Source organism: Corvus kubaryi, unplaced genomic scaffold (genome assembly GCF_017639235.1).
Source record: "Corvus kubaryi isolate FWS band 111438036 unplaced genomic scaffold, C.kubaryi_AGA036_p1.0 71, whole genome shotgun sequence".
Taxonomy (NCBI): domain Eukaryota; kingdom Metazoa; phylum Chordata; class Aves; order Passeriformes; family Corvidae; genus Corvus; species Corvus kubaryi.
The window spans coordinates 13379908-13524086 of NW_024582059.1; the positions used below are offsets into that span (position 1 = coordinate 13379908).

Sequence of the window (144179 nt, forward strand, 5' to 3'; positions counted from 1 at the left end):
CCAGAATTAGGCCTGCACTGCTTTGTCTTCAGGAGGTGTCCAAAGAAGTCCCTTTCCTTCCTTATACTGTGTGCCTCTGCTAGGATGTAAGGAAATAGGCAAATGTGTAAATGAAATATGCATCAAGGCTGCTGCTGGCCTCACAAAAAATGGGGTGAGTGTCCAGACTGAGGTGAGAGCCTTTTTCACCCTTTCTTTCTCCTTTCCACTTCATTCCTTATATTTCCTCAATGTAGCAAAGGATACCTAGGACATTCCAAAAGTAGCAGCCAGAAATGACCCATATTCACCAAGCTAATAAAACTGGAGGGTCTGTCAAGCTGCAAGAGGAGCAGCCTACTTTTAGCCAGTTTGCTATGACTGCAGGCTGCAGAAATCAGACTGAAGTGGTAGTTGATATTCCTCCCATCACTATGTTTCTTAAAACTGCTGTTTCCATGGCAAATATACAGACTTGGCTTTCTACAATCACACTCTTTTACCACTTTTCTTGTAGGTATGCATTTCATGGGAAAAATGCATGTCTTCCCTCCCTCTTCTGCACCCTGCAAGCAGCTCAGTCTGGAGCAAGAGCCACAGATCCTTCAAAGGACAGTGAGAAGCCATTTGCTTCTTGCTAAGGAGAATGAATGTTGTGCAAGTTATGCAAAGAGCAAGTCTTTATGGATCCAACCAAGATTAAAAGGCTGCATGTGATTTCCCGAGGCTACAGGAGTTCTGCTCAGGATGTTTTGTTTTTCTGCATTTTGCTCTTCTGAGACATCTGTGGGTCAATTTCATTCTTGTCATTTTACAAACAGAATTCCTTTTGCCATTTTCCAGCAGTGAGGCCCCAGCATTGCAACTGGTAGCATGCAGATAACCATGAAGTTCTTCCATTACTCATGAGCTATGGCCTGTTGCCAAGCTCTGCCTAGGGCATTTGGAAAGGCTTAGTGGGATAGAAATCTAAAAGGGAAGGTGATAATACAGCTGTAGACATTTCAGTATACATAAATCTAAGTAGATGCATAATTCTGTCTCCTAATTTTTGCTGCTGCTGTGCTTGAAATTTGTCCAGGTTTTTGGTTGACTAGAGCTTGTTGCTGTTCGTAGGGTGAGTGTATGAATTACACAGGAATAAACATGTCAGTCTACTTTTTGTAGTGACCATGGTGTTCTAGTTCAGTAGGGGAAGAAACTTGATTTGCTGGGTGTTTCGCAGCTGGTATTTCTCTGGTTTGAAGTGTACTGTGTCAGGGTATGGTAGTGTCTTATTTCCTTCAGATATGACTATGGGGTAAGTTAAGTCACAGAACGGAACCAGTTCAGGAGGATGTAAAAGTATCTCTCTAAAGACTGGAGCAGTCTGGTGGCAGACAGTTTTGTCTAGGATTTTCAAGTGGGTTTTTATAAGAATAGGTTTGGTAGAAGAGCTAAGGATGTGAAATGTCTATACTAGAGAATAACCTGACTTGCAATGACTGGCTGGAGTTGATTTCCAACACTGACTTTGATTTAACCTGTTCAGTTTCACTTTCAGAATTGCTTGATCATATTGTTCTCCCCTTTTCCCTACATAAAAAGATACTTGGGTGATCTCTATTCCTTAAGACATCATTTAAAGGTAGGGCAGATTGTCTCCAGATTGACCAGTGATGCTGTGTTTCAATTTTCCAGTCAGAAAATGATGCATAGCCACGGGAAAAGCCAAAGATTTGTCCAAAAAGATATTCCAAACCAGCTAAAATTTACTCTTCAATGTAGCCTTTAACACAAGAATTTCAAAATTATCCTTTTCACCCAGACTTAAAATCTCACATTAAGCTACTGTGTGGATTGCTAATATATGGTGCTATATTTTGTTTCCCTGGAAAACTTGGTAATATGTAAAACGAATCTATATTGAAGGCTTCTCAAAATCCTCTGATCTTGCAACAGAAGGATATTGCTCCAAGCTCCAGGAGTGAGCCCTCTGCTATTTACAAAGAAGCTTTTCCCATCATACGGAAAATAGATTTGAGAGAGTTTTCTCTGGCTCACATGATTAATTCTATTCCTAGAAAATTAGTTAGCAGTCTTGACATGCCCTGGGAGAAAAACAAAGGGAAGGCAACATGAACCTCTGTGTGTAATCTTCTATTTGAGCAAATGTAGATTATTTGTAGTGACTAATTTTTCCCTTGGAACAAAAAAGTGAAGGAGGGTTGAGTAATGTGTGATGCAATGGCTGCTGCAGCTGGGAGTTTAGAGTTGGACTGGAGCCTGAAGCGGCTTCATTTAGAAAATAAAGAGCTTTGGGAGCAAGTACTACATCTAAATATATGCATGTGTGCTCATGTATAGCAGCCATGACACAGTAAGTGCCAAATGAGTGCCTGGATTTGAAATGTATTTGAAGGATTTCTTAGCTGTATCAGTAAGAGGAAAACCAGAGGTTAAGACAGTGTCAAAGGAGGTCAGAGCAAGCAGTAATGGCCACCAGCAAATTATTCCAATTGGAAGAGTTGGAAACCCTTGTACCAAGTGTATAAGCATGATTTCTTACTTCTCAACCTGCCTTCTTTGGCAGGAATTTTAAAGCACATACAAAGAATCGTATCAGCAAATCCATGACTCAGCACTGGTCAATTGTTGTAAATAAGACACAAATAGGCTATCAAAGGAAAGCAGCCTCAGCAGCTGGCTATAACCAGTTCCAGTGGTAAGAGAAGAGAACAAAGAATTAGTATATAACATTTGCTAAGCTCACAAATGAAGCTGTAGCTTGATATCACAGCCCAAGGAAAAAAGACCAGAGTGTAGATGCTGTTACCAAATACAATATTGACCCCAACCACCAGTCCTGGGTTGAGAAGGGAGAATCAACATCCCATTCCTCCCAGGGAGGAGATGCTGACTGTGCTGTAACTCCCTGTCCATGGCCTGAAGCTATCAGCCTTCATGCCCAGAGGGGCAGTGCAAGGGTGAGCACAATACCAGAGAAAGGGGATAGGTTCTAGGAAGTTTAGGTATATGTCATTTTTAATTGTATTTCATTTGAACTGTGTAAGTATCATTGTAACTGCACCAAAAATAATTATTTCATTCCATGGATTAGAGTTTCATTAAACTAAAAAGAAGTTCTTGTTTTTGCATATAAGGTGTGTTTCCCTTTTTGCTCATTAATTTGGAGTATAATGGTGGAGAACTCAGGCAATGTAGTCTTTGACATGGATGCATCAAACTGCAGAGCAGAATCTGGACTGTGAGTAGCAGACTAGAGGCAGCAGAGGAAAACCCATCAGTGTGTGTTGCAGTCCAGGACAAGCCTTGCCAGTAGCCTGGGCCATTAATCAGGGAGGTTTCCAACAACTGGAGGGGGAGTTTCATTGGAATAATTTCTGTAAAAAGGCTCACTGTGAATGACATGCAATTCTGGTGAAAATACAAAGAAAATGTAATAGAATGGGGCAGGCCAGGCTGTGCCTGGCTTCCTGGGAAGCTCCATGGTTCTGTAAAATGGGTTGTATAGTCTGCTGGGAAATACAGGCTTCACGAATTTATGAGGCACAGTAAAATGAAATGATTGATGGCTTATTCCTCCTGGCTTTTCAAACTGATTGAATTGAGCAACACATTCTCCTGTCATGTGGTGGGCTAGGGCCTAAGATGAGTGCTTATGTTTGTGTGCAAGCTGTGCTTTCCCTCTGCAGTAATAACATTTTCTCTATGAGCCCCATTTCAATTTCTACATGTTTTCAGTTGTTTTGCCACTGCCAGCTACAATTACTGAGTTTCAAACAGTCCTAACTGATAAATTTCTGAGTTGGAGGGGTGGAAAATATAGCTTTACTTTGGGATGGTGGAGTTTGCTGTGCAAGAAACTATGTATACTTAAAGCAGCAGGCCAAAGCCTTCCTAAAGCCAGTAAGCAAGGCATTGTAGGGTATATAGAAGAATATGGGAACAGCTCCTGAAAGTGCATCATGACGTTGAGTAACCCACAGTGGCAAATGAGTGAAAAATCTATTTAATAGACGGAATCTGTGTATAGTCCCTTTAGTGTGCATTCAGCTTCACTCTTGTCCAGATCAGGTGTGGGGTGGCAGTGCACCATGGCTTCCCCATCCTCAGTGCTGGATCTCCTTCTTAGGGTCACCAGAAAACTGGTGGAGAGGCTGGGAGGCGAGCAGGGACCCCCTTTCCTGGGCTGACCAGGTTATATTTCCATGGTATTTTCCCCCCGTTTTGCATGGTGACTTTATGTTGGTAAAAGAGCGATGAACCATCTGTTTACTCAGAGAGAAGAAGTAGGGGGAATCTCAGAAGTACAAGCTGCTCCATACTAGTAGTATGTTTCCAAGGGATTTTTGAACTCACCCTCTGCAGAAAAGTTATGAGGTTTTGTATGTGGGATGCCAGCCAAAGGATGAAGGGGATGAAGGCCCAGTTACACCACAGGGATCACTGCAATTGGAAGGGTAACCCCCTGTATTACAACTACTTCCAAGAGGAAGAAAAGATGGGTTGTAGTTGTAGGTGATTCCCTTCTAAGGAGAACAGAGGGCCCAATCAGCCAACCAGGCCCAGCCCATGGGAGCGCCGGCTGCCTCCCTGGGGCCTGGGTTAAGGGTATCACCAAGAAACTTCCTAGCCTGCTCCGGCCCTCAGAGTACCCCAATACTGATCTCCTACACAGGCAGCAATGAAATGGCAACATGTAGTCCAAGTGCCATCAAAACAGAACTTCAGGGCCTTGGCACATTCAGTGAGGAAGTCTGGGGCACAAGTTATATTCTCTTCCAGACTTCCAGTTGAAGGCCAGATGGGCTGAGTCTATTAATAAATGATTCCATGGCTGGTCAATATTTTGGGGTTTTTGACAGTGGAATGGCCTGCATAGCACCAGGCATACTGGCATCAGATGGGAGTCACCTTTCTCAGCAGGAGAGGACAGTCTTTGCTCAGGAACTAGCAGGAATTGGCAGAGCTTTAACCTACGTGTGATGGGGGAGTGACAGACATGGCACACAACAATATCAGGGTTGTCCCTGGCAAGCTGTGGAGTGATATGCAAAGGTTAGAGGGACAGGGTACCAGCGAGGCCCCTCTGCCAAGGACTCTGAAATGGGTGAGCCACATTGGAGCATAATTCCAGACTTACAGAGATGAGTCAGGGATTCCTGAGGTAAAGAGGCCAACAGGGAAACACCAGGGAAATACCTCAAAGAAATTAAGGGGTATTTCTCTAGGAAGGTGACACAGCCAGCAGCCCAGCTGAGGTGTCTTTACGCCAAAGCATGCAGCATGGAAACCAAACAGGAGGAGTTTGTTGTATTCAGCAATACAGGAAGAGGTTAATGACTTTTTTTTTGGTAGTCTGTGTTTTTCTTGCAAGACGCTCAGAAACATTTAGAGTTCAACTCAACAAGCAGCAAGGGGTCAGGTATATACCTGAACTATACAATCTTTAAGCACACTTCCTGCCAAAAATGTAATTTCTATACAAATCTATGGAAATTATATTGAAGACAAAAATCTGAATCTACTCTCTTACAGGTGTAGAGCTGAAGAAATTCCTAAGAATAGAGGAAGAAAAGAAGTTGGGGGGGAGATGATCTGGAATCAGAGCTTATACCTGAGCATATACATTGCTTTATTTCTTTATTTTGTCTCATCTGATGTGGTGATTGAGGTGAGTGTGATCAGCTCAAGACCTGAAGGTGGAAACTCCAGCCCATGAGCAAATCTGAGACCCAATAAGATGAAAAGTGGGAAGAGGAGAAAGCAAGCGCAGTCATCCTTATTGTATTAAGCATTACAAATCAAGTCAAGGGCTTTCCAGCAACACCTAGTGGTCATTAAGCACTCACCAAGTAAAATTTCCTTGGAATTTTTGGAATTTTCAGGAGAGTAATTTATCATGCTGACAAAATAAAATTAAATAGCAACCCTTTCAAAACAAATAATAGAAAATATTTTGGGTGTTGGTTGGGTTTAAACCTTGCTGACACATTTCAAATGGATTATAAATCTATTATTTTGTGACTTGATAGACTGTTTGAACTTGTACTTCAGGAAGGGTTAAGTCCTTTCTTTGATTGAAGTCTTAACAAATTTGAAATATAACTTTTAAACATATAATGCCATTGCAAGACATTTTAGTGTGATGACTTGGGGGATTGATTTGTCAGAAAAGGATTACTAGCACAGAATATGTGCACATGATACTGAAGGACAAAAATCTAACACCCATAATACATCCTCAAAGTGCATTTGTGATAGACTTCAAAGAAAACTTAGTATTACAACAGTTTAAAAGTCCTAGAGACAGTGATTTATAGAAAATGTATAGAAAATGATCAGTAATATCAGGATTCCTGTCTACAAATTGAGCATTAAACATGTGTGAAGTCTGGCTTGCTGCTGTGCATACTTCAAATTTAAGAACATGCTGATATACTGTTGAATTAAGGAGTCTGGACTACCAATGTTCCCATACAGAGTAATTATTTCATACAGGCAGTTCACCATAAAAACATTACTGGAATATAACAATTTTTAAGCCTTATCATATTGAAGGATACTGTGGACTTTGGTGAGACTTTTACATGTATAATCATTGAGTATCTTGTCGCTTGAATTGAATTTTGAAGAGTTTAACTTCTTTTAAAGTCTAAAAAATCTGCAGTCCTCCACTGAAAACCAGCACCACGCTAATGTAGAATGTGACAGAACCTTGTCTTAGAAGGAAATTGGGTATCTGTTATTAATTCTGCTTTGGTTACTGTTTACTTCTCAAGGAAATTATTTTGTGAAACAAACCTGTCTTTCAATATCCAAAGCTTGCTGGAGAAAATGGGGAAGCTGGAATCGATCTCATCCATTTTGTAACCTTGTCTTTGGTTTCAACAGCTTAAACAAGAAGGTGTCTTTTTTGATCGGGGTAAATCTAAAAAGAAAAACCCACACAATTTGGCAGGAGAGTTGCTTGCTATCTGACAATTCCAATTAATGTGGGAAAACAGGCATATACAAATTCTGTGTAATATTTGATTTCCAGCATAATTTTTCAGTGAATAATCAGAGTGGAAATGTATGTGGAAGAGGGAGGCACTTCAGATGAAGCTGTTACTTGAGAGGTACATATACTGGTTGTTAAGGTAACAAAAGAAGGAACAAGCAGAAAATTTCATCTAAGACTAGTTCTCATTGAGCTCAACACATCTTGACTGCCTAGAGAGTTCGGTATCCAAAAACTGGAAAAAACATAGCAAAAGGTCAAATACAGAGATGCGTTAATCCTTTGGAGAAAACAGTTGATGAGTCTGCTTGAGTTACTGAACCTCTTCTTCAACCACAGTGTTGAATGCTCTTCGTGTTCCCCTGTGTGAGTCTTGTACATTAAAAAGAGAGTGAGACAAGGTTGTAACTCACAAAGCATAATGAGATAGGAGAGCTAGTGATGCAGCAGAGCATCTCAGAGAAAACTCAGATGCAGAGCTGAACTTCTAATGTTAATGGCTGCTCACACGTTTGGAAGAAAGCCTGGAAGGTTGCAAGCCACACTGAAAGCCTATTCAACCAAAAAAAAGTGTATTGATTGGTTTGTCTGGGATAAAGTTAAATTTCTTCATAGTAGCTTGTACAAGGATAGGTTTTGGATTTGTGCTGGAAATAAGGCTGATAACACAGGGATGTTTTATTTATTGCTGAGCAGCTCTTACCCAGCATCAAGGCCTTTTCTGCTCACACACCCCATCAGCAAGGAGGCTGGGGCTGCACAAGGAGTTGGGAGGGAACATACCTGGGACAGCTGAACATAGCTGACCCAAGGGGTATTCCATACCATATGGTGTCATGTTCTCCAATAAAATCTCAGGAAAGAAGAAGGCAGGGGGTATGTTCACCGTTATTGCATTTATGCTTCCAAGGACGCATTACATGTGATGGAGCCCTGCTTTCCTGGAAAATGGCTGAACACCTGCTTGGAGATGGGAGCTAGTGAATGAATTCCTTAGTGTGCTTTGCTTGTTTGTGCAGCTTTTCCTTTACCTATTAAAGTGTTTTTATCCCCACCCACAAATGTTTGTACTTTTACCCTTCCGATTCTGTACCGCATCCCACTGTGGGGAGTGAGTGGCTGCACAGTGGTAAGCTGCCCACCAAAGTTAAACCACGGCACAAGGCAAAGATTGGAAAGACTAAACATGCAGGAGGCATGCAAGCTGAAGTATTGATCTACTCTATAAATGAGACTCACTAAGATTTTTATAGAAGCTGCAGCAACATAGACAAGCTAGCTAAGCCTGCAAAGGCAGTACACCCTTGGCTAGAGAGGGCCCTTTTGTTTCCATGCATTACTTAGATCTGGAAGCTGTACATCACACTGAGCTTCTCAGCAGAGCTGAGTTATGCTATATAGCCTCCCAGAATGATCTCACTTTTCTCCAGCAGACTGAGGTCTTCCTACACGTGCCTATGCAGACGTGTTGTTGAGAAAAAACACATTTGATCCTCACCATATTCTCAGCTAGAAAGAACAAGCCTGTCTTTGTGGACTTACACAGATAGGGTTTTATTACAAGAAATATCTTTCTCTCTCCTTACAGTTGCAAAGGAAATCTGCAACAGGATCCTGCTGATCTATTGATTAACACTATTCTGCTGTTTCTACAATGAATACTAAATGGAAGTAGCTCTGGCTCTTAGAGTTTTCTACCTCTGTCACATGTAGGCAGTCTGTTTGAAATGTGTAATCACAACAGCAGATGAAAAAAGTTTCAAACTAGTGCCACTAGCACTTGGGTCAGTGCTCCACACTAAAATACGCCATTTGCTTTCTACATGCTCAGACCATCACCATCTTCAGCGGGATTTCAGTACAACATTTGAGCTATGTAGTATCTCCACATCTACAGGAGTGCACAGGACACAGCCGTGTCTCTGCAACAAAGCTCAAGGGGTGTGATACTAAAACGAACAAATGTTTTGGATCTCAGCATAGCCTAAAAGGGTGTGAATGCTTTCTTGGTTGATGAGAAATGGCCCAGGAAGACTGGATCAGGAAGATCTCCTAGAAGGCAGAAAGAGATTGTAAACTCTTTTGTGTGGGGTGGTAAGGGAGGGAAGGGCCTATGGCAGGGCCATACAGCACCACCTGCAGCCAGAAGCCCACAGCTCACATGGCCTGTGGAATGGCACCGAAGAGCAGAGAGCAGATGCCTGGTTTCAGGTGGGGATGAAGGCCTTTCCAAGGACCAAAGGGGAATGTGCAGGGCTTGCTTGCTGAAACTCAGAAAGACGATGAGCTGATCTGGAAGCAAAAGCTTCTGCCAGAACACAGCAATGTGGGACAAAGTCAGGTACAAATATTTTTATTTTCAGTTGGGCTAATTAGTTGGTCTGATCTAACCTGACTTCACTAGAAAATTTGGTTTATTTGCTTAGATTCTACTCTGAACATACCTGGTTTTTTGAATGTTTTGACCTTTAGAGAAGAGGACAAGTGAGATCCACCTTGTAGCTTTGGCTGACTCAGCATCTCATACCACGCCATAAATAAAGTTAGTTCTGTGGTCTCTGTGAGGAATCAGTCTTCCACAGAGCTGGGCTAAATGGTAGCCCAAATCAGACAGGCAGAGTCAAATGGAGATCACTGAAGCAAAAAATAGGAGATGGTGGTTTTCGGTGACTACACACTTAAATATGTCAAAACTGCAAAACTGTAACATTGGGATGAAAAGGTACTGCATGGGAGCAACATAGCTGACTTATGAAAAATGTTAAAGAGACTGAAAATGCTGTTCTCAGACTGAGATGGCTTAATGAAGTGTCAAGGTCTCATTTTCTCATTCATGCTGTTAGTACTTTGTAGCACAGATGACCCCTGCAGAGTAAATGCTCTATTATTCACAACCAACAAAAGTAGCAGTGACTGAAACACAATCTTTTAAAATCACTAAACGGAAATATAATAATCAACATTTCTTTAAGATGTTCAGCACAATGATTTTAAGTGAAGAACATTAAAATTCGTCTGGGAATTCGAATGTTCAGTTCAAAAGCATGTAATGAGATATATTTCAAATTGAAACTCAAGTTTGCTGGTGAATGGGAATGACTTTCTTCAGCAGAGCATTCAGACTAGTCATAGAATAATGAAATCTGCATTTGGGTCATGGATAGCAAGAGGAAATTCTGATTTATGCCCACTTCAAGTAGTTCTGAAAGAGTTTAATTTTTGGAGGAAACTTCAAAAGCACCTAGTAATATGGTTATGAGGATGCCAGCAGAAAATATTATTGATGAGTATGTACCACAGGTACAAAGAATTTACTGCTACAGAAATGTCAAACTCTCATTTCACAGGGCAGTTGGTATCTAGGAAGGCAGTGATCTGTGATTATCAGTTACTGTGAATGGTTCACCTGTTTCATTCTCACTACTTCTGAAATTCTTAATCTGTGCTTTATTCCCCTGTTGGTATCTTGTCATGAAACCAAGATAATAAGCCCCTTTGAGCCAAGAAAATTGTCTGATCATGGCTATAAAATATCAAGAACAATGGGGCATTCATCAGCAGATATGAGTGAAGTGAATGCCAAAATATATTGATAGGGAAAACAAATTCAACTTTTTAAATATTTTGAATATTTCCTGTAGATTGGTACCATGAGAAGAAGGTAAACTCCTGAGACACTGATTCTGCACAAATTCTGCATCTGTATTTCAAAACACAAAAGGAAATCTTCACACATGAAAAATCATTCTCCAGAAATCTCTACTTAGCTCACTGACAACCTGCAGCCTCTTTCTGGACAAACCCCTCACTGAGATACTACAAAAATTTAACTTGGGTTTGACTGTGGCCTTTAATTTTGACCACTGACACCCTGTTTGCTGCTTTGTCTTCCCTTTGTCCCTTGCCTCTCAGTAAGGGACAATGTCCCTTACTGAAGTGATGTTTTGATTCTTTTTCTCCTGCCTCCTGGGCATCACTGCAAATGTGATTGCTTCAAACTGCTTGTGAATTGAAACAAATTGGAGAGCATAACAGAAATTAAATGTTTCCAAGGTAGGGGTTTTTTTCCAAGATCTGAGCTTGAGGCTGTAACTGGAATGGTAATTTAAATTAAATTTACAAGTTCATTTATTTTGTGTGTGATTGCGAGGAAAAGTAATTTTTTTTTCTATTGATTGTCTACATTGCCCAAACCTGAGTAGACATCCCCTTGTGAAGAAAGCTGAAATGGCTCCCCACAGTCATTCCATGTCCTGATTAGTGCTCCATATAGAGAAATTTTAATAGCACAGAGTCTTGCCTTAAAATTAAGAATTTTAGATTAAGACAAGTTCCTGTAAGTTTTGTGGTAGTGCAAACATCAACAAGAAGGTACAGGCCTGTGGGTTGGAGATTGCACTAAGATAGGATTCCAGTAAGTGATTCCATGTAACAAATAAAGGAGCCAAAGAAACCAGAACAGATAATAATGTGCTTACAATAATATTTCCTTTGCTATTTTTAGTTCCCTGAATCAATCTCTGGTTTAATATCAGCATGAATGGGAGTTGAATTGGACCAGTAGTTGGTGTTACAAAAAATGTGCTGGCAACTGATGATGGTGCTATGAGTTTATGGTGATCGGAGTGGCACCAGCAAAAATATCCAAGGGACAGCTTGGCTGGGAAGCTAGGATGTAGGAATCAGAGAAATGAGAAGAGAATCATGTGTTGCCTTTTCCAGAGAAGACTTTAGGTTCTCCCTATGGCTTAATATCTAAATGAAAACCACCACTTTTCTTTTACATGATGTCTACTTTCCCTTAGAAATTACAGAAAGAAGACAGTTTGATAGAATGAAGTATGCTCCTGTTTGTGTTTTCCACCTGTTCAAACAGTTTTCTGGTAACTAACTGTAGTATCTAATTAAAGCTGCTGCCCTCCTGGTGCAGCTCCTGAGAAATGCTGTCATCCAGGTAATTAATGTGCTGTGCCTGCACTGGCTCAGATGCCTATATTTGCAGCAGGATGTCTTATCATTGACCTTGGAGACATCTGGTGCTGGCTTCTCAATTAAACAGAACTTGGGACAAGACAGGCATCAGACCTGATTCTGCATGATGATTTCCACCACCAGCACCATTGTAGCATTTGCATTTTCAGTTATATGAGGTGCTGATAACACATCGCATCACATGTGAGTAAGGTGATTGTTTCCTTCAGTTACAATCAACCCATTGGTGCTATGCAATTTGGTCTGTTCAGCCTGGAGGAGACTAAGGGGAGACCTCATTGCAGTCTACAACTTCCTTGTGAGGGGAAGAGCAGGGGCAAACACTGATCTCTTCTCTGTGGTCACCAGTGATAGGACTGAGGGAATGGCCTGAAGTTGTGCCAGGGGAGGTTTAGGTTGGATATCAGGAAAAGGTTCCTCACCCAGAGAGGGGTTTGGCACTGGAACAGGCTCTCCAGGGAAGTGGTCACAACACCAGCCTGACAGAGCTCAAGAAGCCTTTGGACAATGTTCTCAGGCACATGGTGTGATTCCTGGGGATGGTCCTGTGCAGGGCTAAGAGAAGAACTCAGTGATCCTTGTGGGTCCCTTCCAACTCTGCATATTCTGTGATTCTGTGGGAAACATCTTAAAGGACAATCAACACTGATTCTGCCAGGCACCCTTAGGTCAGCCTCATCTGACCTACTGGTTGTCTCTGAGTACAAAGATGCTGGCAGATGGCTTCTTTGGCATTCAAGATATTGCTTTTCGGAGTAAAGCTTTGCTTAATGTTCCAGGTGCAACAGACAGTTTCTGTGCCCTTCAGCACTGAATTTCTAGCCCATATAGGTTAATTAATTAATGAAATGTTAACATGGCTTATGAAAGATGTGATGACTCCGTAACTTCACCATTGACTGCAAGTGAAGGAGAGGTAAAGGTCTGGCAGGTTTTGCCTGTAACAGAGGTGGTATAAAGCTGTGAGACCCCTCTGTCTGGTGGTTAGAGGTATGTCAAGATTAGTGTAGCTGAGCTGAAATCTACCAGATGAGAGACATACATCAACCTTCCTTAAATATATGTGTATGTATACCTGTGTGTGTATGTGTGTACATATCTCCATGGACTCAGATACAGTACATACACGTCACATATATCAATTAAAACATTTTTAATCAGTTCTATTTGTGTCTCTTGGCAATGGTTGCATGACAGTGGACATCCAATAACCCAGCCCATAATGAGCACCCAGTTATATCTATCAAAACAGTTCACAAAGAGAAATCTTTTCAATGGGATTGAACTGGAAATTGCAACTGCTGCATAATAATGACTATTAATTTTAAATTAATAAATGGAATGCTTCCACTGGGAAATTAACTCTGATATGAGTTGCATCTTGATTATATGAAGGCTTTAATACATGTGCTTAACTTTCAGTTGAGTAAACATCATGGGAACACCATGCACACTCTGGAGTGTTAAATTACAACACTTATGAGCATGATAAGTATTAAGATAATGGTTTGTTAAACCCCAGGCTTACCTATAAGCAAAGATGAGGTCATCTTCTTTCTTTTTTTTTTTTTTAATTGAGCACATTTTTGAGTTCTCAGGAAGGGGCTATGCACACAGGTAGTTACAGCATGGTCAGCAATGGTCCACAGAGGGAGCTGAGTGGAAATGCAAACACTGTGATGCAAGAGTCTAGGAAACTGATCTGAACTCCCAGTTGCCTCTAAAGCAATCCACACAGTAAACTGTTCTGTGAGAAATGCAAAGACTGGACTATATATGCATAAAAAGTTCACAGTTTCTCACAGTTAATGTATTGATCCAAAGAAGACCATTTTCAGATTATCTGCAATCAGTAGGAGCTTTCAGTGGAGCAATCAATGTTAACTGTGAATAGACTGCTCTAAGACAGCTTCCCTTCATACTGCAGCTTTCAGGTTTTCAAAGGTACCTTTCCTCTGAAGAGCATCACCTATCAATTCTGTGGTAACACGGGGAGCCTGTGTGAGTCACTCTTTGAATAAATAGGAGAAAGCTGTCAATTTTGTATGTAGTGTTCAAGATGAATACCTTTCCAGTGTTTCCACATGAATAGTTTTACATTTGAATTTTTTAACCCAAAACCAGTACATTCTGATCAGTTTTACTCTGCAACCTTTTTCAGTTGTCCATAATTGTCCTTTTCATAGTGATAAAATAGATGTACTTAATCATTAGCAACTAAACCAGTAAGTTAGACTGCAAGGCAAGATGGATTAAAGAAGATTTTAGTACTATTTAATTGATTTTTGCTCTAGATGCTCATGTGAAGTAAAGTGTCATTAAATAAAGATTTGTTTTAAATGTGATCAGTGGGCGATCTGTTTGCTACTATCCTTTCTTCAGACAGAAAAGGCTTCAGGGGAGAACTTACTGTGATACTAATAGTCCTGAAGAGATAACCTAAAAAAAACCCCCAACCAGCTGTTGTAGACAATGAGGGTTCAATAGGAATTGCCTTGGAGATACAATGCCCATTCTCTACCACATTTAATTCTGTTTTCCACTTAAGTCCCATTCATTTTCAGAATGAAGAATTTCTTGTCTCAACATTGGTACTCTATTTTTTTTTTCTTGCTGTGCCTCTTACTGTATGATTTAGAATTTAACATCTGCCTAGTTTGAATACTACAGCTGAAATTTTAAGCTTTACTTCTGCTGTGGCAGCTGATCCCTCTTGCCTTTACCTCTCTATTTCTAGCTGCATGATTTTGTTAAAGGACAAGCTGTTACTTTGTTTAACAGCAGAACATAATGCCTGCCTTTGATAAACATAAGGCAAAAAAAGACTGCTTGCAAAAGCTAGAAGCTGCAAACATCTGAGCTCTTCTTCGTAAAGTTTTCAGAAATAGAGCTATAAATGTACAAGGTTATTTATCATACTGGATTATCTGTTTTTGCTAACATAATTAAATACAATAAGTCTATCCAGATTTGTATCAGCATGATAAAAAGCAACATTTTGTGCTCATAGTCACTTTGCATACTGGAAAAACAAAAGCCTTCTTTAAATCTGGAAGATAATACTTACATAAGGAGTGCAATACTCACTTTCATTCTAATTTGGGGTCCAAGTTTACTGCTCAGGGTAGTAGAGAATGACTGACAGAAAGGTTTGCATGAGCCAATTTACATACTAAGATACATGAATTGCTGGACCAGTTAACATGTGCAAAGAATATGATTTTGATTAAATTTTATTTACTGTCTGGAACTGTACCTATTGCCCTCTCCCCAAAATAGGAAGAAAATACAAATACCACATCTAGCTGTTGCACTACTAACTATGAATGTGCTGCACAGGACAAATGAGGAGAGGTACCTTACATAATTTAATTTCTGGGCTTTTCTTTTTTAGGGTTTTCTTGAGGGAAGAATTATGAGAAGATGATTTGTATTACAGTCTGCACATTCTTACACAAAGAGTAAAATCTGTTGCTTAATGCTTGGTTGCTTAAAACTACTAGTAGAATGAAGCAAAAGAAAGTTTACCAAAGAATACAGAAATATTAAGACTTACAAAGAAACCTGACAAGAGTAAGACTCTGCACTACATGTTCAGCATGAAAACAAAACCAAGGATGTTGTCTGTATGGGATGATGGATGAAAGATGTTCCTTGCAGCCCACAACCTTGTATCTCATCTATGCCACGTTCTGTTTCTCCTTTTGGAGTGCGACAAAACCCAAACTGTTTCTGTAAGTCTTGCAGGATTTGAATTGATGTACTGAAGCTGAAGGTCCATCTGTTCTAGTGCCTTATCTCCTACTGGTCTTGGCTTTTCATGCCTAAATTCTGCAACCAAAGTAGAGAAGTTTGATAGGTTTCCCTTTCTGGGGAGAAGGTGACTTCTCTGCATCAACTTAAGACTTGGGTGGCAGTGGCCATAGACTGTGTGGTGGACGATGCTAGCAGAGGTGTAGGGCAAGTCTGCTCTTCATTTGGGATGAAAATTCTTGTATGTGTGCGCAATAGAGTTAAGACTCGAAATACTCCTGCAAGAGCACCACCTCCCGCGCTTAAAATGAGCTGGGATCATGAACCTTGTGAGATCACATTGAACTGCAGTCATTCAGGGTTGAAGATCTGGAAATAGATGAAAAAGCGATTAGATCCTGAGAGAAGATTTTCTACGGCTTTGGTGAAGTGACACAGGGATGTGCCGCATCAACAGCTTTCTTACACTTCTAAGATGAGGCACTCCAGCCTTTGGAGGGAGCGGTGACTGTGCGGAGTCCCAGGGGGCCCAAGTCGCCTGGCCTGCCTCTTACCCTCGCTTCTCTGTCGGTCTGCGTCTATAGAACAGGTGCTCCCACTTTATCACGCCGCGCCCCTCACTGCCACGGAGGACGTGATAGGGTGGGCGCAGGGGGCCGGGCGGGGGGCGCATACTCAACAGGGAGCGTGGCAAGAGCCTCCGCTCCTCCCTCCCTCCCTCGGCGCATCCTCCCGCCCCCCGCCCTCGCCTCTCGCCGGCACTCGCCGCCTGCGGGGCTGCCGCCGGGGTGGTGCCAGCAGAGCCGGCCCGCTCCCCGCCTCGGGATGTGCTGAGCAGGGGCAGCTCCCTCGGGCCGCTCCGCGCCTCGCCCGCCGCCTGCCCGCACCCCGCGCCGCCCCACGCCCGCTCGGAACGGGTCGGTCGCCGGTGGCGGAGGAGCCCGGCGGTGAGTGCGGGGCAGGGCGGGGCCGCGGGGGCCGCTCGGGGCGCGGGCTCGGGCGGGGAGCGGCTCCGCTCCGCGTCCGTGCTGCCGGGGGCTGGGCTGGGGCTGCGGAGCCGCACGGGGTGCGCCTATGTGTGTACACAAAATTAGAGAGCTATATATAGATAATACCTAAGATAGCTAGACTGACATTTCCTGTTGCACGTCCTCGTGTGGGCACGGGGGAGGGAGGAGAAGCCGGGCGCCGTGTCCGCCGTGTGCCGACGGCGTGTCCGCGGGTGCCGGTGGATGCCCATATGGTCGCGCCGCTCTGCTTTCCTCGGTAGGTGCCTCACTGTGTGTATGTATTTGTATGTATGTATCTGTTTGTACGTGTGTATCTACATATACACACACATATATATGGGCGCGACGCGCTGCTGCCTCCCTCCCTGCCTCTGCAGGTGTCCGTGTGTTATTTGATACACACCCGTGGTCCCCAGGTGCCCCCGCACCTGGTCGCGGCGCTGCTCCGGGGACGGACCTGGGGACCCTCCCGGCGGAGGAGTCAGGGGGTCCCGCGGGCCGGGTGCTGCCTCCCCCCGGTGCTGGGTATAAGGCACCCCCCCTTCGCCATCCCCAGGGCGGCAGGTACCGTGGGCAGTTTGGCTGGAGCGCAAACACTGCCTTTCTTCGCACGCTCGTCACGAGTTAGTAGAAAGCTGCGACAGCCCAGCTGCCTTCCTAGACATCCATTCCTCCTACTCCGCCTCTGGCAAAGAAGAGAAGATAACAGGCAGCACTTCTGTCTGTGGGTGGAGGAAGAGAAAGGACTACTGATAATGGATTTGTTGAAGGGACACTGATTCTGGGTTTTAATTACTATTTTGGTGGTTTCAGTGTGGCACTGAATTGTATTGCTGCTAGAGGACTTTCTTGGTAGCTTTAGTGCAGTGCTTTTAAAATCCTGTGTTCTTGCTTTGGCTTTTTTAGTAAAATATTTTCTGAGTTGTGGTGCATGCAAGGAACCCATTCAGGAAAACTCAGTTTCCAAAAGAGTGATGTAGACTATGTGCAAAATGCTGGACTACTGGAAATGCAGCATTTTTTGTTTCCTCCAGTCCTGGGTTGTAATGGCAGTTTCTTACAACAAGTAAACATTTATCATTTACAAGAGGTTTTGGTTTATGTGGTTTGGTTTTCAGGTTGGTCTGTTTGTTTGTTTAAGTTGCTGGTGTTTCTTTAAGTTGGTTTTTTTTTTTCCCTCTGGATGGGAGGTGGAGTATCATCAGATCACAGGGCTAAATCTTGCAATCAGAACATGAACAGAGCAGTCCTCTGGAAGAAATGATGCCTTCATAGGCAAGGAAGGTACTTGTGTCAATGAATCCATCTTCCAATCAGAACTGCATTATTGGCAACCTCTCTGTAAGATTCTGTGGAAATAGGATATCTGTTTCATATCGCTATACAATTTGGGGATATAAATAATATAATTTTAAAGTAATTGTGATCCCATTCAGTTGGAATACTTTTTTCCCCTTTCTGGGATAAAAAGCTGGAAAAACCTTACTAAAAGTGTGTACTGTCTTTTTTTTTTTTTTTCCTAGAGCTGTGTGAAGAAAGTCTTCAGCCATGGATGTGTTCATGAAAGGGCTTTCCAAGGCAAAGGAGGGAGTCGTAGCAGCAGCAGAAAAAACCAAGCAGGGTGTGGCAGAGGCAGCAGGAAAGACGAAAGAGGGAGTCCTCTATGTGGGTAGGTGGGCAGCAGAGAGCACACTGCTCATTGGTGCACCCAGACATTCACAGCTGGATCCTCATCAGACCTATTCTGCAAAAAAATATGTAATTGCTCATAGGAGACCATTGCAAAAGAAACAAGAGGAAAGTTGTGCCTTCCCAAGCTCTGGTTCTTTGAAGCCAAATGTTGCTTCTTGTGTCACGGGCTGGGCATGCATTGCTGCTCAGTGGAGGAGCCACGTGGGTAACACCATCCTGAACGAGGTTGTGTCATAGGAGGTGCCTTACAGTGCAGGTTGCTGGCTGGCACTCTACACAAGAAGTTTGCCAGATCAAGGCTGAAGGGCTGGTTGGTGCAGTAAAAATAAATATAAAAAATGTAAATGCTGGAGGTGAAGATGGCTTCACAGCATTCTACAGAACATGTGGGGCTTGAATAGGATTTCAGAAGACTCTTGAGAGGTTAGCTTGGGAGCTGAGTAGTAAACATGCTGACTGTTTGGCCTGTTGACAGTAACATTTTGTATGGCTAAGTGTTATCTTCTGAAATTAATTTCATGCTCTGTAGTTACTAGTGCAAATTCATGGAAGATACTTTCCATGACTTCTCAAGGAAGAGCCTCTACAGTTAGGGGTAGGGTAGGTAGACCCCAAGGTAGCAAAGCAGTTGTTAAGTGTCTTATTCTAGACCACACGTCTTGCATAGAGCCAGGGATAAAATTCTTTTCAAGTCCCAGACTGGTACATGCGTGATAGTCATCTTCATTTCGCAAGTATTGGGCTTTAGAGGACTGTCTTGCAAATGCTGTCATGAAAAATTCACAGAAAAACAATCTGCCAAGACTATATGAGTAAGTGGTTATTTATAAAAAAGTGATTATGGATCTGTTTCTCGTATTCATCAAATAAAGCTAGTCTATAAAAGAGTGGAGGGGGAAAGGATAACCTTTTCTGTAGGTCGTTTCTGTTCTGTTGATTTTGTAGCAGGTCAGTTCTGTAATGGACGCTGTGTGTACTGAGGGAGATGTGCACACATATCAGAAGTTAAACAGAGCTGAAAACCAGAGGCATTTCTTTTCAATGGAAGTACTGAGGTCTCTGGTATTCCAGTGCCTTTTTTGGATTCCCTCTGCTGTTGCAGGCTAGTGCCAGTCTGTAAGAAATTATTTCTGCTCCAGATAGTGTGGACTACTCATTTGGAACATACTTCCCTCCTTTTAAGTCATAGCAAAGCTCGGTGCTCTTGCCAACAGGGATGGCAGTAATTTTGAACACTAATTGTAGGATGAATCTATTTTAAAATGAGTGTTTGCTCATTTTCAAGATATTAAAATTGATGTTCTTCCACTGTATATTGTGCTTCATGTTGGAATGATTTTCCGAAGGTGGAACTTTTTTATTTTGTTGCCTTGTTTTCTTCTGGCGGTGCTTCTGGGGTGATTGATTTCTTTGTATTAGCAACCTGCATTGTATGCTAAATTAATCTCTGTACCTGACCTGTTATTCAGACCATAATAACATTTGAACCTAGTTCTGCTCCCAACAACAACAGATTTCCTGTTGTCTTCAGAGATGCTTTTGCTGAGGTTGAACTTTGGAGGGCAGGCTTGCTATTTTTTTCAAGAATAAATTACTGGGGTTAGGAGAGCCCTGAGCTATGGTAGGGACCTGTGCATGTGACTGTAGTAATGGTGGAGGATCCTTCTCCTACCAGATGCCTCCTTTGCAGGAGGAGAGAGTTATGTGCACAGTTTGTCATGCAGGCAAAAGAGCCTTTGGTTGGAAGTTGTCTCCAGAAGATCTGGCACCTCATCTCCAGTTGTGTGCTTGCCCATACTGGCAGGAGGTGTCAACAAGTTCAGGTAGGGTAAGGGAAATAAGGAGCTGGACGTTTCTCTGTCTACTTCCCAAGCACACATCAGAGGTGTCTCTTCCCATGTGCAGCATTAGCAAAGGCCAGTGTGATAATCTTTTGTTCTGCAGGCTGATAATGATTGCAGTGCAAAAGGTCTGAAGCCCCTTTATGAGGAGAGGAGCAGCACAATTCATTAGAGCTCACTTCTCACTCCATTTTTCTATAGTTGGGTTTTCAGATTTGAGATTCACAGCCGGATTGTGCTGTGAAAGCTGCCTGACATCTTGCAAAAAGAACCTAACAACACTGGGCTGAGTGGGACCTGTTAATCATTTTCAGTTTCATAACATTCAGCCTCCCATTGCTGCTGGAGAATTAAGAAGATGCAAAGTCTTTCATCCAGATCCCCTAGGTGATGTGGTTTCCTACTGAAATCAGTGCAATTTAAGTAAATGTGGAAAACATGTGGAACCTTCTGTCCAGGCTGCTGTTAACTATTAAGTGTGAGATTATAACCTAATTCTACCTGGTAAGAGTTCTATTAACAACAGCTGCTGTTTGGGATGAAGTGTGGTCATTATAATTCTTTTATTCTTGTTTTGGTTTTAGTATTTTTTTGGCACAAGGAAAATTTGCCTTGACAGAGGGAGAAACTTAGAGCTCTGTGAAAGAGCAGTGTATTGGAGGATTGAGGATTTTTTTTCCCTTTCCATGCTGAAATCTCTTCTTTCTTCCCTCAGTCCACTGTCCATCCTCCTTTTAAGTACCCAAGATCCCTTCAATACAGTCTACAATGTGTTTTTATGCTTTCAAGTGTTGGGTGTTGGTTTTTTTTATCCTTAAGTTCCTCTGCTAATGGGCTTCAGCACTGGGCAACTGAAATTGGTGGTTCTCTCAACTCATTCAAGCACAGCATCAGGACCTTTCTTGATGTCAAACAATGGCCTGGTCCTTGTTTGGAAAAGAGGACTGAGGCTCAGCAGTCCTGTGTGTGCTGTAGATTTAAAACTGCATCTTTCTGTATCCTTTATGTGCTGCCACTCGCTTCCTCTCTTCATACTAACAGCTCTTGATCCCCACTCGCTTTGAAACCAGGAACTGAGTAAGAAGGATGTGCTTGCACACTCTTGGTGGTGCAGTCTTCAAAATGTCTGCTGAACTTCATGTGTGCTTCCAGGGAGCTAAAACTTTTGCTCAGTTGACTCTTGAGTGCGTGTTCAGTGCTCAGGAATGGAAGTTTCCAGTCTGATCGTTTTTGGTGTGTCATAAGCTTGCAGAACAAAGGAATAGTTTATTAGCAGCAGGGTGGCTGACAGAGTTGTTTACTACTCCCTGTGCTGGCACATGGCCTTAGAGTAGAACAGGGCACTCATGACCTATTTGGCAAAGCCATCCAAACTCCTCCACTGCGCTCTTTTCAGTGTTTCTTATTTTCCTTTGGTAGTAGAAAGGCCAGCAGAGTAGTCAAGGGACTCAAGGTCTGGCTGGTGGAGTAATGGGCTTGAGGACTTGGAAGCAAGTGTTTTCCTTAAATGTTGATTGCCCCTTCCCCTAATTTGGACTTAGGTCTCCCTGCCTTTAACCAGCTGTGACTAAGCAATGTGAAAAGTCTGTTGATATCTTAAATAGTCCAGAAATGAATGTATTTACAAACTGCTGATACATTCCTTCATTCTGGCACAATGACAGCAATGATAATAAATGAAGAAGAGACTCTGGTATTTTTTTATAATTGGAAAAAAAAGCAAATATGCCGTTTAGTTTTCTGCCTCCCCTCACACAGATGTATACTATATCTAGGAAAAGTAGCATTACCATGTGCTACTATTGCTTCTAAGTGGCTTAGGTCAGAGTCATGTTCCTTGGTCTTTATAGTATCCCTACTCTGATTCCTCTGTTCCCCTTGTTGTGCAGGGTACATGAGCAAGACTATTGGTATTTTGGGAATGCCAGAATGAAAGACAGCTACTTTCTCCCAGAAACAATGAGGACAACCAGCTTTCCTTCATGGCCAGCCAGAAGTCATCCTACTGAATTCAACTGTTGTTATTTATAAGCCCGTTCTGGCAGATCCTCATGTGCTTCTGGATGCTGTTGTAGCTGCGACGGCAGAAACAGCTACTTGCATGCAAGTGTGCAGCAGTGGGGCAAGTACTATTGAGCTCTAACATATGCTGTAGGGTCTGGAACACCAGCTAGCTGGTTGTTTGCCAGTTAATGGATCTGGCTATACATACCCCTGTTCCATATGGGTCTGTGAGCTGAGCTTTTTTAAAGAAAAGCCTGTCTGTGTGAGCTGTGGCTATAGCAGCGATACATCAGAGCAAGTGATGTAAGAATTGACTTGCAATAGGTCCCTCTGGAGATGTGTGCATTGCACAGGTCCTCAGGGACTTCTGTCATACCATCCATCTCTTCCTGGCCTTAGGGAACTGAGTACTTGCTAATTCAGGGTTTTCCATGTCTTTAGTGGCTTGGCTTGCAAACAGTCAGTTCAACAACATGAATGAGAGACTGGCCAGGTCTAACAATGCATTTAAAAGCATGTGCTGAATATTAAGTATTCCAATAGAGACACTGTAAGCCTGCAGTGGTGTTCAGTTGCTAGAAGTCGGTAGAATCATCATCTGCTTGAATTCCAGCATGTGCTTTGCTTCTTCAGGTCTCATGGTGGTACAGAATTGAGAGCCAAAGTCCTAAAACAAGTCCTTAGAGGTGAACACTTTGCATATAATGAAACTTCTGATTGTTCAGTGGTAAATATTTTTCAGTGAGAGAAAGCAAGCTTTTTCTAAAGAGAAAATTGGAATGAAGGGAAAAAGACTTCTTGGCTGTTTTCATAATTAGCTAAAGGAATATTTCATTTTACTTGATGCAATATTTTTTTTTTACTTGTGTTTATCATGGATTGTTACTCTGCTCTTGCTCATGGGTAACAGAGCCTTTTCAATCGTGTAATCAATCTAATAGTGCCAGAACTACATGGCTAAAGTTCCATAAATTTGCACTAGTAGCAAATAGGACATATTGATGAATGAGCTTATATTGTATTTCTGTGCTTAATTGTATTATTGTAAAGAATTTTGGACAAAAGGTTGCCTCTTTTCTAATATTTTTCTGCTCATGCATTTTATTCTGTTATGTTAGAAGGGTAAAGTCAGAAGTATAAATTATAATGTCCCAAATACTGAATGACAGCAAAAAAATTGCATTACAAATAAGGTTATTTCTGTGTTAGTAAGAAAAATAAAATGTCATCTTATCTCTGGCAGACTAGGTAAGATGATTAACTAGGAGCCATAAACTCTGTTAATTGCACACTGTTAATCATCATAGGTCACAGATGGATATTAATCCCTGAAATGTTGCCAAATTATGGAACCTGACAAGGGCAAGAAGAGGGCCGGTAGGGAAAAGGACACCAAGTTATGTTTTAAACAGCAGTAGGTGCTAATTTGTTTCTCTTCCTCTTAAAGATGCAGGAGATTGTTCCTTTTCATGCAGCATGTTAAAAAGTCAAGGTTTTTTTGCATGTGTGTTGCAGAAATCAATTTGGTCTTAAGCATGGCAGGGTTACATTGCTTACACAACTTGTCTTGTGTTATGGCTCAGTCTAGCACGAGTTCCAGGTTGCTGCCTGCAAGTCAGGTGTGAGCTGTGACATGTGCTTGTGACAACAAGGACACTGGATGTAGCAGACCTTGGGTAGGACTGATCTCCTGCTTGAAGTTTCTGTTCTGGATTAGTTGATGTCTGAATCTGGCTAGCACTATCAGCTCCCTGTGAATTTAACCTCTAGGCCTTTCTGTAGTTCAGTAGTGGTTGTCAACCCCTGCAAACTGAGATTGGGCAAAGGTGAAACTGTAAGGATCTTCTGGAAACCGTGGCTCAGAGCTTCTCCAAATGCATGCATGAGCCTCCTTAGGATGTTAGCATGGTTTCTGTGCAGTCATCTCTGTGAGTTTGCCAGGTGGGAAGCTTAATGCAGCTGTTAAGAAAATGGCAAGGAAGTCAGTATGTACTGCAGAAGTGTTTCCGCTATTATTCACCTTTCCACAGTCAGTACCCATCCATGCAGGTGTTCTTTACTGATGGCTTTGCCTCTTGTCTTAGACAGAATTTCTTTTTGATTTTTTAATAACCTTGGAAAATATTGTGTGCAACTGTATGTAATCTACATATTAATCCCCCTTTATCATCTATCTAGTCTTTACCAGTACTTAAGAATATGCATTCTCAACCTAATATTTTTCTTTCTTTAGGTTCCAGGACCAAGGAAGGAGTAGTTCATGGTGTCACAACAGGTAAGATAATTATCTCTTGATTTCAGCTTATTTCCTACATCTGATTAACCAGCCATTTAGCTCTCAAAAATTCTAGGTTTTTGAGAGCACTGCAATTTGTGAAAGTGAGAAATACATAGGAAAATTGAGAGATCTGGTTGGGTGGGAAGATTGAAGGGAAATGGCTTACAGGAAAGAAACAAATTTCAGAGTTTTGATTTGAATTTGTCACAGTTATGTGTTTTGAAATGTTTTTTTAAAACTGACTAATCTCAGTAGCAAGAGCACTTTGAAACTTGGAATTTAATGCCATGCATGTATATTCACAATAGCATTTCTACACCAAAAAAGAGTAGATTTGCATTTTAAATTGATTTGCAGGGATCATTTTAGGTATGAACTGTAACCAATAACCAAAAATTTGTTTTAAGGGGCAAAAAGAATGGAAGTCTTTGATTTATACAGAGTGCAGAAAAGCCTTAACTGACCATAGGGCATTGAATAAAATGTGTAATTTTCTGCTATAGAATGTAGGAGTTCTGGAGATGTGAAGAGAATGCATGGTCAAGAAATGTAAGTTGCTTTTCCCCTGACAAATTAGAAAACAAATAAGTAGCAGAAAAGGATTTTTTTCCTTAGTGTACAGCTGGTGTATCATTCAGCTGTTCTCACACAAGCCAAAGCAAAGGATAAACAATGGTAGGTAAACAAATGTCACTACTTAATACCCAACCCACATAAGTGATTGAAAAGTCAGTCAAGAGCATTTCTAGTAGCAAAACAGAACAGAGTATCTAGGATGGTCTTTCAGAGTTTGGCCTCAGGCTGAGCATGCATGCTGTTATGAGATACCAAATCTCAGCTTGTTAAACCTCAATTAAGAGAAATATTCAGAGGGATCATTTCTATGACCAGCAGAGGATTGCAGTAGAATGAGATTTGGGGCACATATATCCAATATCACAGATGTGGGAGCAGCAACTGACAGCAGTAGGAAGCAAGTTAATAGAGGTGATGTTCACCAAGCTGGGATGTGATAGAGTCAAAGTCAAGGGCATTTGCGTGTGTATGAAACATGCTGAAGCACTGGGCTTCTGGTGGGCTGACTCAGTGGGGGACTTCTCTTCCTCCTCCTGAAAGGAATTGATCTCAAATGCTGTACCTCTATGTGATGGCAATATGTTTAGTGAGGCAGGAAATTTTCAATTGGTGAATAGAATTTTTAACAGGTTTGAAAAGATTTTGAATTTTGTTCTGGAAGATACAAAACAGACTGTAAAGCTAAACATAAGGGGAACACCTCTGTTACATGCTGTGCCTATGAATAGAAAATGTAAAAAAGTTACTGTTAGGCAAAACAGTAGCTGCTCCTCACACACTTTAGGAAACAGCTGACACAAAGCAAAACGCCCAAAACTTGGGAATAATGGGTTCTGTGCCACAGTTTGCTTCCTTCTGGCCTTTCAGGCTGCTTGGGATTAGTTTGGCTGTCGAATGAAAATGGAAAATGAACAGGGGGTGAACAGGTTGAAATGTGGCTGTGAGAAGAGAAGACTTCAGGCAAAACCTAGAGAGCATGGCTTCCAAAATGAAACAGCATGGACTTGCTAGTGTAAGAATAGAGGAACTGCTTGGAGATGTTTTAAGAAAAAAAAATAATAGCAAGTCTATAAATAGCTGTTCTGGCAAGTAGAGAAGGTAGATAAAAACAGATTTGGGTTCACTGTAGTGATTCTGAGGTGTAATATGAAGACACTCAGATGATAGTGAAGTTGCTGTAGAAATCAAATCCATTTAAATCAGTGCTGTTGCAGTTAATGTGATAAAAATGCCTTTTAAGTCACTTATAAAGACCTACTTGTCTCTTTTCATATGACTGGAGTTCACAAGTTGTAGTGGTCTTATGGCACTAACTCCCCAGTTCATCATGTGAAACCTGAGGTGAAGTAAACACTTTGTTATGTGAACAAAAATGGTTCAAGGGGTTGGAGACAATCAAATGCAAAATAGAATTACAGATCAAAATGAGTATGTGCACAGTTGTGCAGTCAGTCTTTTCTTGGTGTCTGAGTTTCAAAACCTTGATTGCTTTGCTACTTTTGAGTTAGCTGTGGGTTAACCCTCTATGCTGGTGAAATGCCTGTGAAATGACACGCCTTAAAGGGTTAAAAAACCTAAATGCATTCTTCAGTCAGTTAATTTCCAAACCCAAAATTACTAGACTGAGGTGTTTCTTGCTTTAAATGTGACCTGATTGTACCAGGTTTAGTGACATCAAGATACTGTGAAATGAGGATTCCAGGCTGTGGCTCACAGGAATATGGTGAGTGTGTTATTTGTCAGGTCACCCTTTCTCAGAACTTCTGATGATAAAGCAGCTTTGCTTATTGGTTTTATGGGATGTTTGCTTGTGTTTAGACTTGCCTTCATAATTAATATGTCTCCTGGCCTTTGACTGTAAATGCATAATTCACCCATCTTGCTTATCTCCCAAAAATGAACTGTATCAGAGATGATATATTTACAGTCCATCTCCTGATATTCTAAATAAAGTAAGTATTTACTTTATTTTAAATATTTACTATTTACAAATATTTACTACTTGTACATAAATCAGAACCAAAAAGCCCTTAGTCCTTCAACCATGTGTCTGTGTCCTGAAATTGACTGAAGACACAATATTGACAGTTATAAACCAATAGTGAAGTGTTTTTCTTAACTCTTTTATCTGATCATTCCTATTCTTCTTAACATTCTTATTCATTGGTGTCCTGCTCTTTAACTCCCTCAGGTATCTTACAGAAAATTGCATAAATTAAAGAACTACCAATATATTCGTGGCATCTTTGTAAGTGAATTCTTCAAGTACTTAAGAGAAACTTATTGTTTGAAACACGTACTCAAAAGTATATTTGGTACAGTAAGAGTAATTTCATTAATTCAGACAAGTTCTGTGGTTTGAATCTACTTTTACTGTCCAAGGTCGAAAGCAACTAGTAGTTGTTTTGAATTGCTCCAGAGGTTTTACATTGATACCATATGCTACCCAGTTGTCTGTAATAAGTAGGGCAAAGTCAACTTTAATGCTAATACTTTTTGCCCAGTGCTGTAGTCAGTATTAGAACTTAAAGTTAGCCTTGGTGTGGTCATTGTACACTGTCCCAGGGTCATTTAATGGAAGGGATAGTCTCTGCATAGATAGAAGTAGTAATCAAGCCATAACACAGCAAAGCTCTGCAGAAGCTGCTTTACTGTGGTTCTTAACACTGTGATGCAAAGCAGATATCAATTTTACAAAGACTTCATGGCTTAAGATCATTAAGCAACCTGGTATTCAGATGGATTTAATAATTTGGAATCAACCCCTTGCATTCCAAATTGATTTGTTTGTGTGCCCTTAATGCTTTCCCCATTGCTACTTAGTGTAAGCAATAAAATATATGAGACTGGAAACCTACTTTGATTTTTCTTCTCCCGTCACTGGGGTTTCAGAGCTGGAGCGTCACCAGGCTGGAGCTCATTATCAGAGTCACTCTGGTAATGATGTTTAGTTATTCCTTAGAGACAGGAAAGATGGCTCTCTCCTTACTATGATTGCTTTTGCCAATCTGTGCTATTTATATAGTTTGCTGAATTTATCTTCATGGCTCTGATTTCTGAAGCAGTGTGTGAGAGATCTTCCATGGTAACTCCTGTGTCAGCTTTCTTATGCTATGTCTGCGCAGGTTTTGGCTGGGATGGAGTTCATTTTCTTCATAGTACCTGGTATGGGGCTGTTGGGAATTGTGCTGGAACCAGAGTTGATAACGTAGGGATGCTCATTGCTGAGCAGGTCTTAGGCATCAAGGCATTTCCTGCTTCTCACTTCACCCCACCAGTGCGGAGGCTGAGGGTTCACAAGGAATTGGGGGAAGACACAGCCAGGACAGCTGACCACAGTTGACCAGAGGGATATTCCACACTGTATGGCATCCTACTGAGCAGTGAAACTATGGGGAAGGTTGGTGGGGGTCATCTGCTTGGGGACTGGCTGGGCATCAGTTTGTTGGTGGTGAGCAATTGTTTTAATTTGCATCGCCTGTGGGATTTATATCTTTCTCTCTTTGTTATTTTCCTATTATGATTTGTTATTACTATTATTATTTTATTTCAATTTAACTGTACTTAGCCCATGAGTTTTCTTACTTTTACCTTTCCAATTCTCTTCCTCCCCATTCTGCTGGGGGAGGAAGTGAGTGGGCAGCTGTGTGGTGCTTAGTTGCCAGCTGGGGCTAAACCATGGCTGTCTGAAATAGAAGCAATATTAAGTATACTGCTTTTGTTGCTACTTTTATCAGTATCTTACTGTTGTGCCAGTAACACTGTTAGCAGCCTGATTCTTTCCTTTTTCATTTGAGTTTGTATGTACTAAGCCTTTCCTAGGATAATGTGTTTCTGGGAGGAAAAAATGCACTTCAGACAGCGCCTTCCCAAAATACTGTTAGTAGTGGGAACACCAGCCACTGGATAGTTGCTCTTGGAAGGTGGTTGTATTTGCCATGACAACATAGTATAAGAAATGTGGGTCTAATAATGGCATTGAGAATCAGGTGGATTATACTGCAGCATTCATAGTGCACTCAGTTCCACTCTGTTTTGTGATATTTTGCTTTTGAGGTGCAGTTGCTTTAAGAGCTTGAGATAATGAAACTAATTGTGACTATGACAATCAACACAGTACAACCATGCTTTCTCATTTTATCAGAAAGGATGAGTCTGCGTAAGGCAAATAGAGCCCTTGTCAGCATCAAGCCAGCTGAGATTGTCCTTCATGTGTTCTGCCATTCAACATCGTTTGGAAGGGGGAGTTTTCAAAACAGTATGTGTCACTTCCATACAGAAAAAATTAACAGAACGGAAGGACCCTGAATTATAGAATCATAGAATGGTTTGGGTTGGAAGAGACCTTAAAGATTATCTGGTTCTAACCCCCTTACATGGGCAGGAATGCCTTTTGCTAGACCAGGTTGCTCATGGCCCCCTGGCCTTGAGCACTTCCAGGAATGGGGCAGCCACAGCTTCTCTGGGCAAACCTGTTCCAGTGCTTCACCACCCTCACAGAAAATAATTTCTTCCAAATCTAAATCTGCACTCTTTCAGTTTGAAGCCATTTGCTCCTGTCCTGTCCCAACATGACCCAGTAAAAAGTCCCTTTCCACCTTTCTTGTGGGCTCCTTTTAGGTACTGGAAGGTCACAAGTAGGTCTCCCTGGAGCCTTCTCTTCAGGCTGAACAACCCCAGCTCTCTGAATGCCTTCATAGGAGGGGTGCTCTATCCCTCTGGTCATCTTGGTAATGTCCCCTGGACTTGCTCCAACAGGTCCATGTCCTTCCTGTGCTGGGACCCCAGGCTGGCAGCAGCACGGCCGGTGGGGTCTCACCAGAGCAGAGCAGAGGGGCAGAATCCCCTCCCTTGACTTGCTGGTTATGCTGCTTTGGATGCAGCCCAGGAGCTCTCCAAGAAAATGAATGAGACAGAGGAAAATAAAAAGTACTGAGATGTACCCAAAACATATCTCCTCTTCTTTTTAACTTTAAAAAAAATTTAAATACTTCTTGGAAAATATGATTTTTGAATCTACTTCTACAACATGCTACTTTGTTTTTTAGAGTTCTTTTTGCCATTTGGAATAACATGAATGAGTTTGTTTCATAATGTTACTCAGTTTCTTTCTGAAATACTCCAAGCAGAATTGGGTCTCACCATGCTTTGCAAGATAAAGTGTGTTATTAGGACACACATCTTAAGATACACGTTTGCATGAACTAGTGAAAAGCTTCCTATATAAATTTTATCCATAGAATTCAAGGCTTTTTGTGGTCTGTAGCTGGTAATAATCAAATGGGGCATCTTAAGAGATATCTTTTTGCACTTACTAGCATTAAGTGAGACCTTCCCTGAGGGCAACATTTGCTTTTCAGCAAAACCCACTCTTGATTTTTTTGTTTTTTTTATTTCCCTGGAAAAGCATGGCAATAGAGTAGTGGATGTATACAATAAATTTCTCGTGAACTTTTAGATTATTAGCATGTATAGTGTGGGAGATATTTGAAGCAGATTTCTTCTGTTTCTAATTTCCTACAGTGTGTAGTCTGTTGTTCTGCTCTATAATGAAAGCTTCTGGTCATAGTAGAGATAATACTCAATTGGTTGCTAACTTTTCCCTTTAACTTAGCTAGAATGAGCATTAAATTATCTGCCTCCATTTTCGGTCAGCAGATATTTATAATTTGGGTCTTTAATTAAAATTGCATATTAGGGACGTTGTTTAGCTTTCTAGCTTTTTCCTAATTCTTGCCATTTAGTATCAATCGTGGTAATGTATGCTGTCTGCCCTGTGATATGGACAACTGATACTCTTTATGTAAGGAATTAAAGAAATGTAATTTATCCACAGAAAGTCTAATTTTCATATGTGCTTCCCAAAAAAAGACACAGAAATGGTGGCCTAACTTTCAAACGGAATCCATCCCGTGGTCATAAAGGGTACAGATAAAGCCATGAATGCGTTTTATGGATCAAATGGGATTTAGCCTGGAGGAAAGTATAGGATTAGTTAGAATTGAAAAAATATATGATGGATGTTTTTGAAGACCATTCCCTTGTTTAGAGGAATACATAGGGATTTTTTTGCTGAAAATCTGGCTATGTAACTTGAAGGCATGAAGTCATTCCATCCCTTTTCTTCGAGCAGTGTCGCTGTAGTTCAAGCTGCTGTCAGAAAGAGCCCTTGGGGATGAATGAGCAGAAAAAACCCAGTGATATTCTGAAAGGTAGAATGGCAACTGCTGATGTATGTGTAGGCTAAATGAGTTGTTGTTTCCCTCGGGCTTGGAAGTTAGCTATTAATCCAGTTTGCTTTGGCAATCAGTCTTTTTATAAATTAGTATATTATGTATCAGCACTGGGGCAAAAATCTCAAGGGAGTCAGATAAAAGGTTGTATTTGAAATTCTCTGGTTGAGCATTGATAGATCTGCTTTTTAATGAAATATATCTTAAAAAATAAAAATAAAAAGAATAATCAATGTTTTTTGAGTCTAATGTAAAAAAATCTTGTCTTCTGTGCCCTGTATCATGCAGCAAGTGTTTGGTGGACTAATTGGAATGAGTTTCCAAACTAGGATATATTATACAGTGAGTTGGACATAAGAGCACCTAAATAATGATTTTTCTTCCCTAAAGTGCAGTTAGACATGAATGAAAATGTCAGATGTCTTTCACATGAAAGAAATTGAGCCCCAGCTAAGGCTTATTTTTACCTCTACTGCTCCAGATGTTACCAGATGGATAGTTTAATTTCTTAAGATCCACTTGGGGTACAGAAAATGTAATGGCTTTTCATGATGTTGGGCTGTCAGTGATAGATTCTCTGAAAAACTTACAGCTCCCAGAGGCATAATGTGTTTTTCCATCTTATGCTTCTCCTCAGTGGCCGAGAAGACCAAAGAGCAAGTGTCTAATGTTGGGGGAGCTGTGGTGACGGGAGTGACAGCGGTGGCGCAGAAGACAGTGGAAGGAGCAGGGAACATCGCTGCAGCCACTGGCTTGGTGAAGAAGGATCAGTTGGCCAAACAGGTTTGTTTGTTTATGGTCTTTTCCAGGTGAAGAAGTGAGCAAAGAAGGCCTCATGAAGAGGCAGATGGAGTGTTTTCTGTCTGTCAGCAGTATGAATGCTGGATGATTTGTGTTATGCCAAACAAATGAACAACAAAGAACATGTCTGCTGTTTATAGCTTGTATTTTCAGTGGCTTTCAGGATTTGGGAACTTGAGTAGGATTAGGCACGGAACTTTATTATTCTGAAATGTCTTAGTCATGGATCATGGTTTAAAGTGTGATCTAGTGGTGATTCTGAACTCAGCAGCCTCTAGTGGAGGCCAACTGCTGTAGGATAGCTGTGTAGCTGTGTGGAAAGACAACTGTTTTTCCCAGTAACTTCAAATTTAAAAGCAACCTGTTAGTGCTGAAAGGTCAAACAGCAAATCTCGGGTTTCATTTGTATCCTTTGTGGTTGTAGAGAGAAGGGTTTGTGTACCAATCCACTGACTGGTTAGACACACTGCATCTAAAGTAAAGGTCTAGCTGGAGAGTCACTGTCTTCCTTAATAGACTGACTGTCTCAAAAATGCCTCCAATTATTCTCGACTATCCAGATTAAATTTGCTCTAGCTCATCCTATAGAACACTGTAGGTATTTTTATTCCAGCCCCAAGGTGAGTATAAGTATTTGCACAATATGAAGTGTTACCTCATTTTTTTTGCTGATATACTGTAGTTATGTTCTTCCACTGACACTAGGTGAAAAGTGACCCCAGTTGGCAGGAATGATGCTTTCCAAAATGTGTGTAGTGTTTTTTGGAGACAAAAATAACCCAGAAGAGACAAATACCTCCTTTTGTGCTGTTTTCTATATGAACATTTAAGAGTTAGACAAAAATAAGATTAGGAAGAGTATTTAGTATTTACACAAAAATACAGCTGTCATGGAGTTTAGCATGAAGTTCTATTTTATATCTTATTTCCAGTTAGTGTCCAGAGGAGCTGTAAAAATTGAATCCTTAAAAACTTGGGGTTTTTATCCTTATTGAAGTGTACTCTGTGTCTGTCTGACAAATCCTATTGGTGCTTTACGATGTGGAGCAAAAAGGGATGTTATGTTGTGGTAGGTATTCATGTCACTGTGGTGTATTGTCTTGGAAAACATCTCACAAGTGGGTTTTATTCTATTTCAAATCAATATTCCTGGGGGATTTTTTAGTCCTCTTTTATTCAGCTATAAATAAAATGTTGCTTTTGATGTGGTCATGGACCTTTGTGAAAGCTGTGTGGGAAGATTTGCAAAGTGGAGAAACTAATGAACAGCCAGGGGATACATGAGTATGGCATGGTCACAGTAGTCTCTGCACTTCGTTTCTGCTAAAGCTCTCTCATAGTTTTATGATGAGAATATTCTTTTCTGTTCACAGCTCTTGAAACTCAGTGTAATCAGGATCATCATTGCTTTAATGCACAATTACCCCCTTTAGTATTGACCATAACTAATGCCTTTTTATCCCTCTCTGTAGAGAGAGATCCCTGTAATTATAAAGTATAAAACAAATGTCTGCTGACTTTCATTTAAATCTGTTCTCTGTATTGTAAAGCTTATATTTAAGTCTTGATGGCTGTAACAGAATAAAATTACATCTGTGAAATGAAAGAACATCCATAATGTGCATGCATATTATTCCTATAAATAGCAACATTATTCTGACCTGGTGCTTTGTTCTTTAGATATGTAAAATCATTCATTCGAGTCTTGATACCGATATTTTTAGACTGAGATTCTCAGTCATCTATGCAGTATGGCCATGTAGCTGAGGAGTATCTGTGGCTCCTCCTGGTCTGCCTTGCCTCTGTCTTTTACTGGTTTTGCAAGGGATGAGTAGCCATTTTGAAAATGTTAATATCAAAATTGAGTCACAGAAAGTTATTTTAAAACCTAGTGGGTTTGCATTCCTTTGCAGCTCCAAGGCCCATGAGATAGATTTTTGCTTGGATTTTCCCGGTTAACTGACAGCTGGGTAGGGCAGGTGTGGGCATCCAGAATAGCAGTGGGACACAAGTCCCTTGAAGGAAACAGGGTGAGTTTTTCTGAAATAGCAGAAGATGCCAACCAGGCATCCAATCAAAGTATCAGTGTAACTTTTTTTTCTGTTAGGTTGTGTCTTAAGGCAGCTTGCCTGTGTGAAAGCCTACAGTCTTGCATGGTGACTGGCATTTTTCTTGTGCCGTGATGGAAGTTTGGTTTTGACTTTCAATAATTAAAAACACTCATAAATTTTTGGGGTTTTTTTTAACCTGTGGCTACAACAATAATTATGTGAAGGAAATATGAAGCAAATACTTGGTAAAATTCTTTCTTGAGAAACTTGTCCAAGCTGGCCTAGTGCAGCCTTAAAAGCTGGTGTGCTTTGGAGCATGAAGCACAAGCTTAAGCATCCAAGTGAGGCCAGGCTGGAGGGCTGCTGTGACACCACGCTGTCACCCACCTGCCCTGCAGCTGGTGTAAGCAGGCAGTGTGGAGTGACAGCTGAGACAGTGAGAGACAGGGATGACTTGAGAGTGCCCATCTGAGGCTGCCTGGGGGATTGCTGCTTTGGCAGAAACCCACTGCTAGAAACAGCCAGGGTAGTGGTGGTAAGTACGCTCAAATTAATTATAAAAAGGCTAATATACTGCAAGCAGTATTTTACTGAGTGACAAAACATCTATTGTGTGCCTGTGCATGTTTTGTTTCTGTGTACAGTGTGTCTTCTAAATGAGTTTTAAAAAAGTGAAAATTATTGATAGTTGCATTTAATGGAGATTTGTAAGTCAGCCTGAATGTATGGATACAAATGGGGGGGGAGGGGAGGGTACCAGCAAATAAGCATCTGGTGTATAGCATTACATGAAAACAAAATATGGATTGCAAAGTCTGTTGTTTTCAGATAGGTAATTAACTAATTGAATTAAGTTCTTAACCTCACTGAATCCATGTCATTTGGTTCCCTGGCATCTCAAGAATAGATGTAGCCAACTTCTATGATTTCTATGCTGAATAATTTTACTGTTCTAGCACGAAAATTCCCAGTCAAGCTGAAACCTCAAGGTTCTTTGAGTACTGTATGATGATACATTGCTATGGATTTCATGTGCTGTAGATTTTACTAAAGTAAATAGAAGAACAGGTCTTGTCCTTAAGATTTTTGGGATCTATATGATCTGTATGATCATTTTTGATATCTCCATGTGCTAATTTTTTTTTTCTAGTGTCTCTTAATTTAACACTTTTGCAGTAAATAGCACTGAAAACACAAGATTACAGTAGCAGGTAGCAAGTAGGTAGGCAATATGCTTCCAGAGCAGGTAATTGAACTCATGGGTTTAATTACAAAGCTTTCACAGAAAGTCTTTAGGTGTCAAGACCAACAATTTAGGCATTAGGCATTTTCTTTTAGAGAAAATATTAATTAAGAGCCCTTGCTAATTGCATTTAATGTGAAAATTAATATAGAATATTAAAAGTGATGGCAAGTTTGCTGTATCTGCTCCTCCCCACCCCCCTGTGTTTTCTGTTGTTCCTTAGAGTTCAAACAGTGCCCCAGCATAAACGTTCAGTGCAGTGGAACCCACAGGTGTCGAGTATTCCATGTCTTACTTTTTTTCCTTTCTAGAATAGCTCATCTTGTGAACCACCAAAATTTTCCACAGACATTATACTTTGTTTAGAGCCAGGGTGAATGAATCCACTTTGGGGAATCACCATAATCAAATATACAAATATGTAGGAGCCTTTTTGATCCTTTTTACAGGGAATCTCCATGAGACATGACACATTGCTGAGACTAAAGACATGATGAAACACCTTTTAATTTTGGTGAGAGCAACTCAGTTTTGGTTAAGACACCAAGCATCACAGTGTACTCCAGTCAGCTGTTACTTGTTCATTTGGGAAATCTTACCAGTAGAAGGAATGCAAACCCTGTGAGTCTCTGAAAATTTGTCTTTCAGTGGCAGAATGAAGGATACTTTTCTTCTTTATTAAACACCAATTTTTTTAAATGTAAGCTATACTTTTTCCTTAAAGATTTCTGGTTTGTCTCATTGCAAATTGAGATTTTGGGGTGTTCCCAAAAAAGTTTTGATTACCACCTGTAGTTCAAGAAACAAAAAAAGCTGAATAAGAAATCTCGAGGTTTTGTACTTTACACTTTGATTACAGAAACAGAGATCAGTTTAGAAACTCTTCTGCAGAAATCTTATGCAGAAATAACTTAGGGATGACATTTGACTTCTACTTAAGTTATCTTGGGTATCAGTTCCCGAAGTTTGAATACCAACATTAAAGTCCCCAAGACTGCTTTGGTGCTCTCCTTGCTACCTGCATACAATAAAAATGCCTAGCTTGGTAGTTGAGAAGCTCCAACAGGCATTTTCTTGTTTTATCTCTTTTTATCTTTTTGAGACCTATTCAGTGTGTTTTCTTTGCTTGCCATAATACTGACATGCCACAGGGAAAATTCCTGAAACTTTGAAAATTAATGGTTTTTGTAAATAAGATTCTAAAAATAGGTCTAATCATTGCAGGATTTGGTTGTAGGTGAAACCATGTATTTTGCTAGAATATGGAGATCTCCTGGTTCTCTGATCATCTTTATTTCAGTATACTGTACAGGATGCTTGACTTGTTGAAGGATCACTATTCCCTATGCTTCCAGTCTATAGGTTAGTCAATTAATTTTGAAAAGCTTGGCTAAAAACACAAAGGAAAAGCTGTGGAGCAGAGATGCCTGATTTCCTTATTCAGAAAGGGAAATAGAGAGGTTTTTTACTTTTTCATTACATTTTTTGCTATTGGCAGTAGTCCCAAAAGGCTAATAGACCCCAAGGAAAAGCAGGATGGTAAGTGCAAGTTGCATGAGACTTAAACTGTTGTTCTTCAGTTGGAATAAGCAGGTTTATTGATCTCCAAGAGCATTTAGTATGAGCAAAATATCAAGCCTTGATTTAAGCAAGGAAACTTCAGTAAGATTTTGGTGTGCCAAATGCAGAAATGGCCTCCACCCAATTAATTTCTGGAGTTGATGCTTTTCTGTAGATACTGTAAAGCAAGCAGGCTGTAGGGGCACAGCAGCATCTAACTGCCCTCCTCAACTACTTCTTACCCTTTCTGGCTCCAATAAAATGTCACAGGAGAGAATGGATACGTTTGATTAAATATATCAAGTGATCTAGGTCCATAGTGGGCCTGCCATGTAGTCGTAGGTCTAACCCTTTGTACCTGATGCAAGCAGTGCCAGTTTGTCTTGTGCAATGCAGAGATGGGATTTCTGGTTGTTCAGGGTGGGCCTTACCATTGTTTTGATGTGACACTCCTGGCTGGTGTGTGGGAGCAATTACAGCAGCAGTTTGGAAGCAAAAAATGATTTGGGTTGGAAGGGACCTTTAAGATTGTCTAGTTCCAAACCCCCTGCCACAATCAGGGACACCTTCCAGTAGATCAGGTTGCTCAAAGCCCCATCAGCCTGGCCTGCAAGCTTGCATAGCATGGTTTCTGGTGGGATAACTAGCACATAGTTGGTCTTTCTCAAGGAAACCAACATGGTTTAGGTGATTTATAGGAGAAGGCTTGCTCAGATAGTCACAGCTGAACATGAGTCAGACAACACTTGCTTTCAAATTTCTATTTGAATCATAATGTGCAGAGCATGTAGTCTGAGGCAGGTTTTTCTTTTTCCCTTATTGCTTTATTCTTGATCTATGCATAATGTATGTGAGTGACTGCTGCAAAACAAAAAGGATATTTAGCAGCTGTTAGCGATGTTTCCTTTTTTAATGTCTGTAGATTGATTGAGAGTGGAAGAATGATGGATAGATTTCCCATTAGGGGATCCACATTGCTCAGGAGCTGATTCACAGAAGACCCTTTTAAGAGAAAGCTTTTATTAGCTGTTTCTTTAAATTCTTGGAGGAAGTGGAACTGTCAGTGAGCTGACATCTCTCTTTGATTGTAGTGTAGCTGGACTGATTTATTTTGGTAGAGCTTTTCTTACTGATCTCAGAATTAATGATGTGTTGTACTAAAATATCTGTAACATTCATTCTATAAAGCTAATCTATATTCTAGAAACAGCAAACTCTGGTTTGTTATGGATCATAAGGCACCCACCAGTAGGTGATATTAAAGTTTTGAATCTGCTTTATGTATACAGTCCAATCTCCTCCTCATGACAGCACATGTATTTTTGATGGGAAAGCTCGTGAATCATCTAAGTTGTACAGAGGTATGAATGTTGGTAGACCTGTGAAATTGTGTTAGAATCCAGTATGAATTCTGAGTGTTGGAATGCAAGTGGCTTTGATTTAGTGGTTTGAATTTATTTTGGAAGCACATTACAGTTGCAGTTGAGGCCGCTTAATGCAGTTTCATTAATGCAGTTCTGTTTTCTCTTGGTGTTTCCACATGGGCGAGCCTCCCATATGTAGCTTAGTATGTGTTGATACTGCATAGTGGCACAGTAAAGAACAGCATGGAGTGTATGAACCAGACTCCAATGTTTACAGGAAATTTTATTTGATGAAATATGCTAATGATGCTCACAAAAAATATGCTGATTAACAGGAGGGGTAAAGAGATCGTAAAGCCAGCAAGGAAATACAATGGTTTTCTTCTAGCTTTCTTTTGCAAGAGTTTTTTACCTGTCACTTCCTTCTTAGCAGGTATGTGCACATTCTGGTAGGACTTCTGAGTAGATTAGTTTTATGTCACTTTGAACACCTCTGTTTGAAATATTTAAAATTAGGCTAGGCAAGATAGAAATGAATATGCATAGAAAATAACAATACTTGGGGGAAAAAAACAGACAGTGGAAGATGGGTGACTGTAGATAGAAGTGCCAGAGTTTGTGTTTGTTGAAGAGTATGCTGAAGTGCTGGTAGAACTTTGAATGGCGACTTATGCTTGACCTCCCTGGTTGGCAGAGAAAATACTTTTCCTACTGTGGGGCAGGTTGCCAGTATTTTTTCTCAGAGAGCAAAACAGCAGTATTTGAAGGAAGATCATGTTCTTTCTGTCAAAGCATTTCAGTGCATTGATAGCTGTGATTTAAGCAGAACTTGAGCAAAGAAAACTTGTAAGCTGTTATCACAATATCCTGGAGGTTATTGCTCCTCATTAATTCAGGAGCAAATGTCAGTTTAATATAAAGGTCTTGCAAGTTTTCCTGGTTTCCTAATGGCTTCCATGCTGTGAGATAACATTTTAGTGCAGACTGATGTTCGGGATCTACCTGCTGCCTTCACTACTTCTGACCATAATGTATTCCTAATTAACTGTGGAGAGATTGAGTTAGGGAGCTTTTGGGTGGCATCATATTGTTCTTTGTTTTCTAGCAATTACTTAACCTCAGATTTCTTTGATTGTGGAGAAATTAAGTACCCCCATCTTAAACTGAATATGCCTATCTCCCTTGGTCTCCAAAAAGAATTGCTTCCCAGCTGATAGAAGGGTAAACACATTCTCCACTAGGAATTGTTCATGTCATGCTAATGAGATAATACTTGTAATATCTACAAATAGCAGAACACAATTTTTAATTTTTTTCTTTAACTTGTGAGGAAGAAACGCAAAAGACATTCCCCATCCTTTTACTGGGAGACTGCCTTTTGCATTTATTATGAGAGTTTGCTTGTCTACACTCTGCTCTGTTTCCTCCCTCTTCTTTACTCTGGTCTCCCTTCTACCTCCTATATCCTCCATCTCCTGTTTCTGTGTAACTTACCTAGTATTCCCCCCACAGCACATTCCTGCTGTGTTGATCTCCCTTGTGTAGGTATGGCCATTGCATTATGGAATTCTCTCAGGCTAACTGTGGGACCAGTTCCATTTCAGTGTCCCTGTCTTTCCTATGCATCCATCTATGGGATTTCATGCAGTACTCACAGAATTCTTTTTCCTGTTCTGAATAGTTTCGAACCCCATGCTAAATATTTAGGAAGGTGCTATTTGGTGAGAGGAGTACTTTTAAGTTCATTTGGGGGTGATATATATTCATGCCAACTGTATTCCTGTTCTTGCCCACTTTTGTGTGAAAGATTCAGCAATTTCAGATGGGAAATAGTTTTCATGCAACTCATGATAGCTGGGCAAAATTTGAAGTGGCATTTTTGTGCAACTTAAGGTAAAGGTTTTACAAGCTTCCAGGTATTAGCAGGTTACTATAAGTGTCTCCTTAGCATCTTCTGCCATGTTTCAATGCTCCTTTCCTCTGCTGGCCAAGAAGGAGTGTGCAAGCCTTGGAAGGTAGGAAGCTTAAATGTGATTCATTCTGTGCCTATCTGGAAGTCATTGCCTCCAGAGTATTTGTGATGGTGGTAGTTGGTGTGACTTGCTGGTGTTGTAAAAGTCAAGGACTGCAGCTGGCAGGTTTTCTTAGCTAGTGGTGAAAGTTTATGGTGCTGAAATGACATTTTGGCAAAGCACTGCAATGCGTGTTTGTCTGCCAGTCTGTTCAGCAAAGCACTGCAGTGGGATGTTTTATAGGCATGAGTAGCAAATTGGGGTCTTGGATTGATGTGATGATGAGGGCTGTGTAAACTTTGAGAACTGAAATGTGGAGTAAATACATCCCTGTGGAGATTGGCCTGACATTCTGAAAATACAGATAATCTCTATGTCATCTCCCTTCCAAAGAAACCCTATAGGTTAAGAGGGAAAGGGAGGATGAAAGAAATCAAGTGGGGTGCTTTATTAGGACTACCTAATTACCGGCAGTGCTGTTGTTACTATCAGAAGAAAGGAAATTTATATCAGAGTACTTGTGATGATCAGCAAATATTAGTGTCATATCACATGCACCATTTTGGTGGCTGTTTTAACCACTGATATAACTTCCTAAAGAATCTGTGGAGTGATAGATAAAAGCTTGGATATAGCCTGCAGATGTCTGGGACTTTTTTGAAGCTGCTAGGACATAATGAAAAAGAAGAGATATTCCATCTTTTCTACAGTAAACTGTCATTAAATTCTCTGGCTCTCACCTGCTTTCAATTGTGTTAATTTTTTGTTAGAGGAAGTTAAGTGGCCTGGATAAGGATGATTGGTAATAATGTTTCAGTTTTTAAGTACTTGTCTCAGTGTTTCAAAAGCTTCTATGATATACCTGGACACTGAAATTTGTTACTGGACAAAGCTACATAGAATGTCTCAGAAATGCATCTGAACATTTAGATTGCACATGTCTCTTTTGCCAGTGGCTTGTCTAATGCAAAATATTCCCTGTGAGCAAACTGGATGTGTAAGCTGCTAAAGTTGTCCTTTAAAAAAGCATGCTTTTTGCAAGAGTGAAGCAGGCAGAAAACCTGATTCTGAAATGTATTGGACATATTGATTCCCCTCCAAGCTTTTGGTGTTAGCTTTCAGAGCTGTTTCCTTGTGCTTGATTAGCACATGCCCTGGCGGTTTTCCAGGCTTGGGTCAGAAAAGTCAAAATGAAGCTCAAGATGAGGATATGCAGCCAGAAGAGAACTACTTTTACCCTGGTTGGTCAGTTAGCCGTGAACAGAAAGAGGAGCTGTCTGTAACTGCTGCTCCTTCAGAAGCACATGGAACAGGATTTGTGCCCTTAAAGCAGCTTAATCCCTCTGTCCCACCTCCCACTCCATCCTGTGGGGAAGGGGCATCACCTAGAGCAGCTGATACCCTGCCAGTATTATGTCAGCCATGCATATTTCTTCTCAGGGGCCATGGGATGAAGCAAAGCCTCTAGGCTTTTTTGGCTGACCTCAGCTGTACCTTTTAATTGTGTAATATAGTTCTTTCTTCACGTGCTATTATTTGTAAGAAAGATATGTGGATTTTTTTTTCCTTGCTAATTTCCTGTGATGCTTTTAAGGCCAAAAGGGTTCTTTGTGGTCTAAATGGACGTGCATTACTTTGGAGTGGTGTGAAAAGTTCAGTTAGGGTGTCAGGTTGAGTGTCAGTCACAAGAAATCTCTTCTTATCCATAGAGACAGTATTTCTAACAGGGAATGTCCATTCAAGATGAAGAAAGGAAGAAGCAGTGGTTGAAACAAGCTATCACATCTAAAGCAAATGACTTTTACAGGTTGTAATGCAAAATATGCTTGGGGAAGGAAATTGCAAGGGCATCTGAGCTGGGTTACAGAGCACTTTTAAGACGTGCAGGTTGTCTTGATTTTGTGTGAGCCTTTAGGAAGGAGGCTGGAAGCTGTAAAACCTGTTAGTGTCTCTGGTGTTGAGAACTCACTGTGAGCTTCTGATTGCTTCTAATTTGAAGTGGTTTTAATTATTAAGCTAATGATTTATAGTAAGTTGATACTTTAAAGGTATTGAAATGTGTGGTTTAATTGTAATTGTGTATGCAGTTGCTGGCCAGTTTGGTAGAATTTATATCCATAATGCAGTTTATAGATGATAATATGTGCATGAAACACTTATACTTTGCCTAATGAATATACTTATGTCAATTAAAAATAACAACATCACTCTGGTGGCATCAAACACTTCAGTTCATTACTTAGCTACCAGTGTATCTTATGTAAGAACTGCACTCAAGAGATGCTTGATTAACCCCTGTCTGACTTAGCTAATACTTCATATGGTTGATCTGAACAAATGGTTCTTTTCAGATTCCTGGTAGCACCAGTTTTAATGGCTGGGTCATTTTTAATTTTGTGCCTGTGACAGATCATCTTACAAATCCCTCAAAATATAACTGACTGAGTTCAGACATACTGTATGTAAATTGTTTTGTAGAGAAAGGTCAGAGATCCAACAGAGCTGGAGGCTGAATTAATTTCCCTTTCTGGTGAAAATTATTGTAACAGGTCAAAAGTGAAGTCACTGGCTTTGCAGAGATCTTGAGATGGAAGAAAGATTTTCTCCCTTCTCCTCATCCCTACTGTGGTCTGAGTAATTTTTCTGAAGTGCATTTTTTGTATTCGATGGTGCTGGACCAGTGCATTTAGCAGCTGAACTCTCTTCCTTGTCCACAGTATGGAGACAGGCTTTATGAGCATATATTTGCATAGCAAAAGTTTAAAAGGTGAAGGCAGGAGGGATCAGTGATCGCTGTTGTGACAGAATGCAGCACAGGCATGTCAGACCAGCAGGTGGAAGGTGGAAGCTTTTACTAGGAGCCTTATGTCAGTTGTTACCTTTTGTTAGCTTGGAATTTATAAAACAGCTTCTTGAAATGAGGATACGTTTTTTAAAGCACTGTTTTTTCCAATAGACTCCATGTGTTTACTTTTTAGAAAAAACCTAAGTAATAGCTATTCCAGTAGCTTTGAAGGAGGGCATGTGTTCACATACAGCTGACCTGATGTCTGAGCCAAAGTAGTGAGCTTGCTTTTTCACAGTCACCAGCATAATGTTTCTTCCGTAGTCTATTTTTGGAAGGGGTGGTATGCTCATCACTCACAGGAAAGGTAACAGATTTAGCAGTGCTTCTTTCCACCTCCTACACACCATCAATGAGATGGAGTTTTTAAATCTTGGCTGTCTCTGCAGTTTTTTCCCTGAGCTACATTTCGGATGTACGATTTGTCATGCGGCTGGTTGGACTGCTGTAAATGCCAGCTGTTGTCCAAACTGAGAAATAGGGGAGGCTGGGAGAAGTAATGAAACCAATTTAAAAAGCCAAGCTTAGACCTTGCTTTGGAATCTAGTTGGAGTAATGTAAACATCTTGATGACAGTTAAGATGAGTAGTGGTGGATTTGTTTTTTCTTCTTTTCCCAGCCTCTGTGTTCCTTAGCTCAGCTGTATGCCTCTAGATTGTGTGTGGTACATTATGGGGAGGGAAGTAACTGAACAGAAGCCTTTGCAGGCTTCCTGAAGGAGAATCTTTCAGACTTGGGAATTCATCCTGGCATTCAGGCTACAAAGAGAATGTGGAGAACTATTGATTGTACTTGAAGTAAAATGGATGATCGGTAGCTGGTCAAGGTGCCAAGTTAATGTGCTCTACAGAGACTTGAGGACATTCAGTTACTTCAAGTTTTCCCTGTTCATCTTGGGTTTAAAGTTGGCCTAAGAAAACAGTAACTGATTTGGCTGGGATTGATTTGCATCCTCTGGTTAGGACAAGTCTGTTTGTGGAATCAAAGCTGATGGAGGGGATGAGCTGGGTTCAGGAAGGATGGAAAGACTTGGTAGGAGATGTTTGATGATTGAGGAATGAGTGGGAGGAGGAAAGAGTGGGCATATATGAGAGAAGGTAGTTCCCCCTTTGCATTCAAGCACCATGAGAGAACCTCTTAATCCTGTTTCCTTGGGGTATGAGATGTGCAATGGATTTACCTTTCTTGTATACCCAGCAGCTTTTGCCACCAAAATAGTGGCTTGGAAGTCTAGCTGCCCTGGATCTTGGATATTTCAGCCTGATGTTTTGCCTTTTTGGTAAACATTGGTAATAAACATGAATCCTATGGGAAGAAGAAATTTCATTTCAGAGTCTTTTTTTGTAACTGCTCTGTATCAGTCCTAATGTTGATCCCTTTGATAATTGCCAGGAAACTTATTTGTAGCAGAACTTGATGAGTGCTGACTGCTTTTGAATGTCTATCCTAGCACCTAACATTGGGGTAGTGTGGAAAAGCAGGGCTTTTGAGTGACTGTTTTACAGGGACATAGATTCAACTAAGATTTCAAATTATCTGAAAGGACTTGTACAGGGTCCATCATGTCATGTCCTCCTCTTCTCCTTTCATGTTTTACCCTTCAGTGCCTGAGGCCTATTTTGAGCTCTGTGCAAACCATCACATCCACCTAAATGTTCCTAGATTGTGTGCTGACATCTCAGTAGCTCACCTAATTAGTGCCCCTTGCCCCAAGGAGAAAGAAACTAAACTGATCAGATTCTGAGGATCTTGAATTTGGATGGGTTTGTGTGTATAACAGAAATTTTTAAAGATTATTAAGAAAAATCCACAGCCATGTGCTTTGTGTTTATTGATTATCCAAGTTTAAAATAAAATCAGAATACCTTCTAAATTTTCCAGTGAGTTAAAATCTGTTCTTACTGAGCCTTTGGTCCATCTGTCCTGCAGACACTCTTGTGTCCTGTACAGGAGACCTATCCTTTTGGTTTCCATAGGGTGCACAGTGTTTGACCAGCTATTTCATCAGTCCAGTACAACATCATATTGCTCTATCACAGAATCATAGAATGGCTTGTGTTGGAAGGGACCTTAAAGATCATCTACTTCCAACCTCTCTGCCTTGGGCATTATCTAATGCCCCTGCTATTATCTTCCTTGCTCCTTTGTCATGATCTCTGCAGCTGTCCTGTGGAAGTAAAGATGACTGCCTTGTACTGATAGACACCAATCTCCCCTTTACCAGGATGGTAAGAGGCGTGACTGTCCGTCATTGGGACTGAAACTGGCACTTGAGGGAAATGCTGACTGTTTCAACAAAGTACAAAGAATTTACCCAGAGTGGTTTGTTATGTGCATTCCAGGGTTGTAATCACTTCCTGCCCCTGACCTCCCAGGTAGACTGGTAGGAGATCAGAACTGGATTGGTGCTTTCCTGCTTTTCTTACACGTCATCAATGTCCAAGTCAAGATAGGCTTTTTATTACCCTAATGCTCAGCTTCATTTTTGTAAATCTATAGAAGGCTGCCTTGCTTGCCCATGTGTAAATAGGTACAAGGCTTTTATCCACAGTGGCTGTGCAGGAGAAATTGAATATTTAGTTTGGCTAGATATATCTTTATTAAAATATAGTGATGATCCAGGAGAAGTAAGAGCTCGAGCTGAATTTTACGGTTATCTTTACATTTAGTTGAACGTATCTGGCATTCAAAGAGAGAAACAAACCTGTCATAGCATTTACCAAGCATCTTTCAGAAGGAAGAAAACTTGAAATCATTTGTATTTTTCTGTTTTGACGTGAACTGTCGACTACTTGCAGTAAATGTTTCAGTGTAGCTGTTAAAATGATGATTGTGTTTCGAGCTACTGCATGTAGCATATTTATGAAGAGCTTTTGTGTTACAGTATCTCATCTGTTATGTCCCTTATGTCATTTCTGATTGTGATATCTGAGATGCATCGGATTTTTTGGGGTTTTTTAAAATCTCTTCTGGAGGAGAGGCAGGAATTTGGCTGGCTCATTTCCAGCTGTTGTGGCTTGAACTATCTGTTGGCCACTCTTTGTTAGAAGAACACACTGTTCTTTCACAAAGTGTCATTCTGCATGTGGCCAGCATTTGAGACTGGTTTGAGAAGTGGGGGCAAAGAAGTGTAGAAATGCAAGTTGTCTTTGCCCTAAGAGGCGCTATCCTCCTAACAATGAGGCATTGCATGAAGTTCCTTCCCTCACTTGTTTTGCATGAGTAGCTAACAGAAGCTTGGAAGGGCTTCTGGTAGGATCCAAGCTGTGCAAGGAATGAGGGAGATGGACCAAGAAGATCGTGTTTTGGCTGATGGCTTGATCTGTCTCTCTCAAGAAGCACAGCTTGCTTCAGTTCCAAACTCAAAGGACAGGGGACCAGAGGTGCCGCACTTGCATGCTCTGTGGACTAGCATTGGAAAGGCTTGGGATGTTCATGAGAATCATTCACTGAAAAAACATACTCATGCTTAAGTGCATGATTCTTGGGATTGTCTTTTTTCAGGGGTGCTAAACAGGCCTATGTGCTTTAATATATCAATATTAAAACTAAAGGTGCATCAAGGGCTCTTCTATTCTTTAGCCACCCAACAGTGCTTTGGTGAGCAGGTAAACAGAACTGCAGTCACTGCGGCTGCTCAAGAACATGGGAAGGTGTCAGTGTTTGGCAGCTGATTGCAGGAGAAATAAGCAGAAGTGAATGGGCATATTGATAACATAAAATAATCTAAAGTACATACACGTGTATAGAACTGGTGAGGTAGAGCTCTAGCATATTTTAACAATGCTAGCACATAATTTTGTAGTTGCTCTGATTCACAGTAGGCTTTCTCAGTCAGGTCTCTTAAGTGTACTGCCTACAAGGAGTGCATAGTTTCATTAAGTCAGCCCTTGGGATATTGCCGTATCTGGGCTTTTTGAACTCTGTATTTGAACAGTTGGGACTTGTTTCTCCTTATCTTTTACTGTTGGAGCAGTGCATGCTGCAGTGTTCAGATTTTTGTTAATAATCTCAACATCATCTAGTAAAGTTGTATATGAGAGATAAATTATAGTAATTGCTCTTGACAAAACAAAAAACCAAAACCCTGAGAGTTTTGCCACCAGGCATTACTGAGTAATGATTAAGTCTCTAGAGGGTGGAAATAAATAGGATGTGTAATTTTTCTGGCTTTAAAATGTGACATAAAATTGTTTTGTTCTTCGTTGCTCCTTGTATTGTTCTTTCATAGCATCTTCTCTATTGTGGGAGTCAATGTTAGTCATCTGGGAAGCTGCTCTTCCAGAGGCATCAAGCAGTAGGTGGATGGTATCCAAATAGTACAGAGCAGCAAATAACATCACGTTCTTACCATGAAAAATGGTGCTGGGGTCTGTTAAATTCATCCCTTGTTCCCATTTGATGTCTTTGGCTGCATGAAGAAGGGCTATTGTGAGCCTGTCAGCTGTCGGTTCTGTCTTGTACTCTTGATCAACCTGATATGTCTTCTAGGTTGGCAAGGTTTTAAAGCAGCTAGAATTGACTAAGAACAAGAGGGTAAGGCTGGTACACTGACAGCTGGTGACAGTTAAGTTTTCTTACTTCCTTTGACAGTAAGTTTTTATTTCACTGCTTGTTCAACCACCTCAGCATGGACTGTCACTCTTTGATAGCAAGTACAGCAAGTTAGGATGATCTTGTCAGTCAAACCTACTCAACAGAAAACTTGTTCCATTTGCTTGGTGTTTGATTTCTATTTTGCCTTCTATTCAAGATTGTTCTGATCTTTGAGTACTTCATTATGCCATATAAATAGTTTTGTTTTTCAAGACTGTGTAGACTGAACGTCTGGAATCTGAGATTATTTGGCACGGCCATATTTCTTACTGAATACTTTGTTCCACTTCTTGGTCACCAGTAGTAATGTAATTGGGATATTAGTGAAAAGTACAAATGCCAGGCAGCAGGATATTCCTGTCAGATGGAAACTGCTTCTTCAGCTGTGAATATATAAAATAATGATCAGTCGAGCCTTGCACATAAGTGCAATTAAAAAAAAAGCACAGATGTTAGCTGTGCTTTTGGACAGATCATCCAGACTGTCATCTGTTCACTTTCCTGAAGTACTGTTGTATCTATATGCATTTAGTCTATTGTGATGGCATATACTGCCTTTTAACTTCTTTTCCCTTCTGAAAGATCACTATATTAACTCTGAAGTAAGTAGTAATAATTTAGAACTCTCCTGTCTTTTTTTTTTTTTTTTGCTACTTTCCCTTTCATCTTTCCCAAGCCAAGCAGTTTGGTTCTTCATTGCCTCAGACTCTGAAATACAGTAAGCTATTAGAGTTGTCTTCAGACTGCCAGAGAAGCAGACAATTACTGCAAGGTGATGGGATTTTTTTATTTGATACAAGATAGTGATCACAAGACTGGTGACCTTTGAGTTTTTCAGTTACTTTATGAAGACTGAATGGTAGAATAGCCTATCTCCTAGTCCTTGTCCTCCATGTCCATCACTGGAAAAACAGATGTTTAGGTGGAAATGGAACAGAGTGAATTTCGTGGCTTGTATGGAGTTTATTATTTGAAATTTTTTCAGTCTTATTGCTGGTAATCAAGGATGGAGGCGGGTTTACAACAAGGGGGCATTTTGGAGGAGTAGCTGTTAAAATATCTGTTAGATGTGTGAAACTTCGCACCAAAGTAATTACACTTTTAATTTCAGGGAAATAATTCTGCCTTGCTTGTTTTTACCATACCTTCTAGTGCATACTAATTCTTTCCTCCTTGTGATTTAAGTCTTATCTTACTACTTGGGCTGTATTTGAAATGTTTCCTACCAGAACACATATGCAGTAGCATGAGATGTGATAGCAGTACCATTCTGTGCATGTTTTTCTCAACAATCTCTTTCTTCTGTGTCACATTATTTAGACAGGATTGGCTCAAGTGCCACTCATAAATGTCTATTTCTGTTTGAGAAAAGAGATGGGAATCTGAATTGTTCATTGCCAGTTGGTATTTAAAGATACAGTTAAAAAGTACATATTCAGACCACCTGAACAGGCATCAGTCCAGACATGATAGATTCATGCATTTGCATGGCCCTACTCCATTTTAAAAGATGGTGAGTCCATGAGTTCTAGTCAGTCTCTCAGCATTATGTACATTACCTTTGAGTCCAATCCTTGTGGAGAGTAAATCACCTCTTATGTGGCTGGGGAGGAGGATGCCTTGTGCCATAGTGGGTTCCACTGAAGAGAAACGCACACAGACCAGTGTTGGCCTGAAGCTGCTCTGCTGATAGTTTTCTTCCTGTACTTCTAATCAGGGACCAGACTCACAAAAACCATGTTCCCAAATCACAGGGGTTGTTCTCTAAGCAGCCACAGTGCTTTCCTCACACACAGTCTGAACTGTAAGTAGAACGCAATATATTTTTTAGTAATCTTCAGGTGAAGACCCCTGTAATGGTTGTCTGAAGTCACACTGTATCCAAAAGAGTGTAGTTTGGATGGATGGAGTGGAATACACCTCTCAAGGCTTTGCAGCTGTACAACAAGTTTTGTTGCTTTGGGATTTACTTGTATTTTATCCAGAAATGTAGCTCACTAGAACAGGATCCTGAAACATCCAAACTGACAGAAATCATTAGTCCTTACACTCTGAAAAGCATGGGGATTATTTCAAAGAACTTAAAAGCAAATGTCACTTTTCATCTTCAGAACAGATGCTTCTACTCTGTTGGAAATGCAAGGCAGGAAGCTTGGATTTCTCTTGCTGTTTGAGAAGTAGAAAAATATAAGCTACAGTAATTAGTCCTATTAGTAGTGTTGATGTCAGAGTTACAAACCTGAAGTGGTCAATTGTCTGCCAAATACGGACTTGTAAGCGCAGGCTCACTACCACAGTATTGGTTTAGGCACCTAAAGGTATTGTTTAAAGGATTTATTGGAACATCCTTTGGGGCTTCACCTGCAACTATTTGCTGGCTAATATACAGCAGCCCTCCTAAAGCACTTTAGAAACTGTGCTGTCTGCAGTTCCTGAGCACTGAAAGAAATCTTAACTCTATCTGTCTAGTCAGCTACAGCCCAACCCCGATGAATTGCTTGTCCTCTTAAATTTAAACTGATTAAATTTTCAGTTGGGTGATGACTGTCTTCAGCTTTTTTAGGATAAAAGTTTCTTATAGTAACAGGGAAACAAAGTGGTAGCATCTCTTTGAACAACCTTTTTATTTAAAACTTTCTAATACAAAGGCAAGGGGGAGTTGCACAGAGCAGCATAAAATTCAAATGTGGCACTGAGTTGTTGTTCAGACTCAGAGCTGCATCTTTTGATATTGTTGCTTCAGTGCTCAGCATTGGGACAGATTTGCCATGTAGATTTCAGTTGTTCATTGTGCTTCTTGAAATTACAATCATTGCTGAAATGTTTGGAGTTTCTTATGGTCTTACTATTTTGTTGATTTTTGGAAGGAAAAAATGTACATTAGATGTGTTAGTTCTTTTGGTTTTAAATGCATCAGAGGTAAGATCCTAAGAAGAGTTACAAGCATTGGTGTGGCATGTGAATCTCCTCTTGAAGATGCAGGGCATTCATGGTATGGTTTAACTCTTCACTTGCCAGGAGGAATTTTTAATTGAGGGACTTCCTAACTCAGAGGTGTCACCACACTGTAAGAAAAGTGCTGTTTCCATTTGATACCTCTCAGCTTGTCCCGCAGTTATTTGAATCCATGTAACCTTCTGCAGCCAGTGTCCCACTTGAAGATTTTTATGTGGCACCAGTGATTGTATTTGATGTCCTTTAGTTTTCATCTGTCTTTGTCTTGTCTCTGTGCTGTTTAGCAGGCAAAGGTCAAGTTGATGATCAAAGAAATACCAAATCTGAGCTCTTTGAGATGCTCTTCATCCTGATATTTTTTGACGTTAACTGAGTTTCTATTTGCATTTCTTGAAAAATATGCACCTTGCAATAAAATGAGAAAGAAGGGGAAATCCTACATTTTTATGTAACTTACTCATCCAGTAAAGCTGTGGTTTTCTTGTGTTAGACTGTATAATTAAAAGAAACTGGGGGGGAAAAACAAGAATAATCTTCCAGTCTTGATAGCCTGGTAGCTATCTTTTTCCTGTAGTATTTTCTAATATTATTTCAAAACTTTGTTATGCAGAAATTTTAGCCATTGTATCCATAAATGATGTGTGAACAGATTTCAATTTCCATTAATTTACCCATTATTCAAAATTGTTTGTCTGTTTCAGCCTATCAGTTGCTCTGTCTGCTGTTTGCTATTTGTTATTTGCCCTGTGCATTTGGTCACCGAGTGCACAGAATGTTCTTGCTCTTGGATAAAAAGTCTTCCAAGCTCACAAAGCCTTTTTGAAGGAACTGTGCAAATACATTACTGCATGCATATTTGGAGTGGCTTCTCATGTGTGTGATAATAGAATGTAAATAAAAGGAATGGTGAATGCTGTTGAAATGGTTACAAAAATTGTGTTTGTATGAGTGTTCAGGAATATTTTGTAATGGCTTAGTGTGACTGCAGCTTCTCATGGATACTTTTTTAAATAGGCAATATAAAGACAGTGTCTTCAAGTTGTGGGTATTATGGGCTTTAGCTGGATGCTGGTTTTGCAGCAAGACTTACTGAGATAGTTAATTGTGCTGACCTTTAAACTGTTGTTCTTAGTTTTCGGACTAACAGCCGGAAGTGGAGGGGAGATGTGGCATCTCTGAGCTGTCATCTGGGTATTTCTGGGATTTTGTACATGTAACAGTTAGACTTGGCTCACATTTTCAAAATTTCCTGCTACAAATAGTTGTGGGGGGTTTTTTAAGGGAAATTTTAAGCTTATGAACAAATTATTTCTGGGATAAATTTTGGGAGTTTTATGCTTGAGATTCAGTTTTTAGATTTGTGTTCCTGTTCTGCTGCCAGTAATCAGAATTTCTTCCACATCATTACCACTTCTAAATCTGTGACTAGTATGCTGACTTTTCTATCACAGATCTTTTAAGGAAGATATTTTTAAAAAATCCTTTTAGTAACTGATGAGACACCTTCCTTCGAACTGAAACACTGTCATTTATTGTTATTCTTTCTTTACAGCTTAAATTCAAAAGGCCTTGTTTATATTCAGATCAATTTGAGTTACTTTTTAAATCAAGATTTTTGAGGTACACCACCAGCTGCCTGGGTAAAATCTAACTAGAGTAATTTAACTGTGCACCCTTAATCCACTAATTTTATGAGTCTGTGCAAAAGAAGCAATCTTGTTGGACAAGATCTGCTCTGGTGTTTTATTGCCTGTGCTTCTGTTTCCATCCAGGAGCAGGGTATTCAGCTGTGTGTAGTTGTTGGCCATGGCAGTCAGTGGGAGAGTTACTGATTTTTCTCTGTGAGAGCAACTTTAGTGCCTCTGGTGCAGTTCCCAAATCCCCACCCAAACTGCTGACTTTTTGTTCATGAAGTGCCAGTGGTTGTCACTTGACTTTCATCAATGCTCATTTTGGACCACCTAAAGATCTGGTCAAGTATTTGATAGAAAGTTTGGTCAGAAGGTAACCAGACTTTAAAAAGGTCTAAGGTATTTCCCTTCTAGGGGTTTGGGATTTTTTTCACTTTGTTTGTGTAGGCTTGTACTGGTTATTTTACTCCTTCCTCCAAAGCAACTGGAGGGAAGGTTTCCTTCAAATGGGATGCTCTTACTCTGCCTCTAAGGCTGTGAAAGAGAAGCAATGTTTGCATGAGAAAGAGGAATAACACATTTTAGCTTTTTAATGATGCAGTTCTCTCCTATCAGCCTCTGCTCTCTGTGCAATGGGGGCCTGTTTTTGGCAGTGGAGAAGCAATTGAGTGAAGATTTATTTGCAGATAACTCTGCAATTCTGACTATTTCCCCGTAAAAGAAACTTAAATTGCTGGTTGTCCTGTTAAAAAGCACCAACTAATTACTTTGTTTCTCTCTCAGTAGCAATAGAATAGATGAAATCATTTTAGCATTAAAATTAGGTCACTGTCCAAGGCAGTTGTTGAGTAACCCGTCATTAGGATTTTAACTTCAGGATGTCTAATCTGAGATTAATTAGAAGTGTCCTGAAATATGTATTCCTAAAGTGCTTCCAGTTGGGCTCCTCAGTGTTACTAAATCTGAGCCACTCTTAAATGAACACAGCCTTGGCCAAAATGTCCAGCAACAAAAATTCCTTGAGTTGGTGATTAAAACCCCACACTCCACCCAAATGCGTGCCATAAATAAGTGACATACTCCTACCACGACAGAATTAGTTGAGGAGAAAGAAGACTCATGGTAAAACTCGTAAATGTCATCTTTGTTAGCATGGGACATGTAGGAGCCTTTTCTAAAAAGGAGGATTCAGTGCTCTGTGAATAGATGAGTACAGTATGTAAAGGCTCGTGACTAACATAGTAAATCTCAGTGCCTTGCATTATGCAATATAATGTTGGGAATGCTATTTCTCACTGCTTCATTTGTAAGACATACTGTTCTGCCAGCTACAGCGCAGCCCTGAAATTAGTGCTCCTTTGGGGAAAAGGAAATGAAACAAGGTCACTGGTTTCATTTGTTCGGGCCTCTGAGAAAGATGGGATTTTGTTGTGTTCCAAACAGATGTGGTACAGAGCTGTAGGGGGCCCGGGGACTCTGAGTGCATAACAGTGCGAGCACAAATGAGGGCAGGTCAGAGAGAAACCCTATTCACTGTGGCCCTAGTGAGGGAACACTGAGATGGCATCTCCCCCTCTCTGGTGTTACCCTCACTCAGGAGTGGGGAGTTGGAAACCATCGTGGACCGCTAGCTTTTGGTTAAAAAGAATGTTCTTGTAGATAAGATAAACTTTCTTAGCCAGACCCTTCAATTTTAAATGCTAATGGTTTCACCACCACAGAGTGACTGAGAGAAAGCAAAGAACATATAAAACTGAGATTTTTCCAAAGGCTGTAGCTGTAGCCACTAGGACAAAAGAAATGATAACTAGCTTGGAAGTTGAGGAGATGTGCTTTTCACTATGTTGACTTAATATTTTCCTTTACAATTGCTTAGAGTTCGGCATCTTTTATGTTTCAATTAACTTATTCCCCATTAAAATAAAATTTGATATGTAATTCTGCAAGTTTTACTAGGGTTCTTGGTAATTTTTTGAATGACCTGAGAAATTCTTAAGGATTCTGCTCGGAAAGAATCAAGACAAACTGAGATTTCAAATGGAGGTAGCAGGGAAATAAAAAATGGCCACAATGTGTGTCAAAAATCTCTCTGTGAACATTCTAGTGATGAGGTGTGCCTCCTGCTGGAAACTGTAAGAGAAATCACTGCACCACTAAAACCTAGGACTGCATGTTCTGCAAGCATAACCCTACTGTGAACAACCTGACCTCAGCGTCAGCTACCTGGGGAAGCCTGGCCCAAGAGCTTTGCTTTTGTGGTATGGCCACCAAATGTCCCAAGGAGGAGCATGTAAATCACAGGTGATATGCTTAGCTACACCTTGAGGACTTAACTCCAGATTTTCCTGCAGGAACAGAAAATCAACCCACATAGTCATTTGAGCAGAAAAGAAGCACTGATGTTGCATGCTCTTCACCTTAATTTTTCTTCTTCTTCTAAGGGCGATGAACAGAGGTGCCAGGGATTACAGAAAGAATGACAGGTAGTGTAGCTCCTGCAAGCATTTGGTAGGCTATTTTTCTTTGTCTGAAAGCATGGGAGCTGAATGAATATCAGCGTTTATAGATCACACTAAATGATGAGGGATTGTGGCTAAAACAGAGATACACAACTTGTGGCTAAGGTAATGATGGGAACTCTGTGACTGGGAAAACAATCTGTGTTTTTCCAAAGAACAGCATGTGACAATAATACAAAAACATTAGTTCAACAAGCAAAAAAAAATAAAAGCAGTGTCAGCATATAAAGTGATCAGCAAAGATCTGGCAGCGTATCCAATGTGGAGAATGTGGCTGAAAAACAATTTAAGGCTTCCTTTTTCTTCAGAAACAATAGGAGTTTTGGCCAAAAAAAAGAAAGAAAGAAAAAAAAAAAAGGACTATTCACCCTGAACCACATTATTTGGGTGATGCACAAAGTTTCATATGGCTCCCACTGAAAGCCTGTTTAAGTGAGGAAAAATTCTTTCTGTACTTAAGGTTCGTGTCCCTTTTCCCTGCTGAGGATTGGGAGGGAGCTGTGTGTGTGTGAAGCATATGCACGAGGGTTTCCTTCACAGAAGATAAAGGAGTTCAAAGGACAATTTTTTTAAAGGGTGGAACTGGGGAAGATAGAATATGTGAAGGCTTTGTCAAAGCATCTTCAGTTGGAGTGTAGTTACGAAGCTGGTGAATTTTGGACATGTAATCATTAACAATTAGATGTTCTGTCCTTGGAAACAAGCAGAGACGCTGACAATAATGCAGGATAACCTGCCTGATGGCAGACAAGCAAGTAGTCAAGAGAAGCTCCACAAAAATATGGGAAGTGACATTTGCAGCTGGTGACCCCATAGTGAACTCTGTGCATGCTCACAGATGTCAAAAGAAAATCAGAAATTGAAATATTGTATTGTATGGTAAAAAAGCAAGTAATTTCCATGAATTGTTGTTCTGGTGGAAATGGGGGCAGTGATATTCAGTTAAGGATTAGTACAGGAAGCAGGGAAGAAAATTCAAGGTTGGATGGATCAAGTGAAGCTTTTTCCAGGTTCTCTCAGTACCAGTTGTAAAGGAAATGGCTGATGGTGAACCCAAGCTGCTTCTGTACTAAAAAGGATCGCTGAAACAACTTCCATGAAAGTAAGATAACTTAAGGCCATGTTGCTAGGCAAAATTAATTTTTAACTCCAGAGCTTAAAATGCTTGGGATGCACTTTGAGCTACTTTGGAATTTCGATCCATGGATGGAGGCTGCTGGAGAAGTCGGAGGAGTTGTTCTGGTCTATCATAAACTGGCTGCAGCTTTGCATTTAATCACTGAAGATCTATTAAGTCTGTTTCCCTACCTGCACAGCTTGTAGAATGTTTCTGCTTTATCTGTGTGAAATATAAGAGCTCGGCATGCTGTTGTAAGCAAGGGAAAGGCTTCTGCAGAGGTGAAATCAGCACAGTGTTTAGTAAAGCATTCAGAAGGCTAAAATTCATGGATGTGGCTGAGAAGTTTATAGACCTTGAGCACCACACTTCCCAGAAGTCATTCCTGTGGAAAACAAGTTAGCCCTTGGTTTTTGTGCTGGGTGATCTATCAGCCAGAAGGTGATTAAGTGAAGATGGAGTTCCCCAATAACTGAGGTTCATAGGTAACATAATGGTAACATTAGGAAAAAGGAAAAAATTAAAAATTGAAGCATTACATGGAAGTGATGGGAAGAGGGATTGAATGTAAGAAGGTGTCTGAAGCTTTGGGGTTTTGCCTTTATTTATTTATGGGTTTTGAGTAGTTGAGAGATCCCTTTCCTCCCTTAATTCACGTATTTCCTATCAGAATCTCTAGAGAAACAGAGTGATCAAAACCAAGGACTAAATGTTGCATCAAAGCTACAATGAGACTTTTCATTTCGTTATACCATGGTAGTTGGATTAGTAATGATAGCTTTTGCTAGTTCATTCAATTATCTAACCCAGTAGGATCTTAAAAGAATATTTCCTGTGCTATTTAAGCATTTTGTTTACATGTGTTCTTTTCTTTGGTTCTGTGCCAAATTCTTAGATGCCAAAGAGCATAAATAGAATTATTTTCTGTATTTAGTTACATAATTGTTTTAAAGAGGGCAAAGAAATATAAATCTGTGAACTTGTGTCAGGATAAATTTCTTCTAAAAAAATACTATTTTGCAATTGATAGGAGAAGAAGCTACTTTTCCTCTTTGTACAGGTGTTGCTGGGAAATGGCTGTGTAGGATCCCTAATTATTCCCACTTCACAGGCAGCAAGATGCTTGGCTTGACTTTTCCAATCAGGAAAATTACTTCAAAAAGATAGGACCATACGTTTTTGCCTGTGGCAGGGACTCATTCTTGGTTTTTCTGTAGCTATTTGCTGGTGGTTTGTAGACTCTGCTTACATGGTTACTCTTAAAAACCACTTCCTCTGCTCTTCCTCACTGTCCACCACATATCCTCTCCCTCCTAGGACCAATGCTGTGATTTCCCCATGGTTCACCACAAGGTAATTGAAGGATTGGGGATATGGAGAAAGATGCTGCCACTGGCCTTTTCTTCAGCTGCTGTATGACTGCTTCCTGAAATGATACTTCCTAATATCCTGCTGTATCCTAACTGCTTTCACCTGCACTAACATACAAGTTAAGAATTCTGGTAATGCTAGACAAATTCATATGATGCAGATAACTTGTGTTAAGGCTAACAGCATTATATTTTGCTTTTTATTATAATTTCTAAGCATCTAAGACAGTTTAGTCTATGATACAAATGACAGCTCTAGTCTTTAAAAACTTTCAAACGCATGGCTCAGTCCAAAACTGATTTAAGTTTTTGGCAGCAGTGGCACTGACTTTGGATCTGAGCCTTTTTCTTAACACCAAGCATGTTAGCTCTTTATGGTTTTGATCAGGTAAAATATAAACTTGAAAAAGTGACAATATAAGAGATGTTTGTTTTCTTCTTGGAACGCTGTTGCAGTTTGGAAGCTGACTAATTAGTTCAAAGATGCCTTCTAGACGTGTACTGGTGACCATTTTCAATGGCAGTTGCTGAATGCTGCCCAGGAGGTTGTTGGATCTGATTTGTAGTAGCTTAAAAAGATGGATTCCTGCATGTGTGGATGTCTGTCTGCTTCCCCCTAACAGCTCTTCTGGAAGTAGTGGCCAGAGATCAACCAAGCAGATCATCTCATGATCGATCTCTCCTCTTTCTTCTCCTTCGTAAAACTAATGTCTGAAAACTGAGCATAATTTAAATAATTGATTTAGATGATCTGCACTGACAAATACACAATTAAAAATCTGGCCTGGTTTTTTGAAAGGACTAACTAAAGAGGATATTCTTTGAGAAGTACGTTTCTAAAATGTCTTGTTTTGAATATTCAACTGCCCTCTGATAATTCATCCCAAATAATTCCCTACAGGCAACTTACAATTTCTTGTCTCCACTGGCAGAGTTACTTGCAGTGGATAAACTATAATGATATACATGTCCAATGCTTAAACAGTTTGTGCAGTTAAATTATATTGCTAAATATAATATACCCTATAAGGTTTCAAATTTTCTGTTTCCACTATTTTACACATTTTGCCTGTGCTTTCTTAATCTAGTGTAATATAATGAACTTCTGGGTTGGGTGCTGTAGGTTTTGTTTGACATATCAAATAAATGCTTTAATTTTAGTGCTGCTCTTCTACCAATTTCTGTACTTCCTACTGTGAAGAAACATGTCTTGGTCCACATGGCTCTCAGGAAACCTCTGTGCACAAAGCTGTGTATTAGAAATGACAACAAAAAGAAGTTGTGACTTGGAAAATAGACTGAGGCTTGCTGCTTGTGCAGCAGGAAAGTACAAAACTCATTAAGTAGTTAATGAGCTTGGTGGTTTTAAATGTGGGGGAGAAATGGCTGTGTTTTATTGAGGCTGGAAGGAGAGAGGAAGGTGACTTTGTAAGAAATATTCAAATATTCTGAAATCCTGGTTTTCCCCTCTCTCTCGGTGGGGGTGAAGCTGTAACAGTAAGAAAATTACTAACTTTGCTATCTCATATTGGAAAATGTAGATAGGAAAAGACATGAAACTTTGAAAAATGCCTCACACAAATCACAGTGCCAGAAAGACCAGGACTTGGTTGTGTAAAGGACCAAGTGTGTGCATGGGTTCATTCTTCTGTGTGGGTACCTGAACTCAAGAGTGTGTGTGCAAAAGTCCTCAGTGGGATTTGGATGCCAGGGTGCTGTGGTTAATTTAAGTTGAGCTGGTGGGTACTGTCATTTAATCTTTCTCGTGGAAGCTGCAGTGCTTGGGCTGAGTGAGGGTTCTGGGGATCAGGGCAGCATCGTGTTCCTTCAAGTGTCCTCGCACCAGCTACCTCAGTTTGAGCATATTTCTTCCTTAACACCCATGGCATTAAAATAGCTCCTAACCTGAGGACAGGTACTCTGTTTTCTGGCTGTGATGGATGGTGTTGGTGGTACAGGTCTCGCATGAGTCAGGCATGAGTCACAGAGCCTCCTGCAAAGATGCAGCCTGTGACATGCATGCTGAGAACAGAACGCTTTCGCACAGCGCAGCCCCTACTTCCCAGGATTAAATGCCAAGGATGAGACTGTGGTTTTGGTTGCCACCTATGCTAGGGATGTGATGGGGAGAGAGCGGGGCATAATGGATGTGTTTCCCAGGTGATGGCTACATACAAAGGGATCCAAATCATTTGGGTCCCAGCTCAGCTGTGCAGAGTTGTTGAAAAACACCTGTGAGCAGCATTCCCTGGGCTGCCCTGCTCCACCTGCCAGCCAAGGTGTGCTGGTGCCTTTCCAGTGCCTACAGCACTTGTCATGAGCTGCACCCTGGTGTCAGCAGGCAGTGGCAGTGACATACTTTGTGTTTCAGAATAGCAAAAAATTTCTTCGCTTTATATAAAAATAAAGGCTGTGTGAAGCAGCTGAGTAAGATGTAATCCTGGTAGTGTAAAGTTGCCAAGAGAGACAGAGGCTGCATTTGTTCTCCTGGACTCTCACGTGAGGAGAGAATGAGACTACAATCAATATGGGGCTCAGTGCTTGAGTATTGCCTGGCTTCCGAAGGCACAGAGTTCAGTTGACTTCTGTCATGAGCTATGCCTGTGTAAAACTGTGGCTTGCAACAGGATTTTTTGGGTATTCTGTGGTCATAGTCAAAAGCAGATTTTTGAGAGATTCAGTGTGCTGACCTGGGTCTTAAGTATGGTTTTCCATTTCGTACCCCTGTGGGAGCTGAGTGACTCTGAAAGATAGTCCCTGGAGTATACTTAATATCATAACAAATTTTAGCAGTTTAATTCTATTTAAATAGTTTTAACTCGCTCTTCTGAGCTGCTGACTTGCACTAGTTTTCTCAGGCATCAAGTGTATTGGATTTTTTTTAGTTTATTTTAAATAAACTGCTATTGTATAACTTTGATTATGAGAGTGGAGAGCATAAGAAAAACACCCAATATCATGAGGAGGGTGACTAATGTTGGCAGCACTGGTGATGCTGATAGACATTAGAAGATAAAAGAGAGCAGATGGTGTTTCATGATTTTTTGAGTGCTTTGCTTATCTTTGCATCTCTAATGTAGTCCTTTGAAGAGCATTACCTGAATTTAAACCTTTTCCTTCTCTCAAAAAAAAAAAAAGTGAGACTAATCATATTGTTTTCAAAGCAGAGACACTGTTATGGTCACATCTGGTACCTAGAGTGCCTCTTCACTTGTGGAAACATTTGCACTTGGAAGGCACTGCTTTGTCTCAGCAGTGAGCATTTTATTTTTGACTTTTCTCTCCCAAGCTTCCCAAAGAAAACAGAAATCACAAGTAAACATGGCATGCCCTCGACTTCAAACCCATGGCAATCCTCTGGGATTATTTTGCTTTGTAGAAGTGCAAAGCACATCACACGTCCAAGTGAACCTCAAGAAGCAGTCTGGGCAATGGAGAGGTTGTCCAGAGAAGGGACTGGGAGCTGGCTCCTGCTGTGCAGTTTATAAAGAACAAGCATCAGAGGGCCTTCTTTTTTCTTGTGCACTTTACAAGCTTTGAAATAGGCTCTTTCTCAGCAGTTATGTGGTGTTGGGAGACAACGAGTAGCTACACAGTCTAATAATTGATGGGAAAGGACAGAAATGTCGTCAGAGATGTGCTGGTACATCTCTGCTATTCCCAATCTGGCAAATGCAGAGTTAAATCTGTCACTGACGGTACGAAAAGCTCGAACAGATTCTGTGTGTATCATGGGAGGATGTGGTAGATGTCTGAAGAAAGATTATATTTAGAAGGTAGACAGATATTGGTGGAGCTCTCTGAGGAACTTCATCCCAAATGTCAACAAAGCTTTTATAGTAAAAAAAAAAAAAAATTGAGAAAGTTTTTCAGAATATGCTATAGTGGTGGAAGAACCACATTGCAAGAATCAGTGTGGGTATAGACATATCAATAATAGACAGACTGGTTTTCATTATCCCAGTATGTACCCCTACTACAGCAAAACTTTGCAGTGGAAACTTAGTCTGGAATTTCTGCAGAGTGAGTTCACTCAGCATTTTTGTGTGCAGGTAGCTCAGGGTACAGCTGCAGTACAGCTGAGTTACAGGTTGAGAGTTGCAGGTTCAGCTCTGGGGGCAGGAGCCTGAGCCCCAGGCAAGAGGCCGTGGAGTGCTGACCCTTTGCAGAACAAAGGGCACAGGGACCTGTGGCCCAGCCAGGGGACCGGACACCCAGGGACACAGCAGGAGCTGGTGATTCCAGACTTTCCCACCCTTACACTGTGAGGATGTGAAAGCCCAGGGGCTCCTTGGTTCTGGGTCCCTCCTTGAGGAACCAGCTTGAGGTGTTACTCAGTTATTGCACCATGATTAAGGTACTTAAAAGATGGAGACATTTGAGGCTGTGCTGTGGGAATCCTGGGGTCCAGCTGGTGAGAAAACATGTTCTGACTGTGTGAGTGTGGGGGGTATAGCTGTGAAGGGGCCTCAGTCCCAGCTCAGGTGGTGTGAGAGTGTTGGACAGCGAAGTGTCCTTAACAAGCTCAGCAGCTGAAGTTAATTACTTTTAAGTTCCCATGTAGAAAGACAACTTCTAACTGCTGTTAATTAAATATGGGCTTTTGAACAGTGTCAGATTGACCTGACTAAAGCAATGTATTACCGGAGGAAATAAAATGTTGTTTTATTTGAGCTGGAAAGCTCTTCAGTATTTTCATGAGTACTCTTCCTGTGCTGGGACACTTAAACACCCACTGGATAGTTTACTGAGATTTCAAGTCTTTGGGTCAGTTAAAATGCAGCATTGATGTGGTGAAGCCACAGCATCAATGTTCCCCAAGGTGTAGTGCTGAGTGGTGTTACAGGTTTGGTCAGCAGTGGTTTTTAGTAGTTTTCAACTACTGGGCCAGCATGCTGGAGTTGCACTGACAACCATCCAGCAATGAGCAGGGCTTGGAGCAAGGCAGGTAGTCCTTTGGAGATGTAGAGGAGAGAAGTTCCATCACTTCCAAAAGTCTGGCCCCTTGGGCCAGGACATTTTCCCATATTAGAGGAGACCATTTCTTACAACAGGTCAGTGCTGACTGGGCTTGGACTGCTCTTTCACAAGGTGAAAAGCACAGTGAGATGAGGATGGTGAGGCCCTCACTGAGGGGCCATTCAGCAGAGGAGCTGGGACTTTGGGGGGCAGCAACACATGGCTGCTGGGTTTGCAGTTAGTAATCCTGAAGTGCAAAACAAAAAATAAAAAAAATCTAAAGCAGAAGGGTAAACAAAATGTATTTCAGGCAGAAAAGCAATGCCACCTGAGACATGAGCTCAGCTGATCTGTGAGTGTTGTCAGCTGTGGGCTGCCCCTTGATGCCATGATCTCAGGTCTCAGTCTGTTGTCTTACAGCAAAATGTATTGCTCATCTGTAGCATGTCTAAAAGTAGGTTGTTTTCTGTGCCAGAAAGGTATTTATTTTAGGCAGGCAAGGAAAGGAGGAGTGAACACTTCCTTTAGGGTAGCTGCAGACACTTGTCCCGTGGAAGGAAATTGAGTAGTGTTTTCAAGATAGGAGTGCTGCCAAATTATCCACTTAGCCTGCTGCATCCAGTCTTTGTGGTATTACAAGCTTTTGTAGGCTCAGTCCCAGCCAGGGAAGAAGCTGTCCCCTTCCTTTGTGGGGAGAGCTGTACATAAAGATCTGTACCTTTGGCTTGCATGAAGCACATCTCTTGAACTGAAGTTAACCAGCTACCTGGAAATTGGTGCTCCAAAAGATACAAATAGTCTTGATAGATAAGCAATCCATTGTTGATAGATAAGCGATCAATTATGGGGTCTACAGTCTGCTCTGGTATACACCTGTCGAATATGTGGTTCTAGATACCCCGTATGTGATATCTGGTGTATATTTTAAGGAAGTGATGTGTCAAGGAGTGGTACAGCCTTGATGTAGTGCTTACATATCTGTCAAGTTTGTAAGATACATATCCGGTGTGTCTGGGCTCTAACCTCTGTATCAAATGGTTCCCGTATTGGTGTGAGAAGTTAGAAGGGAGAGTTGTTCTTTTAGTCCCTGTGGTGAAGCCTCTCACATTGTCTGCGTGATTGACAGGTGCTTTGACATTTTATGAGAGAGGAAATTGATGGGCTAGCTGGTGGGTGGACATAAATTTACATCAGTTTTAGGCTGTTAGTTTTTGCTAACAGTGTACTTTGCCCTGGTGGTTATTTGTGGGGAGCCCATTTTAAGCTACAGTAGGAAGCTGTATTACTTTGTAGTTAGTATTAAAAAAGGTCATCTGTAAAATGGAATAAAATGAAGCTATTACAGAAATAATTAAGAAGCAGTTAATTGAAACTGAAAGAGATGTAAAGAAGGAACTGTGAATGTAATCTAGTGTTGGCTGGGATGCAGGAGAAAGTGCCCACAGTCCATCAAAAGTCAGTGCTTCCTCCCCACAACCTGCAGCTCTTCTCAGTGGCTTTCTCATTCTCATAACATATGTAGAGCCTTTTTCAGAATATTTTGAGGGAATTCTCTTCTCTTCCCCTGAATGCAGTCCAGTGCATTCCTTTTTTACTCTAGGTTTCCATAGTGTTGAACAAGCTAGCCCGTGGTTTTTCTACAGGAAAGGAGGGCTGGGCTGTGGTACAGGACTAGTTCTCTCACTGATCCTATCACTGGGAATGAGCCAGCAGTGACCTGCTGGCCACCCATGCAATTTAAAAATCACATTTCGAAAGCTGTTATTCTGGTTCATAACAAATATCCAGGAATTACCCAGCACTGGGTTGAAAAACTCAGATTCTGACCATAATGTATTTTCTGTAAAGTTACAAAGTCCTTGCCGAAGTGCCGGGCCTGACCCACAAACTCCTTCCTGTGTTTGTAATGCTGAAGCCTGAATTATTCATAGAGTGGGGACTCTGAGCAAACTGCAAAAGCCAGCACACTTCAGGTGATTAATGAAAAGTCTGAGCTGGTGCTTTACGATGAAGATGAGTCATTAATATAACAGGCATGCTCACAAGCACAGGAGAGCGTTTGTGTGGGAGGGTGCAGGAGCCATCTCTCCTTAGGCTGCTAGCAGAGTTGAGCCAGAGCAACAGGGCTGGTTACAGCTCAGTGCTCCCTGGTGCTTAATTTTAGCTCCTAAAATAAGAGAGACTCATCTCCTCCTGGAGTGTGATGAATATTACCATGAAAACAATCACATGTGCTTCAGTGGGATTAACAGGTTCAAGTGCAGTAGGGTATTGGTGCCCCTGGGACCAAAGCCCTACACCTCTGAAGAGGGTAGTGGCAGTGCTGCCTTCAATGAGCTGAGTGTGTCCCCAGCCAATATTTGCAAGGTACTTAGCTTTGAAGGGGAACAGAGTAATTAAAATTTATTTTATAAGCCCCCAAGACGTACCTGTGTTCTGTGCATACAGATTATGCAGTTTGTGGGGTTCACAGCCCTATCTTCTGTCTGTTTATATTACTTCTGTCTTCTTCTCTTGTTAGTTTAGAAGGCAGATCAATTTTTAATTGAAGGGATTTTTGGTTTTCTCTGAGGAAAATGGTGGGCAAATGGTGATACATTGTATTCACATAAAGGAAGCAGTATTAGATTTGAAACCCATTAAACCATCACAGAAGGAAAAAGAATCCTTTCTTCCTGACTGCTAAATATTTAACAGGCCACTGAATTATCAAAGGTCCCTTTAGGATTTTAAAATGACAAGATAGGAGCGAGTTTAAATTCCCTAACATTTGCATTTGTGACAGCAAGAATGTGAGAAGCAATGTCAAGTGCTTGAAGTCCTCCCACTTGTGCAGTGATCACTGAGTCATTTTACTGATAGAAGCCAATTCAGAATATTTTACCCCTTCTATAAATGCTGAACCAAACTCAGCTGGGAAATGGGAGCATCACCCACACAACACAAAGCACTAGAGCACTTTTTTCTCTGCACAGGATAATCAGCAGCAGTATAAAAAAAAATGAAGTGCTGAAGGGATTCTGCTTCTGCAGTGAATAGTCACTGGGGGAATGTTGTCTCCTAAGTTTGGTTTGACTTAAATCTTGGTTTCCACAGGGTTGTTGGAACTAGTGTTAAGAACACATTTTGCTTGAATACTGTCTCTTTATATGGGAATCTTAATTCTCTTATTGCAGTGAGGGTACAGTAGAAGAGCTCACTTGTCACTGATAAAATTTGGGAGACTACAGGTGGATACATGCTGAGTCTGTCTTGCTGGATGAAAGTGGTTTGCATCAAATTCCCTAGATGTCCTACCTTAACCATATTAAGTAGTTTGGGGTTTTGGCAGTTGAAGCACTTTGGGTTTCTGAGGGTCGTTCTTGATTCTCTACCGTGTTACTGTTAAACCTATGTAAAAGCTTTGACTTCTGTGGAACTACTTGTTTAAGTGTATGCTTGAAAATCTTTTGCTGAAGCAAGTGAATGAATTTAGTGAATTAAAAATATTAAACTTAAATGTTTAAAAATAATTCAAGTTGAAGTATATCAGCTTTTAAGCTTTCAGTAGTAATGTTATTTTAAGCTTCACTTATCAGATTGCTTATATCTATGTCATGGTTTAAGTCCAGCTGGCAACTAAGTACCATGCAGCCACACGATATGGTTTACATATGTTGTTGTTGCAAAGAATATGTTGAACTTCTTTTCTGCAATAATCTATTCAGAAAAATGCTTCTGAATACTTGAGGCACTAGTTATTCTTCTGTAAATAGCTTTTTGAAGCTGCTAGATGGTCCAGAGCGTATCCTGGCAGAAGTGACTTAGGTAAATGTAGCCCACTAAGCATCTACACTTTGCATATTTGTTTGAAATGTTACAGGTATGGGAAAGAGGTCAGTAACATTAGAGCAGTCAACTGTTGCTTTTTCCAATGCCATTGCCTTTCTTGGATAATTCCAGGAAGATGAGCAACTAAACCAAAAAGCAAGGACCAGTTGGTTTGTTGCCTGCTTGTACAGAAATGATACACATGTATAAGAGAATCACTGCTGCTTTCACTGCCATGTTTCCTCATTGAATCTGCTTGTTGAACAATGCTTGTTATGGAACAGTAAACACATCATTTGGCTTTATGCTAAACCATTACAAAAATTATCATACTTTAATGAGAGCCATTGCAATACCCCTATGTTGGGAATGCACAAATACCTGTCAGATAATTGAAACAAAATTATTTGGAGGTAGTTATTAGAAGATGGTTATACAGTATAATGCTGAATTTCATTTAGTTTGTTCATGTCAAAGTACATTTACTCTTAGCCTTGTATTCCACAGAAGTATTTTCTAGTGTGGGCCATTTCTAAAATGGCATTTACACATAGACTCACCAGCTTAGTGCCTAACTGATACTGCTTGAGTGTTTACAAACACTGGGGCATCCAGCTGTGGCAGTCTTGCAAGTGAGTTGTGTTCAGATCTGCGTGGGTGATTCTCAAGATATGGCTCTGATTCTTACCCAAATGTTCATCAGGCAGCACATGTAGAGAAACATCTTTATGGCTGGTAGCAGATAGGATTTTGTGCTCTTTTTGAACTACAGGGAGGCATATCGTAAGTACACATCTTTTTCTGAAGCATGGACTCATCCTGCCAGCCTTTTTGTTTCATCCTCAGCTCTGAAAATACAAAAGAGCAGCATTTAGGTTCTCATTATGATGGAGAAAATGTTGTATTGCTTCAGGCAGTGTACTGTTGTTCAGGAACTGCAAATGTAGCTTGTAGGAGAAAGAACTGTACCAACTGTAATTAATTTGCTACATGGGTTCTCTCTCTCACTCCTTCTCTGTTTTAACTGATCATTCTAGTCTCTCATAAAATAAGCTTTGTTGGTAATCAGTCTCATTGACATGACATACATGAAATTATTCTTCCTCAGCTTCATCTGAGCTTCCATAAATCACGTGTAGCTGACTCTTATGCCATGAATTTGAAGAAAAGTGGTTTGGTTTTTCCTATTAATCCCTAAAGTAGACAGTGTAATGAGTGCAGTTACTAAGCAGTATTTCACTCAAAATGTCCTGGCAGAAGAGTGGTTTTACCTGCTATTCTGGCTGTCGGGAACAGAATAAATGCTTTTATCTCACCTACTTTTTTTGTGTGCTACCTCTATGGTGTGTATACATCATTTTTTCCTCTGATATGCTTAAATATAAATAGGGTGAAGGCTGGAGTATGATTAGAATCCCCTCTCTCAAATCAGAATAGTAGATGTGAAAAGTGATATTGCCCTTTTGTTTCTAGTGGCTGTGGGACTGACTGCTTCCTGTGAATTCTGGCAGTTTATGGTGATAACTTCACTGTGACTTAAATGCATTCCAGGGGCAGCCCCTGCTTAGCTGGTAACATTTGGAGAGCTACTGTGATTAATAATAAGAAAGGACCAGAGGGAAAGTGTCATTTTAACAATTCTAATAACTAACATTCAATGCTTTGATCCTTTAAAAGCAGCTCTGCATTTTAATGTCAAATGGTTTAACAGAGTTTATTAATAGAAGGCTCCTTCTGGCAAAAACAGTGCAGCAACAGTTCCCCTTTGAAGCTTCATCTGTAGCTGAGATCATCATCTGCTCACACTGGTTCAGGTAGTTTTTGGACTTTTGGTACCACTGGGGCTTGCCCTCCTTTTCCTTCTCAACAGCGTGGTGAGCAGCATCTCTGCCCTGCTTGACTCTGTTCCAAACACCAAGCAGCCACATCCCAACTCTAACAAGTGGTACATTGTCTACAGTTCTCATAAATGAGCACCAGAGGCTTTGCTCCACAGGTTTTGCCTCACTGTGTTGTGTGGACAGAAGGAGCTGGGTTAGCCCAGAGAAGAATGAAATGAGTCAGGGTAATGCTTTCTCTAGTACCAAACCTTTGTTACTTTAAGACTTTTAAGTGGCTTTTCCCATACATCTGTTGGGAATGATTTGGGGAGAGCTGAACCTGCCTAAAACAGAGGTGCAACTTGGGTGACTCCTCAAAGGCCGTCCAAACTTACACTCTTTATGACTTCTTATGTGTGAAGTAGTAGTGAAGATTTTTCTGGTGTCCACCCCTTTTGGGACAGCAGCAGATACCTGAAAAGGGGGTCACAAACCCAGGCTGCTCTCAGACATACAGGTGTAAGTACCCAAATGGCTTAGTGAGGAGTAGAGTTACACGAGGCTTATATTGACAAAAATAGAGCAGAATTTGGCCTGGGAAACTGTTTCTTTGAAATCTACTCTCAGGCAGTGTAGAGGATGGCAGACTTCAGTCTGCTGCTTACTTGCATCTAAGCCAGAAGTGAAAAGAAAAGATAACAATAGCACTGCTGGGGGAGGAGGGAAAGAAAACACAGATACTCAAGTATTGCATATTTCAGCACTGGTCTTTAAAGAGTCTCCTTGCCTACTACACCTTAGTAAGTAGACATTATTAAGTAATTCTTTTCACGTAATCCAAAGGAGTTATTTCAATTTTCTATGGAAGAGGAAGAAGCTGAAGAGATGTACATGATGTTTGTGTTTCGTGACACTGGTCTGTGAAACAACCTTTCCCGATTCAAGTGAAAGCTCTGAATAGCTGTGTACTTGCTTCTAGATGAGGATTGTCACTGCAGGAATATCAATTTTAAAATGCAGGCTCTCTAGTCTTTTGTAGTGTCTAATCTGCTGCTGAATAGATCACAGTTGCAGGAAATACTCCTGAAACCATTATAGTTCAAATAATTGTTGTAAGTGGGTTTTTTTCAAAGCAAGTGGTGGTTTACTCCATAGAAGAAATATATTTTAAAATTCCCCAGCTGGGTAAAGTGCTGTAATAGGTTGGAATTGAAGGAATGCTTTAGAGAGATGCTCACTGATAATAATTGAAGGGTAACCACTTCACTCAAAGCCTGTCCTGTCAATTAATTCCAGCCTTTGAAGGTGACATCCTGCCGCTAGATCACCCATTAGCCCACAGCTCAGTGTGCTGGACAGTATACAAGCAAATGAGTCAATGCTGATTGCAGTAGCTTGTCTGCTCATACTCCAGGGAAAAGCAAAAGGGAGAAAAGCATGCCCTCTTCCTGCTACCTGCAGAGAGATCTTTATTGAAGAACTTCCTTGGGAGTGAGTGAAGTTGCTTCATTGCTTTGTGACTACAGTCACAGGAGATAGGGTACAGAACTGGAAGGTGTGCTCTCTCTGGGGCCATGTGTAATGCAGTGGGAACTCCCACTGTTCATGATGGCTAGGGGGTGGCTGGGCCTGCAGTTCTGTGTAGAGGACTTTGTCTAAGAGTAGGAGAAGTAGCTATGGTTTAGAGGTTGCTGTCTTAGATAATTCAGCATTGAATGAACTGCTTGTGTAACTGGAGATTTTTTTTTAGAGGAAATTTATTTTTCTCCTTTAATTTTGTCTTAGGAAAGAGAATATGTACTCATGGAGTCTATACAATAACTTCTGGAGTTTATCTGTACTAAAAATGCACTTAACATTGAAATGTGGTTATGATATTCAAACTGTTTTAAATAAAGTATGGTAAAATAACATTGCAGTTTTGGCTGGGACCATGCTGTTTAAAATAATCTTTACTGACCTAGTAGAGCCAAATCTGACTAAGATTGCTTATTTCTATGCTGACTTCCAAGCTGATGTGTACCATTCTTCTAGTTAATGTGATTTGTAAAGGTCATGTGTTGTTATGTTCTAGTTTTATTTAATGAAGGTAAAGTTCAAATATCGTCCTTGAGTACCATTCTTGGTGATGGGCTCACACAGAATGGAGAATCCTTCCATTACAGAAAGGGGACAGATGGGTTTAGCTAACAGACATAGCGTCTAACAGCTTCTTTCATTTTCTTCTCTGTTCTAGGATGTGATCATTCCTGCTGCTCTCCTTTGGGATCTCCCAACATCCCCAGCCAAGTGTATAGTGTAGACTGAATACTGTACTCAGGAGAAGGCCCCTTAGGGCTGGATAGGCCTTTTTAATACATGAGAGAATGGTTTCCCCTTTTTTTGCACTAATGTGACATTTTGTGCTTATGTTATTTTTTGACTTTGTAATTCTTTTCGGTGCACTGTTTGCCCATCATCTTTGATTTGGTGAGTGCCTAAGTGACACTTACATGTTTTCCTATTGAGGGGCATGTTATTTATTTCAGTCACTCATTCAGTTTTGTCAAGGTATCTTTGAGTTATGTAGTAAAAATAATAAAAATAAACTCAGGCTGTTTATTGTTCCTTCTTACTGCATAAGATCAAGCAAACAGTTCAGTGCAGTCCTTGCTCCTTCTTCCAAATCCTCATTGAAATTAGTGCTGTTATGACTGAAGATTTCTGTGGAACTGCAGTCTGAAATTTCAGTTTTGAGAATGTAAATCACAAAGTTGATAGTGGAAATTGTTTGAACAGATCTATTACTATAAAAAATTATTACCTTGTTCGGGAGAATGTCAAGAGGCAGATCTGTGGCCACATCTCTGATGCGACATCGAGTTAGCATCCCACTATTTTGCAATTAGAAGTAACTCAGTCTTTCTAAATTATGTGCTCTAGCTTTTCTTTCCCTACCCATGGAGTTTTCAATGTGACCATGGATTTGGGAAGCAGAAAAGGATGAAGCTGGAAGGGCTGTGTGTCCTAGATGCGTTTACATGCGTTGCTGATGTCACATTGACTCAGCCCCTAGGCAGCCTCTTACTTTAAGTCACCTGGAATTGATGCACATCTCCATCATGTGTAGAACTCAAATGAACTTCTGGTCTGGCCTGGGCAATGAGCAGGTTCTCCATGTAATTCTCATTTATCAACAATACCAACATTCCAGTGGCTCTAATTAGGTACTTTACCAGCCTGGTTAGTGCAAACATGAACTGAGTTTCAGAAAATTTGATTTCTCACAGAAATGTTCCTGTTTTACTCTGAAGGAGTCTCATCTGTACAAGTAATACTGAGGAATTTTAGAGGAAGGAAAGAAAAAATGTACACAATCTATGTTGTACTGAAATTTGTTTTTCAAGGAATTTACAACAATTTGCAGATTGTTGTAAACAGAAATTATTTCCAGCTACTTGTAGACACCAAGATGAACTTGTGGTTACAGGTTACCACACACACTTCATTCCTCTCTCTGTAAGCCTCGGTTGTTTTCCTTTTCACTTTTGTCATTGCCAACTGAAAGGCATAAAAATGCAAATCAAAATGCAGCCTGTAGCACTTGCAGGCACAGTTTTAGCCTTTCATTGGGATTGTGCTTTTGCTGATATTTGTTCGTTTAATTAAATGTCTCTTCTTCATTTCAGCTCTCCATTTGAGGAGAAGGAGGGAGATAGTCTCATTTCATTATTGGTACTCTAAATGAGTTGTGCACTGGAACAGCTAGTTTTCTTCACACATAATGCTTTCTCATCGTTTCCTTCACTTAGGTGTTCAGCTTAGAGATAATTGAAACAGTTTACTTTATTTCTAGCTAGTGCACAGATTCATTTCTGTGTCTCTGGAGTAGGGCAACTGGACTGATGATGATGCTTTGTCATTTACTGCTGAGTCTTGGAGGCGCTGACTGTTGCCATGAGTGAGCAGGAGCTTTAAAAAGCATTCTAAGCTGACCTGGCCACTTAGTTATAACTGTATAACTCAGTCAGTTCCATGAATATAACACCTTAGGACTAGGAAAGTAAATTAATTGAGGCTGTTTCAGCATATCTTTGTTTTGCCTCTTGTTGGAATTCTTTGTTCAAGGGTTTCTCTCCAATCCAGATGAGTTGGGCTCTATGGTCAAAATATCTGTAAAAAATTAGTTACCAAACTGGGAAGACAATTATTTGTTCACTTCAGTCCAGCATCCAGCCCTTGGGCATCCTGGTGGAGTATATTTTGGAGAAGAAGGAATACAAATTATTTTCTTTTCAAAGTGGAGTTTTAAGCCCATAAATGCAGCAAATTGTTATTCAGCTTTGTAGCAGGAGGCAGATTTGTACAGGAACGATAACAGCTGCCCTGGGGGTATAAAAAAGGAATCCCAAAATTTTACTTTAAGCTCCACCATATAATGACTGACAGCTCCTGACAAAAGCTCTCACAGGGTGGGTAATACCAAAATGAAATGGGCTTAATCAGGCTGGAGGGACATAGAGTTACCAGTTTTAAGGGTTTAAGGCAGCCCTGCCAAGTTACAGGTTTGGGATGCGGTAACAGGCATGAAGCCAATAGCTTTAGGGATAAACAATTTTATCCCTAAATAAATTAAGACAGATTACCAGTGCAATTATCCAGACTGTAACAGCAGCAAATTCAATAATTCACTAATACTGAGCTAGAATTAACATCTGGGCTCACAAAGATGTACATGCCCATCGCTGTCAGGAAGGCGTTACTCTATCAGTATGTGGTAATTCTTCAAGATAATAATGCTTTTGGGTGTATATTTTATTATTTTGAGCTCCTGCAGGTACCAACTGGTGTGTATGCACAACAGGTTGGGCTATGTTAAAATTGCTTTGCATGGAACATTTTGTTGGGGTCTCAAAGGGCTTTCCTGAAGATTACCTTGTAAACCAGCTTTTTCCCTATTCTAGTTCACTGTTTTTTCCATAATGCCTCTTGTCTTGGTTCGTAGCTTTTTTGATTCACAGTTTTAATTTGATTAATTTACACAGATTTAATTTAATCAAATTTAATTGGTTCACAGTTTTACATTATAAAACACTCCATAACAGGCTGGCAAGTGATGTAGAGTGACCAGTGCTCATTGAGTTATAATAATCTATTTTGCTGAAATTAACTATGACTTTTCAAGTTACGATAATCTTCTAGGTGTTTTAGGCAAGCCGCACCTTATTTATTGTGGGCAGTAGGGCTTTCAGCTAGAGAAAAGGTCCTCCCACAATATCTGCATGAGAAATTCCATAGAGGTCTACAGAACTGACAGAAAAATCAGCAACTGTGAAAGAACATGAATATGAGTTTTTGGGGGCATTTATCAATGAGTATAAACACCTGGTGCGGGTGGAAGTAAAGGAGATTGAGCCATACTCTTCAGTAGTGCCCAGTGAAATGGCAGGAAGCAGTGGGCACTAATTTAAATTCAGGAAACTCCACTTAAATGTAAGAAAAAGGTTTTTCACTGTGTAGTTAGTTGAACACTGGATGAGGTTCTCCAGCCAGGTGGTGGAGTCTCCATCTGTGGGAGTGGTTAAAACCCAATCAGGCATGGCCCTGAGCAACCTGCTCAAGGTGGACAATTTCTGGAGGTTGCTTCTGACCTCTGTGGTTCGTGGCTTCCAGGGTGATTGCCTCTTGCCAGTATAAGTGTTCTAAGAGCTGACAGTTTGGTAGCCTGGTTTATTTATCTCAGGATGTGGAATTACTCCAGAAGGAATTAGTCTCCAGTAATCATGAGAATTATGCATGACTGTAAGACTCCATCAGTGTTCATAATGGAGAGAAAAAACATATTACTAACCAGAGAGATGGCAAAGTATAGCATTTAGATCAGCCACTAAATTACAATTACAGTGGTTCCTTTTGAAGTTTCTCTAGTCTCTGACTTGGGATAAATTGCCTTCTTTCTAGTGGCAATAACTTGGCCTTCCAGCGCATGTCACCAAGGGGACAGAATGCATGCTCCTGAAAGTGACTATTTCACTGCCTGGTGCTGACATAGGAGCAGTACCAGGAGTGGACCACTTGGTCTGTTTTTCATGGGTAGGGGATATTAAACAGTCTGCTCCCTTCCACCAAGAGTGTTACAAGGTGGGAAAGAGAGTGAAGGGAAAGAATGGAGTGCAATTTTCATCAAAAACACTGAAATAAGAAAAACCTATTTGGTGGCATTTTCCTGGTGAAAGAAATAGTCCTGAAGTTTTGTCAAGTACTCTATATTTTAACTGGGCCAGTTCTTCAGGAAGAGTTTTCAATTAGTGTGATTACTATTTTTTTGCAAAAGTGGGTAATTTCACACTGTTGTTAGCGGAATTCATTCCCATAGTAAAAGAGAAGGGATCAACATTTTGGAGCCATCGCAGCAGTTCTGCTTCATGCTTTTGTATGCTGGTTATTTCTTACCTGTTCCTTGAGGCAGTAGTGGCACCCAGGGTCATGCAAATGTGTCACTTCACAATGATGGGACACCATCTCCTCTTTGTTTCTAAAAGTTGCTTGGCAAAATGAGGGCACAGCACCTCATGGAAGAGAGGGTGTACACCTTGTAACGTACCTGCGTATTCCTGGGAAAAGTGTGGGTGGGCTTGCCAGTTTGCCTGGTGGCTCATGGGCCTTGTGCAGGTGTGATAGGCACATGCCTTTGCCAAGGCAGGCAGAAGTGCTGGTAGCACAAGGTGACCACTCCTGTTAATGCATGGGAATGGCAGCGTGGTCTACACTGCTTGGGGTAGTGCAAAAACTTTTTCTGTAATGTGGGGTCTGAAGGCACAAGAGACTCTGGAGTCAAAATACAAGTCTTACCCAGAGTGACCATGCTTCAAACCAATATAGAGGTGGGCATTCATTTTTTCTTAAGGAAATCCTCAGGGGATGAGCAGATGTCCTCACCTCACTGTTCTTCTAACACCTTGTTTATTGGGTAAGTTGTAATTTTCCCTTTTTAAATTGTTTTCCCTGCAAGAGTTCATGGTCCCCAGTTAAAAACTGGCTTCATCTCTGAGAAACGTTAGTTGAGCTTTTCAGATCATCTAATTAAAAAAAATCTTTTCCCTCTGGAAGTACCCTTCAGTGTGGTTGAGAGAGGTTGCAGCTTTTAGAGAAAAATGTGTCTTCTATACCAAGACAAGAATTGGTCTTTTGGGTGGTTTTCTTCTTCCATAACTGAATTAGGATATGGAATTATAGATCATGACTATGTAAAATTGTATTTCTTTGGTTTAAAGGAGGTAAATTATGATTTAAAGTTTACCTTAGATGGCTCTGTGCTACTGGGGATGGTGGTTTGCTTTTGTGATACCCTTACTTTGGGGGGACTGTAGATCAGAAGCAGAGCATGCCACCATTTAAAATGAGGTGGTCACCTTTGCTATGCATTTATATGTAACAGATGACCTTGAGTAATGTCATCCTCATCTGAACTGCAGTGACATCAGCATGAAAGGTGGTGTTTGTGTTACTGTTTGCTGCTGGGCAAAGGTGATAAACCTTTCCCAGGCAAAGAGTTCCCTTGGAGATTTGGTATGGCTTATGATTTACTTCCTTTGGAAAAATAATGGTGTTGTGCTTGATGTTGTATTTTTCTAGTGCTGCTGATTGTTTTGTTTGAAGCTGTACAGAAATCTCCATCCTGAACTTGCTGAAGGGATTTGGGAAGATGGTAAATTCAGTCTTTTAAGCTTTGTGTCTCACTAATCCTGATGGACAGTCCAGATCCATTGCAGAGGTTCCTAACAAACAAACAGCATGTGAACTTTGAAGTTCTTATTTGAAATTCGGCTGGCAAGTCTTTTTCCTTGTTGTTACTAGTGGTCCTGGCAGTTTCACTTGCCATCTGTTTTCTTGCTACAGATAACATTAAGCTGCACGTTTGCTTTCTTGTGCATCCTCAAGCCTGACTTAGGGCACAGTTTTACTTGATGTACTGATCGTTAGCTGAAGCTGTTCCTTAATGATTGGGAGAAGCAGAAATTAAATTATATTTTGGATTAAGCAAGAGAGCAGGTGATGGGAGCTTTAGGTCCTTAGAGCTGATCTCTTAGATCAAGGAGACAGTAACAGCTGTCAAATTTGCATCACACACTCTCTTTGGCTATTTCAATCAAAGCTGGTAAGGATTGGTGCTGCTTCTCATAAAAGGAAGTAGGCATAAATGCTCTTAAAAATTTATTTAGAAGCTAAGGTGAATACTGAAGTCAAGTAATCTGAGGAACTCAAGTGTTTCAATAAGATGAGGCAGAACTGTAACTGGGCCTAGTCTTTCTCATAATACCTGTCATATTGAACACCTCAAATTTTTGGCAGTTCTGGAAGACACAGGTGTCTATTAGATACCTAAATAAAGGCATTTGCAAGCTTATTCATCAGTGTCCGATGGCTTTTTGGAATTTGTCCATGTTGTCTATGCCACAGAGCAGCACAGGGTGTTGATGCAGAGCCGGCACATGCATGGAGGGAACTTGGCAGAACAGTTAGGCCCTGTCTCCGCACAGACTGTGCTGTTTACTTCCAAAGGAAAAAGCATATCGGGCCCCACTGAGAAGCAGTAGGATCAGATCTCTCTCCACACTGGACCTTTTAAAGTCTGAAATAAGAGGTGAAGAGAAGAATCCATATTATGGATATAAATTCTGCGCATCATAAACTTCAATGCTGAGGGTCAAAAGTGTGTACCTACATATGTATAGAAAGGTGATGGATCCAAGGAAGAACAGGGTTAGTGTCTGGCAGATGAAATCACATTTTGTGCTTGGGGTGGTGCAGAAAGTGAGGAACAGAGTGTTATGACTAAGGTCACCTGGTTAAACCACAGAGGAAGCCAATATGTGGCAAATGGAGAAGCACAATAAATACTGTGTGACGGTAAAGAGGGTTTAATGCCACCTGTTTTGCATATTATATTCTATTTTGCATTAAGCTTTCAGAGGTGAATTTCAGGTTTAGCTTCTCTTGTCCTTATTTTTTCTGTATCCTAAATTTAATTTAGTGCCCCTATATTATAATTTGTAGATTTGAAGAATTATCTCATTAGTCTGGTTTATGACTTACTTAATTTTGTATTTCTGTCTATGCTACCAGCCTGCAGGTAGGGTTTTTAAAATGAATTTCTTCCTGAGTGTCTGTAATTGGTTTTTAGTGCATTTCTGTCTAGATCGGCACCTGTTATAAATCAGCATGGTCACAATAGTTCCACTGAGACACTCCTCCTGTTTTCATATCAATTTTCTTATAGTTCAGGATGAACTCAGCAGCCTCTGCTCTGGCAGTACTCATGTTTCTTCTCTCTGAACTTCTGTAGTAACAACTACAAAGGGGATTGGCCCAACTGAAATGTGGGTTTTTTCCTTTGTTTCATTTGGTACACAGTAGCCGTAGTTCTAAGACAATAATAATTTTCCTTTAATAATCTTATTCAACAAGTTATTCCTCACAACACTGCAACCTTGTTAATTCCAAGAGACTCTTTATAAAATTGCTGTATAAAATAGAAGTGCTTCTATACTACAGAAGAAGCAAGAAGCTGGGGAAAAGGTATCATACCATGTATCGTACACCAGTAGTGCATAGAGTAACATACTGGTTGACATAAGAAAGCATGTAAAGGTATGACCCATTAAAGGAAAAAAACATTTTCCAATACAGTTAGGTTCTAAAGCTGGGGGGAAAAAAAAAAAAATCAGCATGTTTTCCCTTTTTTGCAGTGTATTGTGAAAAAGCTAAAACTTGCAAATAAAGGTTTATGAGAGGATAGATGCACCTATAACATTAAAAAATAGATAATTGAATTACTGTTTTATTTGTGTGTCTTGATAGTATTCAATATTGGCCTGTTTTTACAGGCACTTTTGCATACCTGTGACTGTGTTCCCCAAGACAGTTAAATAGGAATTAATGTGATACTTAAACAGTTTGTGTGGAACTTTGTTTCCTGGATATGTTTCTTAAGGCACAAAATCCCCTTGTTTTGGTTTGCTTTGTGACTCGACAAAAACATTTCTGTGGGGTTAAAATATCTTCCAAACATATTCAGCAAGGTGGTGGTGGTACTGTTCTTGTATTCAGATTGACTTCTTGGCCTGTCCATGGCAAGAGAAAAATTCAAAAAAGCTATTCAAAAAGATGACAGTAGTCATTCCCATGGATATCCCTGTGAAACATGGAGAAGATCTCGCTGTAGCTAATGTCCCCTCCCTCTCCATGACCCCTGGCAACATCCCACAACCAAAGGACAGGCCGAGAAGTCAAGCACTGATGGGGAGGAAAGTCACGCTGTGGTGGAAATGATGAGACAAGCAGTTACTGTCACTTTTCTTTCCCTGTTTTAAATGTAGAATGAAGAAGGTTTCCTGCAGGAGGGAATGGTGAATAATACAGATGTTCCTGTGGATCCTGAGAACGAGGCTTACGAAATGCCTCCAGAGGTAAATCTATTGTGGTGTTTGTTGTGAATGCATGTGAGAGAAGGGCACAGGAGGAGCCTGCATGCTCCAGTTACATGAGCCTGACTCAGGCTGATGCTGGGAGCTGCAAGGGCACAGCAGAAATGTGGCCTCTTTGTCCAAGATCTGCCAGAGGTATAGTGCTGGGAATCAGAAAGTAATTGCTTTTTTGATAGTAAGGAAGTTAAATGGGAAAATAGTGTGTGTTTCAAAACACTTGTGCCTGCGTTTCTGAGTAATCCACAGTAAATTTGTATCTTTAATATGCTTAATAGGGAGTGCAGGACAAACTGCATCTTCATAGATTATTTTAATAGCTTGGACATTCACCAATGCATCATGCTTTGTGAAACATGATCTTAAGTTAATGCAATTATGGGAGTAAATTATTTTGTTGGTTTTTATGAACCAGCTATCTAAAATATTACTACAATGTCTGGTGTGATGCATTGGTAGATGGAGTAGCAGTTTTATGGTAGCACAGTTAATTAGACTGAAAATGAGAGGTATAAAAAATTTAGGCCATGATCCAGTAAAAGACTTAAAGGCTTGCATGTACTTTCTTGAATATCACTGAAATTATGGATGCTGGTCATGTGTCCACAGTTAAACACTCCTTTAAATGATTTACTGACTCATATGAGGATCTGCAGCACCTGGTGTGCTGTTCAGCCCAGAGGTAGTCGTCCTTCCTCTCCAAGTGAATTGTCATGGGTGGCCTCAGGAGTTTCTGGCAGCATCAGCTGAATGATGTGTTAATTGCTGTAAAAGTCTAATTCTCCTTTAAGTACCGTGACTTGTAAGGTACAGAATCTGGAAAATGTGACAAAACACAAGTAAATGTCATATCCTGATCACATGAGAATCTGTATTTGGGCACTGAGTCCACCAGGAGTAGAATAAATAGAGAAAACAGGATGTCTTTATCTAAAATACCAGTAGTGTTGATTTCTGCTCTCCCTCAATAGGAAGAGTATCAAGACTATGAACCTGAAGCATGAGAGTCCTTTCCTTCCTTTCTATCACCTGAAATCTACTAACTACTAAAGACATCCCATCCTGTACAAGTGCTGAGTTCCAATGTGCCCAGTCGTTAAATTTTTTTACAGTTTTTACGGTGTATTTTGAAGTCTTCCATCAGCAATGATTGGAGTATCTGTGACTGCATCCACCTTGTTTCAGCATTTCCCTCCTGCTGAAATGAAAGCCGGTTGGCAGAGTCATTGTTGTGCTGTGGATATTGTGGCTTCAAGTTTAAAAGTTAAAAAAGAAAATATTAAGTAAAAACACCTAAGTGTCTACTGCTTATTTCTAATTCTGTACATGTTTTGTTGATAGGCTGTCAGTAATTTGATATTGTTTATGATACAGTTTTCATTTGTTTCCTATGACTATTCTTTCTGTGCAGAGATTACTTATTGTGAGAGCTTTATATATATGTGTATGTATTATACATATAAAAAAAAGTAACTGAGCATGAACTATGCACCTATAAATATTAGCTGTTGAAATTTTATTGTTTTGTGATGTGTTTTATTAACTTGTGCCTGTAAATAATGGTGTTCAACTGAAGCAAATAAAATGTAACCCATTAAAAATGAATTTCTAAATTAGTGATGATTTCTAATGCCACCTTTCCCTTCCAAAAGTCCCTGTTGAAGCATTCAAGCTGTGTTGCTTCTTTTGAAGGAACTGGAGGAACAAAACCAGCAAATGTAAGCCCAGTCTGTACAAAAAACATGGTAAAGAATGAGAAAATTGGGGCTGCTACATCAGCTGGGCGCAGCTTTGCTGACAAGATAGATTCGTTTGCAGGGCTAATAAACTTGCTGTTGTAAGGACAACCTGAAAGTGAATGAAGCCATTAATAATGGGCTGCAGCAAATTATCAGGAAGTCATGAGGCCCTTTGAAGAATTACTGTTCCAAGGCTGTTAAAGTGCTGGGATATACAGCGATGGCTTAGTTGCAATGAATTTGTCCTGTATAAAGTCCCATTTTGCAGAAGCACAGTCTACTGTCTGTTTTTAGACATGTGCTGCCTGGATATTTTTCCATATAGTAAGAAGATTTAAATGTGAGATGCTTTTACTTCTATGATGTTTTATTATTTGTTATTTTGGATCTAGTGTTGCCTCTAACCTGAAGTGGCTTTGTGTTTTAAGATTCTCTGGTCTCGAGTAGGATTTTGAGCTTGACTTGTGCTCCTGTTTTCAGTGTTCTAGGTAACAGGTAAATATCATTGTCTGGTTTTGGAAGTGAGGAGACTTAGGCACAACTGCATAATGTGTGTTACTGGTATGCTCAAAAAGAGACCCAGATCCATGGAGGATGAACTCTCCAACTTGTTTTTGAATTGAGCTCCTTTCTGGCTTTCTGCAACCTTCCTGGTACTAGCATGCCCGACATGAAATAGATCTTTCCAGCTGAGTGCCCGTTCCATCTGAATGCAGTGGGAGCTGATGATGTAGTATTCTGAACCAAAATCACATGAACACACTGGTTTCATGATGCTTAGAAAACCGTGCTTCAATTTCTTGTGTCATCCCCCAGTCCCAACTCAATATTTCTCAGGAGTTTCATTTTTTTCAGAATAATTGCTATCAAGCTCTTTTTTTTTTTCTTCAAACAATGAAAAATCCCCTTGATCATTTAAAACAACTTTCAGGTATTTTCATCAACAGTTTAATTGCTTAATGGAACCTAAAGTCCTGTGCTTTTTTGCAGAAAACTTTGGTGGTAACCTGTAGCAACCCACCAACAGTTTGCAGTCTCCTTCAGAGGTGATGTGTCAAAGGAGTTTCTTGACCTGGACATCTTTATGGTGAAAAATGAATGCCTCAGTGACAAATCTGTTGATTGCATTCCTGGAAAATTATATTGGGATGAGGTACAATGTACGATACTGCATATATATATATATATCTATATATCTATCTTTATGTTGTTTAAGGATCTTTCTGTTCTAGGAGAAGGATTTGGGAAGAAAAGGCCAGTGCTGTAGTGTGATTTTTTTTTTTTTTCCCCTAGTATGGCAGCAGGGAATCATCCACCAAAAGCAACTACTGAGATGAGTCTCATGCCTGATACTTCAGAAAATAGCACTGGAAATAGCAGTCTACATAGAACATGTATTTCTGTTATTCATCTTCACTTCCACAGCCCACAGGTCTTGATTGCTCTCTAGTTTCTTTTCTAGGGAATCAATTTTAATTGGTTGCTCACATGTTGCAAGTAAGTTGTGTACTTCTTAAATTAGCTGTGGGGAGTGTTATATCATAAAGAACAATAACAAGAATAAATTTGCTCCTGAGACTGGTCCACTGTCTGAACATGCAAGAGTTAATTAATTTCTTTCATTGGTAATATTAGCAAATCATTCAGAGTGTTCAGGTCATTTAAAATGTACTAAAGGTGATCACTTTGGTTCTTGTGGGCCTCTTGCAAACATGCCCTCAGATGGCCCCAAAAGTCCATGGGACCCTGGTTGCTATGGCAGCACAGTGTGATGCACTGCTCTGGTTACAAGCTGCATTTTAATTAGATTTCTTCAAGGGCTGCCTGACCATCCTTTCCAGGTAAACTAAGTGCCATTGTGTCTTATTTTCTGCAGTAAGATGGATACTGGCGTGCAGGTTGCAAACATCAGAACTGTGTTAGGTGCTAAAGCTGAACTAAGTAGATACTGTTCAGTTTTTTTTAGGTGTCTACTCTGGGTATTAAAAAATGCTTCTGCTGTTGTGCTAAAATTTTTTTAAACAATGTCTTCCAGAGAGGAATATGACTCTGACCTCTTTTTTTCTAAGAGCTTGGATTTTAACTCAAAGCAAAAGCAATCTTCTATTGTCATATTAAGAGTTAATAATGAGCCTCACCATATCCTACTCCTCCAGGGGAAAAACACATGTTGCTTTTTTGTTCTATTTTGACAACTTTAATTGGTCTTGTAATGGTTCCTAATTAAACACATTGTAACAATGTTTTTATTACTGTAAATCATAGTGTTAATACTTGTGTTACATGACTTTCGTATAATGAATTTCAAGTGTTTCCTCTCCCCACCAAGACTTTCCTTCATTCCCTCAAGACAGTAGGCAAATTAAGGCAAATTGCGATGCCGTAAACTCAAAAGAAAAGTAACATGCCTGTATCTTGTCAGGAAGCACAGATTTCATTCATCCTGGTTTTCACAGCATGGACAGTCTAGGCTTAAGGATTCTCATATGGAAGAATCAGACATGGACAGTGGGTCAAACAGCTGCAGCAAACTCAGAGTAGAGACTGGAAGATCCATGGCTGTCCATTTAATGGCTGCAATTATTCCAGGGGCACTATGAAAGACAGGTATGGAATGTCTGCCTACACATAGTCATAAAATCTTAGTATACAAAATGGGACTGCTTAATTGCCTCTAAGATTTGATCCAAAGTTCACTGAAATCTGTGAAAAGACTCCTACTGGCTTCACATGGATATGTTAGGGCACCCATAGCTGTAGTATACATTTGATCTTCTCATACAAATTGCGTGTGGCAGTCTGCACTGACGTGGTGAGTTTCCAGTTCTTTTCTGAATGCTTTTTTTGGGAGAAGATAACTGCTGAAACCCTTGATTCTAGAGTTTCCCAAGGCACTGGATATACAGTACTTCTTTGTCAGACAGATGATATGTGATGGAGGTGATGCTCCCTGATCCTTAACTTGATGAAAATAAAGGGAGATTTTTTGTTGGCTTACATGGGTTTGGATGATTCCCAGTGGCTCTCGGCATAGAACTAAGATGGCAGAGATCAAATGAGCAAGATTCTTTTGCAAAATATCTAAGAATAGCAAAAGTAGCAGAAAAAGAAAGGTAGATACCTTAATAATCCCACAATTTAGTCCTTTTTCAGCATAGCTGACATTTTTTATGCTGACAAAATATACCTCAAATGCTGGTTTTCAATGGGGTAGTTGCCCTTAAGTATTCCAACCTTAGAGGTAATTACTCTTTCAGGTAATTGATATTTATTCACACATTAATCCAAGCTAACTCTTCATGTTCTGCTCTGAAATAGAGCTTAGGAGGTAAGTGGGAGAAACAGATGGTTCCCTGATAGTGGTTTTGGTTTCCAGTGACTTTAAATGAATTACCTGGTAACTTTTTGGCCCCTAGCCTGAGGCTTTCAGTATTACTAGAAAAGACACTAACAATGAGCTTCACAGGTAGTGGTCATTTTGCTTGGGTATACAAAGGTCTGAAGCAATAGCATGAGTTTTCACACAAGCAGGCCGAGTTACAACAACCAAATGCAAATGACATCTTAACCTTTAGTGTCTCCATGGTGCACTTTTAATGGAAATATCATCTGTTTAAATGCAGACATAAACAACTTTTCTCCAGCCCGCCTGACATTTAACGTGTAACTCAGAAGGTTCCTCTGATATAAAAAAGACTGGCAGATGGAGAAACAGCAGGTGGAACCTCAGATGAGACAGCCAGGAGGTAACAAACAGAATAGGAAACTAGGTCAGATGAGATTTCTTCCATATTGGAATAAATGCTTTCACAAATGCTTCTTCCAGTGGATGCATAAAAGTGGGTTTTGATGATTTCCCACTAATATTCACATCTCTGCATAGGTCAGAGTCTACCAGCAGCTGATACATCTGTAGGGTATGTTTCTTCAGGAAAGGTGAATATCTGAGACTACGAGTGTGCGTTTTTCAGCTGCAGCATAGGAGAGCTCTTCACAGGAGGCCAAAGCACCCCTGTACTTCCAATGATTAACCTGAGATTTAACCAGAGTAATGTTTTTATGGAAAGGCCACTGCGGGGATACCTCAACTTCTGTTATTTTTCCTACTACCCACCACTGTCCCATTGGTTTCTATATCTCCACTAATCTGCTAAATTTTCAGAGGGTTGGCTCTTACCCTGTACCTATTGCTGAGTGTCCATGTTGTTGCAAAATTTTACTCCAGCCGTTGTGTCTAGTACATTGTGACAAGGCTGCAAGCATGCCTGGAGAACTGGGGTTTTTAGTCTTTGATCTTCCCTCTGAAAAGATGGCAGCTCGTCTGCTCCTTGCTCTGCTCCATCCCTGCTGTAGCCAAAGACACGAAAAGGCAGAGGCAATGCCCAAAGGTACTGAGGGGGAGGCAAAGTGGCTGTTCAAGGACAGCAGAGGAGGCTGGAGAAAAAAAACAGGTGGGAGAGCCTTGCTGAGAATTGGCTGGCATTCATCCTGCCTCCCTGCCCCAGCCACTGCTTCTGGTGTCAGAGGCTAATGATAGAAAATAGCCCATGGCTTTACAGTACTTCCAGGGACTGGAGCCTCGAGAAACTAGGTAAATTCAGAACAGGGATGCTTCACTCTCCATGAGCCAGAATTCTTGTGCTGTTTGAGGAGACCTGGCTTTTTATGCTGAGTTTTCTTTTCTGTTTTTCTCTTTTTCTGAAATCCTCTGTACCAGGAAAACAAAAGCAGTTGGCTGAGGAGTGTACTAGATTAATAAATAAAAAACAAAGTATGAAATCTGATTTTATCAGTCTCCTGAATAGAAGAGGGAGCTGCACAATGCCCTTAGGATTGTATCCTCTGTTGTTTGGCCAGACATTTTATTCATGTGAATTTCAGATGCAAAATTCCATGAAGCCTTGCAAAAATAGCAAAGATGGTCATCTAATGTTAGCAGTTGGTAAGATAGCATCCTGCTGAAATGGCTGCATTGCCTACTTCCCAAAACCAGAAACACCTCAAAAGGAGCAGCCTTAGCAAGAAGACATAACAGTGCTGTTGAATAAAATAGGAAAACATGTTAATGGTGAGAATATAAGGAACAGTGATTTACAAGTGATACATAATAAGGCCAAAAAGAAATGAAATCTGTGATCTCAGTCCACTAAGTAAGTGTCAGCTTTCCTTGGCAAAGAAAGTTGATGGCATCTCTGACAAAACCCTTGAAACAAAATTCCTCCTATTTACTCAGCCTCCTCATTCCAAAATCAAGTTCCTCTCTGTCCCAGATTTGCTGCAAGAGAGTGATATATTTCATTTGAATAACTGGATGTTCTGAGGTGTGGAATAAGTGGACTTTTGAAAGCCTTCAATTTTCATTTTCAGTTTTATGAAAGCTCAACGAATTCAAACATGATGGTAATTCCAGTCTGTTACAGTCTGTGCAAAGGCAGCTGCTGTGCACTAGAGCGCCAGCATCACAGACAGACATTCACAGACAGATGAGTCTTTTCTTGCTGTTAATTGTTGTTCAGTATGTGTAGGCACTATCCTTAGATACTATAACTGATACTATTTTAATAATTGTCTTCAGGGGTGGGGAATTATCCCAAATTCAAGGAATCCATTTTTAAGGCATTTAATATAAATACTAGGTAACATTTGAAAGCTGCCAAATTCAAGCCTCACAACTGAGGCCAAACCTGCATTAGCAGAGTTTTGCAGGTATAACCACGTAACCGTGTAAATCCATATGTAGCTTATCTTACCTACAGTGCAGTGTTACTGATGTTATTTGTTCCTTTCCAGTGAAATACACTGTGTAATAAAGATGCACTGTTGCTACTACCCCTCTGGAGTAGGTGTTCCTGATGATACAGCTCCATCAGTCCAGATTCACATTTTTTCTCCCCCATGTTGTGCTTAGTGCTCTTTCTGAAGTGCTTGTCACAGTGCCAGTTCCACTTAACTGAGCATGATAATAAAAGCACCCTACCCAGAATTCCTGGCATTCCCTAGTTACACACTGGATTTTTTGGCAACCCTTCTGCTCCTAAGAACAGCATGGCTTTTCTGAACCCGAGTGCCAGTGGAACACTGGCTCCTATATGACTGCCAACAACCTCTTCCTGTCAAGGGTAGACCACCATGCAAACAATCATGTTAAATCAGGGAAGTCTGCCTCTCTCTCTCTCTCATAAGGAGATAAGCTATATTGCTTAAATAAAGGAATTATCCTGAGCTTGACTATACAGCTGAATAGATGAATGTTAGTGGAGCAACTTGATGGCAAGGCAGCTCTGGGAGGATGTTAGCTGAGTAATGCAAGTCAGTCTAGAAATGATAGCACAAGTGCTCACTCCCTCAGGAGGGTGGGTAGATCTGAGAGACAAGAACAGGCAGAGAGAGGAGAGCTTTTGGGCACAAACTGCATTTAACATGTTGATAAATCACCCATTTGTTTTCTCGCTTTAATCACTTTGTCTTGTCTTACATGTCACAAGGTTGCTGGAAGAAAGGTCATTGCATCTTCCATGACTGTTCACTCCCTTGTTCGACAGGACCACAAATATTACTGAAACTTAGGTGAAGTAAGAGGATAATATGGTTAAACCGGCGGTCAGGAGAACAGAGTCAAGTGTGTTGCCCCTGGAGACCCTTTTGAAATCTACAGGAAAATAGTATGAGTGGTGTCGGAGCAGAGTTCAGCTCTCAGTCCCTGTGGGCTACTTCAACTCTTCATAAACTATTGTCTAAGTTCCTGCCAGGCTTCTCATTAGACAAAGTGCAGGTATCGTCATGGAAGAAGTTTGACTTTGCCCAACATCAAAGGATTTTGCGTTGATTAAAATTATGTACCCGTGCCTTACTCCATCTCCAGCTTAGTACCTGAACCAGCTCCACCACCCCCTGGCTGACAGGGATGTAAATTCCAGAGAAGATCCTGCCTTAAAACTGGGATTTACTTAATCTCGTCACAGAAACTGGAGAGGGAAGGGAAGGAAAGGAAGAAGAGTGTGTGACTGCACTGTTGCAAAAAGCAGATGTGTTCTAGAGGTAAGTGGGAGGTATTGCTTTGCTGGTTCTTTAGTACCTGCAGAAGCAGTGCAGCCAATATAGGGCTGTGCCTCCAGCTTCTTGTGTCTGTGATGGACATGAAGGGTTATAACTAGGAAACTAAATCAGTGGGCAAGTACAGATCCCACAACACTGGGACAACAAGGGTGTCCTTCGGTAATGTAAGATACAGAGGCAGACTTTAATTCAAATTCTGCTATTTGCTTATGATGTTGTGGTAGGGAAATCACCTCAACTGAGTTTATGACCCCAACTGTACTTGCAAAGTGCTTGCAGATCTGAGAGGTGTTATTACTGCTAGTTCTGAAGCTAATCTGACTTCATATAACATTATGGGCACAATACAGCAGAAGAACATAAGGAACTGGAAATTAATTTGTAGCTAGTTGTCATAGTTTAATGTTTATTTTCCTCTGCCTTCTCTTGTCACACTTTTTATGTCTTTTACCAGGGCTAGATGGCTTTCGTGACTTTAAGAAACACAGGACAAGATCAAGACAACTGAACTGGAAAGTGTAAAAGAATGAGTTTGCAGGTTTCCCTGTTGTCATGCAGGTATTTCTGGTAAAATGACCAAGCCATACTATTTATAGATGGCTGACTTTTAAAAAAAGGAAACATAACCCCAAGGGTTTTTTTATTATCGCACTTAGCATTTTGTGGTGGATAAGAGCAACAGCAGGTCTTTGCCTCCAACTTCTTAGTTTAAATTGGAAGTGAAGAATGGGCTCAGTTAGATGTAAAATGCAAACAACTCTCTAGTTTTTTCATTAAATGAACTGAAACATGAATAGTCACATGGATATCAGTGATTTGCACAACATCAGCTGCAGCTGAGGTACCTGAAGATAATTGTTTGTCCATCTTCCCTGGCTTGAGATCGTGCCACAGCCACATGCTGACCTGAGGACTGGGGTTTGTACCCCAGTGATACCTGGGCTAGAGGAGAGCTGTGACTTGCTCTGATTAGCTCTGAACTTGTTGATTGGGGAGCAAGAGTCCAGTCTGAGCTGTGGTACTGTGTGCCGAGTGTCAGGAGTTGGAGTGCATCCTTCCTAGAGTCTTCCTTCTGGGTTTGGGAAGAATTTCACTCACACACTGTTTCCAGAACACTCTTGCCAAAGAGTAGTCTATTTTCTTTGTTAGCTTTTATCCTTGTCTTTCTGCTGCTGATCTTACAGTGTTCAGTTACAAAGCCCAAGATGTGTTGACTATCAGGTCACAACCTTGCACATCCCCAATTCCCAGTGGGATTTCTTAGGAGACATAATGTACAGAAAGTGCAGGGTTAGTACAATTGGACATGTGCTGATTTTTAAAAATGAAAGCTGCTCCTTTTTATTGTTTTCTTTCCCATTTATATTATTTCTAAACTAGATGGTTATGAATATATTCATTTTTCTGGGCACATTACTAGATAGTAAGTAGGAGTCTTGGCTGTTTGAAGGAAAATAGAGCACCAGAGGTAGAGGATGGAAACCAGCATTGCAATAGCTTCTCCATACGCATTTTTCTGTGTCAGTGATTTTAGTTACATGTCACAATATAGCGAGATTGGGTTTGCAGAGCCTTGAGGGAGCCTTGGAATAAATGGTCCAGGTGAGAACCAGGTGTGAACATGCACCAGAGGAGAAAAATCCATTTTCAACTATAGGGACAATTAAAAGTCAGCCAGACCTCAGAGGCCAGATTTAATTAATCTGCACATTGCAATCCAAGTAGTTTATTTCCATGCTTGTCAATCTGATTTCCTTCTCCAGAAGGGGAGTCACCTTGCTATTGCTTTTGAATCCCACTTTGCACAGTACTCAGCTACTCAAAATTCTTAAAATAACTCATTTCCTCCTCCTGCTTCACATTTCTGCCTTTGGGCTTCAAATTTCTGCCTCTCTCTTTGCTGATGCTTATCACATTTACCTTTAAAAGTAACTTGCTACAATTTTTGTGGGTATGCAAGGCTTCACCTATCACTTGAGTAAAGCTTGCTGAAGCACAGAGGGACCTAGCCCTTTCCTCTTGGCTTTCACCCAGTTTCTGGGTGAATTTGCAGTGGTGTATTTGCAGTGGCATTTTTAATGATACTGGTTGTAAGAAGATCAGTGCTTGTGGCTGTCATGTCCAGTTTATCAGCCAGCTTGCTGGTGTCATTTCTGTGGGTTTTTATGAGATTGTGAATTCTCTGGACAGGTTGGCAGACTGTTTCACCCCTCAGTAGTTACAGAAATCCCCGGGGCTTCAGTTGTTATTTGTTGCTGATGTTAGGAGAGCATCCTCAGGCCCTAGACATGATTGGGCCAAGGGGCTCTAAAATACCAGGTTAGAGAAACAAAGCTAACAAAGAATATAAATGCATTAGCTGCTATTTACAAAGCTGAAAGGGAGGTGAGTTTTGTGGCTTTTTAGAACACCTGGTATATCCCCAGTGCCATGCAAATAAACAACAACGCTGCAGAGAAAGGCTGGGAAATACTTTGGCTTTGAATGCCAGCAGTTCCCCATTTGCAACCAATCACACACCCTTGAGCGTGAGGGAGATTGTTTTTCAGAATCCATTGGAAAAAACCCTTGCTTGTAGGCTGACATGCTGGGGATTGCATTCTGACCCTCCAATGCAATGCTCTTGAATTTGCTGAAGAAAGGGTGGGGAAACTGAAGAATACTGTTGGCCACTGAACATCAGGTACCGAGGTAAACCAGCACTCAGCAAACCCTCACTTTGTTAGGATGCCACCACAAGGTCTTCCTCCCTTCACCTCCCTCCCCCAGCAAATTCTGGTGGTCTGTAGGTTTATCTCTACAATTATTTCAGATGAATGATCCCCCAAATGTTGAGTCTAACCTTGCTGTGGGGTTTCTTGAAAACCAGCATCACCTTTCGGGGCCATGTCTGAATACACTTTAAAAACCCTACCAAGAATGTTATTCATATGTCATCATTTATGTACTGGTTTTTTATTGATTCTTCTTTAAAAGGACTTTAAAAAACCACCTAAACACTCTCATCTGATTTGTAGCACCAATATGCCTGTTTTTTCTTTTCTTAAACACAATTTGCCAGTCAGGCTGTCAGACAAGGAGCTGAGGAGCATTCAGTCTGTTTAAAGCTGAGACCTTTGAGCAAGCAATTCACCAACTACTAGTATGCTGTTTGTATTCCAGCTGATCTCGTGACAAAATGGTGTAAAACTAATTCCGAGTCAGGCAAGTCAGCGAGTGCATCTGAATCACAGTGCCTCCTCCTCTCTGCCTGCCTGCCTGCTGCTGCTCTACCATTGTCTCCTTCCTTTGCCACATGTGCAGACACAGCCTGAAGTGTCTTGTGCAGCTAAACAGGCTGATGAAGCATGGGGAGTTTCCAGGTCAGTCTTTGGGTCATGTGCTGGTGGACACGCAGAAATACAAATATCAGGTTTACAGACAGACAAAACCTTTTGTCTGAGTATTTTTCCAGGAAGTCAGGGTTACTCTGCTAACACCTACAATGCTTCACCTCTGAATTTAAATAGCAGCTTTTTCTGGGCATTTTCAAAGTCTGACCTTGCAGGTGTTTAGCTTTAGAGATGCCAGGACAAAAGTCAGTGTGATGGACATGATTAGGAAGATTTTCTTGGTTTTTCCTTTTATTTGGGAGCAGGTTCTTGTCTTTGCAGGCTGCCCGACACTTTTGGGCAGTCACACCACAGACACTGTGGGCCTGGGCACCTCTGACTTTCAGTTCGGGGTGGATCTGAGTGCTGATCCTGAGCTAGCACTGGTAGGAATCCCAAAATTCCTGGGAACTGGGGATTGGCACCATCAGAATCCCAAAAAACCCCAAATCTCCAATGTCAAACCCCACAGCCATGCTGGGCGCCTCCAACTTTGAGTTTGGAGTGGATCCCAGCACCGATCCTGAGCTGGCCCTGGTGAGACAATCCCAAAATTCGAGAATCCCAAAATTTGAGAAGCCCAAAACCAGGGATTGGGGGATTTCTAATATCAGAATCCCATAAAACCCCAAATCCATTGGTTCTGCTCTGGATTTTTAAATTACTATTGATTAGAAGTCATCATGCTTTTGTCACTTGTAGCCTGTAACACAGAGGGAAACCAACATCTACTGGAATGGAAGAAAAGAGGTATGTTCTGTTTAAGCCATTCTGAAACCAATCATGTAACTTTGTACCAGATACATCTCATTTCATATTAGTGAATTCGTATTTCTTGCATCAGCTCTGACTTTCAGGAAGCCTCTTCCCTGTCACCCTCACCTTGGACTACCTCAACAGTCATTTTACAGGGGACAGAGCTTTGAGGTGGGGAGTGCTTTTGGTTTGCAATTTTGAATTGAGTTTTAAATTTATTCTTTCAGCGAGTTAAAAACCCAGGGAAAGTGTGGGAGTGAAGCCAGTTCTTTCTCCTCCAATCTCTGGAAACACTATAGAAATGCCCAGCAAGGGACATCTTCCAGCCTGTCCTTTTCACACCAGAAGCCTCCTTTGTTTTTTCATGTCTACTTGTGTACTTCCAGTTTCTCTTCTTACCCACCCTGGAGCTCAAGACAATGTCAGGTCTGTTTAGGGAATGCCTTTTAGGTTTTGCACCAGCCATCCAAAGGCTAGGACAGAGGAGACATGCAGAGAGGGTGGTAGTGAAGCTGAGCAAGGATAACAGAAATGCTGAAGAGAAGATGCATTGTGAGGAAAGGGAGAACTGGGAGACAGTGATACTCTGCCTTCTTCTCTGCCCTTAGGTGCTGGTAGGTGTGCTCTTTGTGCTTGAAAATCTGGATCCTCTCTCTCAGAACAACTGTGGCCACTACCATGTTTAGAAATAGGAAAATAAGTGGCTGCTTGATGGCAGTAACATTGACAAACTGAGGCAGGACTCAAGCTGATGCCTCAGTGTAAAATAGCCTACTGCAATTATGGCCTGCCGTTTGTTTTGAATCCACCTGCTGCTGCTCGTTGTTTATTTGTTTAATATTGCTTTATTCACGCATTGCACTACCACCCTTATCCATCCTTTGCCCTAATAATATTGCTAATGATTAACTGTATGTGGCACTCCCACAGTGGGGTGCTCAGAGCTGGGTTATTTCATGCAGTGCTGTAGCAAAACAGCGAGTGAGAAAATTCAAACCTGGAAAAGCAGTAATTTGTTACAGTAGAAACGACCACAGAATGAGTCACACAGCTGACAGATTCTGACATGCAACCAATTTATTAGAGGTTTGCTTTTCTGCAAGACTTTTCTTCCTCTCTCTGTTCCAGATGTGCTCTTCATAAAGGCCTCACAGAGAAATGTATGATGCACAGACAAGTGTTTCTTATCTTGGAACTTTCTGTCTCTTCTTATCTACAAAGGCTTTTGAAAAAAGACCCTAAACCTGAAAATGGTTAAATGTGTGGAAATGTAGCAGGACTTTTATGATGCTTTGAAATTGTTAGTAGAGGATGAATATTAACACCAAGTATTTTGGGACTGTAAAATACAGTCTGGAAGGGATAACTACCTGATCTGTGAAAGGCTATTTGTTAGCCAAGTTTTTCCAAGAGATCTGTGCCATCATCAGTTTTATTGGATTTTAGGGAATTTTCTCAGTGCCAAGATACTAAAATTTAGGTTAAGACAGTACTTTAAGGTACATCTTTACTCCCAGATTCATACTATAAATACTAGGTTAATCATCCTTTACCTGTTAATGGTGAGCAGTCTTCCTAAAGAGTAGGGCATTGAAACCTGCTAATACTTCCGTTGGGATTGAAGCCTCTGATTTACTGTGTGGGTGACCATGCACTGGAACAGGTTGCCCAGGGAGGTTGTGGAGTCTCCATCCTTGGAGATATTCAAGAACTACCTGGATGCAATCCTATGCAATATGCTCCAGGCAACACGCTAGAGCAAGGAGGTTGGACCACATGATCCCACCCATGCTCCCTTCCAACCTTTCCCATTCTGAAATTCTGTGATTAGAAGCCTTGATTTGTCCACAAAATAGTCCTTCTGTCTTGATGCAGAGCTGAGCAAAGGGGCAAAAGGCAGGAATCCTCTTGTAGAAACTGCTGCCTTCTCCACAGATAAATGATAGGTATCTTGCATGATTAGTCAGTCTTCTAAATCCAAAATACAGCTATATTTTGCACTGTGGGCTGGAGGGGGGCTGGAGAATGAGACTGAACTTCATTAGTAATCCTTATGTGAAAACAGTTTATGAATCTCAGCAGGAGTTGCTAAGAAAACAGTATGAAATAATACTGACAGTGACAAGGGCTGCATGATACTCTGACACTTCCTCTGCCCTGTGTTATTCCTTAAAGAGAAGGAAAAGCAGCCCAGGAGAATGGTATATGTTCAATTCTGTGCACACAGATGTTGACAGAGTATTGAGAAACTTAAGCAAATCCTTCAAAGAGAGAAGGATATGTTCTGCTTAAATTTAGTGTTCATCTGCTAACTTCAGTGGTTTGTCTGGAGGAGGTAGGCTTCTTGTCTCCTCTGATGCCATCAGAAAAACTGAGATGACTCAAACAGATAAACTGCTTTATAGGCGCCCTTAGTAGAGGGAAAGAGCTTTTGTTGAGTTTTGCATCAACTTTAAGTTGTTTTGAACATGTATCTTAACCTGACCTGCATTGCTGAATTCATAAAAAGTGCTTCTTTAAGAGTCTGAAGAATCCGAAATGTTCTTTTTTGTGTTTGTTTGTTGGACTTGGGGTTTTGTTTGTTTGTGTGGTTGATGATGATTATTGTTGTTATTTAATACTCTTTGCCAAGCGTTTGGTCGAAAATGTGAAGAAAACTTTGTAAAAACGTCAGCCAGCCTGCTCTAATTAGCACCCAAAAGCTTAAATTTTTGGTAGATGTCTTGCAGACTTTTATTGCAAGTGATAAATGGGATTACATACTTCTCAACTGTGCACCAGAATCATAGTCAATCTTGTTTCTCAGAGGGAAAATGTAGTGTATTTCTTTCCCCAAGTGAGAGAGCAGTGTAGCAATGGTGCTGGGGGCAGGTGGGACCTCCAGGGATTTGCTCATCGGTTTTACCATGAAGAGAGCAAGGAAAGGGGCAAAGATGAAGCCTGATAAAGAGCCTACAGAGTGTGTTTTGGGCATTTCATTTCAGTGATACAAACAGTTACAGAAATGAGCACAACAGAAAAGGTCAAGGGCATGGCAGTCTCTGAGAGCTTTTTCAGCAGAGATCTGCCTTAAGAGCTTCAGTGGCTGGAAGGTAGGAGGGAAGGCAGCTCCACACATCTGCTGTACAATATGTGCTCGGTGAGTTGAAAGAAGAAGGGGAGGTGAAGAAGCAGCAGCAGGGGTGGGCCCTAGCATGCAGCCATAGGCAATGTGGAGACAGAGCGGAAAGGTTTGGTTTTAAAGCTCCACTACTGCTGACATGGAGCTGGTATTGGGCTGTTGTTTGTGTTTGCCTTTTCTGAAAAAAACTTGTTCCAAGGAAACTGTCTTGTTGCCAGCCTGACCTCACTGTCTGGAGAGGGAATTAAGGCAAGGCTTGCTCTGGCAGACACAGCTGTTGCTTCAGACAGGGCTTGCAGGAAGGGAAACTCTTGGCTTAAGCTATTTCATCTGCAAGTGCCTTGCTTCCCACCAGAGACCTTGGGTGCACAGTATTTTAAACTTAGCTGCATTATTAACAATAACAGAGTGTAAAAGAAGAGGAAACAATCTTTACACCCTGGCATATATGTGCTCTGAAATGGGCCTTTGGCACACAGTCACCTCCTGCTCTTAAAGCACTGGCAGACTTCTATTGCACAGCTCAGTAGGGTTTTTAGATTAGCCTTGAAATGGGATCTTTGCTATCCCTGCAGCAGTAGTTGTATGTGCAGTCTGTGCTTTCAGCTGCCTTTCTGTCTTTCACTAGGAGGTGGCAGGGTGTTGGGTGAAGTTGCCTGCATCTCTCCTACTGGAAGGGTTTCTGGAGAGATGGAGGAACAGGTACAGTTCTGTCCATCGCTGCCTACAAGACCAGGGAGTGGATTCCATCTGCCAGAACTTTGGTTATGGTGTGGTATTATTCCTGAAAAGTGTTTTTTAACTGCAGCTAAAACCACATGAGAATTGGAGATTGGAGAGTGTTCCTAATGGGCAGGAAGAAAGGTGTAACTGTTGGTAGTTATTTGCATTTTAGCTCTCCAGACAGCTAGATGTCTGCACCGCATACAGTTACATGATTGGAGGGGATGTTTTGAGGTGGATAATGAGTATTGGAGTGGGGTGGGGGACTTGGATAAGTGCAGGGTGACCAGAACACTGCTGCATGGGCCAGGCAATGTTTCCACTTACTAGCAATTGTAGGAAAGGATTAATACAACTGAAATGAATTGCTACATCTGCTGTCTCAGCTGAACAGACAGACAAGGCAAGTGTTTCCCTCTCTACAGAAACAAGCATACCATCTTACTTGGAGACTGGGGAGCACAGGCAGAGAGAAGCTGCTGGGGAAGCAAGGTGATAGTGATCCTGCCTCTGCTGGGTGTCCTTTAGTGACCAGAGACTGATGGCACCAGAATGTTTCTAGCATTACAGGAGCTGAGGTCGAGTCTCTTTGGTGCTTATCTGAATTTAAAAAAAACCAAACGAATGAACAAACAAAAAAGATTTGTCACTTATTTCTGCTGCCAAGAGAACTTTCTTCCCCCATAGATGTATATTCAGATGTAGTTCCTTTATTTTTCTGTAGGGAAGCTATTATATGGGGATCATAATGGTAAAGAGTTTTAGTTTTGTTTTTAATTATCTTTGTTTTCTCGTTGCCTCCATAAAACTCGTTATTTCTTCTCCAGCTTTTTACGTCTCCCTTCTGAAGACAGATGCTGTTTATGAGTGCACTGTTGTTCTCCTCCCCCTTTATACATTTTTATCTCTATTTCCAGTTTCAGCGAACAAGTTGGTTTCTATCTAGAGCAGGTGCAGAGGGCTGGAGAGTTGCAATAAAAATTTGCCTTTTAATGCTTCACAATTGAAAATTTGGTGATTGAGCATTTGGTATCTCAGGTCCAAACTGGGTTCCAGTTCAGTATAAGAACTCAATTCTGATTATTGCCTTGTCAATACAATACAGATTTCTTAGTATTGTATCCAATTCTCAACAATGCCTGGGCTGGAATTCAGTTTTGAAAATATGGAAACAAATGTCTTCTATCCTTTCTACTCACGTTTACAGCCCTTCCACGAGCTACCAGACACTGTATTACATTTCCAACCTGTGTGGCTTCCTGAAAATATTAGAAAAAAAGAATTATGTGATTAGACCAGCTATTGGAACACTGCCTATAAAGTATAAATGGTAAATGAGCTTTCCAGACAAAGCCTCTGTGGAGTAGAGCCTGCTGCTCAAAGCACTGGCATGGTGCTCCTGCTTGCCTCTTTAGCTGATGTGATGTTCTGTCTTGGTCACTGGTATTTTTTTCTATCTGGATCGTGTTATCTCTAGTGGTTTTTTTCTTTGAGAGAGATCTTAATCAATTGAAGTATGTGGAATAGTAGCATCCGTCATCATTCTTTTCCTTTATTTTCTTTTTAAAAGCATGTATTTCATGTTGGCTTTTTTCTTTTTCTAATTAAGATTCAGTCATTTATCAGCAGTTTGTTCATGATGCTCAGCTTCAGTTTTTTTGGAAGTGCTTGAGTTTTTCTGTGAACACAAGAATGATATCTCGTTCTGTGCTCAATAATCACCACCAATGGGTACTTCCTTCTTTGGTCCTGGGTGAAAAATATTCCTAGTCAATGACCCTTAAATACTTAGACAATTCAGAGCAATGAAATGAGAATCAGACCTGCCTGCCACTCTTCTAATATAGCGTAACATTTTTCAAAGGAGCGGCAGCATTCAGATACCCACAGGCTTCGTACTGCAATTTGTTTATTTTACTCCAGGTAACTCTTCAATCTTCTTTTGGTGCTTCAGACACAACTCCAAGCCCAATGTGAAGTGATGGAGTCTGCCTCTAAGGGAACTTGCATCAGGGCAAAGAACTGATTTTATTGATGGTGGTGTCTTTAAATGAAAAATAAGTCGCTTTTAATAATCCATTTTTTTCCCCTGACTGTTGTGGAAATGTTTTCTGTTCATAAAGTCTGTTTTACTTGTGCTGTATACAACTTTATTCTACTGAAAAATTTCCATAACCTCTGGCATTTAAATTATTATTAATGTATTTCTGTGTGCTGCCCATGGGGAAAGAAAAGTACAAATTGTTACCGGGATGCGAATGGAGATGTATATAATTCATCAGGCATCTGTTTTGAAAATCAAGCTGCTCACATGGGGGCTTGCACAGCTCTTGGCTGTGTGCACCAGTCTTCCACCCAGGGCAAGATGGGGAGTTGGTGTACAGATACAGTTTGTGTGTGTATTTTCCTGCTCCCTACCCTTTAAATGTCTGTATGACCAGCCTGCTCCTCTGCTCTGCATATGTTCTGTGTCATCTGGTGCTGACCAGGGCAATCCAGAAAGAGTGGAGCTTTTGAATCCACTGCTCGGAGAGGGGGTGCCTGTGCCCAAAATGTGTGTTTCAGGGTGGGAGAATGTCTTCCCTGCTTGCTCATGCTGAAGTGAGAGTCCAGCTCAGAACTGTGTCTTCAAGCAGTGATATATCAGTATTTCAAAAGGCAGTGTGCTGCCTAGAATTTAGATAACAGAGTTACGTCCTTGTCCCTATATGTCACATTTTTCCACCAGAAAGATGGCAGAACTATATTCTCAGCCACAATTTTAAGGGAAAATCAGCACAAGAACATATGAGCACAAAAAAATAAATGCCTTCAGAATCACCAGAATGTTTTGTGTGTGAAAAATCAATCACCTCTGCTGGGGAATAACTCCCAGTATGCGAGGAAATTTCCAGAAGCTGTGAGAATAGAGTAGCACAAACACAAACCAGCACAGATCTCTTAGGTAAGAGCACAGCAGAACCTCAGGGAAGGCAATCCTGTGAGAAATTGTGGATGCGGGTTTCTTTCAACAGATGAAAGCAGACCTCTCAGGAGATGGACTGCTTTGTGGGGAAAGGAAAGCAAAAGCATTTCTGTCCCTCTTGCTCATTGCTTTCCCAAACAAATTCTGTCATTTCCTGGACCTCTCCATCACTCTTCTATTAAGTTTATCCACAAATTGTTTAAATTACTCCTTGTCTGATCCTTAGAGGTACTCTGACAATTCTCAGTTACCAACTCAAGTGTCTCCATAGGACGCAGAGTTTGGAAAGACTCAGGACCTGGGGGAAGGGGCCAGCCCACCTGAGGTGTAAGAGAAATGCAGACTCAGGCATGGGAGATACATGCTCTGATTTGAAGTTACCAGATGGAAATGTGGTGGTGAAAGGAAGTCCAAAGAGGATCTTTCTCTTCTAGAGAAATGCATCCCTGCATTGGCTGGTGTATAAATTTTCAGTGAAGAATAGCACTTTTGTTGCCTTTTGGCACTTAAATTGTTTATCTTGATATATTGTAGTAGAGCTTATATTTTCAAACCAGAAAAGGAAGCAACATTGTTTCTTATAAGACAGAAAGCTTGTGCTTTTAAAATATTTTAGATTAATAACTGGTTTTAGCTACTTTCTGTTTATTTGCTTCGTTTTTCTTCTTCCCATCCTTTTTGTAACTATGCTACTGGAAATGTTATTATTGGAGGTAAAGATCAGTGCAAATACTAATGCACCTGTATTTCCTGATGCCTGACCAAGCAAGGCTTACTTCCTTCTGTTTTTAAAGAAATCCTCTTTATTTTAGTAATTAATTTTAGGCTCGTTTCCTTTATGCCATTCCTAATTATTGGCTGCTGTTCAGGAGGGCATATTTGCCATATTCTTATATTTCCATAGCAACGTGGTCAGCTTGTGTTTTAATTCTTAGTGTTAATAATGATCTTAATTGCTGTGCAGCAGTGTATATGGATTTCAGCCTAATAAAACTTCAAAATTCTCTTGTGCTGAGTGCTGTACAGTCATAAATACACGTTTCGTGCCCCAGATGCTTTCCAATTGCTCCTTTGGGTTATTGTACTGGTAAGTGATACCTAAATTTGCTTATTGCTTTTGTTTATTTCAGAGAGAGTTCTTGAATAGGTGCTACACTATTACCAGGAATCAGGTAATGGCAGATGTTTGCTTTTCACAGTGCTTGAAGGTGAATCTGTGTTACCACATGCTGTTGCACTGTAACACTTGGAAAAGGAAGGAATGTCTTGTACCAGTCTGTGTGCACAGTAAAGGGAAATGTTCAAAAAGTTCGTGATCACCTGCTTTTGTGAATTGAAGGTCAATGGATTTTATGTAATATATTGAATGTCAAGTGTAAACAAAGCTGCAGAGCTTTTCTTCAGGAACTCAAGGTTTTGTCTCTTCTGGGAAGCTGGATGCTCAGTGTATCTCCTAGTAAAGGGAGGTGTCGCAGAGGATGGTGATGCCTCCCTTGGAGGTGCCAGTCACCTGCCTGCTGATAAGCATTCCCACTCTGCCCACAGCAGACACTGGCACTCTGGGTAATTGTTGCCTGGTTAAGGCTTCTCATACTTCAGATTGAGAAAAATACGTTCATGCAACGTTTATGGAAAAGCCTCAAACCCACTTGATATTTCAGTTCTGGCATAGGCATGGATTGGCATTGGGCTGGTGTTGGTGAACCTCATTAATTCCAGTGGAGGGGGAAAATCAGACATCACTACTAATATCATCTGATCTGTCATCTGCTTAGAAGTTCAGGTATTACAAGATGTAAGTGACTGGTATCTGTATCACTGTCCTTAACCTGTCACATATGGAGCTCTCACTGAATCATATGCAATCATATGTGTGGAGAAGGGATGAGATGTTCTCATGCAGAGATCTGGAAACAAAGAGCTCAGAGTTCATCTCTCTCCAGGAGGACATGGTGTCTTTGCACATCCTGTGTCTGGGCCCAGAAATGAGCGTGGACAGCATTGTGCTTCCCCTAAGTGGCTGTCACAGACGGGGGGAGATTGGCACCTTCAAACATTACTCCAGACAAACCTGGCACGGTGCTGCTCTGCTGACTTCACTGATACCAATGAAGGCTAGAGCTAGGTGTTGGGGAGGCATTTTGTGGCAGCCTATTTACAATACAGCAGCTTTCTTCTGCTGTCCACAGAATGTATTCTGTGTGCCTGAAGTAGATAAGAATGTGGGTTTTTGTGAAACAGAAGAGTATAGATATTAAACAAGACTTTGCAAATATTCTTGCTTTCCAAGTTGAAGATTTTGCTGGCCTCTTATCTTTTGGTGGCTTTTTCAGTACAATAAGGTGGCAAGAGTATTTTTTCCTTTTCTCCAGCTTGTATATAGAAGCTACAAATTCCCACTGGTATGTGTGGCGTGACAGGAAGAATTGTTGCATTAGCAAAGAATTGCTGACCAAAAACTGAGTTTGTGTAATCAAACCTCTGCTAGGTGTTCCAGAAACAGCAGCTTTCCCAATAATTTCCTGTGCTGCAGGCAGATCTTCACAGTGAAATGTGTCTGTGGAAGAGGAAAGAGGCCATTTCTGACTTCTGCTCCTCAGATGGGATTCCTGAAAAAGCAAAATGTATTCATGCCTGGTTCCTCTGCTTGTCCTTTATATTCATCGAGGTGGCCTTTGGAGCACTGCCAGCATAATCCTACTAGTGTAGGACTCCAAGGAGAAGGCGTGTTAGGAGGATGAGTAAGAGAGGGATGGGGAAGTGTTTCATACAGATGTCAAATCTCTGCTGGTCAGTGGTCCCTTGGTGGTCCTAATTGGTTGTCACAGGTTAGAGCAAGCCTGGATTGCTCTGGCTTAATGCCAGGCCAGGACTGGAGCCAGTGGCTGAAAGCTGACCCTGAAGACTCTCACTGTACTTTTGCTAAGATGCTGTTTACTCAGGCTCAGATCTAGCTCCTGCACCTTGCCCTGGAGCAGGGAAACCTTGCCAAGGAAGGGTTAGCCAAGGGGTTGGAGGTGCAGGAATAAAAAAACAGTGCAGTGCAGGTTAATATAAGCACATTTAATCCACGAACCTCCTGTCAGCATTTATCATTTCCATCTGTTACACGTGTTGCTGTTGCTGTCAGAGTTGATCCTTGTCCAGCTGGCTGTTGCTACTTATGCACAAGATGCCAGACCTTCCCAGAAGCCAGGATCCTCAATGCCATGAATCACACAGCCTTGGCTGGCTCCAACGCTGGGCTTTGTTTCGGGGACCTTTGTGTCTGCACAGTTTCTCTTTTCTTTCTCACCTTGAGAAGTGCAGCAGGGTTTACACTCTCATGCTTACCCTTTTCCCCATGTGAAGTTTGATTTGTTACCTGTTTTGCTGTTTTTATTGGTGTCTGTGGCAGATCCATGTGAATGCTGCGGGAATATGTGAATGCTTGTTTCCACTCGCCAGTAAATTTGCATCTCTTGCATCTGTGCTATTTAATTTCTGGGGATAAGGGATGCTGCCTTTTGTTCTGTGTTTATGAAGCACTGGAGCTGTATGTAATAAGGTGTTCAGGCCCTTGAAGTCTGCTGCAGGACCTGTTTTTTATTATACCATGACACAGAGACTTCAGGGTGCGACTTCTGGGTATTGTGGCAGAGTCTTTCTTGAGTTGCTGCTCCAGGATGGATATTGTCATCTTCTAGCTTGTTCTGTAATCTATGTGTTTAAATACAGTGCTTTCCACTGAAACTTGTTAAAATGAAAATTTCATTCCTCTCAGATGGTCTCTGTCATTTTTTTCTGACTGCTTGTCTGTCTTAATATTTTTATTCTACTCATTTTTGTCCTCTGAAAATCTGGTCATCAAGGTTTTAAAAGTACTTCTGGATCACTAATAAAAACTATTGAGTTGTACCAGATCTAATTTACTTCAATGCAAAAAACCCCAAAACTTCTAGAAAACAGGATTTCAATAATAGTTGTTCAATAGATTTGTGTCGGCCAGTCTGTAAATTCAAATCCATTTATTTGAGCCAGTTTTTATCAGAACATACCACAAAGATTAACTGAGCACTTCAGCAACATCTGTGTATACTCCACTACATACCTGTAGTTTTCTCCATTAAACACGCCATATATCCCTAAGGATGTTTTCCATAAAAGTCTGTTGATGGCATTAATTACATCCTTCCCTGGCTGTCAGTTGAATTGTGTGTTAATTTCCCCATGAATTTTCTTGGGACTGATGTTAACTTAATTTTCCTAGGTCACCTTCCTTTTTCTTTCTGAATTTTTGGATGGGAAAATTCACTAAATTTGCATGCCAGAATTAATTATAAAGTATTTTTTTTAAGTTTCTGTCCTGTGTGGTATCCCCACGTATAACTTTTTACACTACTCACGTGAATCTTAAAGACATTAGATGATTTATTGCTTCTCCTGAAAATGGATACAAATGAGCACTGTTGCTTGGGAGTCACACAATAGGTGTATGTTTGGTTTTTTATTTGTTTAAAACTCCATCTGCAGGAGAAAGTTCACTGCATTCTGTTTAGGAGCTGAAAGGAAATGAAACTCTTTGTCCGCTAGACACTTGGTTCTGTCACTTTTTTGTATTGTCACTTTGTATTTGTCACTTTTTTATATTGTTTTCTTCAGTAGCTCTTTGACAGAAGTTGTCAGGAAGAAAATATTGGCAGGGAAAAAAATTAGGGACACAGTAGGGTGGGTTAGCAGTACCTGGCCATAATTTGCGGGGGGGGGGGGGAAGGTATTCTGGTCCTTCTAAATTACGGATATTTTTGCATATGAAAATATATCCATTTAGCAGCTCTCTCTGTGTTTTGATCACCAAAAAGATTACTTTTTTATTCTTAGATATAAGAACCTGTAACATTAATGTGTACATGGCTTTGCACTGCCTATTGATTCTGGTGCCACTGGAAGTCTCTGGTCTCTGATGACATGGGGCTGCTCCTGACTCAAGGGCATGTCAAACATCAACAAATACAAACTAATCAGACTGTGGCTCATTGGAGACTGAGCACGGGTTTCAAAACTTCTTCCCTCAACTCTTCTCTTTTTTTTTTTTTTTGTGTAAAAGGTGAAAAAGTATTGGTACTTACACCATTTAATTTGTTCTGCTCCAGCTCTTCAGCTTTGAGTTGCTGTAATTGCGGTTGAGAATTGAAGTCTCTCGTGCTTGTATTAATACGAATTTTCACTTTAGCTTTTTTATTCCTAACAAGCTGGTACATGCAGGAAAGAAACTAGATTATAGTATTAAAAGTATCATCTGAAATTTGCAGACCATGGATGGACATACAAATCTATAATTTGCAAACAATCAAAATATTTATTTCCTTACAGTAACTATAACTTGAAAACTGTTTGTAGCATCTTTGGCATGCAAATGTACCGACTAGAGAAATTTAAAAGGTACTTAATGAATAGAGCTTGACTGATTTTTATACTCTTCAGGTTTCTTGGATAATTCCCAAATGATGAGAAGGTTTGTCAAAATCTGTTGGAGGTGTGTGTTTAGCATCTGAAATTTAATCCTCCTTTTTTTTCCCCCTAGTCTGACTGATTCCATGTTTGTGTATGCCCTGTACAGTGAGGATCCTCTTATGCTGAGCCAAAACTCATCAACAGTCCATCCCAACATTTGCAAAGACCTTAGGTCATGTTCTGTTTTCCTCCAAATGGTTTTAAATGTTAGTAAGAGTCTTGAATGTGACATAGACATTTACGTCCTCTGCAGATCAGGAAAACATTCAGTGTATTCAGTGTACCTGCTGCATGTGAGAGCCTTACCAAGTTTTCATGCCCCCTCCACAACCCTCCTTTGCATTCCTCAAATACTCAGTTTGCAATAAATCGCAAAAAGTTCACAGTTCTTTGGGCCAAGAGCACTCCAAAACTTCTTGGGTCCAACATACCTCAATATTCAAGAGGGATGTCTTTGTTCCCTTTGTCATCTCAATCCATCTTCTGGTGTTTTACAGTTCTTGACTGAATGATCCAATTTAATACGGATCTGAGAAAGAGCATGAGGCTGCTTAATGCCTGGGAATTAAAAAAAAAAAATCCATGAGGTAGAGTGACAATTAAAAAAAAAAGAAAAAAAACCCAAACAACCAAACCATTGCCTTGGCTTACAGTTTATCTCACTGCTACCAGCTCTTTTTATACTCAGATTAGGCAGGCAGCATGTTGACACAGCCCAGACTGCACGTTCTTACATGAAAAAGCAGCATTTTTAATTAAACACACTGCTGCTTTTTCATAGTGACAAGCCTGCTGCAGTTTACAGTGTTATTCATTCTACTGAAAACTGAATTTCTTATCTTTTTTTCCAACCAAGAGCTTTCTTTCTCAAACTCATAGTTTTCTTTATCTGCAGTATTTGCCTTAGTTCACAAGAGCAGTGTCATATTAAGGTTCCTTAATTTTCCCTAGAAATTATGTGTCTGGTGATTTTTCACTTCCCCCATTGCAGTGAGTCGCTGGTCCAATCCCTCTCCTCTCCTCTCCTCTCCTCACATCAAAGTATTACAAATTGCAAATGTCTTAACAAAGATTATTATAATTATATTGGAGCCAGATGTCCAATTAAACTATTAATACGAATAATGAAATGGAAGAAAAAAATACCCCACCCTAAAACCCCTTTTGTATCCCACAATGTCGGTGAGTAAGCATTTAGCAAGCAAGTTCAAACATAGGCAGAATATTTATGTCCTTCTGTTTATTCCAGCATTTTAGCTACTGCTTAGGGATTAACAATGAAAGCAATGTCTTCTTTGATTGATTTTCTTTAAATTATATTAATTCTTTCTTGGAAACATTTTAATATGAGAGTGATGTTACCAGTCCCTCTCTGCCTTTTGTAATGAAGTAAAAAACCCAAAGACCACTCTCAGCTGTGAAAAGGCTTTTGAGAAAAACATTTTGTAGGCTATGCACCAGCCAGGGTAACTTGAACTGCCATGATTACTTTTTCTTGGAAAATCTGGCGCAAATGCATTGCAAAGTTGTTCATTTAATGTAAGTGTGCTTCTGGGCTTAAAAGTAAATCCAACCCCAAAACAGTATTGATGAATCATAGTCCACAGACATCTGTGTCAACAAGGGAGGCAAGGCTGAACAAAAATGCATTTGCAACTTCTCTCCTTACCTCTAATTTATATAATTTATCAAATGTTTGCTAGAATTTTAATGGATCTAGTAAATCATGCCAAAGATGCTTATGGAGCTAATTTTCTAAAGCAGTTGGAGATTAATATTTTGTTTAGTCTTTTGTTGTATCTCTACTCAAAATAACATCTCCAAATTGCCATGGAAATATGGAGGAAATCATCACCAAAGTCACTGGGTGGTGTTCCTGCTGAAATCAACTTCTTGCTTAGGGGTGCAGGCACCTCCTGGCTTCAAGGGTGTGACATCCCAGGAGCTTTAGTGGCTCCAGTATCTCTGAGCAGTTACTTATGGTGTTCACCACAGACGTTCTCTAGTCACTTGCAGCTGGGTTTGTTTGGGGGACTGTACTGTTAAAATTTTCTCTAGAGAACAGGCTGTGGTCAGGCAGTCAGGTGCTCATCAGAAAGGCTGTTTGCTGAGTACAAGCAGTAGGAGCCTCTTCTCTTGTTGGCTACAGGAAGAGTGTGCTATCCTTTCTCAGGCCGCAAGGGTTCCCATCTGGTAGGGAGAGATTGAGCTCCATGGTGTGTATTGGGACAGTCTCAGCCATTTCGTGGGAAAGGTGATTTCCCAGTCCCACTCTCCCCACCTGTTCAGTCAGCCTAAACTTTGAGACTTCCAGGTCTGCATTTTTAGGGATCCTTTCTTACACTTTCAGTTTTCAGTTAAAGAGGAGATGGGGCAGTAGTATCCACTGGATGCAGACGAAGAGCTGTCATTCTGCATGTCACTGGTTTTGTTTCTAGTTTTGTTTTGTGATTTCAGAGGCAGCCCAGTCTTGACCTCTGCTTAGGCTCAGTGCATAATTGCATTGTCTTTGCTGTCTACGCTGACTGACACCATCCTAGATATTGTTTAAGTGGCTGCAATCCAACTTCCCAGGACCTCTGGAGTATTTTCTGATAATTATTGTTCTACACCCTGAATTAACCAAAGCTAGCCTTTGGTTAAGAGCCCTACTGATATCTTATATCTTAAATACCTCATGGAAAACTCTGGGTGTACCCCTGGGAGTGGGGTCTTTCCCAGTTCGTTAGAGGCACTGGTGCTATGGTCTTGCCACTGGCCAAATTCTGTCTGCTGGTGAGAGTAGTTTTGCAGAGCCTTTGGAAAGTGCCCAAGAGGACAGCAAATGAAAATCACACTGCCTCACTGTTTCCTCTCTGAAACAGTATACTTTGCCAGTCTTTGGTAAAGTATTTCCACTTAGCCCACTAAGCAGCTCAGAGAGCAAAAACAATAAATCATAGGTGCCAGTGATGGTGGGAGAGGGAAGAACTCTGCTCCAGCTGCCTGCTTGACTTCATTCTCAGAATCTGTGTTTTAAACAGCAAAATAATGTTTATCTTAGCCATCACTCAGATGGAGGGGATGCCCATCAGCAGGTTTGTAGCTGCTGCTAGGGAAACACAGGAAGGAACACAATTCCCCAGTCAACTTTGTGCCCATGGTGCCAATTTTCATTGAGGTGCAACTGAGCCGGAAGCTGAAATTCTTCAGGGACAGGGCACGGTTCAGAAAAAGCAAGGACAGCAGCAGCGTTGCCTGTTGGTGATCCCTGTAGAGGTTTACCAAACTGACCTCTTCTTAAGGGAAACCCACTGATGAAATTCATCCTCTTCCTCCTTTGCTTTGCTAAAAATTGCTGCAGGTGATGTTTTTTAAATTAATACATTATTTGAGTGAAAGAAGTGATGGATCAGAGCTGGAGTTCTTTCTACTCCCACTTCAGATATTATTTCAAAGATTCTTGCATTGATTGATTTTGGCAAAACTGTGTGGTTCTCTCTTGTGCAGATGTTATTTCATGCTATTTTGGAACCAAAGCAAGCTGCAATACAGCTATACTGAGAATCTTTGTTATTGTTTTATACACCAGCAGAAAAGTGATGGGAACTGTCCTCAAATAAACTTTTATTCTAGAGAACAGTACCACATGGAGATCACTGAACAGCCAGGAGCCACTGTTTATGAGACATTATTTGATTTTTTAAATTTGATTTCTTCTGTTTCAAGCAGAAATCTGTGAACCAGAAATCAAAGAAAATTTTATTTCAGAAGCACCTGAATGCCATATATTTGAAGCGAAGTATTTTACTTAGCAGCTGCTCCAGAGGCGAGTAAATATTTTACCTAGACCTGCTCCCTGATATTGCTGTTGCTGGCTACAAGGTCTGTGAAGCAGCAAGGGAGTACCTGGTGTGTTTGTCCCCTGGGCATCCGTGCTGCACAAATTGCTTCAGAGTAGCCCAAAACTTCCAGCTCCTCCATCCCAGCTGTCTCATGGGAACACTGGCATTTTTAGGACTGCTATGTCCACCTCCTACAGGATGTTATTGCACTAGAGGCTGGAGTAGAGTGTGGTCAGGTTCTGAACCTTGAATTCATTAACTGGGTACCCCGGGACCCAGAAGAGTATTCAAGAAATCAAATTCTCAAAGTAACTGGTCCAAAGTGAAATGTCAGACTTAGATTCTGCATTACTTGTTGTAAGGTTTCTGCAGACAGCATTTTAAATTATTTAGCTTGAAACAGAATTTGGATGTCACAAACGGGGAATGTTTACACTGTCTTAGACGTATCAGGCATAGCTTTTTATTTACAGAGAGATTTATAAAACAAACCAGTTACCTCCAAATATGATACAGCACTATTGACTCTGAATAGTTCCAACTCATGCCTAGCAGGGTTGACTTTGATTTATAAGGTAATTCTGAAGAATGGTTTAATTTGGGTTTTCCTTCCTGTAGCTAAGCTGCAGGTATCTGACAAAAATATTCCTGAGGTAAATGTTACTACTCACAATCCCTGTATTGTCACTGCAAATTATTCACCTTTGTATGTTTTAAGGGTGGTAAAAAACCATTAGAAATAATATGAACGTTTTCTTACAATAGCATTATGCATCTAATTCCTCTCTTCCTGGTGACATTCTCAGACCTGTAAGGTGACTGGATCTTTTCCAGGCCTTCCATACAGCTTAGAGAAATCTTCCTAGCAACTCATTACTGAGTTACAATAAGCACGATACACTGATTAGACTAATAGTTGGCTTGGACTATAACTTACAGGCTCTCCTACTTTAATTTAGATGCATGCAATATGGAGTGTAACATCCATACAATTAAACAGATTCTTTCTCAGAAATTGCCCAGCAGGGATAGATGATCCCCGTTCAAATTTTCTGTTGAAAATTACAAAGATATGAGAACTGCAGTTTTAGTTTCTTTTTTCTTTTATTTTTTTTCCCCCACAGCTGAGGAATATGTCTGCAAGCCTCAGGATACATACATTTGTCTCTGAACTTCTTTTGTGTGTGTTAAGAATTTGACTACAGAGCCAAGCTGAATTTACACTACACAGTAAGATTCAGAGATATAACAGTACTGATCTCTGTTGATGTCAAGAAAAGACTTGCAAATGCCGTAGGACTGAACTCTGAATAATTTGCAGGACATTCATATAGTTTTGGAAATTTCAAGGTAAAATCATAGTCTTAAGGATAAGAATTTTACTGACTCCATGCTGTAAAAGCCTGCTTTCAGATTGATTTGACCTGCAAGAATGTCTTTCACATATTTGTTATTTCATAGCTCAAGACATATTTGTTGTCTTCCTCTTCTGGTAGTTTTCATTTTGGTTCTAGGGACAAATGAAGAAACAATCTTCCAGCAGAAAATCTGATGAGCCTGGTATCATCTAGGGAGGGACCTGAACACCTAGTCCTGGCTTAACTGCATGGTCTCACCTGTGTATGCTTTCCTAGCTGAGCTGGGCTTCTAAGCTATAAATGCAGAACAGACATTGCCAAGAAACTAATCCATAATCTACAGGGGTGGGTGTCCCCTCCTTTTCTGTTCTTTATAAACAGTCTCTCATTTCAGTGGTGTGTCCTTCTGTGATGTTCAGCACACAGTATCCAGTTTTATCTTTGCATCAGTTACCTGGTTGATGGTTTCCCATTGTTCTGAAAAAACTAAGTATTTTATTCTCTCTTGAGACACTTTTACTTACTATCTTTTCAAGCTGCTTCCTTGAGCTGAAATCCCTCCAGAGAGTTCTTAGAAGGTCAGGTCTGGTTTATTTTTAAAAATGCAGTATTCAGCTAATTCCCAACAGTTATTTAATACTTGTGAACTTCTCTCTTTTTTTCCTCTCCGCTCAGGCCTGCTCTGGCCATTTCTGTTACACTTCAGTCATGGGAATGCTGAAAATCAGGGATTGGTTCTCAGGCTGCACCAAGAGTGGGTTGTGACCTGGGTGTTCATCAGATGCAGATGAGGCTCACAGAATAAACTCTCTTCACCTCTTCTGAGATTTCCAGGCCCTGGAAGCATCTCCCTAGTGGTCTACACAGGTGATCTAGAGACAAGTTGCTTTTAGCTGCTTATGCACCAGGCCAGCCACTTTGATATCACAATATCACCAGGCCAGTATATAGCTGGGTCTGGGTTTTAAGCCCAGTTGCTCTTAAAAGAATGACAGCTTGTTCAATTACAAGTTAAAAAAAAAATACAAAACAAAACCATCCACCGACAGACAGGTTTGAACTTTTTGGGGTGACTCCTGCTTTTGTTTAGGTACATGAAACTCATTTCTTTAAGGTAAAATACACTTGGGAATTTTCATCCTCTGCAGAGTGTATAAGACTGTGGTGCATTTGGCAAGCAAATTTCTACTTCTAAGTGAAAAACTAATTAATTTAAAGAACTACACAGGGGGTCACAACTTGAGGAGGTAAAGTGTTGCAGTGGTCTGTGTTTTCATGCTCCATGATGATATTTACAATGCCCAGGAGCAGGGTGCACCTGCTGGTGTCCCAGATGCTGGCATGGATAGACTTCAGGAGGAGTTCACACATAGTCCTGGATTCTTAATAGTTACTTTGGTGTTGATCTAGAGAACAATTTGGGCTTTCTTTTAAGTAGAGCTGTAATTGTGAATACAGCTCTGTTAGTAGGTTTGGCAGGTAATGGGCTTGTTTCCCTCCTCCTCCTCCTCTTCAGTCTAATCTAAATTCTCAGCATCTAATGAGCATCTGCTCGTTCTTCTTTTAACTCTGTAAGATTTCAAGGTGTCTACAAGTTTGCCATCGTGGCAACTTCTGGATTTAGTGAATAGTACTGGCACAGACTGAGGCATCATGAAGGGAAACCCAGACAGACATTGAAAATATAAATTCTCTGTCATGTTAATGTTCTTTCTCCTGGTGTCATCCTTTTCTTTCCCCACCTGCACCTCAAACTCCCACTCTAGAGAGGCTTCCTTTGTGCATGATTAGTCACAGCTTCTTCCTGCCAAAATAAACCTACCTACATTTTTATTGTTATCATGTCTGAGTGCCCTGGAATTCTCTCTGACTTTGTTTGAGCAGTTCATCCCTTCTCATTTCTTTCCTTCTTCTTTGCAAGTAGAAAGTATTCATTACAGGGTGTGAGAGGCCAGGAGAGGTCAGTAGAAGTTGTAGTGCCCTTTCAATCAACTGTTTATTAACAGTAGGTAACATTTTTGCAGAGCTGTGCTCAATATTGAACCTTCTCAGGGCCGCTTTAGAAATCATGCATCTTTTGTGAATTTTGCTTTGCAGAGCTATATCCAGCAAAACTGAAATGACTAACGAAAATATTTCATCCTGTAACTCTAAAATTTCACCCATCATGTGGTTTTGAAGGCAGCTTATGACTATAAAAGTACTGCAGAGCCATGCTGCCTTACAGAATGCAAGAAAAAAAAGGCCCATATTTAACCTAGATAGTATTTTCTTGTAAATATTATGAAAATTTGTTCTCACTTCCCTCCTAAGAAACAGCTTTGAGTGTTCAAACTGAATTGCAAAGAGTTGTTGGGCTGTAAGTAGATGGAAGGATGGACACAAATAATAACACAGCTACAGAAGCCTCAGTGGTAGACTCTAGAAAATTGCATCCTCAAGTGTAGATAGAGGTGGAATCTGCATTAACATTTTTTAATTCATACATCTTTTTCTCAAAGAGGTTGATTTGTCAAAGGTCTTCCAAACTTAGGGAGTATGATCTGAGGTTATTAAGCCTTTTAGAACACAGACTGAAAGTCTCCTTATGGTGGAGGAAGGGTGGCCCAACACACAATCTAAGCAGCTCATTTGAGAGTACTGGAAATCTCTGGTTGTTGCAAGTCACTTCAAGATGACTGAATGGAACTGTCATCCGAAGGAGTCCTTAGGCATGAATATTCTTGCTGCCACATCTCAGCTGGCCCAAAGGACTACACAGAGTAAAAGAACAAGCTGAGTTGGAAGGGACCCACAAGGATCATGGAGTCCAACTCCTGGCCCTGCACAGGAGTGTCCCAAGAATCACAACCTGTGCCTGAGAGTCCAGAGGCTTCTTGAACTCTGTCAGGCTTGGTGCTGTGAGCACTTCCCTGGAGAGCCTGTTCCAGTGCCCAACCACCCTCTGGGTGAAGAACCTTTTCCTGATATCCAACCTAAACCTCCCCTGGCACAACTTCAGGCCATTCCCTCAGTCCTATCACTGGTGACCAGAGGAAAGAGATCAGTGCCTGCCCCTCCTCTTCCCCTCACAAGGAAGCTGTACCTGCTCAGTGCAAATATTCAGACGGGCTGCGTGCAGGGAAATCTGCCGTATTTAGTAATGATTTTTTCTGGGTTTGTTTTCGAAATAAATGGGAAATTAAAGTGAGACACAAATGTCAGGAGACAAATCTTGTGCCGTTCTGAACAAAATCTGCGAGCTCTCACAGTGGTGAGTAGAGATTTACCCACTGAGCAGTGGCGAGAGGGGGAGCTAAGTAAGGAACTACCCGACCTTGTCCGCTACTTAAAACCATCAGGGGTGCTCGGGGAGGGCGGCGTCGGCCCCAGGGATGTTCCCCAGACCGCGAGCATCTCCCGTGGGGAAGCTGCCGGGAGCGCTGCCTTTCGCTGGCCGTGCATCGCCACCTGGTGCCTGGCGGGGAGAGGAGCCCTCAGGCCCGCCTTTGCCACCTTGGTCGCTGCCAGGGCACCTTCCCCTCCGCTGTGCCAGCCACGAATCCCTCGGCGAGCCCGGCAGCAGCGGGGCGAGAGCCGTCGGGAAATGCCGCTAAAACGCGGCGGGTTGCTTTCCAAGGGGGATGATGGTCTTGGGCTCGAAACTGGTGCTGTGTTTGCTGTCCTGTCCTCCCAGTTTTAGGGTCTTTTTCCTCTTTGAAGATGGTCTTCTCCACATTCATTCTGTGTCACCAAATCCAGTTTTTCCCTTAAAATGTAGGGGAAAAGTGGAGCTGTTGATCTGAGAAGTATATATATACATTTAAGCACTTGGTGAAGCATTGCTTAATGTTGGAACAAATCCCTTACTTTCACCTACGTGATGATTTCCCTTGTATAAAAAGGCATAAATAACATAAGAAATTAATTGAAATTAAGAAAAATTACGTAATTCTGCTCATACATCACAGATGATGGCATACTGTGCCAACAGAGAGAGACAGAGCCTAAATGAATTGAGACAATCTGACTGCAAGACGCTCATTCTGACTTCCAAAAAGACTCAGGATATTTTTTCTTTGTTCAGAAATAAGAGGACAAACAAACTAACACACAAAAACCAGCCCAGTACCTTAGCATGTTGAAACAAAGAAACCAGTCAAACTTTGGGATGTCTGAAGGAATCACAAGAGCCACAAAACACTCCTGAGATTGTGGATAAATAGAGAAGACACCCAAGACCTTAAATATAGTAACTGAACGAACTGGTTATTTTTGCCAAAAGTATCTAATCTTTGAGAATCAAGGAAGAACTCTTTGTGAGGTAAAGTTACTACATGTTAGAAGCCCAGCTGAAGGTATAAAATATATACATTGATTAATGATTTTATGTAGCTAAAGAGCAGTATGAAATCTCCTGGTGTTCATTGCACTTCAGTTTGAGCACATTAATTACACCAATTAGAAAATCAGCATGATAAGCCTTATTAAAAAGTAGCAACATGTTTTAAAAAGATAGTAATATTTTATGTTTTAGTCTTATATTAATATTTATTATATTAAGTATTTTGTTATTATATTTATTTTATTATTTTATTATTTTATTATTAAGTATTTATTGTATTAAGTATTTTAAAATAATAGTTCTAAAATTTTTGTCTGATCCCCAGAAAACTACACATATGGTAAAGTTAGCTATGACTACAGATGTTTAGCTGGAAGGATTTCCTGGAAGTGCAACATTAGCAAATCTTCTCTCTTTAAATCTGGCTGAAGGTCCTGTAAACGCCTCCCAGTACAATGCTCAGTGCCCACTGCGGAACAAGCTTAGAATTATGGTCAGTGTCTCATACACCCTTTGGGAAATCAGAACAAAGGAAACCCATTTGGACTACTTGTAGAAGCACAAGGCTACAATAGAAGACAGTTGTATTGTGAAGAACTAAACAGAAAAAAAGCCACTCTTGGAGGAGATTAATTCTAGACTCAAATGAACTAAGAAACCATCACCTGTAAACAATATTACTGCTTGAAAGATACATGCATCTGTTCATTGCCTAGAGGCACAAACAAGTCATATTGGTGGTCAAAAATCTGGTTGTATAAATAAAAATAATTGTAGAGGGAGCAGTGAGGAAAGAGCCATGGCTTTTCAAGAAATCTACATAATACTGTAATTCTTACATGTACTGCTTAATTCTGTAAGTCCTGCATTATTTTAATGGCAGTTAATGAACTCAATATATAAAAGTAACAAAAAGCAAAATTATTTTTCATTTCATAACTTGCAAGTGTTAAAGTAATCAGAGTATTAAATTTCAAAGATGAATAACTACAAAACGGCCTCTGCTGAATTAAAAGAGCTTTAAGTATTTGCACTCTCCTCTGTTCTAGTCTTTATAACTAATTGTAGACTACTTTTTTTTTCTTCATATCATACAGAAGAAGACAAGAAAAATGGCTTCTGTAAGATACCTTCATGATTAAAGGTAGTGGGATGAACCCTGTCCGTGATGAAGAGTGAATCTGCTAAGTGAATGGATGATCACAGGCTCAGGGAGGCTCCAGGGAGCCGGGTGAAGGTCACCAGCCCATCATAGTTTGTCTTGCACTAGGGCACTTTTCTCAAGATCTGCCTCCAAACATTATAGAGGTTTAGTAGTTGAGGGAAAAAATTATTTTAAAAAAAGTTTCAAAAAACCCAAACCCAAACCAAACTCCTGCATGTAGTTTATTCAGCAAGTTAGTTCATTTAAACAGCTGAGCAGTAAACTCAACAAAACAATATTGCTTCCCCTTATTTCAGCTTAAGCTTGTAAGTCTACAAGTAGCTGCAGTTAAATTCATTAGACGATCTGTACTATTCACTACCATCTTGTATTAGTATTAAGACAGAATGCAAAACAGGTCCCAAAAATGCAGGCATCATCCAGTCTGAACCACCTGTTCAGTCCTTTCATTCCTTGGTTTTACTGGCACTCAAGCTGTGACTGAAGCATCCATGCACAGAGACGTCCCATCTCCTCCAGGAGAAGATAAAGTGATTACATACAGAAAGGCACTTTCTACTCTTAACAGTAGCCACATTCTGTCATTTTCAGGTAGTTTTGGGCTGCTCAATTGCCCAGTCATCATGAGCCTAACAAAGTGGCAGGGTACTTGTGTTCCCTGGGCAGAGCCAGATGTGGTCTCCTAGACCACTTGCTGTTCTCTATTTTGCTTTTGCAGTTGTTTTTATTTCACAGCTTTACTTTAAGTGTAATTGGGTTTTGCTCTCTTACTGCTGGAACACCAAGGAATGGAAAAGACATTGCAAAACCAGAATGAAATAGCTGTTCAGGAATGAGACTACAAAGTTCCTTTTCTTTTTCTCAGATCTCTCCTCAAAGGGGCTCCTACCAGGTAGAGTTTCAAGAACAAAAAACACCAGCCTGCACAGAAAGCAATTAGGGCTACTCTGTGAAAATACATGCATCTTAGAAAAGCTCATTTCAGTGTGTGGAGAATCTGTCATTTGAGCTGTTCATAGACCCATGACTCTCACTGTTTTGCTGTTGGCAGATCACTTACTCATGGTAGTTTTCTTTTGCAAAGACCAAAGGTACAGTATGGCATGGCTGTGTCAAGGTGTGGCACAGGGCTTGGAACAAGGCCTGCAACCCTCACCTGGAGAAACAGCATTGCTGACAAAGGACGACTGGTGGATTATCTGGCTTTAAAAAGTCTGTGCAGATTACTACAACTAGGAAGGCTGTGGTTTCTGTGGCCTCAAACCTGCCTCATCTTTGGGCCAGGACAAATGTTTGTGTAGTTGGGTGACAGGTGAGACTCTGGGAGCTGAAAAATAGCCTTGCCAAAACCAATGGGAAGATTTATCTTTCAGTCTGCTCAGTACTGCAAAATATTCACAGAAAAGCTTGTGCTGGCACAAGGAGGGAGTGTGGAAACAAACAACAGAGGAGAAGGGCAGGACTGCCTCTTTTGGTGGCTGTGCTTGCTTAGGTAGGCTGCAAGTGTCCTCTGAAGTGCAGCCAAGGGCTAGTCATCTGAAAATGTTTGAGTCACTGCACAGCCCAGCTTGATTCCCTCTCCTTTGGAAAACACAGCTCAGGCCGTCAGTGCTGTTAGGGAATCTAAAATTTGGAATGTTTCCCGTGTCTGGATACTTACTTCAGAAGGTAACCTTGAGTAAATTCGGGGAGAAAACAATCAGACTGGGTGACACGCCATCACTGCTGGTTGTGTTAAAGTCTTTGTCAGCTCAGCATACAGAGAAACAGCACCCTTGAAGGTTCAGCTTTGCTTGTTAGTACCACTGAAATGGGAGCAGGTTTGTACACACCATGATTTGCTTTTGGCTGCTGGCTCTTAAAGCCATGAAATCTTTGGCTCGTTTCTCTTGCTGTAATGTTTAGGACAGGGTTACATGGATATTCCCTCATTGAAGAGAAGGAACTGAGACACAGACATTGGTCTGCTCTGGTGTCAAGGACTTTGTGAAATATTTGCAGGAAAGCTGTGATATTAACTGTGTCATTAACACAGAGGTACTGTAAATCTGAATGAGTTGATGTCTATCCACCACAAACATTTTTATTTCACATGTACCGATGGGATGAAAGCTTATAGCTTCCTTTAAATAAGCAGGTAATTTATCTTGCTTAGACTGTAGAAGTGCATGTTTGCAGACAGCTCTTTAGAGGGTCACCTTTAAAGGCTGCCCACCACCTCATTTGTCCAACCTGAGAGATTATCAGTATGAAAGGAAAAAACACAGTGCTAGGAAGGTTTCACTGTATGACATTGTGACCAGACCAAAGGTTTCTGCTGAAGTTAATCTGTGTTATTCTGTAATAAGTATCAGCAATGAGCCAAGCAAAAAATGCCTGACGTTAACTGGAGCCAGTCTAACCCGGTGATCAGCAATATTTAGCAGATCACTGCAGAAAGATTGCCAGGGGTGTGGAGGGTGTGAAACAGCTGCCTGATATGCAGCAAACTGCAATGGCAGCAGTAGCAGCAGCTGGGAAAGCCACTGTAGTACAATCACTGAAAAGGTCCAAGACAGGCTGTAGACATCTATAATGAATTAGTCTGGAATGAAGAGATAAAGACGACCTTGTAAAATCACTTCAGAAGTAAGAGCAAACAATTCAAAGCAGTACCTGCAAGGAGTGTAATCTTAGCACGGAAAAAAATCAAGGTCATTCTAACTTTGCAGCAAAGGTTTCCTTGTTTCAAGAAAGGCAGCAAAACACTTTGTGTGTGAAGCATGTCAGAAAGGTTTTGACAAGAAGTGTGAAAGGAAAAGGCTCTTCACCTTGAGCCAGTGAATAGGGACAGGACTTACAAGATCAGTATTCATTAACTGCAGTTATGAAGGGTAAAGTATGATCAGAAGTGATGGAGTTACACAGCTGATCATCACCCACCCCTTAACAGTGGTAACTCCTGTGAAAGTTGATGGGCATCGTGATCCATGGAAAATAAAGCATATACAAAGACAGTGAGACAATAGGCAGAAGTAAGTGTACTCTCGCAAGACTAAGCTTGAGTTGTATCCTCAGGTACCTACTAACCAAGATTGAAATTTAATATTCTAGTCCAATAGTGATGATTTTCCTGTTACCTTGAGAGTTTATGGTTTAATTGTCTGAATGTATGAAAGCATTCCAATCTAAAGACAAGGCATGATTTAGCCTTGGGGCTTCTCCCCAAACATATGTTGTCAGTAAAAAGCAAAAATTCAAAATAAGTTTATGTTTCAGAGCCTGATTTGACGCTTGATTCTTCCAGCATGTTCCAATCATCAACCAAAATATACGACTTCAGTCATCTTCAAAACAACCTGTTTAGGAGTTTTATAGAATCCAAAGGTAACAGAACTTAAATGAAAATATGAATACATGTTCGACTGCTGCCAGATGAAGAGGTTGATGCTGAAGAGAATAAAGGGTCCTTCCTTCCTTCTCTTCCTTCTCTTCCTTCCTTCCTTCCTTCTCTTCCTTCCTCCCTTCTCTTCCTTCTCTTCCTTCTCTTTCTTCTGAGGGAGGGTGTATTTTCATAGATGGGGACCTCCCAAGAGCTTTATACTTCACATATATGTGTAACATCTAAGAAGCCAGAAAAGTGCTGGGCTGGTGAATCTGGAACAAAAAAGAAACATCCATCAGATGATACATGTGCATAGCTCTGAGCTCGTATCTCATGTCTTTTATGCTCGGTTAGTCACCAATAAGTACACCAGCAGTTGCCTCACACACGTTCAGTCAAGCCCCTACTGTGTCCTCAGAGCACTTGACAGTTTTGGGTTGCTCTTGCCTTTATTTGAATTTCATTGAAAATAGGTTAGAAAAGGTGTTTTTGTTGGTCTGGGTACATGGAGAAATACAGCCCTAGTAAGAGTCACCCTGGTATCTAGAACAGTGCAACAGGGTGTGTCTGAGAACCAGGCTGCAGAAGAGCATCAGAATGCTTCCCTTGAGAGGGGCACAGAGTGACACAAAGCTGTTGTCTCATTACAGAAAGAATCATAGCAGGCTAAGCTGAGAAAACTAGAAAATGTGAAATTATATAAAATAAGGTGTAAGTGTTAATCAAGAGCTAATTACCTTCTGTAAGCAACTGGATCACAGATGTTCTGAGCCTCACAAAAAGAGACAGGAATTTGTGAGGTAACAACAACAGCATTACAAAACCTGTGTTACTGTCTGTTTCAGTTTAGTGTCATTCATGCATTTTATTTTTTGGAAAGCAGACCTAGGGAAAACAAAGTGTTGCTGCACTGAAGAGTTACCACCAGTTCCACTTTGTGACTGAGGTGGCTGGTGCATGAGGCCAGTCTAAGGCTGCACAGAGAAATACAAATGTGGAGGCTTTTATTTGTCTTTTCTGTTTGAATGCATGAACTTTCATGTAGAATTAGAGGAAATTTCAGCACAGGAAAAGGAATTGGGCACCTGGAATGGGAGCTAATAGATCTGGGGAGGACCTCCAGTCACTTTGTGTTACAACTCTCCTGAACAAACCTTTTACTATAGTGGTAGTAAACACTGTTTTAATACCACTCTGGTGGGTTATCCTCATGCTCCTGTTGGATGACTATTCTGGAAGCTCAGACCCAGCACTGAACCCTCAAAATACCCAAGTGAAATTAATTTATAACTGGTTGGTCCCTGTTTGATTTGCTGCCAGTACAGTCCAGTAGTTTCAACAGCATTCTCCATTTGCAGCAGGTACCATTTTGCAGTTTTCCTGAGGAAAAATCCTACCCTCTTCTAGCTTTCATTTTACCAGCTAGATAAGCTATGCTCTTTCAGTTTTTTTCCTCATGGGTTGCCTGCAGGCATGTAAAACTGTAAGCAAAAATACAGGGAAAACACTGAGAAAGAAAATTTCTATGCAGACATAGAGGAGTGGAAGGGGTTGTTTCAAGGGAAGTAAGAACAGAGAAGAAAAGAAAACAAAAATGTCTGGACAGAGTAGTATAAGGCAATGTGCAGCTCACAAATTTGGCTAAACCTTCTAACCTGATTTCTTTGTAACATGATAAAAAAAATTGTTGATGTATAAACATTCTTCATAAAACTGGAAGACGCAGAATTGTGAAGAACTGTTTCTTTTCATCTTTAAGGAGTGATCTGCTTCTTCTGTGCCATTTTGAGAAAAACAAATTTGTAAACACTTGATCAGAAGACTGCAGTGAACCAAAAAGTTATGGGTATAACTAGAAATAGTTGCTGTTTCTGTGTAGAAAACTGTTGTCCTGTGCTTCACTATCATTCCTGTACTCACCTGCCAGTCAGATGTGCTGATGACAAACTTGTGATAGCAGACCCTGCTGGAGCTGATGATGTCTTTTCTGATGTGATACCTGATTCATTTTGCATCCACAGAAAACCAGAAGTGCTTTCTTAATTGCTTTGCATTATTCAGAAGCAGGAAACAAAATAGCAGGCTGATTTAGTACCGGTGCTTGTTGCCCTCTCCATATTTGTACTATGGCCAGACTACTCCACAGCAGGTCCCTCGAGTTTTTTTGAAGATGTAATTTTGTCTAAGTGCATGAATTCGTGCATTTGGGCTGCAAGGTCTGACAATGATAAATGGCAAAACTCTGTTTAGCTCAAACTAAAAGCAGACTGGGGTAGGGATTCAGACCTTCCTTGGTTTTTTGCATATCATGCTTCCAAAATTGTTGATGTGGTCCTGTACTCAAGCTGTGTCCTGTCTTCACTGCATTGTAGTTGGATCAACAGGAAGAAGTTACCTGGAGGTTTTGTCATTGCTTGAAAAGCATAAGAGAGTGTGGGAAAACCTAGGCATTTTCCTTTTTGAATGTGTCTTGATTAAGCAATAAAGGTTATGGAGGTTCTTCTAATCTTAAAATAAATGTCTGGAAAAAAATACAAAAAAAAAAAAAAAAAAGGACTCTTTAGAGATGAAAACTACCTAAAGTGCCTCCAAAAGTGCAAAATAAAGAAATAAGTCCATATTTGGAAGTAAATATATCATGTAAATAGATCCATTTCACTCAGAGACTTCCATTTCTGTTTTTTACACAGAAGTTAACTCCCTCTTAAGCAAATTACATTTCCAGGCAGAAGGTGTGTCACAAATGTAAAACTAACCAAGTGCAATTTGCATTTGGAACTGATAATATGAAAAAAAAAGTGCATTTCTATGGTTTATTCAGCCTTTGTCAGATCTTTTGTAGCACTGCAGACAGCATCAGTGTAGCACCATTATTTTCTGTAAATGTGCTATTTTCCTCTGCAGTTGTTACACAGAGTTCACAAGAGAACAACAAAGTGATCTAAATATGCCTTTTGCAGACAGTGTTTTATTCCAACATGAAGCTGCTCACTGGGTATAGATGGAAAAGTGTGAATTTTGCTCACAGTGTATATTGTGCTTCTGTGATTTTCCAGAAAACCCAGTAACTGCTTTTGTTTAACATATATTTAAATGCATGTCAAGCAGAGCAAAGAAAGCTATTCCAACCTTTCTGCTTTGAGGAACAGCTACAAAATCTTTGACCATCTGTATATGGGGAGAGGATTCCTAACCTGAGCTCTTGGTTGAAGGATATTGGTAATTTGGAGAAAACCAGGCTGATGACAGCAAGAATTTCACATTAATCTGCCTGAAAAATGGCATTTACCTTTTGTGTCAATTGTATTTGTCGGCTTATTCTCTTTATAAAATTTATAAATTTATGATCTTTATAAAATTTAATAATAATAATATTCTGATTGCTATTTATTTTAGTAAAAAAGGATAATAAATTGCACTAGGGGGATATTAAAAAGGATATTAGGAGATTATGGAATAATGATAAAGTAAAAATTGCTGCTGCTCAGGCAGATATTAACCATGCAAAGGAAATTGGAACAGTCTTGTGGAGGAAAAAAAAAAGGAAGAGGAGAGTGCTGTAAAGAGAATGGGATTAAATTCAGCACAGTTTGCATCAGTTTTCAATGAGTATTGCACCAGAGGCTTCTCTGGCCTATAGAAATAAATAGTTGAGCATTGAACTGGGTAAAAAAGGTTCTACAGGTTTAAAAAGACAGAGGGAAATAGGATATTCTCCATCCCAGAGCTCTGGCTCTAGGTGTCAAAGATTTAATTTTTTATTTTAAATGAACACCGAATCAAGGTGCCATATATACCATGACCATCAAAAAGCAAATGCATAGCTTCTTTTAAAGAGAAAGATTAAAAAACCAGTTGCACAAACATTGCATCCTGTCATCTGACCTCAGAATGCACGAAATTCTGAAACCTGACAGAGAAAAACAGAAACTTTGAGCAGTGGTATATAGCAGATTGAAGCCAAATCGGTGAGACATACAATTTTTTTTTTAGAGATGAGAAAGTAGAGCAGTTTTCATCTACTTACACTTAGAGCACAGTATTTGATTTCATACCACCAGAAAAAAAAAAAAAAACACTATTTAAAATGAGGGAGACAAGATTTAACAAAAAAGAAGTATGAAGCAGATAAAAAACTGCTCAAAGGACACAGGGCAGTGGGTATCAGGAGACAGCCTGCCTGGGGAGGTAAAAAGGGGCAGGTTTGGGGATGGTGTCTGTGGGCCTTCATGGTTGTTCAGATGAGCTGTTATCACATAACCTGGCAATTATTGCTAAGCGTTTGGTACTGCATGACATGAACTCTATTTGTGTATTCCAGGTGCTCAGAACACAGAGGTGCTCCTGTAGCAGGTGGCATGTGTGGCATCTCTGGTGGCAGTGCCACAACTGGCCACATGCATGTTCTTCAGGGAAGCCGGACAGCTTCCAAGTGGGACTTGCTGGCCGAGTCCAGGGCAAATGCCATGCTAAACAGCCAGTCTCTTAAGCACAGAGCTACTTCCTGAGCTCCATGGAGAAGCTGAGGAAGGCAAACAGCCTCTGTCTTGAGACAGGTGAGACAGAGATGACTCTGAAACAGAGCAGGCCAGCACTGTCACCAGAACATTGAGTTGGACACGTTGCAGGGTCCACACTCAGCATTTAAAGAAGGCTTTGACTGAGCTTCTCAGTTGTTAGCATCTTTGTATGACTGGTGTCCCTTAGCAAATGAGACAAACATCTGCCCTGATGTTGCCACTTTTCCACACATTGCAACAAAGCATGAGATCTTTACTAATCACTTCACTTGGCTGAACAAGACTATTCCAGTGAATGGCAAATAAACAGAACATAACAAAGAAAGGATTCTGTAAAGTTATTATCACTGAGCTTGAATTTTAAGAAATGTAAAAATGAGGAAAGGCAGACTATTAATTCCATCTAAATGACTGGCCTGATTTCTATTCTAAAAATCTATTTTAACTCCATGTAATCACAATATTGCGTTGATTAGCTCACTGAAATGTCATCTTATTAGTGGTTCAAAAGGTTGCATTTAATCTAGCTGATTATGCTAGTGCATCTCTGAGTAGTTAGTTCTCTACTGTTGTGGCTCCTAATGAACTGCCTGTGCATTAAAATTCACCAAATAAAAGTTACTACCTGGCTTATTCTTATTTGCTCTAGTGTTCTGCACATTTGTCCTTTATTTGAAGTCTTACGTGAACTTTCTATTGCTAAAAAGCCACCAAACTCCTTGTAGCATATGCTTTCTGTATGTCAGCATGTATTTTCAGTCTTCCCAATTAACAACAAATAAACAAACAGGTTTTCTTCCCATGGATACCAGTGGAGCTTATTTCTGCTCTCTCACTCTGTTGATTACCTACTCGATGAAGAGTGCCTGACTTAGTCAGTAGCTTCACAGTTCTATTTGCAGAAAGAAATTACAGCTGCGAGACAGGCTTTGCAGTGATTTCACTTTCTTTCAATGCTTATTTCTCATATTAATCCCTATTAAGACAAGTAATTGTTTATAGAGAGCAGCTTTAATAGCAGTGCTGAGTTTTTTCACTCTGCCTTTGCTTGTGTATTGAAAGCCACTCAACTGTGGAAGATTACATTTCCATCTGGAGACTTGTGCCAAGAGAAAAGGAAGGTCATCCCTTGCAAATGGACAACAAAAGCACTTCATGCAGCAATTGCTGGTTTGCTACAAGTGTTAAAAGCCAGGACAATGGAGCTATGGCTGGTAGGAAAAAGAAAATGTGGAACAAAAGAGCAATTTTAGTCTGCTTATAAGGAGGTTGCAACTGAAGCCACTGTGATTACACCAGGGGCTGTATTGAGCTGAATTGAGCTGTGATGTCTTCAAAGAAACAAGCTGGATCTGGGAAGGATAAAAAGTGAAAGTATTTGGTACAGCCATTAGTGCATTAGCTGAACAGTGACATCTTTTGCCACCCCTCTCTCAGCACCTAACATCAAAGAAAGCTGGGAGAGTGCAATGTATCCATCTTTCTGCTGCCCTCCTCACTACTGGTCTAATTTATTTTCCTGTATCAGGAAGAGAAACACCTGCCCCTACCCTGTCCAGAAGAGGCTCAGCCTTGCAGGTCTCTGTGAGGGGGGGAGAGTGTTGTGAGTCTAGAGCTGTGCAGTAGAAATCAGGAATGCTTGCACACATTTTCCAGATATTTATTGCCTGTGTGCTTAAGGCTGCATTTGCTGTGGCAGTTCCTGAAGCTGTTCTAGATACACCTGAGGGGATGAAGAGTTAAACAGTTAAATGGCAGTTTGCAGTCAGTGAAAATAGGGAAAGGGAAAGGACCTGGGGGAATGAGCTGGTTTTCAACCTCGAGATCCACCTCCAGCTACCAGCGTGAGATGGCCTAAACTGCTCAGTGCTTCCTCACAGCTCAGGGGAATCTTGATTATGAAACACTGCCAGAGTGATGTTCGGTGCACCCTCTGCTCACTTGAAAAGATGAGGCATCTCTTAGCAGCACTAAAACTGCCCAAATGCTGTGTGTCAACATATACCTACATTTGGCACCAGCAGGATGACTTATGCTCCCATGCACCGTGGTTGTGTTAAAGTGTTAAACTGCATTTCAAGTGCTCGGACTTTTTTCCATTCATCGATCAAATTGAACGTGACCAAGAAGGCAAAAATCATTACAGCTGTTGTTAAGGTAGTCTAAATGTAGAGCTGGAACTAAAGGACATAAAATTGCTTGAATTCACTTGTAATTATTCTGTAGTTAAAACAGGTCCTTTATACTAAAGGGTGAATAGCAATTTCATAATATCTGTGTGAGCCACCTCAGGCTAATTTTATTTCTGGCTTATGGTGATGGGAATAAGCAGTCAAACCCAACTGCCTTCTCCGCAACACCCTGTATAGACACTCAGTGAAAATACAGGGAAAATACTATCTCCTTGCCCCCTGAGTGAGGAGGCTGTTAGATCAAATGCAGTATTATGATATTAGTCATAAGCTGCCTCTGAGGTCATGGTTTCTTGATACCCTTACTGAACCAGAGGTTCTCTGTGCCTTAGGAGCAGCTTCAGATGTGAGAAGACAGCCCAGAGGCTGGAAGAAGGAGCTTCTGCTGTACTATCTACAGAGAAACAGCAAGTGGACACAACAATAACAGTAATGATCTTGTTGAACAACAAATCACAGAGTAGCTGAGGCTAGAAGGGACACATGGAGGTCATCTGGTCCAGTCCTTCCTGCTAAGCAGGCTGCCCGGGATCACATCCAGGTGGCTTTTGAGAATCTCCAATGATGGAGACTCCACAACCCCTCTGGGAAAACTGTGCCAGTGCTCAGTCGCTGTCATACTAAAAAACCATCAAACTTGGCTTCTATGTACTGGGTCAGATACTTACCTGGAACCATCCTTGCAGCTGATTTAGTCTGCACTCCAATCTTCTGCTCGGTGCTGAGTCCTTTCAAAACCCTGAATGTGCCATTCCCTTCTGTCTTATGGACTGCCCCTGTCTGACAAGATGGATGTTTTCAGAGTGGAAGAAAACGTTCATGCTTTTTTCCCCTCTTTCGACATGTTTTTGAAAAAAATTCCCTAAAAATCATGACCCAAACTCTGGGTGGCACAGTATGGTGCCAAGTGGGGAAATCAGCGCACCTGACATTCCACTTCTGATGACTCCCTGTGGTGCCAGCAGCAATTAAAAAGGGACAACAGCTCATGACTGTGCCTCAGCTCCCATATCATCTTTCCAAGCTCCATGGGGGAGGGGAGCAATCACGGGACTATCACATACATCAAACCTCTGCTTTCATTTCTTGCCCTGTGCCAGCCCTGCTGCTGAAGTGCCGTGTGCTGGGGAGCAGAGCTGTGCTCCGTACACGCCTCCTCTCCCCGTGGCTTCCCAGTGCCCCTCACTGGCTCCCGACAAACAGTCTCCTGAAGGAGCAAGAGAAGGTCTGCTTGCAGCGAGTGTACGGCTATGAGCACGTCTCTCCACCCTGATTAAATGCCTGCTTTTCATTCATGGCTCCTTCCTCTCTGATAAACATCAAAACCAGCCTAATTATGTTTTCCTCTCTGCCCAACTTGTGTTCATTAATCTTATCTACACGTATCTCCACATTATACCATAGAGACTTGAGTCGTATTTTTCAAAGGCTTTTAAGCACCTCATACACGATGATTTCTATCAGCTATGACATGGGCAATTTCTATAAATTCTCATTTTCACCAATCAATGTAAGGAAAGCAAGTAGCCTAGAAAAACATAACACAAATCATCTGAGGAGAAGTGAGGTAGAGAATGGAAAGTCTGATTGTCTGTGGTTTTTCAGATTTCCAAATTAAGTTTCATACTAAACAGAAAAATAACCTTGAAACCAAATGGATTTAAACAGCCTGTATTCCTCTATACCATAAGAAATTGCAAAATAAAACACCTAAAACTAAATTCTTATGAGAAGTGGCATGTTGCATTATTGTAAAAATTCTTTCCCTCTCAGGCAGTGTTTTGCCAAATTAGTACAATTTCACAAAGTCCAGTTTCAAGAAAAACACATTTTCAAGGGAAATTAAGATCCCTATCACAGCACAGCGAGCCTCGCCTGAACTGATTTTTGTATCAGTTGAGCATGTCCATGAATTCTTTTCTGGGTTTCTAATAAAACATGACTTAAGTCCTCCTTCTGGGATTATTTGAAAGTTTCAGCTCCAGTTCTGTGTTTTGGTATAGTCACTGTGCAAATATGGACATATGGGCCCTTCCTTTCCTTCTACAAAATCTTCATCTGTAGAAAAACCCTGAATGAAACTGATGTGAGATATTTTTTAATGGAGCAGCCATCAGGCTAAAGGTGCACATCCATTCCATATGTCTGTAATACCCTAGAAAGCAGAAGAAAACCGTGTGCTGTCATATACTCAGACCTTTTAATGGGGCCTGCTGCTATAGGACACGTTTGGTGTTAAATGGCAATGGTTTTAAACTAAAAGAGGGTAGATTCAGACTGAGATATAAGGAAGAAATTTTTTACAATGAGGGTGGTGAAACACTGGAACAGGTTGTACAGAGAGGTGGTAAATGCACCATCACTGGGAACATTCAAGCTCAGGCTGGACAAGTCTCTGAGCAACCTGATCTAACAGAAGTGTTGGACTAGATGACCTTAAAAAGTCCCCTCCAACCCAAACTGTTCTATGATTCTACATGCTCCAGAGAAACGTGACTGAGAGAGAAACTATAAATCTTCTTTCAAGTGTGGCTGTCAAGATGATGAATATCCTCAGTTACAGAAACGAGGAGGATCACAGGGACAAGCTGCTGCAATGTTCTTTTGCCTGCCAGGAGAGGCTTTCCTGCACTGTTGTTAGTTTATATTTGATGTTATGCTGGAAATCTGCTCCAGGAAGGGAATTAAGCGCTACCAAAGGATATTATATTTAGTAGCATGGGGTACTGAAAAATCCTGCTACCAAGCAGGAAAATAAATAAGTAAATATGTATTATTTGTGAAGTGAGACCTTCATGAACAGGGAAAAGCCAAGAGCATCTAATACTACTAAGGCACTGAATATTGCAGAGATTATCAGTTATCATTAACATTATACTCTATGTCCTTTTAATAAATCTGATTGTCTTCACCTTCTTAGAACAATTTTTAGGTTATTTTCTATCTTTTGAGACAGCTGCATGAATGTTAGCAGACGTCTGTATTCAAAGTGACTCAACCAAAATGGCTGAAATGCTACAAATTATCAGTTACTACAGCTGAGGCTGTTTTCAAATATCTTGTTTTGTTGGAGGTTTTTTCCGTGGCTTTTTGTTTGGTTGGTTTGTTTTTTATCAGGACAGTGGATGGGGTTTTTTAACAATTTTTTAAAATTTTTAATTTTTTTTCTTCTTGTTCCTTTTTTTTTTTAAGTTTTTAGGTCATAAAATCTGGAAAAAAAAATAAAAACAGGCACAGAATTTATAGCTATGTGCATTCTTCAGAGTCAAATTTTGATAATAATTACATAAAATTACATAAACCTGGAACTATAATAGCAATTTCCTGACAATTTGACGCAGTGATGGGCATAAGTCAGGGCGTCTTTCTCCTGAAAACTTACATTTGAAGACTCTATATTCCTGCACATGCCACTGTAATAAACTATGTGCAAAGTTAATCATTTGCTATTAATGGACAGTGTGGTATGTTGCATCCACCACAGAATCACCAGTGCAGAACACTGGGTTGGTAGCAGCCCAAATAAGCAGATACTTTACAAAGAGAGAGGAGAGAGCTTTCTACAGCCCTTAAATTACTTTCTTGAGACAGTTGTCTTGAGGACATACTCTTGAGGCAGCAATTTCTCCTAATGAAATCCTATCTTACAGATTTTCACTCTTCTAGGTCCCTACAGAGTATATTTCTTCGTGCTTGAGTAATCCAAAGAGAAAACTGGCCTTTGTCAGGAAGCCAATAGACAGTTTAATTTAAATGCACCCCAAGCAATACTGCAACCCTGACTTCTGCTCCATCTCAGAGCCATCTGCCCAAGCCTCTGTGTCTGGCAAGCTGTCGTGAGTGTCCAGGCTCTCCACATAATTCCAGGCTGTGGCTGACGTGGTGCCACTGGGGAGAGGAACTTGCATGACCCATGGCTGATTTTGTTCATGGGCAGAAGGTGTGAGCTCACACCTCACACCTCAGTGCTGAGGTTTTAAAAGCTAAATTACGTGTTGAAGTAATATAATTAAACTGCTTCGTGCTGTGAGTCAGGAGATGGAAATAAATCACATGCACACAAGACTCAGAGGATCTTTACCATTCTCAAAATATTGCCACAACACAATGCCAGTAAGTTGGAAAGACTGTGCATGCTATTTAGATTTAGCATTAAATCCAGATTCAGTGCTAGATGTGGCAGAGATGATGGACTTTGGATGCTTTTTATCTCCAGGTTTAACTCGATGCCCCAGATCAAGGGGAGACATTGGGAGGATACCAGCATGATACAGCTGAAGTCCAGGGAAGTTTGCTACCAAGGCAGAGAATTTCCTGATTGGAAAATGAAGTGCCTCAGGTCCCAATTTGTTGCCTTATACAGTGACTTCAGTGCCTGAACTGAAAGTAAGCTGAAAACTGTGTCTCCCATTTTAGGCCTTTACAGAGGATACCGATAATGATGTCGTACCAGAGGTGTAAGTTCAGCAGTGGAAAAGCTGCTCTAACACTCGAGCAAGACCTAATTTAACCTTGAAAATTGCTGGCATAATCAGTCAATCAGTGATTAAAATGTCCTGTGTCAGTGAAAATGCTCTACATGTTCTTCAACCGCTCTTCAGCTGAGCCTTCTGTCTTCAAAGGAGCCTCCTGGTGTGCCCACAGCACTCACAGCACCAGATAAGCACTGGGGGGGAGAAAAAAATGAAAAAAATTGAAGGCAGTAGAGTCATGTGGATCTTGATCTGCAAGGAAAGAAATCCATTGAAACCTCTAGAGTCTAATGAGGACTCAGTGGTTGTTCCTTGTTCATTTGGGGAGTTGCAGTATTTTTCATAATTAACCTTGGACCAGCAAAGGAGGGCAGATTGCCACAAGTGCATATGAGTTTTAAATTGTCTCTTCAGTGGGCAAGTGTAGAGTTACAGAAGTAGGGCTGGGAGCAGGATTTAGCTCACATAGCTCTCCAGGGAGGAAGGAGAAAGGAGTGGGAAAACAGACAAATGGCAGTAAACAAAGCCTCTGGAGGAGGCTGATGTGTGTGGACTGCCACTGCCATTGGCTCAGTAACTCATGCTATGAAACGGAGTGACAGAACACAAATCCAGAGACGGCAACCAGACACACATTATTTTGCTTTATAAAAAAAATGCCACTCGGTCTGTAGATGCATCTCAATGAGAAGTAGGAATGAAAATCTGTCTTAAAATGGCTTGTGACAATGGACAGGATAGTTGGATATTTTATACAAATCTGTCTTTCTTGCTGATGTCTGTAAATACTAGTTCTTAGTTCTTTGAATTCCTATTTATTCTGTTCTGTCATTTTTATCTCTCCATCATTACCAACAAATGTGGAGTTAGCCATCTGGAAAAAAAAAAAAGAGAAAAGCAGCACATTCTAAATTATGTTTCTCTCTCTACTGTCATGTGAGTATTAACCCAGATAAATGAATTTAAGCTGTTCCTGGGCCCATTATCAAACCACTGGAGAATGACAGTAAATTACTCTCTAGCTTTTTTAAAACATTTTGAGATCTGTGTAGTGAGATCATCAAATACTAATTCACCCTTCTGAAGGATAATACCAGTCTTTACAGCACCTGTTCTCAGACTTTTATCTGTGAGTCAGAACTGCAGCTTGCCACAGCTTTTGCAATGATCTACAGGGAGAGGTGTTTGGGGGGAAATGTTTTTTAGCCGTCATGAAATGGGTCATATTTTTTCTGCCAGCTCTTCAGAACTGATATGAATTTCTTTCACTGCCTGCCAAATTTATTTTACTGCTGGCCACACATAGATATTAACTGCAGCTTGCCAGCATGTTTTTGCTCAGATGAAGCATAGCCTTCAATGAGATTCCACAGATACAACTTTGAAAAGTAGTATTTCATTATTTAACCAATAATTCTGGTAGAAAAAATGGAAAGGGTTGCCTCTCATTCAGTTTTAGAAACAGGAACTCTGCACAGCTTCTGAAGGTAAGGGAGTAATGCTGCAGTTATCAGATATAAACATGCAAGAAACCTGCTGACTCGGAAAAACCCATTTTGAGACACTTAGTTTAGATGAGTATTTGGAATGCCTCTTATTTGAATCATGTGTAGATTTTGGGGGTTTTTTTTCAGGTACTTCAGAAAGGTTATTTTTCACTGACAATCTAGTGACGTGTCTAGATTTCCTTATGAACTATCAGCCAGCCTTTCAAAATTGAAAGTGAACATGTTTCCCTACAATGAATAGATTTCTTTCCCTATTTATTTTCCTTTCGTTCCTTTTCTTGGAATATGTCTTTTCCATACATATTTTCATTTTAGATATACATATATAGATAGTATGTGTAATAGAGGGAGATTATATGTTTTTTAATAACACAGAGCACATCCCTTAGTATACACTCCCCCAGTGTAATGCTGCAGTGACTTGGGAATTGTACAAAGTGGCTTATGATTCTAATTTTAGCAAAACCATAAGAACTGAAAAGAAAGTACAAATTGTAAACCTAAGGCATCACATGCCCTTTCCCTTACATCTCATGGCTTTTTTCTACATTTTAAAGGGCCTCCAGGCCTCTGCACGATAAATTTTACATAGGTTCTGACACGAACTCTTCTGTAAGGAGTCATGAGCCTTTTACAGTTCAGTCATTAGAGATCAAAGCAAGGGAAGATGCTGTGAGAGTTTTTCTATGAGCCCTACCTGCCCTGTCTTCATAGATCTTGCCAAAAGAGCGTTCACCATTTAAATTAATGTAGAAATAGATAAATTGCTATAAACTCCTGGTTTTCAACTCTACCAGAAATCAACATCATCTTTTGAAAAATTTGATCCATATCCCCTGACCTTTTTATTTTATGGGGAGAAGGGAAGAGGGACTTTCTCTCCTAAAAGCTTGTGTCTAACTTATACCTTAAATGCTAATTATCTTCTTGTCTTACTGAGATCTACTCTATGTGAGTGTAGAAAATCAGTTAGGCTATTCATTTATGCAATATTCAGTCTTTTGGTAGATGTAGCCACAAGACAAACTGTTTTCAGGCCTTAGTTTTGCAGAAATATGATGATAGCAACCTTTAGTCCCCTGGTCCTGTCAGGGAAAGCAAATGTAAATAAAGAAATCAAAACCCCTCCATAAGTCAAACTCCTAGTAAACTAGTAGAGAATGCTTAGTAAATATAAAACCACACATGTCATTTCAAACACAGCCATATCTAGCATAAAAATGCAGAGTTAAAAAGCAAACCATGAATTAGATTATTCCCTATAACTAAGTTATCAGGTCCTGGGTCCTCTCATAAATCAAGGACTCATATAACAGGGCCATGAGATGTCCTCTACACCCCAAGTCTCTCCTTCAGGCTGTCCTTTCTGTTGAAAGAGATCGCAGGGGTACACCTGCTTGCAGGGGTGCCTTTCCTACCTGCAGTTTGTCTGGTGCATGTCTCTGGCTCCCACAGCTCAGATTTCCTCCAGTGCCCTAGAGGGGCTTTGATCATCCAATTGACAATCGTAACTCTTTCACCTACTCCCATGAACAGGCTAGGACTTCACATCCCAGAAGCTGGATATTATTTTACTGGTATAATCACTAGGTCCAGCTCCAAACTTTACCAAAGTTAGTGAAGGAATCCTATCACTGCAGGGCCTTTGGAGAAGCTTAACATTTGAAGGCAGAAGTTGGCAACAGCCTTAGAATGGATGGGCTTGCTGGTGAGCATGTTTTATAGAGCACTTCTCTTCTCTCCTCCATATAAACAGTGGGCTGAACACACAAATTCATTTTTGCTGCTGGCGAAAGGTCGATAGCTATTTGCTTTCATTTAGTGGAAAGAAAGCATGAAGAAGCACTATGATTTAGCCCTTCTATCTCTGCACTAGATTAATTATAGCTAAAATTATCCAATTCTCAAGCTCATAGGCAGCATTCTTGAAGGAGAAATCATTTCTTTTTCTTGCTGCTTTTTGTATGGAGGTGTGCTAACCAATATTTTTAATATAAGTTGAGGTTTTTTTCCTAACAGCAACTTTTAATAGTGAGAAAACTAGGTGAAGCTGTGCCAATTGAGTACAAGATGAAAACTGAAGACTTTCAAAGGGGAATTATTGAAAATGCAGATAGTTGTGTCTAATATAGTTCTTCAGGTGCTAAGCCTCCAAGATTTTTGGCAACTTCTGAAGATGATGATGATGAATAACACTGATTTTTTTTTTTTTTTAATTGGCTGGGGAAAGTAAGAATGACTCTGTAGGCAATTGGCTGCTGGTGGGATGAGAAGGACATATTCTGCAATTGGATTCCTTGTTGATGCAGAGTTGCTAAGAAACATGATTCATTCCTGGCACTGTGACTTGCTGTCACCACGTAATTCCCATGTCCTGCCTTATTCCTGAGGAAGTAATGAACGTGGTGAGTCTCTCTGTCTGATGACTGTGCAATTACCATATACAAAATGCAGCAGCCAGAGAAATTAAGGCAATTCTGCTACAGGGTGAGATGGGGAAATATGCAGATTGAAACTACCTCAAGGAGGGGAAGGAAATGTAGTTGAGCCTCTGGCATCCCAGACTATTAAGTCAGGACCTGAAAGACTGAGGTGTTGCAGTAGGATCATCATAGTGCCTTCACAGAAACCTTTCAAATACATGCCAGTTTTGACACCAAAGACTAGACAGATGGAAAAGAAGCATCTAGATGTGGATTTGGGGCACCTCACTGCTCTGCACTTCAGAATGTTAATTGCACCGGGATTTCACTGATCTGCAGAAACCTTACAAACCTCTGGAAGGCAAGTGGTCAACAAGCAGGAGAATGAAGTGTTGACTTCTCAACTCACTCTGGGCTTTTAGGCAGTACTACAGTTTCTAAATGCTTTTGTAGATATAGTCCTTTATTTAATAATTTTAATGTATTCTAAATGGGTTTTAAATTCCTATTTGGATAATAGACACATTATTTTAATTGATTTAAGGAAACGACAGCCCCTAATACTAAATGCTATCTGCCACTGTGTGTAATTTTAAGGTCTTCAAATTAGTACCTCATCTCTACCTACCTTAGAAGAGTGGAGAAAAAAATTTCTTTAATTTGTTGATTTTAAAACAAGGTTGCCAAACAAGAAAAATAAATACATGTATTTTTCTAATTAAATGAGTAAGGCAACCTCTACTTCATAAAAAAAAAAAAAAAAAAATCAAAGGAAAATCTCACAGTCAATAATTCTACCCTGGGAGAAAAGAGAGGCAAAAATGAATACGAAATTCTGTTAGTACATGCCCATGTATATGAGTGTGAGAGTAATTACCTCCGGTAATGAAACCAGACAACATTTTCTATTTCTGCACACAGTAGATAGAAAAAATATGCCTCTTATTCAAATAAATTTTCTAAGGCAGTAAATTAGTGCATTCCTAAATAAAGTCTGACTAATATTTCTCTATAATCGATTTTATGTTTTTCTTCCAAAATATTTTTTCTTGCAGATTTCCCTGTACATTGTGTAAATGTGTATATCAGGTTTATTTGTATATTTTCTTATCTAGAATCAGAGGGAAGAGCCACATTCTTGAGCACATCTAAAACAACTATCCAAGCCTGTTGTAAAGGGTACCAATTTTTTGGCCTAGATAAGATGGAAAAATTAAATTGCGTGTGTGAATTTTCCTTTTATGCTATTCTTACAGTTCCCTGCTTCGCATATAGCTGTGGGATGAATCTGAATATAGAGAGGAGAAGATCACAGTGCAGGATATTTTATTACACTGAATGTGTAAGTTGTGTCAGTAAGGAATAGGAACATTGTTTCTGCATGGGGTCTTTTACTGTCTTTCCACTTTGTTTCCTTCCTGCCCAAGGAAAAAAAAAGTGAAAAACCAACAGAAATCTTCTCCTCTGCATTGGTCTGCTTGAAAGAATTTTGGTTTTTGCAGTTCGCGCAGAATATTTCAAAATTATTCTCCCCAGCTAATGGACCTGAAAACTGCTGAGCACTGGCTGCTGTGCATCAAAGCACATGTGCAGGTAAGTTTAAGCATGTATTTAAGTATTTTGCAGGATCAAGGGTAGAGTTATCAGCATTTTGTTGTACAAAGGATAACAAAGTACCCAGTCTGATGAAGGAACATTGAAAATTCAGGTTTGGAACAAATTAAAATAATCTATCCGTATGTCCAGTGCAGGAGTAAAGGGAACAAAAGATCACATTAGATGTCTACATTATTTGAAGTGGCACACTGTATCCACACTGCTAGTAGAAGGAATCCCTGCACAGGCATTATAATGAAATCAGGATGTATCTTTTTCATCTTTTCAGAACTTGTTCGAATACTAGCCAGGACAAGCCAAAGGCAAAAATCTGCCTAAAGCAAACATTTTCTTTGAAGTGTGGAAAACAACAGTTTTCCATGATCCTGGTTATAGAAACAGAATCAACACAAAGTACCAGGAGAGGTGAGAACTTTTATCCCACATAGACAGAAATAGTTACTGAAATATTGGCACACTACAATTTGGCTGCACTCTGTTGCTTTTCCTGCAGGTTTACAGCCTTGTTCTTCCCAGATCCTGCACACACCCTGTTGTTACCCTCACACATAGCTGTCAAGGGAAATCCTTCCAGGATATCTGAGCTGATATGTCCTAATATACTCATGTATATGAATACTGATATATAAATGCTAGCATATTGGTTTAGGTCTCTAATATATCTGCACAATAAAAACAGTCTTTTATGTCATTTGATAAGGTCACATTTTCTGGAGATTCTTGCATCGTTCTTAAAAGAGACTTCCAAAACTTTTTTAAATGTACCAAATTTCATGTTACTAAAATCTATCCTTAGGGATGTTTCAAGGGCATAAATGCTTGCAATTAATGAAAAAAAAATGCATTTTTTTCCTTCATAAATCTTTATAGATTGTGGGTAAATTGGATAATTTCACTTGCAATAAGAGAACGCATCAAGCTGATTTTTTTTGGCTTTCACACCATGGTTTTTCACCAGACAGTGAAAACAGTGAAACAACAGGCAAAAACTAATTTTTCTGAGAGAGAGGTGAATTTCACTTGGCATGTGATCTCACCTTCACACCTAACATATCTAAGTGATTCACATTCTTTAATACATTTATCCTCACAATGAACCTTTGTGACAGGAGACAATCTCTCTGCCTTACGAAACTGTGCTACAGCAGAATTAAAATACTGCTCACATTTAACAGGAGCCTGCTGTGGATTTCCTCATGATATCATCCTAATCACTTGGTGGACTGGGTTTACCCACCCTAATTAAAGCATTCCTTCTGCAAAGAATTTCTCTGGCATCACCGAAAGACAAAATTCCATGGGCAATCACATGCCCAAGAAACAAATTGCTTTTTTATATTTTGCTGAACTTTCACGGCTCCGCTGCATTTGTACAAAGCAACGATTTGCAGACCAAAGATGCTCTGCCTTTCTCTCACAAATGGCAATATCATAGGAGAGGGGGAAATCTGCCTTTATAACATCAACATTTTGTTCTTCCCATGAGAACCATGACCACCAAATACTGATCAAGCAACAGTGTTAGAATAGCGGATAGCATGTAATCCAGCATCAGAGGACAAACATTTTCCCATAAGCTCTAGCTGTGTACATTCCCCTGGAAAGTCACCAGAACAGTCTGTTACAAGCAGATTTTCTATTTTACAGTGACACCTGCAGTGTAAGGAGGAAAGTGCCACTCGCAAGAGCAGTGCTGTTCAGTTGTTTCACATTAAGACATGCTGATTAGCTTTGAGGGCAGGCTGTGATCCAGCATCACACGATGTTAGGCTTGGAGTACATCTTCCCAAAACTACAGGTCCACCACAAGGTCATTTATAGGCTTGATTAAGAGCATGGGCTAATTGCTTGGTGTCACTAAGGAAGCCACGACTTTTCCTCTCCATTCTCTGGAACAGGGGGAACTCACATCTCCTTTTGAAGATTCCAAGTCTTCCTGAAGGATTTCAGCCTTCAGATATTTAATCAGAATCACAGAATGGGTAAGGTTGTAAGGGACCACTGGGGATCATCTAGTCCAACCTTCCTGTTTAAGCAGGGTCCTCTAAGAGCATGTTACTCAGGACTGTGTCCAGACAGTTTTTTGTCTCTCCAGGGAAAGAGAATTTGCAAACTGTCTAGGCAACTTTTTCCAGCACTCAGTCACCCTCACAGTGAAGAAGTTCTTCCTCGTGTTCAAGTGGAACTTCCTGTGTTCCATTTTCTGCCCATTGCCTCTTGTCCTATTGCCTGGCACCATCAAGCAGAGCCTGGCTTCATCCTTTTGGCACCCTCTCTTCAGATACTTATTGATAAGATCCCCTCTCTATTCTCGTAAGAGAAATGCTCCAGTCCCTTAATCAGCTTTGTTGCCTTCCATGTGGACTCCAGGAGCTCCCTGTCTCTCTTGTCCTGAGGTGCCCAGCACTGGACACAGCACTCCAGGTGAGGCCTCACCAGGGCTGAGCAGAATGGCAGGATCTCCTCCCTCAACCTGCTGGCCATGTTCTTCCCAATACACCCCAGGATACCATTGGCCTTCTTGACCACCAGGGCACTGCTGGCTCATGGATGGCTTGTTGTCCACCAGGACCTTCAGACAACTGAAATAGAGAGATAACAATCTGAAGATACTCTGGAGAAAGTAATGCATCAAAACAGATGTTTCAGGCCAGAAAATGCAGTTTACATTGTACAGTTGCCCAAATTTCTCTCAAGAGACAGTCTAGTTTTTTAATCTTAATGTTGTTGCTGTGAGAATTCTTTCCTGTGGAAGATTTTCTTCTACAAGGCAAGTCACAAAACAGTGGAGACGCTTTCATATCATCCAAAGGAGATTTGACCAGGGGGTATGGTCATAGTGGGGATTTGGCAAGATTGGTCATGCTTCCTGGCTTTACTGCCAACCTTTTCATTGTGTTGAGTAGTGCCTTTTCCACTGCTGCTTGCCTGTCCTGTTATCTCCACTGCCTGTTCAGCCTGGAAGCCCTAAAAGTCAGTGATGCCTTGCATGTTTGTACAACACTCAGCATTCTGCAGCCTTCGTCTCCCTCTGTGTTGTGCGATTCTCTACCAAACACAGTGTTCATTGCTTACCTGCAAGACCTTTCTGAGAGTAGTTTGGACAAATGTATACTCCTACAAGGTGTTAAAGGGCCTGGTTTAATAGCACTTTGCAAGAATTTTCCTGGTTTTCCTACATAAGAATGTAGTCATTCTTGTCCAGACTTTGATCAGCTTTCAAAGCTGTACGCTAAGTAGGGCAGCATCTCTGTGTCCTGCAATTAGGTCTGTCTGGTGATTCAAACCACACAATTTCTCTGTGACTCAAAGCATGAACTCTTTTATGTCCCTTAACTTTTTACATTCACCAATCAGCCCAGAAATCCTTCCTACCTTGTGGTCCCGCAGCAATAACTTCCATAGGCTATCCCCACCAGGGACCATTGACACATGTTATCTTTGACTATTCTATTTTAGATTATTATTATCATCATTATCATCATCATCATTATTATTATTATTACTTTCTTTGTAATACTACACATTTATCCAGTTACTCCAGCCACATTTTAATTTCTTCTTTTGCAAGATACAGTTCCCCCATTCCACATAATCTTCTTTCACAGAACACAGGGTTATTTTGATAAATATATCATGAATCAAAATGTATATATGTATTATCCTTGTCTACTGATTTGACTTTCAAGTCAGTGGTGCCATTTCTTACCAGACACTGACGGAACCTGCTTTTCTAGTCTATTCTAGTGAATCAGCACGACTGGGTTTGACTTGGGGAAGGCAGGAATAGCTACACCCAGAGGAGCTATATCATCTTTTTCAGGTCTGAATTCAGCTGAATGTGTATAATCCATCTGCCCTTTGGTTCTGAAATTATAGTGGTTGGAGTACTTGCCTGATCTAATCCTTTAGAATTTAAAATATGCTCTGCTGTTTTCTACAGGTCTCAGATACTACAGAATTAGACTAAAATGTGAAAACCTTGCCACTTAAGCAGTGCTTCACTTATTCCCTGAAATAATTATTTCTGTTCTCCTCTGGAGGCTGAGGTGGGGAGCCAGGCAGGTTGTGAGGACAAGGGACAAGGGGCAAAATAAATCATTCATTCTGATCACATTGCAGAAAGCCCAGAAGGAAAGAAAATACAGTGAAAACTCATTTCTCCCCTGCATGCTGTATGCCCTACGTGCTCAGGACATGGATAAAAAGACAGGAGGAAGTAACTGACTTCTAAGAGCTACGGAGAAACTTAATGACAGTCAGAAACAGATCTTGGGCCAGTGCTAGAGCACATGGGCGTGGTGGGGATGTCAGCACCTCAAGTGCAAGCCTTTGAGACTCTGACCTCACCCCCTGAATAACCAGAAGAAAGTACATTCATTCTGGATCTGAAAAATCATCTTCTTTTTTAAACTGTGGCATGGAAGAGCTCTCTAGATTTGCTGTGAAAGCAAAGTAAAGCTTAGAAAACAGAGCAAAGAAAGCAGAGTAAAGTTTACACAGAGGCCTCCCAAACACGTGCTAATTTGAAAGCACAGAATATGATGCTAATGGATTACTTCTTGTAGCAATAGGCATCTTTATTTCCACTCCTTTTTTTTCGTTTGGTTAGGTTTGGGTTTTTTGTAGCTGGACTACAAACAGTGTGAGATGATGGTCCTGACAACAAACATCCTACTCTGACAGTCACTTGGGAATAGTCACCTCCTGCTGCCTCCCTTTTTCTGGAGCCATACAGCACAGCCCCACAGGTTGGTGGGAACAAAATCTAGAGTGGAGGGCATCAAAACTGAAGACAAGTCAAAAAGGCTGTAGAATTTTCATCTGATGATTTCAAACCCGTGAGAACCTGGGAAATTCCTTAATTTTTTTTACAGTAAATTGGACAGACATAATTTTTTCTAGCAATTCATGGCTCACCTCTCTGATGGTCAGAATCACATAGGGATTAGGATGCCTAAAGGAGTTGTAGAGGCTGAGAGCACAGGGTTACTCTGGTAATGCAAAGGAAAGCCATAGGTAGCCCGTCAGCTTTGGATGGCTCCCAGTCAGAGGAGACAAACGTGAACCAGGACAGGCACATGAGGCAAGACAAAGCTGAGGACATCAGGCTGAGCTGGCGAGTTCAGGAGGTTGAATAAAACCTGAGGTGTTGTTGATCAGTAAAGGAATGAAGGCAATATTTTGCATCAACTAAACATTTTTAAAGATTAAATAACTATTTTCAGTCAATAGCAATATTCACCAACTATATACCCTGTGCCTCTATTTGTAGGTCACAGCTTCCATTTCATGTTAATTAGCGTTAGTGTGCTCCATATTTACCTCACACCACAAGCCATGAAGTCCCTCTCAGCCTGTAGTCACTGGTAGCTGGATATTACAGCAGTTTCCTTTGTGATGCTGTACATGTGACAAAGCGAAAAAAAGAAAAAGGGATGAAGCCCTTCTTTCATCTAGTAACACGTGTCTCTGTCAGCAGTAGCCTGGTATTTGGGTAGGGATGTGCCCTTGTTTCTGTAAATCACGCCTGGATATAAATTGAACCCGTAAAGAAAACACATTCAAACAGTTAAGGCAGCACATTTTAAAGGCATTTAGTATAACTCACACAAATCCCCTCGGTGAAGTGCCTCGGGGCTGTGTTGGGCTGGGAACACCAGACACAGGGGCTGTCAGGAGTGGTTTTGGCCCAGAAGCAGGTCTCGCTGCTTGGCTCCTTCAGCGGCAATCCTCTGCAGCTTTACTAGCCAGCACCGGGGGAGCCAGGAGCTCTTTGGAGAGGCACGGGAAAATGTCCCTCAAATTCCTCTAGATGGCACAGCACCTTGACAAATCTGGGAATGAACATGCTTGGCAGACAGTGAGAGCCATACAGGCTCCTCTCCTTTCCAGACAATGGCTTTTCCTGCTGAATTGTGGTTGGTTGTTCTAATTCCACTGTAAGGATGGACATCCTTCTTAAGGCAAGGTAGGCTTTTGTGCCCAAAGTCCTGCCTTGCCCATCAGCCTCCCAGGCTCGTGGGCTTTGTGCTGTTGTCTCTGGGCACATGCAGAGATAGGGCACATCCCACTGAGGTTATGCCTTGTGTAACACCTGGAAAAGATGAAGACGAAAATTTGGGGTGATGTCTCATCCTTACTCTGCAGCTATGCTCAGGATTCAGCAAAAAGCTGCTATTCAGTCAAACATCTTCCTCTCTAATACAGGCAATTTTTCTCATGAGAAAGCAGATTTCATGAAGCCACTAAGTGGCATTGCTGTCCTGTAAAAGCAGACCTGAGAGAGAGACAGAGAATGGTTCCTATAGATCTACAAGCGCAAGTTGCTGCTTGAGTTACTGGAGCAAAGCAGTCAGACCAAGACATTCAGCTTTCAGTAACCTGACCTCTCCAATGCCAAATTCACTTGCACTGGATTGCTCATCTCTTGAGTCCCTTCTCTTTCTTCTGTAGCTTCTGTCTCATATTTAGGGGTGGATCATGAATTGCTTCAATTTTCACCCTTCTTGTGAGGACAGAAAAGCTGTGGGGTTTTTATAACCTCTGAGCTGAGGATGGATCCTGATGCCAAAATTTCTTGGCTTTATTAGTAATGCTGGCTGGCACATCTGCTGCTCAACCCCAGTGAGCATGCAACTTCCTTTATCTCCTAGAAAATTCTAGGGACTGGTCCTAATTAAACAGTTAGCCATTATATATTTGCCCCCAGCAAACTCCCCTGCCAGGCTCTCTGCCTGCCCAAATACTTTCTTTACAGTTAAAACCACAGTAATCTGGAGGAAGGATCTTTCCATACAGCAAATGGACTAAATTATACCCACACTGATACAGAGCACAGGAGATTTACAGAAGGCTGATCAAATTGAGATATGCACCAAAGGGGAAAGTACATTTCCCTTGACCACACAGCACTCATCAAAAGATAATGAATATGCAAACGACTTTTGACATGCACAGAAAGTTGTGGGCCCCAATTGCACTGGTTGTACTCAAACAGCCTTTTCCTCCCAAAGTCACCTTGGCCACTTTGCTGGTCTGGGAATGTATATAAATACAAATGAGCAGAGCGTTCTTCACCAAGGCCACTGCTGTTCTTTGACATGCAAAATGTTGTAGATCATTTCTAGAACAGCCCACTTGAAGTGCATGGGGGACCTTAACACTGAGTATTTTTAGATGTAATATTTCTCAAGGCACAATAGATCTGGAATCAAAACCAAGCAGAGGTTGTTAATTTGTGATTGAGCTGGCTTCCTTGTGAGTGGCAGCTTGTTAAGGTACAGAGACCCTTGATGTGTGAGCTGAAGTGTGAACCAAGATCATCATGCTGATTGTTTCTAGTTTACACTGTTTACTTAGTTTGCACTAGATGTGCTGCTATACAAGCACAGAGAAAATAAAGAAATTCATGATAGGCAGGAGAAGAGTGACTAACTAAATTCTATCTTCTTTGAGTGGTTGCAGTGTTTGAAGTCTCCCAAGTTTTACTGCACATAGCCCTCCCTCTGAATCAAAATCATACTAGCATTTGTGCTTACAGCTGGTAAGCCAAAACAGAGTCATGCATTTTCCTGTATGGTCTGCTGCTGTCTGGTCGTAGAGAGCCCCATCTGCTACAGCTCTTTTCCTTACACCACATAATGATGGTGTATTAGTAATCAGAAAGCAGCTATGAGCTGTCATTCCAGGCACCACCTGTTTTCAATCATGTATTGGGTGATTTTGTATAAAATGAATAATTTAAATGCTCATCTTCTTGTGCACTGCAGCCACCAAAGTCCTTTCTCTTTGACCTTCTTTCTCAAGGTGGCTAAAAAAAGGAAGATCTTCCAGTACTTAAAAGGGTCTTAAAAAGAGGCGGCAGACAGTGTTAGAACAAGGCAGAACAGTCTTCAACTAAAAGAGGAGAGATTTAGATTAGATGTTAGGAAGAAATTCATTACTGTGAGGGTGGTGAGGCACACGTTGCCCAGAGAAGCTGTGGATGCCCCATCAATGGAAGTGTTCAAGGCCAGGTTGGATGGGCTTTGAGTCTAGCCTGGCCTAGTGGAACATGTCCTGGACATTCTATGATTCCATGATCTCTGCATCATGACTTTCAGCAAAACTGCATCAGCCCTAGTAGCAGCAGAGAGATTTTTGTGGAAAAGCATATGTGTTTGCAAACCTATGCCTAACCATGTCATCCTGCTGTTGTGTATGCTCCCACTCTCTGTACACTATCCCCAGTAATTCTGAGAAGTGAGGAGCAGTGTGACTTCACTTGCAGGATTCGTTTTGCATCCATAATTGCCCAGGTTGCAGGTATAAAATTGGTCCTACGTCTTTGGAAAGCTCAGCCCGCCGCCTCTCCGGGTTATTAAAGGGACGTGGGGGTTTGAAAACAACACTGCTGCCAGAAAGCTTTGCACCTGTTATTGCTGTAAGGAACAGCTCACATCACCCAGGCGGGCCAGCAAACACTGAATCAGCCTGTGTCAGGCTCTGGTGAGTGAACAGATGGTTTTCAAGCCTCATTTGCCCCTACTTGCTGGTCTTCCACCATGCACAGCTCAGAGCCATCGTACAGCTGGGACTAGGTGGTTTTATTCAGAGTGGAGCTAAGCACAGAGACACAGCACTCTGTCTCCCCTCCATCCCCACCCCACAGGCATCAAGAGAGCTCTGTACCTGTCAGGGTTAAGTCATTCATGCCATTTACCTGGCAGGGTAAGTCACTAAGGTGTGTAAAAACAGCAGTAGAAAGGAAAACCAGATGGACAGGCACATGCTGCTTTGACTAGAAAGAAAGTGATGCTAAACTGCTGAAAATACTACTCACTATCAAAGCAGTTGTGACGGGGAGTGTGTATTTTGTGTATTGTCTCATTCTTGCCTGGTCTTTAGCAGTACCATAATAAAATGGATGAATAATTAAAACTGTGTCCCAATACACATTTATAGCTTCAATCCTATGCTAATCCTAGCAGTACAGTCTATTGTACCTGAGAGGAAAGGGGTGAAATAACCCCAACCCTGGCTACAAGCTAAATAAGTGTCTCCTCTGAAAAGGTAATTAACAGCTGGTCTCCATGGAGCCTTTATCACAAAATCAATAGAAGTCAGTTCTGATTTGCCTTGTTCTTCTTTACTTTGTGTTTCTTTCACTGTTTATAAAAATGTTTTATATGTGGGTTTGGCTGTTGGAGTCTCATTGGAAAACTGAGGCTAAGAGGGTTGTGTCAACTGAGTGCATGAAATCAGGTAAGTTCGCTTTGTTCAGAGAGGTTTTGACAAACCTTCCTTTCAGGATTTCGCCCTACCTTCACTTTCCTGAGCTTTCTATGGCAAGTTGCCATTTTTATCTTCCTTATGCCATCACAGAAATCATACCAGAATTCTGACTTTCCATTGATTCTAAAATCAATAATACAACATGAGACTTTCTTTTTTCTTTTAAGACTGCTGTGGCAGCAGCTGTCCAAAACACAAGAAGATTTAGGAATAAGACTAATGTCAAAGTGGAAGATGGAGCTGTTTCTATAGCTGTGCACACAGCCTAGGCACCCTCTAGGATCATCAGGAAAGGCTTTAGAGGCCAGAAGTGGTAGAGTCAGCATGACTTGTAGCTCTCTTTTCACATATCTTCTAAGCAAATAGCACTCTGTCTTAGCTTGCATGAGTCCACAGAGGACTCAGAAATTGTCTGACTTCCCACACCTTTCC

At 40.7% G+C, this 144179-nt stretch overlaps 1 protein-coding gene across 3 annotated transcripts; it reads left to right on the forward strand.

Moving 5' to 3' along the window:
* The first annotated feature begins 16485 nt into the window (after positions 1–16485).
* Positions 16486–80085, forward strand: SNCA (synuclein alpha). 3 transcript variants are annotated; one of them, XM_042049860.1, is made up of 7 exons: positions 16486–16677; positions 18264–18409; positions 24511–24552; positions 32002–32147; positions 57376–57411; positions 78376–78465; positions 79452–80085. In XM_042049860.1, the coding sequence occupies exons 2-7, from the start codon at positions 18289–18291 to the stop codon at positions 79482–79484; spliced, it is 468 nt and encodes a 155-aa protein (XP_041905794.1). In that variant the 5' UTR covers positions 16486–16677; positions 18264–18288; the 3' UTR covers positions 79485–80085. The 3 variants fall into 3 exon arrangements, with proteins under 3 accessions (XP_041905794.1, XP_041905796.1, XP_041905795.1); XM_042049861.1 differs by lacking the exon at positions 16486–16677 and adding an exon at positions 16863–16996; XM_042049862.1 differs by lacking the exon at positions 57376–57411 and having other exon boundaries at positions 16494–16677.
* Positions 80086–144179: the final 64094 nt, after the last annotated feature.

Bases quoted from the DNA above. Each gene is read 5' to 3' on its own strand.
- SNCA (XM_042049860.1), top strand. From the start codon at position 18,289: ATGGATGTGTTCATGAAAGGGCTTTCCAAGGCAAAGGAGGGAGTCGTA. The intron at 57,412-78,375 runs GTAATTGAAGGA...TTTTAAATGTAG, and splicing joins TCCCCATGGTTCACCACAAG to AATGAAGAAGGTTTCCTGCA. The intron at 78,466-79,451 runs GTAAATCTATTG...CTCCCTCAATAG, and splicing joins CTTACGAAATGCCTCCAGAG to GAAGAGTATCAAGACTATGA.